We start from the raw sequence: 144,179 nt of genomic DNA, 5'->3' as shown, positions 1-144,179 counted from the left end.
AAACAAGAATGTGACAGTATTAACATCTAGAATATGTAAAGAACTCAAAAAATTTAACACTGAAAAAACAACTCAATAAATGGACAAATGAATCAGATGATTCTCAAAAGAAATACAAATGGCCAACAAATATATGAAAAAATGTCCAACATCATTAGTAATTAGGGAAATACAAATCAAAACTACACTGAGATGTCATCTCATAGAGTCAGAATGACAGCCATCAAGACTACAAACAAGGGCTGGGGATATTATAGCTCAATTGGTAGAGTGCTTACCTCGTATGCACAAGGTTCAATCCTCAGCTGGAGAGGATGTAGAGAAAAAGGAACACCTACTGACTGTTGGCAAATTAGTACAACCACTATGGAAATCAGCCTGGAGTTTCCTCAAAAGACTAGGCAAGGGCGGGGCACTGGCTGTGGTGCTTGTCTGTAATCCCAGCGGATTAGGAGGCTAAAGCAGGAGAATTGCAAGTTCAAAGCTGGCTTCAGCAACTTAGCAAGGCCCTAAGCAACTTAGCAAGACCTGTCTCAAAATAAAACACAAGAATGACTGGGAATGTGGCTCAGTGGTTAAGCGCCCTGGTTCAATCCCTGGTACCAAAAAAAAAAAAAAAAAAAAAAAAAAAAAAAAAAAAATATATATATATATATATATATATATATATATATTAAAAGACTAGGCATGGAACAACTGTATGAACCAATTATACCACTCCTCAGTATTTATCTTAAAGAATTTAAAACATCATATGTTGGTGATTTATGCATACCCACATCTGTAGCAGCACAATTCATAATAGCCACACTACAGAGCCAGCCTAGGTGCCCATCAACAGATGGATGAATAAAGAAAATGTGGTATATATACAAAATGGAGTTTTATTCATCCATAAAGAAAAATGAAATCGTGTCATTTGCAGGAAAATGAATGGGACCTTGTTGCTCCCTATCGGGCAACAAGGTCCGATGTACCTCCTCAGGGCCCAACTGAGGAGAATACGGGGTCGAGCAGGATGATGAGTGTCTGCGGCAAAGGAAACACACCAGAGTCAGGAGATCTGTCAGCGCACGCATCACAGCAGGAATCTCGTTTATTGAGGAAATCACTCAGCTTTTATGTAGGGTGGAGGCAAGGCGGGAACCAATCAACTTAAGGGTCAGCAAGGCGGGGGGGGGGGGGGGGGGGGGGGTTCACGCAGGTGAGAGTCCCATAGGACTATATGGCAAGCACGAACTGATCACGTTCGTGGAACTGCTGTTAACCAACCCCTGACAGTGGTTCGATTTATCGTCATTACCTATTGAAACCGCCTTTGAGGCCTTGATCTTGCTCACTCGCCAGGGAGTAAGGAGTCAGCCTGAGTTAGTTAACGTGTCATTAGTCCCAACAGGACCTGAGACCATTATGTTAAGCAAAATACGCCAAACTCAAAAAGTCAAGGGTCATTATGTTTTCGCTCACATGTGGTAACTAGAGAGGAAAAAGGAAAAGGCAGGGGTATCTCATGAAAAGCTAAGGGAGATCATTAGAATAGAGGAAAGGGACCAGAAGGAGAGAGGTGAGGAGAGAGAAGGGAGGGAGATTGACCAAATTATATTGTTATATTGTATATATGTAACAACAAATCCCACCACTATGTACCAATAAAAATACATGGAGAGGAAAAAACCCTACTCCTTTCATTCAACTTTTAAAACCAGAATTTAATGCATAAAATGGTGGTTCACCCTGCATAACCTCTGAATGACATTGTCAACTTGGGTCCTTTGGCCCTTAGTCTTTGAACTTGTCTCTTGATGGGAACTCATGGTCCTTTCTCTCCTGTCTCTCTCTTGAGACTGTTAGTGACATGGGTCATGAAAGACCAAAAGGGTCAAGGAGTGACCAGGACAAGACCTCACATCTCCATCCTGTGTCCACCTCAGAAAAGGGATTGCTCTTGGCTTTGACACGGTGTTTCCTCTACAGAATCCTTGAACTAAACTGCCCCTGGCCAGCCATGCCTCGACTTCCTAGAGACTCCCACTGTTGAGCTCATGTTCCAAACCTCATCAGCACCCCTGCTGGCCCTTAGTAGGCCCATTCTTCCTTGGCCCACACCCCACATTCACTCTTGCCACCTCCCCTTCCTCACCCCTAATCATGTCATGTCAATCCCTCTTAAATATTCATTTCCTCTATTCAGGCCCATTCTTCTCTTACCGATTACTGAACAGCTACCACATGACTTCTTTCCCCTTTTTCCCTCCCAATAGAATTGTCTGCTATATCAACAGAATGTTCTTTTCCTGGTAAAATTCCTCATGGCATCCCTTATTCACCAGACAGAGTCTTAACTTCTTGGTGTCCTGCCAGGCACTAAGGTAGGCCTCCTCTCTGCAACACGGGCTCCTTGCTGGTTACCAGACACTCTGTTGGGACTGGCCCAAGCTAGTCTCTCTCTCAGGAAGACCCATCCTCACCCTCCTCCCAGTGTCATTTCCTCCAGGAGTCTTTATGATCTGAGCCACCCCCACAGAACAGAGGGGGCCCTCCAGCTCCCAGAGTATTTTACAAACCTCTCTGACCATATAACACGCATACCAAAACTAGCTTACATTAAGAGCATTACCCAAGGCCAGATACTAGACCTCACATTCTCTCAGTCCTCATAATTACCCTAAGAGGCACCTGCACTGTACTTATCCCTGTCTTCCAGGTGAGGAAACCAAGACTAGGAATGTTCTAGAATTTTCCCAAGGTCACAGAGCCAGAAAGCAGGAGAGCCTCGCCCCCAGGTCTGGATGACCACAGAGCCTGACACTTGACCACAGGGTAGCAGCCTCTCTGCAGATGCTCTTACATCACCTGTCACCTGGTTTCCCAATCTCCACTTTGTTGCTTTTTCCCTCAGACTGTGAGCTCATTGGGAGCAGGGCTGTGTCTGGCTCACATTTGTCCCTGCACAGTGATAGAGACTTTCACCTTGATGGTTCCTTAACCAGTTTATGTAGGAAGCCCTCAGGGAAACTAAGAACTGTGCCTTTGCCTGCAGATTCTGTAAACACCACCTCAAGCCCTGCCCAAAATTCCACTCCTGCCCCACAAAAAACTATCAATCTCAGACTCAATTCCTTGAGCTCTGAAGTAGCCCCCACAATTCCATGAGTTTCCATTTTGCCAAATGCAGTATTAATCTCTGCCTTAAGCCCTGCATTGTACAGACAGCAAGTAGGCACTGGATGCAGGGTGAAATTGTGATCTTAGTCACTTCTGGGGTACAGTTCTGCAGTCCACACCACCAAGTGGCCCTGGTTGAAAAATACACAGGTCTATAGGAAAGACTCCTAAACCTGGAACACACCCTGATTGTCCCTCAAAGGTGCCAGTGGGTAGATGGTTACAGGAAGTCAGTAAGGGTGCCCCTCAGTCCCAAGCAGTTCTCAAAGGGACTTGGGTGATCACATTTTTGGGTCCTTAGACAAAGTTTGAGACCCCTGAAAGAGGATGTCACTAGATGTTACCATGGAGTCATTAAACTAGTTGACACTTGTTTGCCAGGGGTACCTGGAGGCATGCTCCCTGTTAAAATCTGCCTCGTCATCCATCTTCACCTTCCGCATCCTCTTCACCTCATGCTCTCTTTGTTCTATTATTCAAAACAAAACAAGAGTTGTGTGTCTTGGGTTGGCTGTGCCGAAAGCAGGGGAGGGAGGCTGCTCCCAACTGGATCTGGGACCAGGTCCCGTCCCAGCCACAGGCCCCCAAATCCAGCAGGATTACTACCAAAGTAAGCGCCCCAGGGGCTCTCCTTTCATTATCAATTCAAGCCATGGCTGAAGGAGGTTCCTCAGCTGAAAAGAGACATTTTCCTGAAGTTAGTATTTTTAATTGGTCAAGGAAAGAAGTGTTCCCAAGGACTGTCCACCTCCTCACTAATGCTTTGGTCACAGGAAGCATCAGTCAGAGTGCTGAACAGTATTAAAGAATTTGCTTCATTTTTGCTGAGTTGCTTTGAGATCCTGAACTTTGACCTGGGTGGAAATCATTAATTCACCAGCTCAAGAGAATGGCCCAGAGCAGCGTTCATGCCCTGTCAGAAAAAAATGCTCTCCCTTGGCTCAAAGAAGAGGACAGAACCTTTTCCCCCATTAACCTAAAAATCATCTTGGTGCCCCCATTCCATCCTGCACCCTGTCTCCCCATCCCAATATAAGTCACCTTCCTGAGCTACCAACAACCTGGCTGCACAGCATCGCTCCAGCCCAGAAAACAGGTATTGCTTCCTTCAGCTACATCTTGCACCGCCCTCTTAATTTACAATCTGTTTGCTGTTTCAGATGTTTGGAAAGAAAATCCCTTAGTCAGCAGCCCTGGAAAGCTTCATTTTCAGCGAAATCTGGACACTTCTTTCCCACCCCAGATTTTTTTGGTTTTGTGGCTAGAACCTAACATCTGTGAGGCAGACAGGACCGCATGGGCCCTGTGTCACCAGACACCTGTTGAAAGGATGCATTCAGGGGTAGAAAATCTGGGCAGAACCCACTGGTAACAGCTGGTATTTATCTAATACCAGCCTCCACTGAGGGAAACAGAGGGGCAACCCAGCTCTGAGAGAGGAGCAAAGACAAGAAAAGGTGAAGGGCCTAGGGCAGATGTTGATGGGTACCTGCTAGAGGTCCCTTTCCCTAATGACTGATGAGAAAGCCAGACCATTTCCCCACTGAAGGGGAGTGACTACCACTATGGTATAACCTCCACAGGTGACCTCTAGCCAAGGCACAGTAGTACATGCCTGCAATCCCAGCCTCCCAGCAACTTGGGAGGCTGAGGCAGGAGGATAGCAAATTTGAGGCCAGTCTCAGCCACTGTCTCAAAATAAAATATAAAATGGCTGGGGGTGTAGCTCAGTGGTTAGAAAACCCCTGGGTTCAATTCCTAGTACCAAAAGGATTGAGAGAAAGCATTCTCCTAGATACTTCCATGAAGGTGACACTTACCAATCTGCCTGAGATTTCATTGTCTAGTGGTGTGTTTATGAAGGATTGTGAAAGAAAGGACACAAGCTATTATTTTACAAAATCATTTCAACATGGACCCTGGTAGAGAACAAAGAACCCAAATGGAGTTGGGTTTCCTGTCTGAGGGAGCACTCAGGTCCTGGTGACTCAAGGTTTTCTAGGTACCTGTTCTCAACTATGTACTAGCCCCGGGACCAAAGGAATCCTGAGTCTTTGATGGCCACAGATGTGGCCCGAGTGTTGCCTGGAAAGGCAGGAAAGAGGCAGCGGAGTTTGAACCCTGGCACTGCCACTTTCTAGTTGTGCGTCTGCAGACCAGTCTGTAAAATGGGGACAGGAAGTGGAGTAAGAAATGCCAAAATAGCAAGGCACGGTAGTCTACAATCCCAGCAGTTCAGAAGGCTGAGGCCAGAGGATTTCAAGTTCTAAGCCAGCCTCAGCAACTTAGCGAGGCCCTAAGCAACTTAGCAAGACCCTGTCTCAAAACAGAAAATTAAAAGGGCTGGGGATGTGGATCGGTGGGGAAGCACCCCTGGGTTCAATCCCCAGTATCAAATAGATAAAGAAATGCCAAAATAGTCTCCTTAGTCCATTTGAGCTGCTAAAACAAAATACTTCAGACTGGGTAATTTTTAAACAACAGAAATGTGTTGCTCACTGTTCTGGGGACTGGGAAGCACAAGGTTGAGATGCCAGCGTCTAGAGAAGGCGTCTGATACACAGATACTGGCTTCTTGCTCTGTCTTCACAGGCAGCGATGGGCAAACTCCCTCAGACCTCATTTATGAAGGTGCTAATCCCCTTCACAAGGGTTCTACCCTCATGACCGCCTCACCTCCAGATGCTTCCACTCCTAATACCACCACCTGGGGATTAGGTTTCTACCTAGGAATTTGGGGTAACACCAACATTCAGATCACGGCACTCATATTAAACATTTACCCGACTCTTGGAAACAGTTAAGAGCTTGATAAATGTTAGGTATTATTATTCAGGATGTCAGACTCTTATGGAGCACCTACAATGTATCTTGCTTGACTGGGGAGAGTTATAGGGCATAAAGGTGTTTAAGATGCAACACCTGATTGAAATGAGGAGGAAGCAACAGGCCAGCTCTTTGTGATCAAGTCATATGAGCAATCTACCCTTAACCTGATAGATGAGGCTACTGAAGTAATTAAGCTAAAGGAGGTGGCCCTGCCAGGAGGTGCTGCAGAGGTGCTGGGGAGACAACCGTGTTTCCTGGAATCACCCAGAGAGACCTTAGAGATCCCTCCCCAGCACTTCCATTTATGTCAAGAACCCTTGACAATCTGCCTTCATTTTTAACATTTATGTACAATGGAGCTGTGTTTTTAGCAGCCTTGTGGAAGGCTTAAAGGCAGGTGGGATGTAAACACATAAGAAAGGAGGTTCAGCTAGAAACCACCCTGGGAAATGAATTCCAATAGACAACCCATCCATCCATTCATCCAACTTTTATTAGGCACCTACTAAGGGCCGGGTGCTGGGGCACATTCCCTTGGAACCACAGAGAAGGTGCACACCTCGGGATTGCCCAGCACTCAATGCCTCGCCAAGTCCAGGAAGGCTGCCAGGCCTCTTGGAGCACCTCATTCTTCTCCCTTGAGTCGTCCCTAACCTCAGATATCCTAGATTTTATTTACTTATTTACTTTGCTGAAATTTTTCCATATAAATAATGGACATCATCACATGTCACCCTACACTCCAACATCATATCCAAAATAAGGGCTATTCACTTACCTGACCTCGGTCCCATCCTCACAACTAAGAAAGTTAATAATTTCTGAAAGTTGTTTGAAGTTCAGTCCATGGTGGAGTTTGCCAAAGTGTGCCTAAAATGTCTTGTATAGCATGCTTGTTCAAACCAGGGATTGCTCAAGGGTACGCACCCAGTTGCTTATGTTTCTTTTTCTTTTCTGTTTTTTTTCCTACCAGGCATTGAACCCAAGGGCACTTAACCACTGAGCCACATGCTCAGCCCTTTTTATGTTCTATTTTGAGACAGGGTCTCACTGAGTTGTTTAGGACCTGGCTAAGTTTCTGAGGCTGGCCTCGAACTTGGAATCCTGCCTGAGTCTCCCAAATTGCTGGGATTACATGCTTGTTCTACTGTGCCTGGCTTGTATGTTTCTTTTAATCTAGAATAGTCTCCCCTCCTTCTATTTTCTTCATTACATTGCTTTTTTTTTTTTTTTTTTTAAGAGATAAGGTCAGTTGTCTTATAGAATGTCCCACATTCTGGATTTATCTAATTGTCTATTCCTGGTGTCATTTAGCTTGTCCTTCTGTTTCCTATATTTCCTCCACCAGTATAGACTGTAAGTTTGGGGGCAATCTGAGGCTTTGTCATTCAAAGGGCCCCTGCAGTGGGAACGGCTCAGCTGGTCATCACTCCTGCTGGACTGTCCCAACAAACAGGTATGGACACCTGGTAGAGACAGCCACTTGATTGAACCTTCCTCAGAACTTTGCATGACTCCCTCCCTCCTCTGGCCTCTGCTAAAGAAGCCTTTCCTGCCACAAGCTGAGACAGGGTCCCAGGCCTCCCAGAGCCTGCCTGCCATGTTTTCTTCTTAGCACACATCACCCTGCAACATAATATGTTCATGTTGTGTTTTCTGTCCTCTTGCCAGGACTGTAAACTCTATTAGGACAGAGACCTTGTTGCCATGTTCCCTGTTGTACCCCCAGTGCCTGGAATTGCTTTGAGTATACAGAAGGCACCAGATAAACCTGGAAGAAATGGACAAACAAATGAATGAATGAATGAATGGATGGATGGATGGATGGGACCCACAGCTATTAGTCCCAGGACAAACACATAACTGACCCTGAGCAAACAGACATTATTTGAGGTTAGCATCTTCTCAGAAACATGTACAGAAATGATACTTAACATTCAGAGGGGGAAAAACCACATCTTGGTTGGTGAACAACAAGTCTTCCCTGCCAGCTGTCTGATATGCCAACCCCCAGGCTGCCCAGCCTTCTCCTCCCTTGGAGTTTAGGCAACTCCTGGATCACTTGATTCAGGGTGAGTCCAAGGCCCCTTGACCATGAATACCATTCAGTTCTGCTCAGCAAATAAGAGCCCTGTGAATTATCACATCTGACTTGGAGGATGTTTCCTTTGTCTGATTTTTTTTTAAGTTGGATCTGGCCCCCCACCCTTTATTTTTTATTTTATTTTATTTTTTTGTCTCAAATGCTGAACAGGTGCTGCATTCAACACCTTGCCAAGGGCTGTGGCTTAGAGTAGGCACTGAGCCAGGTGGCCTGACAGAGGAGGGGTGAGGGGAACTTAGCTCCACCCACCCATGAGGGAAGGAGGAGAGCTAGTTTTTGTTTCTTTGGGGCAAAACCCACAAATGAGACATGCAACAGATATCATCTAGAGTGGGGTTTCTCACCCTGGCTCTCAGGGTGGTGGATGGGGGACCAGGAACCCTCTGAAACTGTATACAATGTACTGTGACTATTTGCTTCTGATTACTTTTCTGGGAAGAGGGTCTGTAGCTGTCATCCATTTCCCAAGGGAGTTTGCAACATGTTCCCCCCTATCCCCACCCCCAAAGAAGAGTAAGAAAAGCACAGAGATAGCACCTGCCAGTTCTTGGGATACAGCAATCAACAAAGTTGTGTCCAACATCACTCTGCCCCACCTCATCCAAGAGTTCAGACTCCTGGAGAATTCAAGGCCCATGGGAGGAGGCAGGTTGGGATTTCACTCTTTTTTTTATCATTTCTTGAGGACTCCCTATATGCACATACGGTGTTAGGCTCTGTAGTAACCACAGTAGCTAGCTCTCACCTAGCAAGTGATAAGTGCCAGGTTCCATTCATGACACTTTCCATATAGCTGCTCATCTAATCTCCCAACAGTACTATGAAGTAGGTACCATTATTCTCATTTCACTTTACAGATGGTAAAACTGAGGTACAGAGAGGGTAAGTAATTTGCCCATGGCAAAATGAATTTAAACCTAGAGAAGCCAGCTCCAGATGCAAGTGCCCTAGGACCTCTGAAGCTCTGTTATCTCATTTGAGTTACATGACACCCCTGATATCTCCAGTTACTACTATTCCATGCTACAGGTGATAACACTGAAGTCCAGTAACTTGCGCAAGGTGACCCTGTGGTTACATATTTCCTGCTGTGAGAACTGAGAATCAGAGAAGAGTTGGGCAAGCAGAGGGCAAGAGGTCACTCTAAACCAGGGAAGAGTCAACAGTGGATAGTGGAAATGAGGGGCAGCTCCTGGGTGCTAGGGAATAGCCAAGCCTGCTTCTAGGGCCTGCAACCCAGGAGAGGTAGCTTATGGTCCCAGAGGTGGAGATGGAGCCCAGGACTCAAAGTTAATACTCACTCTTATTCTCTCTCCTGCACCAAAGTCTCAGGTGGCCCCTAAAGAGCACCTCGTATGGGTGGAGAGAAACTGACAAGGCCAAACCAGTCTTTCTTGTCCAGGTCATCCTTGGGACTGTCTCCTCACAAACTCTGCTGGTGTGGAAACTGCAGGGTGGGTAAAACCTGCATGGATCAGCCCACAGGCCCTGCTGATTGGCCCACAAGTAGGTGCCTGACTCAGGCTCTCCCAATCACAGCATAGTGAAGGAATCAGGTTAAACTCAAAGATTCCTTTACTCTAGATTTTTGGAGGACAATTGCAGTGAGTCTTCAAATTGTTAAACTTTGGAGCAGCTATCAAAGACTCCTATTGCATCCAGGACCCAACTGTATCCTGTTCTTCCTACAGGTTATTTAACCTTTAACCTGGATTCTGTAAATGGGTAAATAAACACACCCACATACAAGTATCTTTAAGTTACTTAGAGGTTCAGAGAAGCTACTTAAAGGTTCAAATGTTTTATATATACATACTTCCTTGAACCATTTGGCTTTTTAAAAATTTTTTCTTTTGGCACTGGGGATTAGATCCAAGGGCACTTCATCACTGAGCTACACCCCTAATCCTTTTCTTTCCTTTTAAAATTTTGAGACAGGATCTAAGTTGCTGAGGCCGGCCTTGAACTTGGGATCCTCCTGCCTCAGTCTCCTGAGTCACTGGAATTACAGGTGTGTGTCACTACACCCAACTCCATTTGGGTATTTTGTGGGAACTTCCCTTTCTGTGGAAGTAGATTGGGGAGAACATGAAAGCCTTTGAGTTAATGTGTTGAAAACTGCTGTCAATCTTGTAAATTAAGAACCAGCATCTTTGAACATGTTGACTAAATTTATAGAAAAGTGAATTTAAGTGCAAAAATGTCATTTCCACAAAGTCTTAGAAGCATGTGTGTACCCCAAACTGAAAGCTACTGAACTTTCTTCTCAGAACTTGAAGTCCTGTCTCCTGCGTAGCTGGATTTTCCAGTTGAGCCTGCACGTTCCTTCCTGTTCCCTCATCCTCTGGCAAACATATTTCCTTAAACTCACACGCCCAGAGAGTGAGGGGATTCCCTTGGAGGCCTTCCTTGGTATAGGCCCTTGGGGTTCCTCCAGCATATTCTTGGAGGCCAGGACTGCAGGGGGAGGAGGGAGTGTGAATGGCAAAGGTCTCCTCAATGCCCCCTCTTCTGCCTCCAGCTTCCCTTCCTCTGCCCAACTTCAACAGCTTGCAGCCTGTCTCTCCTCCCTGGTCCAGGTGGGTTCCACCCTATGCCACTTACACAAAGGTGTTTAAGGTGGCCATTAAAGTCCTCTGGAGGTGGAAGATCCTCAGAAACCATCACCATCTAACCTGGGGTGCTTTATAGAAGAAGAAACTGAGGCCAGGGAGGTGAAACAAGCTTTAGAAAGATACCAGCTGTGAGGACCTGCTAAGGGTAGAACCAGTCTCTAGAGGGTGACCAGTGCTCTGAATGTGCCTGTGGGCCGCGGGCTGGGGGTGGGGTGTACATTCGAAGTCTTTTATCCTCTCTGTACACAGGAGAGCCCTGTGCTCTGATGACAGGAAACTGGGAAGGAGGAGGTGTTTGGGAAGCCGGAACCTTGTCAGCCTAGACATTCAGGGGGAAAGAAGGTGACAGACTTCAGAAGGCCATCCCTCCTCAAACCACTTGCCCTTGCGCGACAGGCTCCCAATTCTCCTTCTGTCCCCAGGCGCAGACTGAAAAGCCTGGGGAGGGGGTGTCGCCATGAGGGGCTTGCTGCTGGGAACACTCCGGGGTTCTGGCCCGCCCCGCCCTCAACAGGGTACACTCCGGCCATAGTTCCCGCAGCCCCCGGGCGCGGGGCGGGTGTCTCGGCGCGTTACTCCGCTGCTCCCCTGGTGCAACCGGAAACCTGCCGGGGAGGCTGGACCTGAAAGTAGGGGCCTGCCGGAGGCCTCAACTTCCAGACTCGTGCGGGGGAACGTTCCGAGTCGCAGTGTCGCCGCCCCACCCGGGCGCTTGAGACGGCCTGTGAGCTTTCTCGGTCCAGCTCCCCGGGCCTGGCAGCCGCGCCTCCACTACCTCTGTGCCGACCACCTCCTGCACCGGGTATTCACTCCTCCCCATCTCCGATCCCAGCCCGGGCAGTCTCCCCTGGTCGCGGTCCCTGGCGATCATTTCTGATCTCCCAGGACAGCGCTCCTCAAAGTGTGGTCCCAGGACCAGCGGTAGCCCTATGCACCCCTCATCCCCGCCCCGGGGCTCAAAAATGCAAACTCTTGGGCAGCCCAGACCTCTTGGATCAGAATCTCCTAGGCCAGTTGAGTGCCCCAGGCCCTCCAAGCGCCTCTCAAGGACACTGAAGTTTGAGACCCTCTGCTCGGGAACTCCAAATTGTTTGGGAGGTTTAGACTGTGCTCCTTGAAGACAGGGATCCTGTCTTGGTTCCCTCAAATAGCAGGGTGTCCTGCTGATTACTGATGGGTAAAACAGGAAGAATTGTTGCTAAGGTAACCCTGGAGTTCCTTAATAAAAATGGTCTTTCCTGGAGGATGACCAGGAGTAATGTGGAAATTGACCAAATTTCCTCAAAGGATTGATCCACTTAGTCTCTGTTTAGATTAAATCCCAAATTGTTTACAATGGAACTGGAGAAGCACTCTGACTCAGTGGGGGATGGCCTGGGGGTGGGAGTGCTCACAGCACCTGGTGGACTCACACATCCAGCCTCCTGCAGAGACTGGGCCATTGCCCTATGCCTGTCCTTCATAGGCTGAATAAGAATCTGCCCAAGAAGGTGCTGGATACATCTGAAGATACTGATCGGGAGCTAACTAAAGATTATTTTCAGTTGGGAAGGTGGTGAATGCTTGTAATCCCAGCGGCTCAGAAGGCTGAAGCAGGAGGAATGCAAGTTCAAAGACAGCCTCAGCAAGGTGCTAATTAAGCAACTCAGTGAGACCCTGTCTCTAAATAAAACACACACACACACACACACACACACACACACACACACAGGGCTGGGGATGTGGCTCAGTGGTTGAATGCCCCTGAGTTCAATCCCCGGTACTCCTCCTCCCCGCAAAAAGATTATTCTCATTGCATAGGAAAAGAACTACTGCGCTTACCTAGAAAACATGAAAAAAATTAAAAAGATGTAACCATGAATTTTTATCTTTTTCCCAGAATATTTAATATTTTTACATAATCTTTGCAGTAAAATTTAACATACGTATACCTCTAATAATGTGCCTCATACCTTGAGACCCAAGTCTCTAGTGGCCCAAGTGACAGAGGTTAACCTACTGGCCATTGTTAGTTAAGAACTAGTGGTTTAGACAGAATATTCCCTGGTGGAAGTCCATTTGGTAGCCAACAAACTTTAAACCATCCTGCTCTTAACCCAAGGGGATAAATCTGATGGAGGAGTCCAGATCAAAGATGAGGGGGTGACTTGAATCTTTAAAGGAGAAGAGGGATGAGGGGGCCCTAGGGATGGGGTTTTCTGGCTGGTCTGTGAGGACCCCCACAGTGAAGGTGGAAGGGGATTTGAGAGAGTAAGTGTTTGTTCAGGTCCAATTGTGCTGCATCAGAGCTGTGAAAAGATCCCTCCTTCTTCCATCCCAATGATTCCACGGTAGGAGTTTCTTTTGTGAGAACAATCAGAGAGATCTTAAATGAACAACAATATGAAAGTGGTTTAGAGAGTGACACAGTCACAGGAGAGAATAATCTGCTGCCATTGACAGTGCCATTTTGAGGTCAGGCACAGTGGCCCATACCTGTAATCCCAGCAACTCTGGGCTGAGAAGGATCACAAGTTCAAAGCCAACCTGGGCAATTTAGTAAGGCCCTAAGCAATTTAGCGACACCCTGTCTCTAAATAAAAAATAAAAAGGACTGAGATAAGGCTGAGGGGTTAAGCACTCCTGGTTCAATCCCCAGTACAAAAAACAAACAAACAAACAAACAAAAAAGCCATTTTTAGGATGCTAGAGATAGTTCACTGGCAGAGTGCTTGCCTGAGTTTGAGTCCCCATATTTGATCCCCAACACCACACATAGACAAAGATGAAAAATCCCTTTCTTCAGGATTGGGAGTGCAGCTCAGTAGTAGAGTACTTGCCTACCATGTGCAAGGGTCTGTCTGGGTTCAATCTTCAGTACCACAAAAGCATAAAGTAAAAATCCCATCTTCAAATAATATCTGAGATGGGGGATTGAATATGACATTAAAGCAAAAAGCAGACTAGAAAATGGTACTGTAGGAGCTCCAGTGGCTCAAACAGTGAGTAGGCAGTACTTGTCAGAAAATGGCATTTGGATGGGAGTGGTAATCCCAGCAACTCAGGAAGCTGAAGCAGGAGGATAGCAAGTTTGAGGCCAGCCTGGGCAATTTAGCTAGACCTTGTCTCAAAATAAAAAAATGGGCTTGGGATGTAGCTCAATGCTAGAGCACCCCTGGATTCAATCTTCAGTACAAAAAAAGAAAAAAGAAAGGCAAAAACAAAATTTTGAATAATGCCTACTTTGTGCAAAATATATAGTTTTCATCAAAAGAAAAAATATAGTTTTTTAAAAAGATGAGCAAGTGAGGTGGCACAAGAGGCTAAAACTATAGGATCACTCGAACAGAGGAGTTTGGGGCCCACCTAGATAACATTGCCAGACACAGCCTCAAAAAAAACAAGTGATAGCCAGGCGTGGTGGTGCCCACCTGTAATCCCAATGACTGGGGAGGCCAAGGCAAGAAGATCTCGAATTAAAGCCAGACTCAGCAATTTAGTGAGGCCCTAAGCAACTCAGCAAGAAACTGCCTCTAAATAAAATATAAAAGGGCTGAGGGTGTGACTCAGTGGCTAAGTGCCCCTGTTTCAATCCCCTTTACCAACAGCTACAACAAAAGATACAAAGACACATGTTCTGCCCTGGAGGAATTCACAGAAAATCCCAATTTGAGGCAGGGTAGACTAAATGCTGAAAAGGGAGCAAAAGGCAGCGAGAGGGGAAAGGGAGGCAGTCAACATCTGCTGGAATTTAAGCTTCCTGGGGTCACATGAGAAGGTCAGCATCTGTGATATAAAACCTGAGCAGTAGAACACCTTGGGGTCAGAGCCGTGGTCCTGACCTCATATGCCCTTGACTTGAGGCAAATTCTACTGAGCTAGTCTCACTTTCCTCATCTATGAAATGGGATAATAAAAGGGTTCTATGATCAGTTAATAAACTAATGAAGATAGAGCATGTTCCCTGGCATGAAGTGCTCAATAAAAATCAAATTTATAGCCAGGCATGATGGCACATGCCTATATCCTCAGTTACTTGGAGGCTGAGGCAGGAGGACCCCAAGTTGGAGGTCAGCATGAGCAACTTAGTGAGACCCTATCTTTAAAGTAAAATGAAATACCTGAAATAAAATAGGGTTGGGGATGTAATGAGAGGCAGAGTACTTCCCTGACATATGCTAGGCTCTGGATTGAATCCTCAGTACTGCAAACAAATTTAAGGAATATTTAAAGTTAAGTCTGGGCAGGAAAGCACAGGGGCTGTGGAGAGCTGGTGCAGGAGCCTGGGGCTCTCAGAGAGCAGGTGAGAGATAAGGTTGGGAGGTTGGACACAGTCTGGGGTAGGGAAGGCTGGTCACCGGTGAGGGTCTGCTGAGCTGGAGACTGGGAGACCATTTAGCAGGGGCTACCTCCTGAGCCCAGAGCTATGGAATAAGTGGGAGGTGACTGGGGATGAAAAAGAGGATGGAGAGGCCCTGGGCCTTGACTGGAGCAGAGGCACCTCCACAGAGCACCCCAAGCTCTGTCTGAGGATCCACAACACACCACACTTTGCTTTTTCAGTCTTTTTTAGGAAGCCTAGGTATCACAGATGAAGAAACTGAGGCTCAGGCTCACACACTGGCATCAGGTGGACTGGGATCCAGGCTATAGTACACATTTTTTTTCCATCTTGTGGTAAGGCAGTGCAGAGAAGATCTGCATGGAGGAGCACCAAGCTAGCCTGGGGTTTCCAGGGACCTTCCCTATTGAATCACCTGAAAGACATTTTCATCCCATCCTGTCTATCAGATGTGCATCAGTGTGGAGTCACAGTGGAGAGGAAGGGAAGCAGATTCTTTGGATTTTAACACAAGTGAATTCAAATAAGTCTGAGAATGTCATCCACCCTTCCACAAGACTAGAAGAGGGCTCAGATCTCAGAGCCTTAGGGTGGCTCTGTCTTGAATTCTTTCCTTGGGCCCAAATTCCTCCTCTGTCTTACGCTGGCATCTGGGAAGAGATAAACTTCCCTCATACAAGATGCTAATCCTCAGTCTGGAAGCCCCAGAGAGGGCAAAATTACTGTGCATCTGCAGAGGTTGCGCTAGAGAAGCAGGCACCCTATACAGTCCCAGCTTCTTCCTCCTCCACCTACAGCTCACAGGTCTGCAGGGAAGTCTCAAGGCCTGAGTAAACTCTTCTCAGTTCTTTCCATCCCTCTGGCAGAAAGCCTGACCACCAGGGCACCTCACCCTGTTTCCTGAAACTCTGCCTATTCTGTGGAACTTACAGTTTGAGGGGGGAGGGGGTTGCTGTGTTGCTTTGCAGTTCTGCCACCCATTTTTCACCAGGGAAAACTGGGTGTCAAAGAAATGATAATAGATTCTGCAATGAAAGCATTTGGAGCCAGGCAGTGGGAGAACTCTAATTTATAATAGTGGCTCAAATTAGAAGCACAGAAGATCAAAACTACTGATGTCTAGGCCCCCTCAATATTTACCCTAGGTTGAAACTCCCTTCTTTCCTTTCTTTCTCTCTCCTTCCATCCTTCCTTCAATCCCTGTTTTAAAAGTCTTCCAGGTGACTAATATGCTAGGGCTGGGAACCACTCACCTAAAATAAGACAGCTGTGTTAAAAAAAAGGACATCCCATAGAAAAATGGACAGAGGACATGAACAGCATTCACAAAGCCAAAATAAAAATGGCTAATAGGCACATGAAAACCTGTTGACCCTGATTAATAATTAAAGAAATGCTAAATAAAACAATAATGAGATAGCATTTCATGTATCAAATTGTCAACCTTTTTTTCCCCTAATGAAAGAATATTCCCAGGTATAACAAGGGTGTGTATGTGTGTGAGTGTGTGTGTTGAGGGGCAGGGAGAAGGTTGAGTTTCAAACACTTTCTGAGAATAAAGAGCTATAATCTTTTTTGAGGGCAACTGGGCACACACCACACACCTTTTGACCCATTAGTTTTACATTAAGATTCTAGATAGGGATGTACTGAGATTTAACTAATGGTTTATCATAGCAGGGAACAAAAAGTTGAAAATTCCTAAATATCTAACATTAGTTTAACTTAATGAATTATGGTACAGCCATAGAATAGAATACCATGGAACCAGTGAATATGATATAGGGAATAAATAAGTCCTGACTTGGGAAGATGTTCAGATAAATTAATCAGTGAAATAAAGTAGTTTCCAAATAATAATAATATTGCCTCAAAAAGAGTCTGAAACATATATGTGCCCATGTACTTAGGATGGATCTTGCAAAAAGAAATGTCAAGATTTTAGCATTCAGTACCTTTGAGTAGTGCAAGGGTATTTTGTATTTTTATTTTTGTTTCTCTGGATTTTCCAGCTTGTTTCTACAAAAAAGCAAAAAGAAAAAATAATTTAAAAATTTTGCTTTGGGAGAAGAATGCAGTTCAATAGTAGAATGCTTGCCTAGCATGCACAAGGCCCTGGGTTTAATTCCAGCACCACAATAAATAAACGAAATTTAAAAAGTAAAAATAAAATATTTACACTCCAAAGATGGCTAATCTGTTTTCTTCTGGAAGTAGATAGTTAACATCTTAGAGCAATGAAATCCCCAGATAATTTCCTGACCAGCCACCTCATGTTTGACCACGTTGTTATAATAGAAGCTCAAACTGGATTTTTTTTCTCCTTTTCCAGTCCTTTTTCACACAGTCAGGTGTGTGAAGGGTAGGGGAGGGAGAACTGGGGAAGTAAAGAAGAATCCAGGGGTCTGAGGAATCCTCCACTTTAAAGTTCTGGCTCCAGCTCTCTTTAGACACATAACTTTGGGTAAGAACCTCTGCTTCTCTAATTTTCCATGTGCATAGCTACAAACAAAAATAATAGTAGTGATGATCTCCTGGGTTGTTATGAGTTTTACTGAAATAATGCAATGTAAAAAAACTTAGCACATTGCCCAGCACAGAACACTCAGTAAATGCTACTCTGGTTGTTGTTTATTTGGGAAACCAGACCCTTCCCTGCTTCCAGGGTGGGCAAATCACACAGGGAACTTCTGGATGGTGAAGATTCTGACTCTCCTCAAGCCCACCTGTTCCCAGCAGAGCGGAGCCTTGGGAGGACTCTGTCTGGACCAACTGCCTGGGAGGCCACTTGATTAGGGCTTCTGACCCTAGCCCCTTCCCCCACCTGCCCTGTCACATCATCCTGTAAATGTCCCCTCACCCTCTCTTGACCCTTCCCGCTCATAGTAATTCCTTTTGCTGTGATCCACTAGGGGATGAGCAGGAGATGCTCCTGGCCTCAGAACTCATCTTGCCACTGTTCATTTACACCTGGCCCTTCCTTACAGTGATATGACCTTGGGGAATACAAACCATCTCTACTTGTGGATCCCTTCGACTCCATGGCACCTCCAGGCCCTCCCATTGTCAGCACAGAGGGAAGCTGTACACAGAGGTGGCCCAGCTCTAAGTACAGAGCAAAGTTTCCACTGGAGCAAAACTGCCCAGGTAGTTCAGGGCTGGGGCTTTCCACCCAGCCACATGGGACTCCTCATCAAACACGCAGATGACCAGGCACAGTGCCACATAAGTAATCCCAGCAGTTCTGGAGGCTGAGGCAGGAGGATAGTGAGCTCAAAGCCAGACTCAGCAAAAGTAAGGTGCTAAGCAACTCAGCGAGACCCTGTCTCTAAATAAAATACAAAATAGGGCTGGGGATGTGGCTCAGTGGTAGAGTGCCCCTGAGTTCAATCCCTGGTACCTAAACAAAAAAATAAAACACATAAAACCATGCAGATGTCCTCTAGCAAAATGGCAAACAGAAGTGATTTTATGTCTTCTAAAAAGCCCCATCTGAAAGCGAAAGGAGCTGATCCCATTTACTCTCACCCCACTATCCAGAGTAGGGACCTGGGCCTTAGAAAGTCTGCCTTGACAGCAACAGGTTGTCCCCTGTCTCCCTGCACCAACCCACCAGGAAACTCACTCCCATCTTAATTCCCAAACTCCCTTCTCCAAAGTCCAAGAGGGAATTGGGAGAGCATTGGGTCAGACTTGCCTTCACTGTTCCTGAATGAGTGGCAGGTGAGTAAATGAATGACTCTTTCATTTCTAGAATTAATTAAGGTAGAGAGAGAACAAAACACCCATGTGTGCTAACACCAAGCAGAAAATAGTTGAAAAAGCCCAGAAGCTTCTTTAAACTCCATGCAAGCATCCATTTAGAACCACATTTTATATTGGCTGCCCTGCAGCAACTAACCCAGAATTTGGTCTTACGATGTCATAGTTCAGCTAACTATTTAATCAGTGGGTGAATGATACTACCACACATCTCAGATAAGGTGGGAAAAGCTTTGTGTATCTCCACACCCAAATAGAGTTAAAATCATTTGTTCTTCTTGGTGTGACTTGACAAGTTTGGAGTCACATCTCTGTAGATGGGAAATTTCATGTCTTAAATGCAATTAACAAAGTAGGAGGGACAGGGGCAGATCAGGGTGTTTCAGTTCACACCCCAGGCTGCTTGCCTAGCAATCTGGCAACAAGACCAGAGCTTCTTTTAAGTAATCTAATCAAGAAACACCTGCGTGGCTGCAGGTCTTCAACACAGAACTGCTTGCCATTATAACACACACATATGCGTGCACACACACCGTGTGACCCCATCCTGGCTACTCTAAGTGTTTGATGCTTGAGCCAGTTAGAACTTGTATAGATGGTGTTCTCTGGATGCTGAGATTTTTGCCTCGGACCAGGGACGGGAGAACACCTGAGAGCAAGCAGCTCTTCTTGCTCAGGTCCTCACCTTCACGCTGTTTTCTCAGCTGGGGACCCCTGGTAGCTTTAACACACTCTCTCTGATCTGGACACGCTCCCTCAGCTTTTGGGCTTCTTTTGTCTCTCTCTTACTAACTCCCACCCTTTGACTTGTCTGGGCAATGGGCTTCCCAGTCTGAAAGGAGCAGTGCCCAGACTCTGTCAGGCCAGGGCCTCTCTGCCCCAAGCAGCATCTGGAGTAGAAGGCAGGCCCCTGTCAGGCTGGTGGAGCTGGTGTTTTTCTTCTGGGAAATGGACCCCTTTTTGTGACTCAGACCCTGGGAATCTTGGAGCCTGGCAGCTCTGGCTGAAGCTGGGCTCCCAGAAGGCCTGACCAGGCTTGGAGTGAATGCACTTGGGTTTCTTAGCTTCCCTTCCCCCGCCCCACCATTCCACTCAGTGGGTTCCTTTTGTCCTTGCTAAATCCCCTCCAATCTCCCCTTCCAAAAGCCGGCAGATCCAAGTGGAATTCAACACCCAAACACTCACACAAAGGCTAGGATTAATAGCTGGTTTTGTCTGGGCACAGATGTGCAGCAGCTTGGGGGGGTGGCATTTTTCCTGCCACTTGAGTCAAACCGGCTGGTTCCACACTTATGAGCAGGGAGGGGAGTCAGGGGAGGAGGAACTGCTATATAGATTTCTCCTTCAAGGGAATCACAATTAACTTCCCTGAGCTTTCGTGCTCTGGGGGTTCTGACCCCCATCATGGAGGAGACATTACCCACAAAGGTCCTTTCCAGCTGGGAGGACCCTTAGGTTCCTCTCCTTCTCCTTCCAATAAGTCAAACACAAGAGCCAAAGCAGCACTCAGTCTGCACTCAATCCCCATCCTTCCAAACCTAAGCTCTGAACCAGGGTCCAGTAGAAACCCTGTGATGAGCAAACTAACTTGGACACCAACATGAGAACCACAGGAGCCTGTATTGTATGTGGACAGGGAATGTTCCTGAAAGAGGTGTGGCTTAATCTGAGCTCCAGATGACCAGGATTTCATTAGGGAGAAAGGGAAGAAGGCTATCCTTTGCAGGGAACTCCAGGAGCTGTCAGTGGGGCAGGAGAGAATTGAGCTTCAAAGACTTGGAAAAGGGTTTGAATATTTGCCTAGAGCAATAAGGAGTCAGAGTAGGAGCTGGAAGAACACAATGTGTGGTTTAAGGAAAGCTATTCTGTTGTTGAGGATGGGATAGGTTGAAGGAAGTAGTAGCCAAAGAAACAAATGGGTGTTGCCAGAGCAGAACTACTTCTCACCTAGACCCCTCTGCTTCCAACAGAATTCTTTTTTTCTGAATAATCCAAGCTACTGTTCAATGACCTGATCATGAAGATTATTAATTAGGTCCTCAACACTTAGGGAAAGACATATCATATTTCCCTATTGTTCTATGTCAGGTGAATCAGTCTCCATGTTCAACCAGAGATCTAGTTGAAAATATGGCATCAATTAAATTCAAGGTATGTGTGTGGATTTCTCCTTCCTTAAGATGGTACAAATATCTGGGGTCCACAACTCAATTGGTCTCTCAGGGGCTTGTTACTAAGACAAGGTCTTTACTGTTAGGAACATATTCCTGAATGCTAGAGGAGGGAAAGAAGGTAAGAGACCAGGAAGCAAATGAATATATGAGATGACTTCTGATGGTGATAAATGCTGGAGAAAATAAAACAGTAATGTGCTCAGATGGGCATCAGATGGCCAGAAAAGGTCTCTCTGAGAAGGTGGCACAGGAGCTGAGGTTTAGAGGATGAGAAGGAGTGAGACATATTGAATAGAAGAACCCTATGTTGTCACTGATATTTAACTGTTTTCGATTTATAAACATAGTAATTGGAGAGGAGTAATAGAAAGTTAGGGGTAGCAGTGCAAAAGTTCTGTGGCAGGATGGAGCTTGCGGTAGTGGTCCCAGGTCAGAAAGGCTTGTGCAATGATGGCACTATGGGAGGGAGCATGTAGAAAAGCTGAGATTGGAGGGGAGGTCCGACCAAGTAAGGAGCTCACAGTTTAAGTTTAGAGGGAAAAATGAGGCAGGAGAACCAGGAGGTAACCTGATTTATGTTTAGAATGTTGAAATTTTGAATGTTTTGGGAACTTGACATTAAAGACACAACTATTTACATTAGCACCCCAAAATAAGAAATAAATTTAACAAAGCATGTACAAAATCTATTTGAGGAAGACTACAAAACATGAATGAATGAAAGCAAAGATCTAAGTATTAGAGATAGTCCATGTTCATGGATAGGAAGACTCAATATTGTTCTGATATCAGTTCTTTTCAATTCAATGTAGAGATTCAATACAATTATCACAATCCAAATCCCAGCATGTTATTTTGTAGATATTAGCAAACTGATTCTAAAGTTTATGTGGAGAAACAAAGACCCAGAATAGCTAACACATTGAAGTTAAGAAAAACAAAGTAGGTTGAACTGACACTACCAATCTCACTTGTATAAAGTTAGAGTGATCAAGACAGCATGGTACTGAAAAACAGATACATAAATAGGTAAGTAGACCAGAACACTGTTAAATAAAAATTTTAGGAGGTTGTTGTTTTGAACTAAGCTCCTGCACTGGGCTCTAATAGATCAGACTAAAAATCAAAATGAATCACTCACATAGAGTTCTGCCAAAGCTAAGTTCTCCTTGTTTTTTTTTTTTTTTAACTCAGAATTTATCACCTTGTATTTTACTTTATTTTATTTAGTTGTAGGTGGACATGATACCTTTATTTTATTTATTTATTTTTATGTGGTGCTGAGGATCAAACCCAGTGCCTCATCCATGGTAGGTAAGCTCTGTACCACTAAGCTACAACTCCAATCCCCAAAGCTAAGTTCTTATCTTACCTTCTGAATAAAGCAGTGAGAGAGATAATAGCCAAGTTTCCCAGGATAGCTTCAATCAGCATGATAATAAAATTCATTTTGCATTTTATTTGTAACTTGAACTTAACTAATCAGTTTTTTGTTTTTGTTTTGTTTTGTTTTTCTATTTTTCTGTATCTGGGTCTCTACCTTACAAGGAAAAATAACTTTGAAATGACTGGTCTGCTTTTTAAATTATTTTGTTTCTGCTTTCTTTAGCCCTTCTTTGTCTATAAAACCAATCTCTTCTGCTTACCTCATTGGAACATTTATTTTATTTCATGGAATAAAATTTTTTCTGATTTTAGATTTGCAAATAAAACTAATTAAGATTTTTAAACTAAATTTGCTTTATTATTTTTTTCTTTTTCTTTTTGTGGTACTGAAGTTTGAATCCAGGGCCTCAGGTATGGTAGGCAAGTGCTGTACCACAGAACCACATCCCTAGCCCTGTAATTTTTGGTTTTGGGTGATAGATAGCCCAGAAATGCACACATACAAGTATAGTCTAACTAATGTTTGATAAAACAGCAAAAGCAGTTCAATAGAGAAGAAGTCTTTTCATCAAATAGTGCTGAAACAAGTTATATATTGACTTACGTATAAAAAATGAATTTAATGAATCTGTTTAATGAAAAAAAATTTTTTTGAATGAAACTAGGAGTGGGAGTGTAGCTCACTGTTAGACCATGTGCTCATACCATAAAAGAAAACAAATTTTAAAAAATGACAAAAAGAAGAACAAAAATTAACTTGAAATGTATCATAAACCTAAATATAAAATGCAGAACTACAAATCTTCTACAAGATGACATAGGAGAAAATCTAGGCAATCTTGGGTTTGGGAATGACTTTTTCAATAGAACACCAAAATTGAGGTCCATGAAAGAAAAACTAAGTTGGACATCAATAAAATTGAAAAAAAAAAAACTTCTGCTCTAAAAAAAAAAAAAAAAAAATGTTAAGAGAATAAAAATACAAACCACAGACTAGGAAGAAGTCTTTACAGAATACATACCTGCAAAAAGACTGGTATTGAAAATACACAAAGAATACTCCAATAAGAAAATTGACAATCCAATTAAAAAATGGGCAAAGATTTAAATAGAGACCTCACCAAAGGCATACAGATGACCAGTAAATATATAAAATTATGCTCAATATAATCAACATAATATTTCATTGAGATAATGCAAATTAGCTGGGCACCATGGTGCACACCTGTAATCACGGTGACTCAGGAAGCTGAGACAGGAGGATTGCCAGTTTAAAGACAGCCTCAGCAACTTAATGAGACTGTCTCAAAATAAAAAAATTAAAAGGGCTGGAGATGTGTCTCAGTGGTTAAGTGCCCCTGTGTTCAATCTCCAGTACCAAAACAGAAATATATATATCATAAATTAGAACAATAATGAGATACCACTCCATGTCTGTTAGAATGACTAAAATCCAAAACACTAACAGTAAATGTTGGCTTGTGGTACATACAGACATTGGAAAATTATTCAGGTCTCAAAAGCTATCAAACCATGAAAAGACACAGAGGCACCCTAAATGTGTATTGCTAAGTCTGAAAAGGCTACATGCTGTATGCTTTCAACTATAGTGTATGACATTCTGTAAAAGGCAAAACCATGGAGACAGTGAAAAGGTCCAAAGTTGCCCAGATTCTGGTGGAGAGGTGAGGGATGAATAGATGGAATACAGGGAATTTTCAGGACAGTGAAACTATTCTGTATGATATCATAATGGTGGACACATGTCATTACATTTGTTAAAATGCACAGAATGTATCACACCAACAGTGAGTTCTGGCGTGAGCTTCAGTTAATAATTATATATCACTATTGGCTCCTCAACAGTCACAAATGTAACACACTGATGCAAAATGTTAATAATAGAGGAAGCCTGAAGTGGGAGGGAGCGACACCTTTGTGTGTGTGTGTGTGTGTGTGTGTGTGTGTGTGTGTTGTGTTACTGGGGATGGAACTCAGTGAGTTAGAATGCACTCTACCACTGAGCTATATTACCAGCTCCACATTGTACATTTTTTGTGTGTGGGGGGCGATTATTTTGTAAACCTAAGAATGCTCTAAACAAATAAAATCTATTAGTAACAAATTTTTTAAAAAATAATTTTTAAAACATTGGTGTCTACTCCCCTTTCCTTCAGGTCAGGGCCTGGCAGTTCTTCTCCCTCCACACTAGTTGCAAACAGGTCACATCATGGAGACCACAGTGCTGCAGCCTGTGGGTGGATGTGGCGTGGAGTGGGGTGGGGTGGGGCACTCAGGCTGACAGCACAAAACTTCTTCTGGTAAAGGGACATCTTTCACAAGAGCAGCACATGTCATTATGTCCAACAATTCTCTCACCTGATACGATGTCTTCAGGCTTGCTTCCTCCAGGTGAGTCCTCCCAATCTTCACAGTGTCCCTGGTTGCAGGGGCTGGATCATTCAGTGACCCAGGGACATAGCCTGGTCCCTTGACCTTAGGAGGTGCAGGGCTAGAAGCTTCTCCTCCTTGTAGTTTGCCAAGTGTTGGCTCTGGGACAGGACAGGGTTGGCTAAGGAAACACTGACCCAGGGCGGGAGGGAGACCCTAGTGACCTATGGGGTAGCAAGCAGAGCAGGAGACCAATCTCCAGTGGGTGGCAACAACAGTGCCTACCTTGCTGTCGTGAAGATTAAATGAGATACTCCATGGACAGCCCTTAGCCTGGCACAGACATAAGAAGAGGTGAAGAAACATCTACCATGACTGTTTCTGTTCCTCAACCCCATGCCCTGCCCTTCTGTGGGGAAACAAGGTTGCAAATAACAGAGAGGGCAGGTGCCAGATGTACTTTACCCTGGCCTGGAGACCCAGCACCCAGCAGGCAGACACTATAGACTCCTCCCACCCCAAACCTTCAGACTTTGCAGTTTCCTGAGGGAGACACAATGATCAAATTAACCAGGAGGTGTGCTGTGAGGAAACAGCAGAAGAAAAGGAAGGCAGGACAGGGGCCTGAGAGCCAGAGGCAAGGCAGGCAGGAGGGAGCAAGGGGGCCTGTAGGGAGGAGCGTGCAGGCAGAGGGGACAGGATGTGTGAAGCCCAGAGGAGGACTCTACTGAGTGTGCTCCAGGAGCTGAAGAGGGTTGGGGCTGGAATCAAGTGAATGGGACTTGGGAGGTGTGGGGTGGCCACAAAAGCCATGACAAGAACTGTGGGTCTTAGCTAAGCAAGCCAGGCCGAGGCTGGGGTGTAGCTTAGTGGAGAGTGGTGGAGCTTGCCCAGCATGTACCAGGTCCTGGGTTTGATCTTCAACACTGGAAAAAAGAAAGAAAAGAGGAAAGAAAGAAAGAGAAGGAGAAAGGCAGGCAGGCAGGCAGGCAGAAGAATCCTTGAAGCGCAGGAGAAACATGTTGGCATTTGGCTTCTCAGTGGTTTCCCTGATCAGTATGACCTGGGAACTTGCTAGAAATAGAGCCCCAGGCCCACCCCAACTAGGTGAATGAAAATCTGCATTCTAACAGAATCCCCAAGTGCTCATATGAAGAAGCACAGAGCTCATTTATTTTTCATTTGTATTTCCTTGAGCTTTCTTTTTTTTTTCTTTTTTTTTTTTCCTTCTTTTTCTGGTATTAGAGATTGAACCCAGGGATACTTGGGTTCCCTGAGTTACATCCCAGACCTTTTTTATTTTTTGAAACAGCCTCTCCCTAAATTGCTTAGGGCTTCACTAAATTGCGAAGGCTGGCCTCAAATCTGTGATCCTCCTGCCTCAGCCTCCCCAGTGGCTGGGATTAAAGGTATGCACTATCGCACCCAGTCCTCATTTATTTCCAAAGGATAACTCTGGGTGCCCTGTTGAGGATGCAGGATGCAAACAAGGGTGGGAGGTGGTAGACTGGGTAGGGGGCTGTTGTGATAATTCTGGTGGCAGCTGGGCTGGGGATCTGCTGAGAGTAGATGTGGGTGGGAAAGGGGAGAGTCAAGAGTAACTCCAAGGATTTTGGTGCGAGGTGCACAATGCGAGCTCTCCAGGATGAGCCTGAAGCTTCGTTCAATGGAAGAGCCCACACATCCCAAGGGCCCCCTCCCCTGCTGTGGCCCAGTCCACCTTCCTGCTGCCAGCAGCCATCTCATGGATCCTTTCTGTCCTCTGGTTTTTCATGACCGGCAATGACTGTTCTCAGTGGTGGTGAGCCCTTCTCTTTTCCAAAGATCTCTTGACTGACCTATTCTTCCCTGTGCTCATGCTGAGAAGCCAAGCAGGCCAAGGATACAGATGATTAGGAAGTGGGGACCAGAAAGTATTCCTGACCTCCCATTCTTATCTGAGCCAGCTGCAAACTAGTCAGGGATATGTCTAGGCTTTCTGCTTGGTGGCCTCTCCACAGTGACCCCCCAATGTGGCCTGGGCAGCTGGGCAGCGTATCAATGAGGTGCAGAGCAGAGCCTTGAAGCACACGCAGACCCCAGCTCCCCAACTATCTGCTGTGATGCCTCAAACAACTTGCCTTACTTTTCTGGACTCTGGTTTCCCTTTCTGCATCAGCGAAAGGGTGACCAGAGCGGGGCCAGCCAAATGCCCCAAAGGGAAAGTGCTTTACAAAGGTAGTCTCCCCAACTCCCATCTCCCTGAGGCTCCCAGCCCTGACCTGACCCACCAGCCCTTACTTGAGGTCCCAAACAAGCTCTGTCTACACCCCAGTCCATCTGCAGACCACTCAGAACAAAAGTACCATGCCACAGGCTTCTATCCTCCTCCCAGGCCAATGCTTTTCCTCAGAGCCCACCTCCACCAGGGCCTGGCACCCACAGCCCCTCTGTCCAGTCTTTCCACAACACACCTGCAAGTTAACTGCCCATGCTCAGAGATACTCAGGCCCATCTGGAAACAGAAACCACTACCTCAAAAACCCTATAGCCAGGGGACCAGGCCGCTCTCCAGGGGGAAGCCAGGCACTCAGGGGACAGTCCCAGGGCCAGTGGGTGAGCCCCCCCACAGGGATCCCTAGGGCCTCTCTTGGTGGGTGACTCAGATCCCTGACTTTAATGAACCAAACCTGGAGCCTCCCAGCACTCTCAGGCATGCCTGGAAACCCAGGAGCAAGAGCTCAGCACACCAGATCCTGAAAACTCTAAGCTCAAGAGGGCACAGAGGTTGGTGGCATCAGACATCCCCAGGCTGACCCTGCTGCTGGGTGACAGCAGAGCTCACTTTCAAAGGGTAATACAGAAGGGAGACAGGGAGACAGGGAGGCACTGACTGAGAGTCTATGGAGGGGGGCGGGGTCTTCTGTGCTGGTAAGGCTTAGGGACAGCAATCTGGTGAAGAGGGACCCCGAACTTGGGAACTTGTCTCGAAGCTGGGTTAACCCAGCAAGTGCCAAACTTCCTCTTAGGTGGAATGTGTGGGATGGCTCCATGGGAGGGCAGTGGATGCCCCATGGCTGAACCTCTTTGGTCCTCTCAATCATGGCTGTGTGTGTTTGGGATTCAGGGAGGGAGGCTCCCAGGGACAGAAAGGATAGAGTCAAGTCTCCAGCTGGTGTTGGTTCCCACTGAGTCCCTATTAAAGAGCTCTAAGAGAATACCTGGCCTGCTCCGAGCCTAGCTATGGATACTGCTCTCCTCATAATGAAACCCCCAGTCAGCTTCTTTAAGCCACAGGGTTAAATTGCTGGAGCGTGACGAAGGGCAGCGTCAAATCCTTCTAGTCCCATACCCAGTGGTCTTGTGTCCCTCTCTGCACCCAGCCCACTCAGGCCTGCTCAGCCTCCTTCTGGAATCATCACAAGAATTAAAAAACCAAAACCAAAACAAAAAAACCCTGAATGTTCAAGAAATGCTTCATACATCATTAAGCTGGATACCCATGTCAAGGGTCATCACCATCACCCGGCTCTCTCCAGCCGCCCCCAGCAGCACCACATACAAGAGCATGGGCCCCATGGACTTGGAACTCAATTTCAAAGCGCTCAGCCACCTGGCACTGCCTTCAGTCGCTCCGCTGGGACACAAGTGACCATCAATCCTTCTCCTGACTCGTCCACCAACATGCAAAACCAGCGCACACACTTCTGCCCACACACTCATCCTGTCCAGTCGACCCTAAGGAGGGAGGGGACTTCATGAGGGGCGGACAGGCCAGGCCCCAGGGGAGCCAGGGTTGGGAGCCCGTTTCCAGCCTGCCCACCCCTCCCCCCTGCCTCCAGCCTTTCTCGGGCCTGTGCTTCGCAGCCATTTCTTGTCACTGTTGAACAATAGGACTTGCTAGCAGCTGGCAGCTTGGCTGCCCTGTGGGGCGAGGGGGTGGGGGGGACAGCCTGCTGCAGAGGGGGTTCCCAGATCCAGGGACAAAGCCAGCCTGTGTGCTTCCCCTGTGGTGCACAAGGCCACACCATCCCAGATGCCTTGAGGGCTGGCACCTTAGGCCAGCAGTTCTCCTCCCCTCCAAGAGCTTTTGTAAAATCCTAAGACCCATACCCCATGCCCAGAAATGCTGTTGGAGACCCACTTCCTGTGATTCTAAAGGGCAGACAGGGAGAATCACATATGTCCTGCCTCCTACTTTTTGTCCCTGAGACCCCAAAAGGGAAGTGACTGGCCCAAGGTCACGCAGAGCCAGGACAAGAAAGTCGGAGGAGATTCAGTCCTGAAAAACTGTCTCAATTCCTGGTTCACTGCTGGCCCACCTGGACACCTTCCTTCTCTTGCTCCTCAGGACAATGCTGCCAGTGTGCTACCAGAGATCCACATGGCCTCATGAAGAAGAGAGGTGGAATGACCATGCAGGGTCCCTTGCATTAGAACATAATCTGCCTTTTCATCCTACTGCCTCAAGCTGAAGACAGTGGTGTCCTGAAGGGGTTATAAGAGAGCGACCCAGGTCATGAAACCAGCTCTGCCACTTGCCAGCTATGTGACCTTTGGGGGAAACTGCTTAACCTCTCTGAGTCTGGATTCCTGCCTCTGTAAAGCAGGGGTGGTAAGAAAAACTTCAGGGGACTTGGGGTAGGGAGGGTTCACAAAATCAAGCATACCAGTACTTAGTGGTGTCAGGCACATATGAACACAGTAAGTGGTGACCCTGGGGACTATTACTTGTGATCCAGTCAATGGTTACCTTCCAAGAGGAACAAAAGAATGTTGAAAGATGGAAGAGGCAATGGTGGCCACACGAGCATGCAGCAGTATTCTCTGTAAGAAAATAGCTGACCCTTGAAAACAAGCATGGGATCAGGGAGTCATGGTGTCCCCTACCAAGCATGCCTTCAGCATTGTTACCTGTTTTTGCTTTAGGGTCTACCCTAAAACACAACCCCGAGAATGACATAGATTTTAGCCACTAACTTTTGTTACAACCAACATTTGTGGACATTTTTTTTAATGTCCTAGAACTATTCTAAGCGATTTACGTGTATCAACTCATGTAATCCCCAGCATTCCATGAGATAAGCTCAATTATTCAGTCCATTTTATAATTGCAAGAGCAAAGTACAGAGGTTCAGGAATGTGCCTGTCATTACAGGTTGTCAGTGATGGAGCCAGGTTGCAAAGCCAAAATCTGAACCCCAGTGCTCATTTTCTTTAGACCATAATTGTTTCCCTCTCTGGTCCTCATTTTCACATGTATGAAATTGGCCCTTTTGAGCAGAACATCCCAACCTAAGGCTTCTCCTAAGTCTTGAGCTCTCTGAAGATGTCTGTTCCTGTGTGGCTTTCCTGACTGCTCTGCCCCCTCAGGCCCTTACATCACTACCTCCAGTACTCGGTGACCTTGGCTCCCAGTCGTTGTATTCCTCTCTCCGGAGGTGTGTGTCCCTAAGCAATGAAAGCCCTGAGCCTGTCCCATCAATGGGACTCAAAGAGTATTCTAAGAATCATGTGGGCTGCAAATATCAGGGTTTGGGAAACTTTTTCTGTAAAGAACTGAAATGTAAATCTTTCAGCTATGAGGGCTATGTGGTTGTCTCAACTGCAGCTCTGCCATCGTGGCATGACAGTGGCCACAGGCTAGTCACAGATAAGGGAGAATGACCATGTTCTAGGATCTTTTTTTTTTTTTTTAACAATAACAGGCAGTAGACAGGACCTGGCCAATAGGCTGTGGTGTGCTGATCCCTGGCAAAGAGGAACATCACAGGGTTGCTGCTCTTAGAAAATCATGGAGGGTGGCAGAGGAAACCCATGGTGTGATGCTAACCTGAAGACACCGCAGGACCAGCAGGAGCATTTGCAGAGGTGCAGAGCCCTGAAGGAGCTTAGAGAAAGAGGCAGCGTTTTTTTTTTTTAATCTCATTTTTGGTTGTAGGTGGACACAATGCCTTTATTTTACATTTATGTGGCACTGAGGATCAAACCCAGGGCCTCATGCATGCTAGATGAGTGCTCTACTGCTAAGTCACAACCCTAACCCCAAGAGGCAGATTTTGACTGCAGGGTTGCAGAGGTGACTTCCTGGGCAGGAATTTGAGCTTGGTCTTCAAATGATGGGCATTCTACAGGCAGAAGACAAAGTCACAGACAGGTGCTGCTGTGGGCTGGGAATGGGGCACACATACAGGGAGGTGGCGAGAGGACCCTGGACCAGACAGGGATGCTGCTGAACACTGTGCTTCTCTCGTTCCACAGGGAAGGGCACATCACAGGATTTCTCCCCTTCTGATTCAACAAATCTTGTGCCTACTATGTGCCAGGCACAGTTGTAGGCAAGAGAGAAGTAATACTCATAACTTGCCAACATTTTCAAAGGACTTTAGGAGATATCACTTTATCTTGTCTCCGTAAGCACAGAGGTTGAATGATTTCCCATAGTTGTATCATTAATGAATAGTACATGCTCTTAATTCTGGATACAAACCACATTCCTGAGAGTGGACCCTTGTTTGCAATTGTCTAGAGTCTCCACTGGGCATCTCTAAATGGCTCATCCTACTTGTATTAGTTTGCAAGGGCTGCCATGACAAAGGACCCCAGCCAGGTTCAGTGGTGCACGCCTATAATCCAAGCAATTCAGGAGGCTGAGGCAGGAGGATCAAAAGTTTTAAGACCAACCTCAGCAACTCAGTGAGACCCTGTCTCAAAAGGGATCTAGCTCAGTGGTAAAGTGCCCCTGGGTTCAATCCCTGGTACCAAAAACAAAAACAAAAGGACCCCAAACTGGGTGATTTCCACAATAGAAACTCCAGCCTTTTTCAGAGGCTAGAAATCTAAGAGCAAAGTGTTAGCAGGGTGGGTTCCTTGAGGGCTGTAAGGGAGAATCTGTCCCATACCTTTCTCCTAGTTCCTAGGGGTTTGTTGGGTGCTCCTTGACTTGTAGAAGCACCCCATGACCTCTGCCTCCATCCTCACAGGTCCTTCTCCCTGTGTGTCTTTGTCTTGATTTCTTTTTATGAGGACACTGGTTGTATTAGGTTAGGGTCCACACTAACAACCTCATGCTAAAACATTTATTTCTGTAAAGATCTAATTGTCAAATTGAAGTCACATTTGGAGGTACTGGAACCCCTCCAACAATTTCCAGTTTGCTCCTATCCAGCTGGTCTAGTGGCCCCAAATAGCCTGGAGGAGGTAAGCTGGATCCCATGACTCCATCGAAGGTGGCCCAGCTGCCAAGGAGAGTGCCCAGAACCTGCCTCACTAGTCCCTGGAGGCTGGCGGGGAGGGTCCAGCCTGTATCATCAGGGTCAGGAGAATGGGCACAATCATTGCTTACTTTTTGGCATGTCACCTTCAATGTCAGGGATGCTAGAGAAGCAAGCCTGGAGGGAGGCCAGTTAGGAAGCAGGGACAACACTTTGGGGTGTGGAGGACTGAAGAGGAGAAGGTAGGAGAGGGCTAAAGAGACTGGGACGGGGCCACATGCCTGGGAGTAGGGTAAGGACTGCAGGCTCAGCCCCATGGGAAAAAGAGGCCTATTTTAAGACCTGTTGTGAGATGGAAAATTCTAGAATTTGACATTGAAGTCCAGAGTTCAGGAGCAAGGCAGGAGCTGGCAACAAGTCTTGAGACTCCTGAGTGGGTGAGATGACCTCAGGAAAGCCAGCAATGGACTGGATACAGGCTTGGAGAGCTGGTCATGGGCCAAACCCTGGCAAAAACGACATCTGGAAAGAACCAGGAAAGAAAGGTGGCTCAGGAAGACAGAGAACACTAACCCTGACAGCCAGCCAGTGTGGACCAGACCCTAGGTTAATGGGAACAAATGGTCCCACGCTAGGCAAATGGGTAGAGTGCTTGCCTACCGTGCGGGAGGTCGATCCCCAGTACCATCCCCACCAAAAAAAAAAAAAAAAAAAAAAAAAATTAAAAGAACTGCAAACACAAATCTCCCATCTTTTAACTGTTTATTGTATAATATAAAACTACAAAAGTAAGACTGCTCATTTCCATGTACATTTAATCTGTCCAATTGTTTCGATTACAGTCCGAACCTACATTGAACACAGCCCTCTGGGTTCCGATGTGACGTCTGTAATATTGCATAGAAAAGGCACAGCTCTCAGGTCTGTGGGGAAAGGTCACACCTCCTTTTTGACAAAAAGCCTTCCTCAAAACCCATGCACCAAACATGTCACTATGTACACCCTTTTCAAAATCTTGGTTGTTTGTACATGTAGACTGCACTTCTCTTCCAAACTTATTATCCCCAAAAGAAGTCCAAAATTTTTTATTGGCTTTGTCTGCAACAGCATTTGATCCTGGCTAATTTTCAAGAACCATTTAGACTCATTCTTGGAAGCATTGAGAACAATTGTACATAAAGCAGGATGCACACACCTTGCTGCCACGCAGGTGCGGGGCAGTTACAGGAGTTAACCATTTACAGTCAGGACAGGTTAAATATGCTCTTTTCAGTATTTTCAGAAAACGGTAAAAAGGTCCAATTTGTAACAGCAAGGTTTTGAAATTAAGACAATTCATAGAGAGAATAACAATCGCTGCACAAAGTAGAGTCTTTTTTTTTTTTTCTTTTTTTTTTTACATCTTAAGAAGGCTGCCCCTGCGGTATTTATAATTCATTGTTTACCGCAAAGGTGGTTACTAAATTTAAGCTTTAAAAATGATCTGTAAGTTGATACTTTGGCTCTTTGGAGCTTATTTAGTTAAGAAATTTTCCTTGATCGACCTCAGGGTGGTTGGGGGCACTCCAAGGGGCTATGGCGATAAAAAGTTCAATTGGTAAAGACACTCAGGGGTGTAGGAGGCTCTGGCCATTTCTCACCCTTTGGTATGAATGTGGGTGCCCGTGTGGTTGCCCCTTCTGTCATCAAGAGAAAGTGCTACTAAGAAACTTTTAAAAATATCAACCCTTTGATGCTTGATTTTCTTAAAAATTTGGAGGTATTAAAACATTCCTCATCCATACCTTTTGCATATTTCAAATAGACCCATATTAGAGAAGACAGTAAAAGTGAATGTGGACTGTGTATCTGATGAGAAGACCCACAGGGATCTGACTTGGACCCCCTTTTAATACAGATTTACATTCCTACAAGAGAATACATTCCTACCATACATTCTGCACATTATCATCCAGATGTTGTTAGAGCTCCACAGTAAAATAAATATATTTACACAGAAAAAAAAGGAATAAATAACTTATGGGGGAAAAATCACTTCAAATTCAAAGCTCTTATGATTCTGCTCTCATCTTGTCACTTCATTGCACATCACTGTCAATAATTGTCCTCTCCCAGCCCCAGCCCCACCCAGCCCATCTTTCTCCTAAAAGGTACCTCCAGTCGCCTGCCTGGCTCTGGATGCCACTTGGTGCCTTTCATAAAGGGGAAGGAACTGCTGCCAGGAGGCATTTGGAAGCACATCCTGCACTAGAACTGAGACTTGGAGATCCCACTCGGGCTTCTACTCTTCTGTTGGGACATTGCTTGGTAAAAATAGGACACAAAGACACTTTGAACTCTTGATGGCTTTGCTCTTTTTGAAAATGGGCCGCTGGTTTCCCATGTATATCTTTGTTAGACCATGAGCATCAAGAATTTACAGCAAGGGTTTCAGAGTTAAAAAGCACTTGCCTGCTGTTGTTGGGGGTTTTTGTTTTGATTTTGAAGCCTAGTCTTACAAATACACCAGAGTCAGAGAACCAAGTTTGGGCAACACTTCTCTGTGCTTATTTGAACTGTTGCCCAACATATGGGATTTGTTTAAACACACAAGGTTTGGTAATCCAACGAAAGTACAGTTGTTCTAAGTTACTGTAAATCAATTTCTAACAATGGCAAATCAACTGCTTTACCCTGTTATTGTTCAGAATAATCAACACTATTGTGTGTGTCTATGTATGTAGATGTGGGCAGCACGTGGCCAGTTTGCAGGGTCATCCAGTTGTACAAAGCATAGAGTCTGGGCAGGCTTGTCTTCTTAGAAGAAAGGGAAGCTTGGTGATACTGGAAGCATCTAAAACAACCCTAACCTTAATTAGATGGTCCTTGGTCCTATATCAAAGGAAATGACACATGTGTAGCAGTAAGAGGTGTGTGTGGAGGCTGCTTGTAGGAGAACAAGTTGCAATTTGATCAGTTTCTCACTGCTCTACTGAGTTGATAATTAGCTTTTTAAAACACATTTGAGTGGGGGGAAAAAGCACATTAGAAGGCAGAAAGATTTAATCATATTATACACGAATCTCTTGCTTAGATGAGCAGGTCCTTCATCACAAATATATTTGCTTTGCCATGTGCATTATAAAAATAGAACTATCTATGGCTTGTTTAAAGTGCCATTTTCTAAAGTTGTCTTCTTTAATTGGTCAGAGAGACCCAATTTTATCCATGGCAAGAAGTGAGCAGAATTGGTGACTGAATATTGACAAATGACCAACAACAAAGACGACGACAACAACAACAACAAAACAAAATCCCATAATTTAAAAATTTTTAAATAAATATAAAAGTTATTCCTAAAGAAGCCACCTGCATAACAATATAGGTTGTAACCTGCACTCAACAGCTAAAAGTACCATTGGAAGAAAGAAAACTGAAACAGAAAGGCCACAATCTCGGCAACAAGCATGATACATTGCAAATGTTTTAAAATTAAATGTACACCACTAGGAATAAAAAGCTACCTAAGGGTCTCCTGGGGGTGGGGGGGCTTAGGGGAGGAGGGGAAACATGCATAGAAATTCCTGTCTGTGTATTTGGGTAAAACAGCCATGTAAAGTGTAGTTAAATCAGCAGTTGATTTAAGAAAGCAACAAGACTGGATGCTGTGATGCAAGGTGATGAACTCCAGCTTTAAGAGTCACGGATGTTGGAAGAGTGCATCCCGGCCAGCCAAGGTGAGGCGAGCCAAGCCAAGTTCACTGTGGTGATCATGAGGATGCCATTTCCAGCTCTTAGCAACAGAGGGAACAAAAGCTCTAGGGAAGGGATGCTGGAAAAGACAATTTAGCAACATGATGGATGCCTTCTGGAAAGAATTTCTTCTTTATGAGCCCTGAGTATTGAAGTAGGGCTCAGCTCCATGAAGAGGTTGGTTGCTTTTCATCAAATTTTGTTTGTATGTAAAATTTCTGGTTCATCATAAAAATTAGACCAAAAAGGGAACGATTTGGGTTTTCATTAAACAATAAAAATAAAAACAATTAAATGCGCAAACTTGGCATAAATACACTCTTAAGTAAGATGATAGCTGTTCCTCCACAGAGGAAGCTAAGGAGAACCATCACTCCAACCCCAAGTTCCATGGCCATCTCCTGCCAATTGCTTAATGCAAGTTTGATGAGCAGACCTGGCTCTGGCTTTGGAAGTCACAGTACTGGCAGGTGTTTGTGCCAGGGGGATGGTGCTTGTGAAATTTGGGTGATATCACTTGGCCCTTTCTTAAAGCACTGTGTGTGTGTGTGTGTGTGTGTGTGTGTGTGTTTGTGTGTATTTGCATTTGGGGACATCAACTGCAGATTGATTTGATCCAATTTTCTCTTGCACCATACACATATAAAACATTACAACTCTATAAAAGTACAAGTGCAACTTGTACATCTGAAGTTTGCAGGAACTATGTGAGCAAATCCTATCAAAATAGCTATCTCATATGTATAAACAGCATTTGTTTTTAGAAAAACAATATCATAAACTGCAGAATCTGTACAAAAATATAAAATAAATTTGGGCAGCAGTTTTCTAAACAGCCATGTAAATGCAACACTTACGAGGAGTACTTAATGCCTCTAAAAAGGCTGAATTGCCGAGTCAACCTATACAGGGCAAAAATGCCAGGAAAGGTACTGAGATTATCTAAATAATATATATATTTTTTCTTTTTTACCTCTTGCATTAAAACTTATAGAAAAAATAGACAAATATGCACATGCAATTTACAACTTTTCCAACTTAATCCTTGTGCTTCACTCGAACTGTTTATGTTTGTCATTCAACATTAGCAATGTTGTCTTCAAATGGACTCTTTCCTATACCGCGGTAGTAGGTCTCTGAGGAACCACTCAAGAAAGCATATTAAAAGTGGTCATACTTGGATGAAGGCACTCCAACTCTGCTCAAAGCAAAAACTAGTGTGATCCTTTTGTAAAATTTTCTTTTTCTCTGAAAAAGGCAGGCAAGGGTGCATGCACAGTGTGGAGAATTGTCAGGGTTGTGGGGAAACGCTCGCAGTGTCTGGGTGGGCATGGCGGTGGGGTCAGGTGGCTGAGTCCCCGGGTCTTAGGACCCAACGAGCACCTCCATGATGTGGTCCAGTTCTGTGAGATCCATTTTGAAAGGCTGACTCGGGGTGACGGGCTGACTGCTGTAAGGAGCCAGAGTCTTGAGGAGGTCATCTGCGGACACAGGGGCCATTTTTGAGGCTGCCCCCGAAGCAGATGTGCAGGGATCAAAATCATACATGGACGTGTCAATGTCGGCAAACAAGATGTCATCCAGGGTCAAGTCTGTCAGGAACCCTGTGGATGTTGTAATTTCAAAATTCCCAGGCAGAGAGTCCATCAGTTTTGAGTCCTCCGTGCGGCCCTCTGGGGGCCCCTCGGGTTTCTGGATGCTGGACTCGCTGGAGGTCCCTTTCAAGCTGTCAGTCGCTACCACGGTGGCCTCTGTGGAGGTAGATGTGGGACAGAGCTCCTCGATCTCGTCCAAGGCAGAGGAGAAGCTGTCCTTTTCCAGCGGGAGGGCTGGAGGGGAGAGTCTGGTAGGAGCTGCGGGCTGTACAGCCTGTGAAGTGCAAAAAGTGTCATCGTCGTCCTCGAGCAGGGAGGCCGGGGTGAGGCAGGCCTCCAGGGGTGTAGTGCTTCCGAGGTCGCAGGGGTGAGCGGGAGGGGGTGTGAGGTGGCTGAAGGTAGGCGGGGTCTCTCGGTAGCTGTCGCTCAGGGAGTCGCTGGGCTGAGAGGAGGGGGTGAACCCGGGCCTCAGGCTGCCTTCCTGCTTGAGTTCCTCCTGGATCCGCCTCAACATGTTGTTAATTAAAACGGTCTTTTGCAAGCTGGGCTCTGTCAGGGGCCTGTGGTTATAGAGTTTCATAAGGGAAATGTTGAAGATAGTCTGGCGCTGTAAGGTGTAAGACACCTTGGATGGACCGTCGGAGGGAGACACGATTTTGCCTTCCAGCCCATCTTCATGCTCATCAAACTTCCGTTTTCCTCCTTTACCCAACATATATCTGCAAAGGAGAAAGGCAGGAAATGGCATGAATCACACAAAGGCTAATTTCCACCATGAAAGAAAAGACGCTGACTTAGAAGTCAGAACTTGGACTTTAGTTCCTTGCCTGGGTGATTTAGAAGAGCAGATGGATTAATTGAGGGAAGACCTTCTAGAAGGAGAGAGAATTGGGAAATCTACCCTCATATGTCTGCAGAGCAATTTTTATCACTAGGTAGTCTGGCAAATGTATTTCTTGAGAAATGTGTATGACACAGACAAGTTAGGAGTTACCATGGAAACTGTGATTTTTGACTTTCTCAGCTCATGTGCTTGTGTTCGCATGCCTAACATTATCATGCAGGTTCAATTTCCCTTCCCCAAATGGATTTATTTTTAAAGCTCAAGAAAACACTTACAACACTATGACCTAAACAGATATAGGTGCCATGAATTACTGTTTCAACACATTTTCAAAGATTAAAAACAAACAAACAAACAAAAAAAAACAAGTTAGAGAAGGGGGAAGGTGTACAATTTTGGTAGAACAGTGTGCTTTCAAAATGCTTTTTCCTTCCTCATTATGCATCAGAGGCTTCCTGCCTGTTGGGTGACATGTGGTGAAGCACTTGGCCTGTGTTAAATGACCACAGAGACTGAGCGGCCGCTGTTTTTCACTCTAGAATCAAGTAGAATGTATGTTTCCCAGTTCAAGTTTCTCCTTGGCTCAGTTTCACTGCACAAGGTCATATCTGAATGCAACTGCATTAATTTTAAAGTAATTTGTTCTGATTATAGGTACTGCTGTTTGGATACTTGAGACATTTCACAACAAAATACCTACCGTAATTCTACAAATACATATGCACTTCAAATGAACAAGGTCCCCATATCAGGCCTTGATAATGGGTTGAGTTTTAAAACCCCTTTCCGAACACTGGTCTTCAGCTGCTTGTCACCTTCTAGACAGTGACCCTTCCAACTCTCCGTGGTCACACTGTCATTACCTCTTTTCATAACCTCCACCATCAGAAGAGAACCATCTCAAGTCCAGCAGTCTATGCCTCAGATCTCACTTCCAACCATTCAACCAAGGACGTCATCCCCCTGTTGTCCAGACCTAGATGCCTGGTCTAATTAAGCCAGGCCCTGGTGTGTTCCCTCGCCTGGTGTATAGTACTCACACCTGGACCCTGTGATTCCTTTCTCAACGTGACATTTATGATAACTTCATATCCAGGCAACATTTTTTGGTATCTGATTTTTCTTCTTAATGCTACTTACCTTTTATTGAATTGCTTCAGCTGACTGAAGGTGCCTAGTTCAACCCTTTTCTAGCTCACTTCATCAACATGCTGTCTCAGGCACTCGCTAGGCCCTGTAGGAAGCCCAATTCAAGCAAAGGTTGGTCTCCAAGAGGATTTCTCCTCCTACAACTCATCAGCCTCTTTGAATTCCAAGTCTCATCTTAAAGAGATAAGGCTAATGGGACACTGACACTTCACAGAACTTCCTTCCAATACTTGCTTAAAAGACGGCCAGGCTGTGCTGTCCCCTGAGGCAGACACACAGGGAGCCACAGAACCTGGCACACAATCCCAAGTGTAGTGACTGATTTCCAATGCCCCAGTCACCAGATAGGTTGGCACAGCTGCAATCTATCAACATCAGTATCAGCTTGAGATTTGTTAATACTTACAAACAAAGAATGTGAGTTACTTGTATGGGAAACATTTCCCCTCATTCTGTAAGCATGAACAAAATGGCTTGTCAATCACTAGAACCAAAAAGACCAAAGACCCATCCTGTAATTAACTGTTCTCTGAGACAAGGAAGATACAATAGTAAGAACTGGCTTATCTAACACTTCATATGACAGACAGTTCCTATCTTTCAGTGCTAAGTCTCATTTGTGTATCTGCTTTGCATAGGCCATTTCCTATCTAAAGTATCTGTGCTCATTGAAATTTGGGGTGAATCAGAGTGGAGGTGGTTTCATTTCACTTTGCACAATAGTTTCTACTTCATACATCAGAACTGTTACAAGGTTGGGGATGTAGCTTAGTGGTAGAGTGCTTGCCTAGCATATATGGGACCCTGGGTTTGATTCCCAGTAGGGCAAAAAAAAAAAGTGTTACCAGACATCTGAGTTTTGAAACATATAGTTGTATTCACAATTTTTGTATATTTATATTCCCTTACAATTCAAGCATTTAAATACTTGTTAAAAAAAAAAAAACCTCACTTTTGTCAAAAAGCTTCTGGGTGCATTTAATTCGAAGTTATTATCGGATCCATGTTACATTATAATGCTATCAGGCCAGTACACTTAAATGTATATGTAAGTGCACAAATACACATATGCACTCTCTAAAACAGTGTTTCTCAAAGTGTGGCCCACAGATGGGGCCAGTATGAACTGTCACCAGTCCACAGTGAGCTAAGTAGAGATATGGTTTTATTTAGAAACTTTTACAGTAAAATTACAAAGTAATTGTATGTCTGCAAATCTAATTTTAAAATAGGAGCTTCTATCTTTTACATCTTTCTGTTTTTACCTCACTTTTCAAGTAGCTATTTTTATTGTCTTTTACTGAAGTCCATGAAGGACTGAGAGGAAAAAAAAAAAAAAAAGATGGTCTATCACTACAGAAAAGTTTGAGAAGCACTGTTCTCAAATGTAAACCAAAACAAAACTAAAAACAAATTAGTAAACAGAATGCCACTTTGAATTTTTAGCAGTTTTGGAGGAAAGGTAACCTTAGGTAAGAGGGTGCAAATTTTTCTTTTCTCGTAATGTATAACTATTTAAAGACTTGTTACCAGAATAAACAATAGTAATTTTTCAATGATATATTTCCCTAGAAATAATTACTGAACTACCATACTCAAATATTTAAGAAGCACATAGGTCACGCAATAATGAAAGATCTGTGGAGATACTTTCAGAGAGATTTCCATTGAGAAGCACCTAGTTTCCAGTAAGAAAGATCCTGCTGGCCAGAGCTGTGTGATGATCCTAATGATTTAGGAGATGCGTAAGAAGACATCTGCAATACTACCTGAACAGGGAGGGTGGAGGGCCCTTGTAAGCAACACTTGGTCAGCAGGAACAGATACACAAATTGAACCCTGGGTGCTCTTGGAATGTGTAAATAAGGACCCCTGATAAGAGTGTGTCTCCAAGCAGGTTTGTCTTCATTTTCTTACTGTGTGGAGAGGCAAAGCCGGCTTTACACACCCACTAAAATTGCAAAATGCACACGATCCGGATTTTTAATCCTAATTCTAAATCATTAAGAAAGGACTAAAACTGTAACATAATCAAATCTATTCCACATTTTTATGTAAAAAGAAAGTTTTCCCCAAGTTTGCCTAATATGTCAAAGTAACATTCCAATTAGCCTGGTTAGGAGAGGTCTCCAACTCCTGAAGGGCAGGGCAGCGAGAACTCCCATTCTCATGACTTGTGTTAATGACTGCCTCCTTAGCCAGGGCACAATTTAAAGAAAAGACAAGACATGCCCTCAAGAACCAGAAAGCACGAAGACAGACACGTGGGCCCCTCCTGGCCTCTCTGGGCCTGGCTCAGGCAGGCCACGGCCAGGGTCGCCAGCTCCTCAGAAACCTCTTTCTCTTCAGGCACTCTGAGAAAATAACAATAGTTCTTTAAGCGCAGTTGGAGAGGCACGTGACCTTTCAAAAGGCCTCACTAGGCAGCAGCTTGCAGATGAAGCAGGAGCAGGAGCTCATTAAGGGCTTCCAGGGACACTATGGAAGAGGGCTCCCCTTGTCTGGCTGTGCAGTATGGGCCTGAAGTTCATCCAGAGGACGGTCTGGTGACTCCCTTGCTTCCTAGGCCACCCCAGGTCTCTGTCACCCACTCCTTTCCTTCTGCGTGTGAAGACCCAAGTCCAAACCTCACATTTTCAACCCAGTTTTTCAGACGAAGTCCCCAAAGCCCCAGAGCTTTGGGGTGGATTAGAGACCCCCTCCACATGAAGTAGTCAGGCCAGTGCTGTTCCCTCTCTCTTCTGACATCCTAAAAGGAACTCAAACGAATCCCAGTCACTTTTCTATTGATTTTTTTCACTGACTCTTACTACAAGATTTGAGATGAAACACTCTGACTCCCTAGTAAACGTGAGAAACAAATTCTTAACTTTTCTGTATTTTTAGTTTTTGCAGTGCTGGGAAAGGAACCCAGGACCTCAAATATGCTAGGGATAAGTGCTCTAGCACTGGGCTACACCCTCAGCCCCATCTGTATTTTTAAAAACAAACTTGAGCACACACTGCAGCAAACAAAGTTTGCTTAAAGATACGGAAAAAAAACTCACTTGTAGCAAAATAAATGAACTTTCCCAGAAAGATTAGTTTTGAATAGAACTCTCTGTACACCAGACCTGGCCTTTGATGGTATAGCTTTTCATTAGGAAGGACCCTACCCTCAAAAGCTAAAAAGTAACAAATGTCACTAGGAGTTTCCTGCACAGAGAAAGAGCCAGAGGATCAGGAGACTGTTTGACCTGGATATTCTTCCTTCTGCAATTCCAGATCCTGAGTGACTCCCTCAGGAGGGAATTAACAATTACCATGGACTGGAGCCAACCGGTGAGACCCCTGGAAACAGGCTTTGTGGCCTCATTGAAGTTAGTATTTAAGGTGGGCTAAACTCTTCAAGTTTGCCTCCCACCTCCACAGTTAGCCCCATGAGGGCACAGTCTGTTCTGTTCACCTCTAATTCTCAGCATAGGACAGTTCCTGACACACAGAGGAACCATCAATAGTGGCTGAATAAATGAACAGTAAGTGGAAAGAATGAGAAAAGACACAAAAGGACAGCAGAGAAACCTTGTAAAACAGAGCCAGGTATGTGTCCCTAAGTGTGAACTGCATGGACTAGAGTGCAGGAGAGAGGGGAGAGCTGCACAGCTTTATAGGGGCCCTGGTCACAAAGTGCACTAGGGCTGTGGCACACCTTAGGGGCAGGAAAACTGCAGCTGGGAAGCCCTTTTGTGAGAGTCCCTCCACAAAAGGGCTTCCATACTAACACTTGGGTAGGATCCGCCTCTCCTGGAGGCCTAGTGAACCCAGACTGCTGGCCCACGGTTCCCAACAAGTTTCCAGGGATCTGAGGATTCTGAGAATTGCTGTTTCCTCTTTTCCCCATCAGGTCACTTACATTTAAGTCTGAGAATATCTTTTCTCAGTTAATCTTGATTCCAGAGGTCTTCCCTATTTGTCACTAAGCGAGAGAACAAAAAGGAATGAACAGTCTCTTTGAAATAGCAACTGATGGCTCACACATGCATATATAATTATTATTATTTTTAAAAGACAGGGCCTTGCTATGTTGCCCATATTGTTCTCAAACTCCTGGGTTCAAATGATCCTCTAGTCTCCCGAGTAGCTGGAACCATAGGCATGTGCCACTGTACCTGGCTTGACAACTAATATTAAAAAAGAGTACTATATGCACAATTAAGATGTTTTAAGTTTAATCTGAATGACAAAGTTCAGCCTCTCAGACTGAAATTTAGATCCTACTGACCCATGAGGTCTAGATGATACTTGCTGTGATCTTAAAGTGAATGGCAGTGAGGTCCTATGCCCAAGGTCCAAAAAGGAACCAGAACAGTAACTATGTTTATTTTTTAATTTTTTAAAAATATTTTTATTAGTTGTTGAACATTTATTTATTTGTATGCAGGGCTAAGAATTGAACCCAGGGTCTCACACATGCTAGGCAAGTGCTTTACCACTAAGCCACAATCCCAGTCCCCCTATGTTTATTTTTAATTATTGTTGTGACAATGGGGATCGAACCCAGGGTGCTTAGCCACTGAGCCACATCTCCAGTCCTATTTTTTGAGACAAGGTCTAGTTAGGTTGCTTACAGCCTTGCTAAATTGCTGAGGCTGGCTTTGAACCTGAAATCCTCCTGCCTCAGTCTCCTGAGTAGCTGGGATTACAGGTGTGCGACACCATGCCTGATTTAAAATAATTTTTAAAAAATCACTGTCCTTTAGGCTTATTGATCTGTCAAAATAAAATAAAATGATTTGGCTTTCAAGGAATGAATATGATATCTATATTTCCAAATCACCACTTCTGTCATCCCAACCTCACCACCAAAACATGCTGCTTTCACATGCAGGCTCATCCAGCCTATGGCCCCAGGGCTTCCTAGTGGCCCAGTTGAAGACCCCTAGGGAAAGGTTTCACAGTGGGGGTCCATAGGACGCCTGCCTGGTAGTCCTCTTCAGCCCACAAGGAGGATTTGTTTTCTGACTCTGCCAGTCAAGAATGATGCAAAAGTCATGCCAGATAGAAGGAAAACCCTCCATTGCTAATAGACGTTTCTACTGTGTCCAGAGAAGAGAATGAATGCTGCATAAGATCTTTAAGAGGGGGCAAAAACTGACAGCTGAGTCCCAATTTTGAAGAGGGGCAATGGCTGGAGAACGTGTGACTGATGCAGGACCAAAATGGAATCAAAGTGAGTGGAGGCACCTGGTCCTTCACAGAGAGAAGACTGAGCTCAGCATCACCCTCACCTGGAAGAGGGATGCTTGCTACACCCAGCTTGGAATGGGATGGACTGGGAACCCAGGAATTCATTGCTGTGAAATACCTCAAGGCCAAGTTGGTTTATACCTTATGTACATTTTCAAGAGCTTCATCTTTTCGGACTAGTAAATAAGAGCAACTATAAATTCAGTATTTTCCCTTTTCAGAGGTGTAGGAAGCTTCACAACTAAGTGACATTTTATTTCAAAAGTCAGTTACAAGGCAAAACAAATCTACGGGGTCTACAATTCCTAGCGGTGCATGTGGCTTCCAGGGAGCTAGTCATATTTCACATCATCTCCCTAACCTCCTGAGCACACGGTCCAATATGACTCCTGGGGTGATGATCAGTTGCTGAAGAGTCTGGCAGCACCAATGCTGAAGATAAAAACCATAAAAGCAAGGCCTCTACTCTGATGTCCAAGTGGACCTGTCTTTTCTGAAGAAAAAAAAACAAAGGAGTGACAAGTGCCTCGCAAGGTTAGAGCAGTTGCTTCCTCAAGACATCCTGTGCCACCAAAAGCCCAGGCCCTTTAAGTGGAGACATATCCTTTCAGTTTCTTTGGGGGTAAGGGAAGAAAGGAGTGGCCCTGGCAAGATTGTGGGTGTGACAGACTTCTGAGCCAAAGAAAGGCTGTCTCGTTGGTAGGCTGGAAATTGCCTTGAGAAAATTTCTGACACACGGAATAGCCTCTCCTTTCTCCTCGCTTTCCTACTTGCCTTCAGATGTTCTTGGGATCTGCTTTGGAGGTGGTCCAAGTGGAGAGCCTCTGTCCCTGACAGCAGGCCATCTCCCACCAGCAACCAGGAGCCTGCCCACAGTCCTATGTCCTTCTGTGCCACCTGGGCTCTGGGGCAGGAAGGAGAAGTCAGAGCCTACTTGGTCAGGGGCAGCCTCCTCGTTTGCTTAGACAAGTTTTCACTTAAAATACTGCACCTTGAAAAACATGCTGGGCTGAGAAATCTGATGACATCTAAGCTTTTAACACCTTTTTTCCTCCAAGTAACAGCAAAACACAGCCAGAACAAAAAGACCACCTTGAAAAGGACATGGTGGTTGAGGATGCTGGCAAGATCAGCAATGGAAGCCGAAGAAACAGAAGACCTCAGCAGGGTCTCCCAGTATCCTGGCACTCCAGCTGGGCAGTGGTGACTGTCATCCCCCAAGGAGGGGGTGGCCAGGTGCAGGGGATGGTATCCCCATCCTAAAGCTAGACTTCAGACCCCCAAAGTGACTGCCTCTGGCCAGGGGAATGACAGCAACAGGCAAAATTCCAATGGAGAGAGAACTTCTGCTTATTTATACAGATGGGGCGGGGCTGGTGATAAAAATCCTAAGATCTGCCTGGATCAGAAAACTTTTTTTCTTTCTTTCTTTTTTTTTTTTTTTTTTTTAAACCTAAGCCCATCCAGGACTTCAGAGGTCCCTGCCGTAACATCCATGCTAATTGGTAAGTAAGACAAAGCCTCCCCTAACAAATCAGCAATGTAATTATAAAGCCAGTCACTAGATCAAGCCAGTTACCCCTGCTCCAGGAGACTGTAACCCGACACGGTAGATGATGGCGCCTCCCACTGCGGCTGGTGCTCCCACCAGCCTGCCTGGAACCAGGGCCACCAGCAAAAGCCTCCTGGCCTTCCTGCAGTGACCTGAAGCCTGCAGAAAAGCTGCGCTCAGCCAGGAGGTTAATCTCAAGTAAATTTAAGAAACAACAACTTTCATTATGTGGGGTTGTTTTCTAATGTTCACATTTTAACAAATTCTAGTGTTTCCTTTATTTACATGTCTCTATTAAATTGAAGACAATTTCTAATGCTGATACTTTGTCAAATATAATCTTTCCTCCTGGAAAAAGAAGCTTTAACATATTAACTAACTCTAATTGCATTTAGTAAACTATAAAATTCTGGAAGGGAATATTTCAAGGAAACATTTTTGAGACTAAATTATGTCCTTGTTGGTAAATATCTGAAAAGAAAAATAGGTTTTTTAGAACCTAAATGTCAAGTAGTATAAAATGTTTCTAATATCCTGTCTTAATGGTTTTTATCTAGCTAGAATTTTAGATTTCAATTCCAACCCTAATGAAGCCAAGGCACCTGACACCTTCCAAGGACAATGGAAGTGCTAACAATTACTTTATTTTACCTAAGGATTGTGGCTAAAAGCAGGGCACACTTAATTCAAATGAAAAGTTGAGTGCCTGAACTTTGTTTAATAAAAACATACTCAATGTGAGCTGATGTCTGAAATTGCCTTTAAAGTACTCAGAAAAATTGGCCACGAAGATGAAACAATATCAACAAATGTTGACAACTGTTGAAGTGGGTGACAAGTACGAGGCAGTGTATTGTACTCTTCCTTCTACTTTTGAGTATGTTTGGAATTTTCCATAATAAAAAGTTAAAAAGTACAACATATCAATACATACTTCAAAAATTTTGCAAATAAAAAAAAAATAAACACAAAAAATTACATCCTCCCTCAGTGAGAACTATTATATTAACTTGTTAGGTGTTTTTGCACAGAAGAAAGCTGCTAACACTGTGTAAACAAGCAAGCCCAATACAAGTAGGAAAGCCAGTATACACTGAAAGACAGAGTCACATTCAGCCACAAGGGGGCGCAGCAGAGCAACAAGGCACCCCTGAAGTCGGCTTCACTGCAATTTCTGTCTACAGAGCTCTCAAAGTCTACACATTTTAAAGACCAGTCCCAGATAGGTATCCACAGGGCGATGTTAAGCAAGCTGGGAGCCTTGCCAAGTCCAACTAAATTATATTATGCTATGATTCAAACTTTGGAAAACACTGTATAGGAAAGGTTGTTGCCTGTATATAAGTAACAATGATGTTTCTAAAGCCATGGTTAAGATCCCTGGAGGATTCCTGAAGTGAGAACAAACACACAAAAACAAACACAAATGCAAGTCACTAGGTGTGGGCTCCTAACCACACAACAAATCTCATAAGTTCAGTACTAAGAATTTTACTAGAAGTCTTCAATAATCCTATTGCTTCTTAATAACAGTAAAATTACTTCCACACTGAACAGATTCTGTTTCAGGCAGTTATTTGGGAAAACCCTTCATAAAGGACAATGGGGAGGAGGTATTTGACTGTAAAATGCAATGCAGTTAACTTTAGGGAGATAATGAAGCAACTGACTGTTTAACTACTTGATTTACTTGCTGAAATTCTTCCTATTCAATTACAAGTTCAGGTTATATGATGTGTATGTACATTCAGTAATAATGTTCACAACAGATGAACTAGTATCAATTTTTCCATTTGAAAACTGGTAACTATGAACAAATATTTACATTACGAAGCTACTTCATGATAATTTGATTGTCAGGAGTACCTATATCTTTAGTGTTCTGAATGAAAGTCTCATTAAGTGAAGAAATCCTCAGATTTGACTTTTTCCCCATAGGACTGTCTGCCCGTAAAGATGAGCCAGTATCACCCAGTAACCCCCCCCATTCCCCGGCATAATGAAAATATTTTTTTCTCCTGTATTTATAATTGCATGGATGGGATTCTGGTTTCAACCCTCCTGTAGCATCTTTTCCCCAAAGATACCTTGTTTTTCCCCTCACACAAGAGACCCTTAATAAACAATGTCAGGGGAAAATAAAGGCGGCTTAGGGTAGAAACCAAAGGCTTTGCCAAAAGTGACAGTTTTTGTTTGTTTCTTAAAGAGGATCGCCAAGTATATAAAGTAGTCAGCACTACAACAGGTAAATGTAATTTTAAAAAGTTCTGTGAAAAATAAAATTGCGTCTTAAGGTTAAAACCAAAGGTTTTCCTTCAAGTTGAAACCAAAGGTTTTCCTTCAGGTTTTGTTAGCCAACTACTTGTCAATGAATAAAAATCATGCATGCAACCCCAGGAGACGCTTTTTGCTTAAAAAGATTAAAAACCAACCATACTTTCCGATTTGGATAGCTTATTACTATGAAAAATTCTTTAAAATATTCCTCATGTATACAACATAAATTTCACCTTTTAACTCCCACATGCGGTCTATAGAAGAAAACCAGAGAAATCTTTATCTACTGAGTAAGGTGAAACGCTGTATTGTTTGGCTTAAATCTGGGTTCCTTAAAAGAAAGATATCACATTTCTGCAACATGACATCTGAGTACAAAAATTTGAGGTATAGGATCCTAGAAATATGCTCCAGAGATGTGTAAAAGGAAGGAAATAACTATTCAATTATGCAAATACCTGTTCCATGTAGGTAACTTACATATTCAGAATGTTTATTTATTTTAGTTGCTTTTAAGAACTGGGTAGGCTTGATGAGGCTTTAAAAAGATAATTTAAATTTTGTATTATGTACTTGAAAAATTCACACAGTAGAAAAAGGCAATGAGGAATAAAACTAAACTTCAGGACAGTGAATGATACTTTGTAAATAACGGCAGTCTTTATTTTATTTATTTATCTTTTTAGGAGTAACTACTTCTGGGCTGTTTTGAGATAAAATGCATTTCTTCCAGGGACTTCTGTATTGATAATGAATGACTCACTGAACTTTAAGCAAAGTTATTTAGCTACGTACAATCAAAATAATCAGAGTACCACACTAAATGTAATAAATACTTATTTTTAAGGAAAATAGTTAATACTTCAACTTTAATTTCTTCCAAGAATCTTTATGGAAAGCCTTCCTCTAACCTACCCAGCTAGCCTCTCCTAACATTCTATTTGTCTTTCCTCTTTGGGAGCTTTAGCTCCTAGAAAGAAGGGGACACCTGAAAAATCACATTTTGAATTTGTAAACCAACTACTGTCATTAAGAATCATTACCAGGTGAAATTGATCTTATTTTATATTTCTGATATGGTGAAACTATTTTTTAAAATCAGTGTTTTTATTAAAAACTGTTCAGATAGACTATCACCAGGTTTCGGACAGAGAGGCTGAGCAAAAATCCTTTGGCTACAGATCACAATGCCTAAAATCCTCTGGCAGGTGACTTTTCTATGACACCATGCAAGATTTAGAAGGACACAGAGACAGACATGGAGATGCCCCTCTCAACAAAGGGAAGAAATCTGAAAAGCAAATCTGTATCATCTACCAGGGAATGGGACAACCACTCACACAAGATTAGTTTGAAACAGTTGCCGCCTTGCTATCTCATTCGTGTGGCTAGAATTGTATGCAAACCTGTTCTGGTGCAGAGATGACCTTGGGACTTTCAGATTCCCTGAGTTTAACTTGGGCAGTGCTTCTCAACACAAGGGTGGGGTACTCCAGCAGGCCTGCTCCAAGCCCCAGGAGCAGCAGCATGGCCTGGAATGATAAGCAGTCAGCCAGAGAAGAGGAGAGCAAAGGGCTAAAGGTTGATCTGCAGCAAGGGACTTTTGATTATTGAATTTGTCTTACAACAGTCAAGTGTACTTTTTACTTTTGTTCAGAGAGTTCCCACAACCCACTATAACCATGAGTGTGCATGTGTATATATATATATTATCTATGTTTTATGTAAATATTATATGTAATGTATGTATATGTGTATATGTGTGTGTGTGTGTGTGTGTGTGTGTGTGTGTATTCTGCTACGGCCAGAATCCCTTCACCTTCACTATTCTATGGGAAACCCCTTAGAAGAATAAAAATATTGGTTTAGGTTCTTCCTTTCAGTTAACCACCTATGAAAGTTTTTAAATCAAGAAAAAAATCTTATAATTAATTAGTAACCCTGTAAAGCTACAGGTTTTTGCAAAGTGACCAAAAGATAGTAATGCAGACATGAGTTAGTTTTAAGAACTTAAGTTTGCTGCTCCCCAGAGTTACTAGAGAAACAAAGCTGCCTTTGGGCACCTCAAACTAGTCAGACCTGCTGTAGCAGTTGCACAGCGGCAGCTGATCTGTCCTCCGCCCCCTCCCTTCAGCCCCCCACCCCCACACATACACACAGCTCAGTCCACTCTCCATAGCCAGGCCAGGCACACTCGACCCTAGTTCTGCTGTCCCTCTTGGGAGGCAGGGCCAGCTCTACCAGACAGCATGCAAGTGGAAGAGGAGGTCAGACAAGACTCTGCTCTGAACTGAAAACAGCCATGGGGGCAGAATACAGCTTAGATTATCCTGTGCTTCTACCCTAGATCAATCAAAATGCAGCACTTGCTTCAGTGAATCCTGGTAGGTATTTCCAACTAAGTTCAGATGAAAGAGGATCCTGAGAGGAGACTGAGTCTTTCCAGTTTTAGGACCCCCTCAGACCACAAAGACAGCTAAATTTTCAAAAGGGAGCTTGCACTGTCTGTATGTGGTACTTGTTGAAATGACAAGTTTGTATCTGTGTTGTCATATATTTTAAAAGATACTGTGCTGTCTTTATTTTGAAATTTTAACTTGTATGTATTGCCAAGAAAATTTTTAGACAGTCAAGTATGTTTTTGTTTGTCTCATGATCTTCAAGGGGTGGGTGGGGGGAACAACCAAACAAAGCATCTATTTATTGGCCAGAATAGGAATGTCCTTTTATTGAGCTGACATATGCCATTCACAGATTCATACAAAGAATGAACTGCCACGCAGTGCTAATGGAGAAAGACACAGCTCCACACAATGAGTGATGGACGCTCCAGGGGACAGTTCTGTTCATAAGGGTTTCCCAGCATCTGCACACAGGGCAGAAGTTTGCCTTTAATACCAAATGCACTGGTCATTTAAGACAACCATTAGCGGGGGAAAAAGGCATGCCCACTTTGATTAGTTATTGTTTCCTTCAAAAATATTAACACTAAATTAAGGGGCTGGGGACATAGTTCAGTGTACAGCATTTGCCTAACATTCTTGAGGCCCTAGGTTCAATTCCCAGCCCTGCAAAAACAAACAAACAAAAAAACAAGTTAAATATCCACACACTTCTTAAACAGATGTCAGCCTGTAGGTTTCTATTGTTTAGTGACTAATAATCAATGATAGGTAGAAAATATATGACTTGCACATATGCAGTGGCCAAAAGCATTTTTAGATTTCATGTTCTGCTAGTCAGAATTAATTAATGGAAAGACCTATAAGCACTGGTGTTACCCTTACTGTGAGGCCATTTTTCACTTAAACTGGAGCTTGCCCTCTGGTGCCTTCAGCATACACCTGATCTTTGGACTCAGTAATCAGAGACACAGACACCTCTCTTTTTTTCTCTCTCACCAAGAAACTATTGCAACTAGAGCTATCTTCTAAATAATATGAGAGTAAATGTGAAATTTCTGTAGCCACAAAGTTTTGAAACTTCTGCAAGTGAATTAAAGTTCACCTTCCTAAATACTGCATCTATTTTTATTTGCATGTAATACTAACAAAGTGGTCTTAATTCTGCTGATATAAATGAAATATAAAGTTCATACTTTTATCAGTGTGCTTTAACAAGAAACAAGCCACAGCAAAAGAAACATCTAAACATTTGTCCCAACTTTCACCTTTCTCAGTTAACCAAAGGGTAAAATATTTTGAGGAATATGCTTGTAGTGTGTAACATTTACTGACTCTGGAACACTTTAAAAAAATGGCCATCAGTCATCACATAAATTGGAGTGAATATTTAAAAAATTGAAATCTATGTTATTTTACTATGCTAATTATTAAAAGTTTAGTGTGTAACAACTGACAGACTTATATTTCAGCTCTTCAATTAAATTTAAAAAGTTTTAATGAGGGACAATTCAGCAAATAGGAGTGTAAAGATTTTCTAAATCTAAGTTAATATCCTTCTCTTAGTTCTTTAATGGAAACAACCCTGAGCAGCTGTTACCTAAGAGGCTGTGACACTGGCTTGACAATAAAACTGTTCCCTAGGACACCTCCTGTGGTATATTTGGTTGGCATTATAAAATGTGAGCCCTCTCCCCTACCTGTCCCAGTGAAGGAATAGCACCCTGTATTAAGGGCTGGGGGAGGGGGCATCCAATCAGTTTTGTCCATTTTCTCACCTGAGAGCAATGTGGTTATACATGCTTAATTAGAAGGTGGGGAAAGAAGTAAAAATTATTTTAAAGCATTCCTAACTCCAATGGTGAACACCCCAATTTTATCTTATATGTAAAACCTGTAAATAAGTCAACGAAGCTAAAGGAAATCTAAACATTTGTGTCTATCTCTTTTTTAAATGAAATTGATAAAATGAACAGGAAAGGAGGGACCCAGGGACAAGCTATTCTTATGCCAGAAGCTGGGATCTGAGGATGGGTATTTTCATCCTCCCAGCACACTCAATTCAGAATAGACTGCTATAAAAAGGGGAAGGAATGGGAGCTGCTAGGGTGAGACAAGCCTTCTGGTGAGCTGAGCAACTATCCCCATAAGCAAAACAACTCAAGGTTCTCAGGTAGAGGGCCCTCCCCAGCTTGAGTGAACCCAAAAGCCCTATTACAAAAAGCAACTTAAAACACTTAGGGCCTCAGTAATCCTACTGGTGACTGCAACTTCTAGGCTCTTTACACACATTATAAACATTTCTTAACACATGTTGGGAAATCAAAAAGCATATCTCATGAACAAGGCTTGAAAACATTCACTCTGTTCCTTAAGGCTGACTGGGGCTACCCAATTTGATTCAAATAAAAACCGCTTAAGTCGGAGGCTAGATGTCTCAGCCTATTGACTTCCCTTCCCCATTCAGCGCATTCTACCTCTTAGCTTGCAAGCAAAAAGTAATTCTAAGAAAACTATATCGGATCTTTTCGTGAATTTAAAAACAACTCCCATCTGAATCTAATATCACTAGTTCTGCTGAAAGTAAGAGAACTTATGGCCAACGAGAAAAATAATTCAGGATTTTCTCTCGATGCAATAGCCCTCTGACGGCATCCTCTCTTAATGGTACAAAGTCTAGGGCTTGGGACAGCTGGCTCCCCTCAGCCCCCTCCCTCTCCGTCATAGGCGGTTACCACCAAGATGACTTGTAGATTTCTAATTTAAAAACCAACGAGACGATAAGTTTACTGTACATTCAGACCCTAAATCAATACACTTGGACAAGGGCGAAAAGAGGGTGGAGAGGATGTTTTAATATAAAAACACCGGGAAACTCACAAAAACACACTATATCAAGTTGGTTGCAAACCCCGGCCACGGAACTCCAAAGTGAAGCAGCCTCCGCGCCAGCAATCTGAGCCTTAAAAAAAAAAAGTCTCGCACGTTCACAACAACACTACCGTCTCAACACGCACACACATCCCAGCTGTAAAAGGCGACAGCTCCAGGCTCCCTCCTCCCCACCGCTCAGTTCTCATCAGCTCCCGACCCCCTCCTGACCCCGGTCGGTGACTGCCCGGCCCCTGCCCTTCCCCCCGCAGATCTGCCTGCGGTCGCGGGGGTCGCGGCCCTAGCTCCTGGGGTCTGAGGGTGCGGGGCAGGCGGTGGAGGGAGGGAGCGCTCCTGCTCGTACCTGCTCCAGCCCCTGGTCCCTCTTGTGGAGGCACCCAGCCCCTCCTCCCCTGTCCCGGCTCTCCCGGCCCTGGCGGAGTCCCAACACCGCCCCCCACCCACCCTAGAGCCCGGCGCACCCGAGGTTCCCCTCCAACCCGGCGCGGGGAGAACTTACCACATGCAGCTCCACCTGGGAACTAACGCATCAGGAGGGGTTTCCGCCCACTCCTCAAGCTATTCCCTCTCCATGCGGAGTGCCCCGCCGCGGGGGCCCGAGGGTGGCGCCGGGAAACGGGCAGGGGGCGAGACCGAAGCTAAGACTCCGGCGTCCTTTGCCTGAGCGCCCGGATCATTATACAATGGTGGAAGCAGCGGCAGCAGGCAGCGAGGAGGAAGCGGGAGGCGGGCGGAGGGGGCGCCCGGCCGAGCGAGCGGCAGCTCGTGCTCCAGCACTCGCTGTGCAGGAGTGACGTGCGGCCAGCGAGCCTCCCGCGAGCTCCGGGCCCCGGGCTCCGCAGGCCCCGCCTCGCCACCGCCCGGCCCCGCCCCCGGCCCTCGCCCCGCCCCACCCTCCCCTGGCGGTCCCGGGAGGCGCGATAAATGCGGAGCCCGGCCGCCGCAGCCCGAGCAGCAGGAAGGGGCAGGCGGAGCGCAGGGCCCCGGACGGCAGCGCCGCCCACAGCTCGCTCCTCCGCCCGGCGCGCCCTTTTTCTCTTAGGGGAAGGTTTAAAGAGGAGGAGAGAGAAAAGGAGACACTCTGGCCGGAGGGCCACGACTACCACCAATTAACCCTCTACACTCTGGAAAATAGGCAAATGACGAAGCCTCTGGTGACAAAGGCGGCGGCGAGTGCAGGGCGCGCGCAACCCGCTGAGTCGCGCGACCGCAAATATGACAAGCATCCGAGCTATTCGGCAACTTGGGGCCGGCCAGCAGGGCGGGCAGGGTCCCAGCAGGGGACGAGGGGCGAAGATCGGTCCCGAGGCACTGCGTCTACGCTGCCCGCGGGGTTACTGAGGCAGGCATCCACGGATCCGCCGGACACTCACCCGACGTCCTCGTCTCGGGACGCACGAGTGGCCCTCAGAGATGGAGCTGGGGACAGAAAGCCCTTTGCGCGCGGTTGTTTCGGCCCGACACCCGAAATGTGTCACCAAGTCAACAGTACTTTCGGAGCCCAAGAGAAGCGAGTTACATGGCAGGCTGAGCCACGGTGTAGATCCGACAGCCAGCCGGAGGAAAGCCAAGCTTGGAGTGGGGTTGGAGGTGCTGTCCTCTGCCCCCAAGTTTCATGTTGATTGCCTTTTCCCTCCCCTTAAGAAATCTTATGCTGTGAATTACTTAAATTTAGCAGGGAAATTTATACAGTAGTAGTTTGGAAATGCATGTATATGCTTAAAGGGTGCAAATTTAAGAGCACAAGGAAAAGAGGCCAAGGAGACAGCTCAATTGGAAAATTAATGATTATTTAAAAAATGACATGTACATTCAGTGATAAAGATGTTACAAAAGTAATTTAGACACTTTTAAGATTTTGGCTGCTACTCCAATCAATATCTTCTGAGATCACTTTGCTGTTTAATGGTCCACTATACTAGTTGCATTTAAGGATAATAAAGCTTTAAGATCTAACATAAAGGTGATTATAAGTCGTTAACATTAAGACAAATTTAGACCTATTCACACTATTCTGTAATGATTTGTTATCAATCAGATTGATGATCTTATCGAGATTAAACTTGGTTGAAATATTGGTAAAGGAGACAATGGGTCTAGCTTTATCTTTAAGAGGAAGAGAAAAGATTTTTCTGGACCCTAAATACAATCAAAATCTTATACAGATGTTTAATTAAGTACAACCAATGCCAAAAACTATTTGTGGATGTCTTTGGAAAGTTTCATTTTAATGACATTCAAAATTAAATAGCATAGAAGTAGTGCTCAGGGCTCTGTAGGTCTTACTCAGTTTGTGCCTGGGTGGCATAACATTCAAATATTTTGCTGGGGAGCCAAGATATTTTCACTTCCAGAGTTCTGCATTTTAGAGACAACACTAACTACTAACAGTTTCCTAACCACCCACTCACTTATACTTTCAGTGCTCACTTTAAGGAAAAGCCATTGAAATAGAAGCTGCAATAATCTCTTCCTGCGGTATCATGGTAGGAGGCCAGAGACATTAGCTATGTTGAATTAAAATGAATTCAAACTTTATTCATGAATTGAAGTTAACAGAAAGTTAGACTTGCAGAATTTTTGTGACACTTGGATATCTTCTAGTAATGGCTTCCCAAATACAACATTCCTGTACAAAAGAAAAGAACTAAAATCAAAGTTGACCACTTCTGCGTCCCCAGAGTGGACAATTTGAGATATATATATATATACATATATATATATATACATATACATATATGTATATATAACATGATATATACATATAAATATACATATATCAATAAATATATATATTTATGTGTAAATATATATAAATACACACACATATATATAGTGTGTATGCTCAGTAAAGTTTTAAGTTCGTAGGAAAGCAACCTGAGTTTTGGAGTGAAATGGTTTCTGCCTCTTTGATGCTTTTGATTTTTGTAGTATCTTATCAATATACATGTTACATACAACTCCCACTTCCCAACTTTTAGAATCTGGTGTCTCAGAACAAGTCAAAGCATAATGGCAGCTTCAACAGCTGCCAGTGCAGTCCAACACTAGGTGGTTAGCCCTGTCCCTTCCTCCTCTCCTCCTTTCCCCCAGGTTGAGTCACACATAGGCCAGCATAGCAATCCCTGCCTAGCCCTGGAAATTCAAGTCTTTGAGGATAAAGAAGGTCCTCCCGATACTTTTACACGTACTTATTCAGTGGCATTATTATTATTATTATTATTTTTAAGTATTATTCCTAGCAAACAAAATGTTTGGTTTTCACTCTTTGGGACATTTTTAATAATCCTGCTCTCAGGGTTTCATCCACAATTTAGAGGTTGTTTTTAAATCAATTTCTTTCTTTCTTTTTTTTTTTTTTTTTTTTGTGGTACTGGGGATTGAACCCAGGGGTACTTTACCACTGAGCTACATCCTCGGCCTTTTTTTTTTTTTTTTTTTTTTTTATCTTGAGACAGAATCTCACTAAATTATAGAGGCTGTCTTTGAACTTGAGATCCTCCTGCTTTAGCTTCCCCAGTCAGTGGGATTCAGGCGTAAGCCACAGTGCCCAGCTCTCCCTCTCAATTTCACATAACTTTAGAATAGTTATAAGAAATTAAGGCAGTCATGCACATTTAACTATCAGAAATATAATTAGGGAGAAAAGAAATATTCCTTTTATAAGCATATCATTGTGATGGTAAATTTTTTAAATGCCTAATTTCAGAGAAATTCTTTTTTGGCATCACTTTATAGTTCTGGGTACTATTTTACACTTCACTGTTTCTCTTTTGAAAGTTTCTGTGCCTCTATATCTTGCAGAGTAGTACACTACTGTACTAACTGAAGGCCACTTTTAGCACTTAATTAGTATGCACCAAAGAAACAAGGGATGAGTCGGATATAAAAACTGAGAAACGATGACTTTATTTATTTATTTGCAGCGCTGGGGATTGAACCTAGGATTGAACCTTGGCACATGCTAAGCAAGTACTCTATCACTGAACTACTCTTCCAGTCCAAGAAACAAAGATTTTAAAACAGGTTTCAAACTTTTTCTTTTGCCTTTATTAAATGCTGTGTTTCAGGCTCCACCTGAAATATTACCAGTAAGCATCCATTTATATACCTTGCAAAAATCAGTCTTGGTTTTATAGCCAAAGAAAATAGAATAAATGTTTCAGTTATTAAATAAACTGTATAGAAGCAGCTAGGCTAAATAATCTTTTCATGGAAAATACAGAGATACAAACTGTAGACTTCCCATTCACTAATAACTGAAATCTTGAAATAAATTTTATATTCTGGAAGTCACATCACTTAAAAAATACCAAGAAGTTTTTATAGGATAGCATGACTGGGAAAACTGACACCCTCATAAAGATGACACAGACAGATTTAAGTATTAGAAATGTGAAACTTTATTGCACCAAAGAAATAAGTTAATCATTTTTTTTTGGCACTGGGGATTGAACCCAGGGTCACTTAACCACTGAGCCAGATCCCCAGTCATTTAAATATTTATTTATTTATTAACTTTGAGATAGGGTATTGTTAAGTTGCTTACTGCCTAGCTAAGTGGCTGAGGCTGGCCTTGACCTTGTGATTCTCCTGTCTCAGCCTCCCTAGTCAGTGGGATTACAGTGTGCACCACCATGGCCAGCTCAAGTTAACTCATCTACTTCTTCAAATTTCTGTCTCTTCTTCCACCTACTTTTGTCAGGATTTTTTTTTTTTTCCTGCTCCTCCCTAAAGTCACAGTTCACACAAGCAAAACTACAGCCCCTATGCAAAGCTTGTTACATTGTCCTGAACTGCTGGGTAACAACCACTCCTTATGTTTTAAGGGAGTTTCTTTCTGTTAGAAATCTGCCTTTTCCTCTTTTTATTAACTTGGAGCACAATTTTAATGACAATATTGAAATGTTTTTTAGAAAAAAAATTTTTTCTAGCTTTTTAAAAAAATCTTCTTGGTATTGGGCAATGATCTACACCTGGCCCTTTATTTTGCAGTAGGATCTCACTAACTTGCCATCCTACTGCCTCAGCTTCCTGAGTAGCTGGGATTACAGGCATTCACCACTGCACTGGGCTTTTTCTTAGCATTTTTAATCAGTCACTTCTAACCATTACTAGACATGATGACTTCTGAGGCATTAGCTCCTTCCTATTCCATTTGCAAAGGACATTCTTGTTGATACGGATAACTCCAACATTCCCTTCCTATTAGGACAGGAAGGGCACTAAGATTTTTTCAGGAAAATGTGCTCTGGTTCCCAGTCCCTGATGCAACACTACCTGCTAGTCTCCACACATTGGTTCTACATTTAGACAAAGGCCTATGAACTATCTGCAAGTCTTGAATGTTCACAATCTTTTTTTAAGACACTCAGTGTTTCTAGAGTTCACAGAAAATGCCAGTGAATGCTAGGACTGTGTAGCCTCCAGAGTTTTCCTGTCTTTGAGAAACAGCCTGGTGAGATGAGGAATTCTGGAATTCTGGACTAGGAGTGTGAAGATCATGCACAAATCAATTACCAAATTATGATTAATCTATGACTTTTTAGTTTCTTCATCTTCTATGTGATGGATTTCATATTAGCAAGGTTTTGCTGAAACAAGCACAGGATTGTTGAGCACAGGGCTGCTGAGTCAGGTGGCTTTAGGTCTAATTCCTCATCCATAGCCCACAGGGAGGTTGAATCAGATCCTGGGCACCACTGAGCCTGCTCCTGCACCTGAAAAAAGGGGCTTAAACTCAAACATTTCTAGAGCCTTTCCAAGAGTTAGCAGCTTCTGAAGAAGTATTAGGGCTCAAATGAGATAAAATGCTTTCTAACATATTTAGATTCTTTGGAAGAATATAAAACCAAGTTTACATTCACACATTTATAAATGAAAGGAATTAGAAGCAGAAATGATAATGTGCTTTCCTCAATAGGATATGTTGTTCAAATTTTTTTTTTTTTTTTTTTTTTTGGTCATGTCCAGAAGAAAAAAAATCAAGCCATATTCTTCTGGATTTGTTACCCATTATGGTTCAAGTCACCTGGCTGTGAATTCTGAACTACTGCCCCCCAGTGTTGGTGCAGCAGCAGGACAACCTAGAGAGCCCCTCGACTGGATGTCTTGTTTGCATAGCATCTCTATGGGTCACAGGCAGGACAGTTCTCCTGCCCATGTCTCACTAGGCAGAAGGACCTGCCAACGGAGCTCTTCACTTTATCAAGCTGACTCTCAGGGACGAAGAAGGTCCAGAGGCTGCACAGTCTAACATCCACTGAGCTTTTTTGTGGATTGCTGAGTGTCAGCAGAAGAGTAGGAATCCCTCAGGAAGAGTGAAGAGTTTACAGACAAATACCAAATACCATGCTCGGACCAACAGGAGAGCAGGGCATGTTGGCAGCTACACTCCACCCTGTTCCATCCTAGATAGGGGTCAGAGGAAAACAACAATTCTATTTCTTACACAAAACCCCCCAGCCCCACCTGTTCCAGTCTTGTTTTAACCCATATTTTAACCCACAGAATGAACAACTTGCAACCACCACAACAAAAAAGAAATAAAGTTCATCATACCCTCCAGCCCTGCACTCATTTCCAGCATGGTTCATAGAACTGTGGTTCTTGCTTGTCATTCTGTCTCCAGCCTGTGGAACTACTGGCACAGTAAGCAGTCCAAAATATTCACTCAGGAAGCACTGAATGATGAAGACATTAAGGAATGCTGAAGAGCTTATAGCAGCTTTACAACTCAAGGGGTTAATCTTTCCTGCTAAAATCTCCCTCTCACTACCTTTCCACAATGTTGTATACATAGAAATAACTACACACAAGCCTTTTAGAACTTGCATAATTAGAAAGATCACTAATAAGTAAAATAGTATTATAATTATAACTGCTTTTTAACATTTAAAACATTTAAAATATTTTAACATAAAATATGCCATCTGAGTTTAACATAGTTAAAATGACTAATGGGAACTCACAAAGTAATACTGTTAAAAGTTAATCAAGGGCTGGGGGTGTAGTTTAGCAATAGAGTACTTGCTGGTCATGCCTGAGGTTCTGGATTCAATCCCCAGCACCTTAAAACAAAAGTTAATCTATACATTTGGAATCTATATTTGAAAGAATATAAAACCAAGTTTACATTCACACAACCCTGCAGATAAATACCAAATTATTGCCATAATTCCACCATTCTGGACTTTTTATGAAGATTTTCCTCTTTCTACTTATTCTAAGATTTAAGTCTCAATTAGTATTTTAAAATACAGCATTTCGTATTCATGGGTAAAAAAGAAAGCAGAGGATTGAGAAAACCAAACTATAAGCTTAGGCCATCAATCTTGAGATAAAACAAACAAACAAACAAAAAATAACTTGCTTATCTAAATTTTCAAGTGATTATCTGAATGGTTCAAATAGTCATTTATCACTGTTACCTTCGAGTCTTCATATAAAAATGTCAGTAATCAAATAAGTTATGAATATTATCAACCAATATTAATTTTGAGGAAAACTTGGCTAAATGATAGGAAAAATATTTTTCAAAACCATTACTCTAATGCCTGATGTATTTTTTGTTTCAAAATCAAACAAACTTATATGACTAGCTAGACTAAATTCTGGTTTTTGCTATACATATTCCTGTGTTCATTATCATGATGATCTAGAACTGCGAGTCTATAGAAGTATGATGGTTTTTGCAATGCAAATAATATATTCAAACCAGTTTTTGAAACCGAAGTTGTAAAAATTCTACTTTGAGAAGTTAAAAAAATTCAGGACAGGAATGTGTATGGATTCCAGGAAATGCCTTTACGTTGAGTCTATGAGGTATCATTAGAAAATAAACATGGGAAGAGAGGGTACAGTTTAAATGTAAACACAACACACAACTCTTTGACACTTTAAATTTTTTCTTTTTTTTTTTAGTTTTCAGAAGAAGTAATCACTTGCCAAAACAGTATAGACATTATCTTTTCTTTTAGTCACTGATGTAGAATTGTCTTTTTGATACCTATTGCCAGAATAAACAAGACTTTTTCAAAATTACTAACTGTCCAATGATAGTAGTTCCTTGCTTTAAATTTTAAAAAGTATATTTTTAATTTTAAAATTTATGAATTTTTATATTTAGAATTTCAGTAATGTACAGGATGAAGTCAACTAGGAAGAAACCAAACAAGCAGTTAATAGACACCAGTAGCACATTAGGGTCACTTGTGTAACCACTCAATTGTTTCTTTTAAACATGCTTTAAAAAGTGAAAAAAAGATTTAACCTTGCTTAGTAATATTTGTTTCAAAACTGTTTTCTTACAGAAATCTTGTTTAGGTCATATGAATCTCCTTAAATGGGCAATTACCAAAGAAACTGACTTTAAGGAGAAAATAATAGTGTGAATGATCTATACACAACTTCCCTTTTTAAAAACAGAAGTTGAATCTGTAACACCAAATTTAGAAAGGAGAGTAGCAAATAACTCGAAAATGTCATCTATAGCATTGATGCTTGTGCTGCTCTGTCCTGTTACAAATCCTGAATTTGCTCAAATAATGTGTCTATTTAGTTGTATGTAAAGATGGACCGGATAGAAGAAATCATACATCTGAAAGTCACATCAAGTCAAGGAAACCTCACCAGATTCCTTGACTACAGTGATTCATTTGGCCTTATTACCCAGATTGTAGCACAATCCAGATTTGAAGAGGCAGAAAAAAATAGCTTCTGCGGGACTATTGATGGTAATTGCAACATCATTTGCATTTCTGCTTAACTTCTTTAAGAAACCAAAGCCCAAATTACAAAGGGGGTGGAGAAAAATTTTAATTAATCAGGTATTCATTTACAATCCATTCTGATTTGTTACCACTTTAAAATTGTTGGACATCATTCTTTTAGTTTTAAAGACAAAAATTAACAGCCACGAAGAAAAAGATTTCAGGATTACCATTTTCACATTATAACAAATAATGAAAAGTTAGATAAGAAACACCTTTCCAAAGTCCATCAGATGAAAAGATCAGAATTAATGGAGAACCATAGCATTTCATGGACAAGAATACTTAATCCTTTAAAAATGCCGGTTCTTCCCAAATTCATCAATAAATGAAATGTAATTCCAATTTAAATTCCAATTTTGGGAACCTAGAATGTAGCTCAGTGGTAGTGTACTTGCCTAGCATGCACATGATCCTGAGTTTGATCCCCAATATCCTTAAAAAATGCGCGCGCGCGCGCGTTTGTGTATAATTTTTTTCATGAAAGTTGTTAAACTAGTCCTAAAATTCATCTAGAATAGAAAAGGCCAAGATAACTATAATTGTTTAAAGAACAAGATGGAAATGTGTACTATCTGTAAGATCGGATGCTGGCCAAAAGGAATCAGACCAAAAGCGTCTAAAAAAAAAAAAAAAGTTTTATTGGGATAGCTTGCGGGGCGAGATTCACCGGTCCACCAAGGTAAAGGGTCGGAAAAGTCGTGCTGCAGCTCCCACAGGCGGCATTTTTGTACTCTGGGGCAGGCCTGGGTAGGCCGGGTAGGCTCACGGGTGGATGTGTCTTTCTGCGATTGGCCGGAGACCCTGCTGGGACCCCTGTCCTTCTGGGATTGGCTGGAGATCCTGCTGAGTGACAGACGGGTACGAGTCGCCATTAGGGTTTATCTGTCGGCTTCTGATTGGTTGCTCTTTGGTGCGCGGGTTGCCTGATACCCTGCCCCCATCCAGTAACCTCAGATCCCCCTAACACTATCAGACAGCAGAAGTTATTATAAAGCTCTAGTAATTAAAGCAGAGTGGTCTTGGCATAGGTATAGACAAACAGATCAATAGAAAAGAATTCAGAGTGTAGACACAGACCCATACACATGTGGAATTATATAACAAGAGGTTGATGGGGAAATAATGAATGGACTATTCAATAAATAGTTCAGGGTCACCTGGAGGAAAAATAAAAGTAGGTACCTAATATTGACCAAATAATATTTTGGGTACACTAGAATCTAAATATGTAAAACAAAACTTGAAACATTTTAGGAGAAAAAATGTAAGAAAATATATTTATGGCTTTGGGACAAGTAATGTGTGCTGATTCTTTTGCATCTCCTGAGATCATTCTCTACTTGGCTTCTGCTTTGCCTGGAGCCTTGACATATGGACCTCTAGGCACCATCTCATCCGAGCTCCTTTGCCAACTGGTTTGCAATCAGATTCCCCTAAAGAAGGCACCAAAAGGAGATCAGTGGGTCAGAAGGGAGAGAGGCAACCTATTCCTTCCTGCTTTTGGGCCTCTGCCTGGTAGTACCCATCTCTCCTCAACTATAGCTTCTGCTAGGTAACTCCTCCTCCAGATGTCAGCTCCCACTGAGTTTCTGTAGGGCTTACCCTAGCAACTCCATTTCCTTCCCTTTTCCTTCAGGAGGAAGGACAATAATAGCTTCCTAGGATCATTGGTGTTCCAGCCTCAACTTTGGTCACATCTTTGTAAAAAGTCTCTTCACTAAAGTCTCTTTAGTTGAATCCTTTGAGTGGAATTCTGTTCCCTGCAGCAACTCTATTAAGAAAAAAGACACCCAATACAAAAACTATAAAGAAAAAAAGTCAATAACTTTGATTACATTAAAAATTAAGCATCTATTAAAATATACAATTAACAAGTTAAAGACAACCTAAAGATTGTCAGATGATACGTGTGATTCACAGAATTAACAAAAGATAAGTCCAATTAATAAAGAACTCAGTTCTAAGTTTTTTTAGAAGACAAATAAACCAAATAGAAAAATGAGTAAAAGAGGAGACTCAAATGTCTAATAAAGACGTGAAGATACTCAACTTCATCAGTAATAAGAAAAAGAAAAATTATAAAATCTCTTACAGCAATAAATTGACAAAAACTAAAGTCTGATCATGAAGAATGTAGATGAGTTCTTGGCAGCTGTGTAAGCTGGTTGGCCACTCTGGACAAAGTGTGGCATGATTTAGTAAAGCTGAAGATGCACACACCCTGCCCACATTCACATAGCACATTCTCAACAGGGTTCCATGAGAAAATAAGCCCTACAGAAAATGATTCAGGGAGCTATTTCCTCAGTTCTCCCAAGGATGGTATGAAGTTAAAAGCAGTGGTGTGCTGGCAAATACTTAACAACAGGTTAGGAGATGGGGAGGAAACTCTTACTTGTGGCCTTGCTGATGTCTCTGGTGTAAATATCCACATCATGGTTGATCTCAAGTCTCTCAGAGGAACCCAGGAATTAGGAAGAGATTCCATACAATCCCTCTACAGAGCTGCTATAGGTCTCTAGCTCCAGCCCAACATTTGAACCATTTAGATTTATAGGACAGAAGGTTGATTCATTACCTACAGTGGATCCCTTATGGCATTGAGGCTTAATTCTCTTTAGGAATCTGGGATGAGAAGGGCCAACTCTAGAGACTTGGAGTCCACGTCTAGAGAAACTCTTATTTTCATCCCCATGGAAACATAGAAGAAGAATGTGGTAGCACTGCTTGTAATAGCAAGGTCCCTGAAGCAAAATTAAGGTTCATCAAGATGGACAGTGAGTTGATACGCCTGGAACCTACGGTGGTTAAAATAGACTATAAAATCCAGTGTTAATGCTGAAGTAACCTAAAGTTCTTAATAGGAAGTCCTTTGGATAGGGAAAGAATAAAGGCATAATTGTCTTAAAGCCTGTGTTTGGGGCATATTTCTTACCTGCTAGGCTAACTTCTATCATGCTAGACAGAATAAAAGTTTCCTCACAAAATATGGAAGGCTTTTGATTACTTCCTTAAAATGCCAAACAACTCATTTGGCACTAAAACGTAAAATTTTATTGCTATTGTTGTTTTTTAAACAAAAGGAAGCACACTTTCTCCATGCAGTTTCTTTCACTCTGGTGGATGTCCCGTTGACCAGTCACAGCTACACCAAGCACAGTTTCGTTCTTTCTTACTGCTTCTTTTGATATCAGGATCTTGACCTTCGGGAACATCATGTAGTCTCAGTGCATGAGCAGTGTGACTTTCTTTTTCAAAGAGATTGTCTTGAACTAAGCCTATGTTTTAAGTACACTCTTTTCTGTGAGCTAGCAGGCATTCTGAAGCTAGGTGGTTCTAAATAAAGAACTCTAGTCAACAACAGGAAATAACTCCCACAGAAAAAAGGGGCAGAATACAAACTCTCACCAACTCTTGTACACAGTTCACAACGGCCTTTTGTTCCATGCACATTGAGCCTGAAATCTTTACTTTTCAGAGCATGTTGGGGCCTTTGCAGAGCAATATAACATTTTTTATCCTTCTGCTGGTGTCCGTGTCATTTTCCCTGTGAGGAGGTTAATCTTACAACTAACTTCTTAGAGCTAGCAGATCAGAAAACTGAAGTTTCTATTGAAACTATTTTTTTTTAATTGAGCTTCTCAAGAAAACAACATTAATTAATCAATTTTTGGTTTTAAAAACCTACTTTTCTGTCTAATGTATACCATGCTATGTAAACACACTCATACATGTTGTAAGGCCAAGTGTTCACCTGTAGAAATACTTCTAAATCTATCAACAAGGATGCAGCATGTCAACCCATAGATCTAGACGGATGCATGCTCAGCATTTTGATAGAGACGTTTCAGCAAATCAATGCAGCTAGAAGACAAACTGATAATCTCTTCAAAGGCTCCCACCTTAAGTCTTTAGAAAAAGAGGGAGAAAAAATGTTGATTACAAACCAACCAAAGAGGAAGACATTTGGATGGTGGTTTCCAAAGTCAAAGTGGCTCTGACTGAGACTGGAACTGACTGGTTGCAACTATAGCACGGCTCAGGTGCTCTGACAGGGGAAGGGCACCCAGCAATATAGCTTCAGAGTGACTGCAGACTGGTATTTCTTCCCTCTTCCCTGGGACACTCAGCTCTGCCTGCTCTACTAGCTTTTTCCTGCAGTCAATAAATTACAGACGTAATAGGCTCTGTCTTTGTTTTAGAACAAGAAGCCATCCTCCCTGCTTTCCTGCTGCAGGAATGCTCTTGCCTTTGCCCTTTACATCTTTATGGTTCCCTGGCTTCCTCTGCCTATGTGGGACAATGGTACTGGGCACCCCCGGAAAGGGCAACAGTAACCTCTAAATACCATGGCCAATTGACGCATCTGTTGCTCACACTGGACATTACTGTCCACCTCCAGTTATTTTTTTTCGGGTTGAACTAGAGTCTTCTGCCTCTTGTCTCTCTGGCCAGTTGGAGTCTTTTTACCAGTTCTTCTTCCTCTGTCCTCCTTATAAATCTGTAGTTTAGATTTTTTTCCCCTTTATTTTTTTTACAGTACTGGAGATTGAACTCAGGGCCTCACACATGCTAGGTACACGCTCTCCTTCTCTACCACTGAGCTACACCCCCAGCCTAGGATGTCAGACCTTCAGGAAAATTTGGGGAGAGTAGTGGTTTTTTTTTTTTTTTTTTTTTAATTTCCCAGTTGATACTCACTATGTAAATGTTGTTATTCGCTGTGGTTTTGTCTTTGCTCCCTTTTCTCTTCTCATCCTATAAACTCTCCTAGGCAACCTCCCTTATTCTCAGGGCACCTATATGCTAATGACTCACAAATCATTAACTACATTCCAGACCTTTCTTCCTAAGCTTTGAATCTATTGGAAGACCACACATGGGAAGACCAGTATGCACTGGCGTCATTCCTAGCTTATGCTTGCTCTCCTGACATAATTATTAATAGCATACTGTCTCAATCTCAATAGGGTCCTGCTTTGAACAATAAAAGTCTACTATGATTAGCCTATTTATATCCCACTGCCTACTGGACATTTCCCCTGGTTATCATAAAGACACCTCCAACTCACAGACCATCTACAATTGTCCTAGTCATATCCCTCTTACATCTGTTCCACCTCTTGAATGCCTGTGTGAAGTTCACCTGGTGTTCAAGTAGGAAATCTAATTCTCAGCATCTTCCTTCTCTCTACCCTCACATTCATCCAGACATGAAATTCTGTCAATTCTCTTTCTTCAATATTTTCCAGATCTGTCCCATTTCTCTACCATTGCTCTCATCAAGAACCTAATTACCTTTCACTTTCGTTATTGCAAAAGTCTATTTTCCTATTTCCAGTCTTCAGTATTCTCTAATCCATCTATAACACCCACTGTGTGACAGGGAATAAGGTGGGGACTAGAAATACAGAGTGAGAGTGGGGTTGGGTGTATGGCTCAGTGGTAGCATGTGTGAGGTGCCACAAAAAACAAAACAAACAACAACCACCACCAAAGCAGAACAGGAGATGTTTCTACTGAGTTTCCAGGGAAGACTAACCCATGGATGTGCTGCAAGGGTTACATGGTGACAAAAACATGCACTCCACAGAGCCTGGTCAGTGTGGAAGGAGGCTGGCAGATGGTGACCAACTGATTTTAGGGCAAAACAGAGTCAGCCTACATCATTAATCAAGGTCACTAAAGGCAGATGGAGCAGTAGGAGCCAAGATAGGGGGTGAGAATGGCATATGATATGGGTGCAGATCTGGAGTGTGAATTCCAAGCAGGGAGTAGCAATACAGAAGCCTGGAGAGTTTGGCTGGAGCAAGTCCTAGAAGGCTGTGGAAGCACATTAAAGAGACTTTGTATTTTGCAGACTGTGGGGAGTCATCAAAAGATTTTCCATGGGAGGATGGAATGACCAGATTTTTATTTTAGGAACTTAATTCCACATCTACTTCTAAACTTGACAGAATTATCCTAAAATTTATTAGAAAAACCAACAGGTGAGGAAAATATAAAATTCAAAAGAAGACAATAAAACATACTTAAAAACTGTAATATGAAGAGTTGGAGCTGGGCATGGAGGTGCACATCTATAACCCCAGCTACTCCAGAGTCTGAGCCAGGAGAATCACAAGTTCAAGGCCAGCCTCAGAAACTTAGTGAGATTCTCAAAATAAAAAGGCTGGGGATATAAATCTGTGGTAGAGCACTTGCCTTGCATGAGTAAAGTTGAGGGTTCAATTCCTATCATTCCAAAAAATAAAAAATAAAAATAAAAATAAATAAATACATAAATAAAAATTATGTTCTGGCACAAGAAAAATAAAAATTCTTTAAACAGCGCGGAGTACACAGGTTTCGTACGCATTCACAATGGTGCTTCTGTAAACAGGAAAGGAAAGCATGTGCAATGGTTACTGTTTAGAGAGGAAAACTGGACATTTGATTCCTGTTTTGAACACAATATGATAAAATACTAGAGATTAAAGAATAACATTTAAAAGCATAAACCTAAGAGAACTAAAAGAAATCACAGATGAATATTGATCTTAGAGGTAGACAAGACCTTTCCAGGCATACAGGAAAAGACCCATAAGGATAAAACTGTTTTCCATTAGGAAAACAAAAAAAACAAAAAACTATGTAGCAAAAAAAAAAAAAAAAAAATTAAATGAAAAACTACGAAAAATATTTGCAACACAGACAGCAAAGACTTAGTGACCTTACAACCTAAAGAAGTCCTATGGTTCAATTAGGAAAACAATACTAAATTAGAAAACTCTGAAATCAAATTAGAAAAATGGGCAATGGACACAGCTAATGGTCACCAAAGGAGGAAATGCATGAATAAGCAAACGATAATTTAATTAATCAAAGCAGTAAGAATTTAAAAGAAATAGAGTTCCCAAACACCATGCTGTTCAGAGTTGTTTTAAAAACGGATGAGGGTATAGTGGACAGGGTTGTCTCATAGCTACTGATGGAGTAGGAACTGATTCAACCTTGGGAAGGACAGGGTTTTGGTCGTGTGTATCAAGAACCTTTTTAAATGGCCATATCCTGTAATGTGGTCATTTCATTTCTAGGAATTTGCCCTAGAGAACTAATCAGGGCTGTGCATAAAGAACATATTTGTTCAAAAATATTCATTGAATACCCACTGTGTCTAAGTTCTAGGAGGTGGGAACATGGCTGTGAACAAAACACAAAACTGAAGTCCATGTTTTTACATTCAGTGGGGGGTGGGCAGCAGAATAAATTAGTAAATTATATGGTATATTAGAAATTAAGTGCTGTGGGAAATAGAAAGCAGGAAAAGGGGATTTTGTGCGTTTATGTGTGGGGTGGGGATGTGATTTTAAAGAAGGGGTGGGATGGTGGTATAAAGCAACCTCACTAAGAAGATGACATTTGAGTAGGACCTGAAGGAGGGGAGGAGACAAGCCAAGCTACCTGGCAGAAGAACTTTCAAGGCGAGGGAAGAGGCCTGCCTATGGGCTGGAAGATGTCCATGTGGGCAAGAGTTGGTGAGAGAGTGTGGAAGGAGAAGAAGCATAGGAGGAGAGGGGGCAGGCTGCAGAGGACCTGATAAGCCCATGCAATGACTTTGGCTTTTACCTTCAGTCAAATATGAAGTGACAACTGAAATACCCTTAATGTTTGACTGCATATTCTCAGTAGAGGGACTGATGATCTATGACAAAAACCTATTCTCTTATAGCTCTGGAGGTTGGAAGTCTAACATCAAGGTGCAGTCAGGCTGCATCCTTCTGGAGCTTCAAAGGAGAATGTCCTTATCTTTTCCAGCTTCTAGGTGCCTTCATTCCTTGGCCCATGTCCCTTCCTGCATCTTCAAAGCACATTATTCCAGCCACTGCTTCTGTTGTTCCATTTCCTCTGTTTTTGATTCTCTTGCCTCCCTCTTATGAGGACCCTTGTAATTACATGGAGCCTAGCAAGATAATCCAGGTAGCCTATCTCCCTGTCTCAAGAACTGTAACTCAATCACATTTAAAACGTCCCTTCACCAAGTAAAGTAACATGGTGGGGGGCATTACTCCTATCACCACATCAGTTGATTATGGAAGCACTGAAAATCACAGGTAAAGTCACTATGTTTTGGCTTTTCTGGAATCTGGAGGTGAAAGCCTCTTAAGAAACCACTTACTGATTGTAAATACTTAACCTAGTTGTTTCCAGTGGGAGCAGAGGTGGGTGAGGGGAGGATGGTTAATAAGATCTGGAGAAGCTACTTACATTAGAATTATTTGGGATCTTTTCCCAAAGTATACTAAAATGGGTCCTGCCAGACCCATGGGATTAGGATACATGGGTACAGGCCAGGCCCCAAGCACATATGGGTGAGCAAACCTCCCAGAGAGATTCAATTGCAACCCCTGGCTAAGGTCCACTGAATAATCTCCAACCATGCCTTTGGTTTTCTTATCTATAACACATAAAAATAGCACATGTCCTCCCTATCTCTCATGATCATTTGAGGATAAAGGTAGGCAATGTGTGTGGAAGCACTTCACAACTGGTAAAGAGCTGAGTCAGTATCAGCAGTGATTATTAGAGGAAACTCAGGTAGACTGTAAATGATGGTGTTGCACAAAAGAGTTCATCCAGAGAGCCTCCAGTTACTCAGAACTTACAAAACAAGCAAGGATAAGCTTTTGAGAAGCAAAAGATATCACCAAGTCCCTACATCCACCCTCACACATTAACATGTATTCCCTGAGTGCCCACTCCCCTGAACCCTGATCCCCTGTACTAGGGATTGGACACAGGGGTGGTGCTCAACCACTGAGTAACATCGCCAACCCTTTTTATTTGTTATTTTGAGACAGGGCCTTCCTAGCATAGGTTGGCCTTGAACTTGCAATCCTCCTGCCTCAACCTCCTCAGTAGCCAGGATTACAGGTGTGCATCACCGTGCCCAGCTCTACTTACTCTTAATTGAAAGAAATTTCATTATAGTTGTTTTTTTCCCCCAAACGAAAGATAGAGGAGGGAGAATGAAGAGGCAAGTACAGAATAATAGCAAAGAAAACAGCAATAAAACAAAAAACTCAAAAAGCCAAAAACCAAATAAACAAACAGTAACAACAGGAGGCCGAGTGTGGTGGTGCATACCTGTGATCCCAGTGACGCAGAAGGCTGAGGCAGGAGGATCACAAGTTCAAGACCAGCCTCACAACTTAGTGAGAGCCTGTCTCAAAATAAAAAAAAAAAAAAGGACTGAGGATATAGCTCAGTGGTAAAGCATCCCCTGGGTTCAATGCTCAAGAAAACAATAACAACAACAAAATCCACAATTAGAAGAGGGGATTAAAAACGTTGATAAAAGAACTCAAAAAATAATTTACTGATTTGGAACATTTAAAGCAGGGGCAAATAGTACCATGCCTTCTCTAGCCCCAGCCTGAAGGACTCTAACAGAATACTTTAGCAATTTAAATAATCCTGAATCATGAAGAGTAGCACTGCACACAATGCTGTCTGTAAAAAAATGTTCCAGTAACATTGACAACAATGACAGAAATTTGGTTTTTGTTGTTGTTCTGTGTTACTAGGAATGGAACCCAGAACGTCCCACAAGCTAAGCAAGTGGTCTACCACTGAGCTACTCAGCCCTTTTTATTTTACTCTAAGACAGGGTCTCAGTAAGGGCCAAAGCACAGTTCTAAAAACAAGCTCAGACAGAAACTTCAAGTGTGACGGTCTGTCTTTTTGTCTATCAAGCATCATGAGATCAGAAAAACTTCAGTACATTTTTTTGTTTAAAAATATAGCCTTTTTCTTTTTAATATGCCTACATACCAGTTACATTTCTATAAACAGCTTTAGCTCAAAGTGAAATTTTATGACTGAATCTTAGATACTTAAATAGAAAACGCTAAGACAGGCTTAGCTGGAAGTATTAGCTTTAAAGACAAAAAGCATCAAAAGTGCAGATTTCACCAGCATTTGGCTGCTGTATGAAAACCTGTAGGTATTTCAATGGTTCATTTTACTTTTATTTATATTTCTACAAGACGACTACTATGCTTTCGTGCTGTTTCAGCCCACATATGCCCATGACACATTGGGAGCCTGAAGTGCCATGAGTCACCGGACGTCACCACGGACAGTTCTGGGAGGGGCCATGGGACATTAGCCGGGCCCTGCTGAACGGCACTGGTGCCCTCCTGCCCCCACTGTGCACTGCGTAAGCCTCCAGCAGAGCACGTTCATCCACCTCCAACCCACCCTCCCACCCCAGGGACAGTGCACGCCACACGGCTGCAGTAAATATAAAAGGATTATATAAAGGCACCCTTAGTCAGAGAACATCTTGTCTACATTTGTAGAAAAAGCCTTCACTGTGGGTTTGGCCACTTTTATGCCATTACCTTTTGTTTCTTTTGCAGAGAAACCAAAGGATAAAATACGGAGTATTTTGACTATTTAACATGTAACTTGCCAGGTGTGGTGGCTCATACCTGTAATAAATTCCACTCTTCCTGTCTTGCTTGGGAGGCTGAGACAGGAAGATCACAAGTTCAAGGCCAGCCTGGGCAACTTAGGGAGAACCTGTGTCAAAATAAAACTAAAAGAACTGGGGATATAGGTCAGTGGTAAAGCACCCTGGGTTCAATCCCCAGTGCCTCAAAAACAAATACAAAAATCATGTAATTTAACAAGCTATAGTTAATATTCTCAACATGCCTGGGAACACTGACTTTGGAGTTAACTATTTTCTGGGATGAACACAGTTTTAAGTTCTAGCTTGACCAAGTGTTGGCTATTTGACTTTGGGCAGTTTACTTAGGCCTGAACTTCCTCGCTTATAAAAAGGGGATAAAATTAGGAACTACAACCTGGTGCTACTGTGGGGATTAAACGAGATAAGTACAGAAGATATGGCCTCTGAAAACAATAAACAGTAGGTATCCTTGTTAATAACTACTTAATGACATAGTGCTCACTAAGTTCCACACTGTGCTATGTCACTGGTGTTGATGGCAGAGAACTCTGCCTCGCCTTGTGAGGGCAGCCAATAGAGACGAATCTGAGGAAGGATCTGTGACATACGTCCCAGGACACTGGAGATTAGACACAGCTCCGCTCACTTAAGACACTAGGTCAGACTGCAGTGCAGGAAAAAGACATTTTTATTGAGTAAATCTCATCAACTAACTAGCATTCAAATGTGCCTCTGTCCCTGCAATTCAAAAGTAGCCAACCCTACTTTTGTGCTAGGCCCTACGCAAAGCTTAAGAAAAGATGGTCTCGCAAATAACTGAGAATGTGTTAAACCTCTGGACTGTTAGTTATTATGTGATTCCCTCTGCTTTGTCCCCTTACTTTAATTACATTCCGATGGGAAAACATGATGAGGACTAGGAAAGATCAGCGACTTCCTTCAATGGCTTTAAAATCCAAGGAACAGGAGCAACCTCCACGCTTCCTACTCCTTTCATTGCAATAATTGGGCCATAATACTTTCTTTTTCCAGCTTAAAAAAATACTAGTAATTTTGGCAAGTGAACTCAAAGAAATAGAGAACATACACAGAAAAGGCAAAGAGCTTTAAGCCTCTCTTGGAGTAGATGCATTCATCTTTCTTTAGCTGGTACCTATTAAACCAAAGTGGAGTTGAACCACAGATCTCAAATCTCAGATTTCTCTGAAAACTACTGGTGCTAATCACAGACACAGACACAAAGACTCCTCGACCCAAGTTGACAGATTATGGGGCTTAAATGGTATATCAGGACTTATATTTGGCTGTGAGTAAAGAACTACTAACATTGGCGTAAATGAATAAAGTTGTTTTTTTTTTTTTTTTTTTTTTTTTTTTTTTTAAATTACAAAATTAGAAGTCTGGGGTTAAGTAGTCTAGGACTAGAAGAATGGTTCAAAGATACCTGTTCTCTCATCCTCCTGATCCTTGGGGTCACAAAGCGGCTGCTGCCCACCAAGCATTTCATCTATATTCTAGGCAAGAATAAAGTTAAATGTGTTGTCTTTGTGAGGCTTTATCTTTTTATTCAAAAAAGGATATCACATTCCCAGACCTCTACCACATCTCACAAGCCAGAACAGAACAAAAAACCAGACATCTAGCTAAAAGAGTGCCAAGACAGCACAAGGCCCTGGGTTCAACCCCCAGCACCACAAAAAACAAAACAAAAAAACAGAAAGAAAGAAAGAAAAAAAGAGTGCCAAGACATCAATATTTCCATTGGATATTTTAGCTTAGCACAGAGTTACTCCAAATAAAATCAGGGTTCCCTTAAAACAGAATGGGAAGGCTGGGGATGTGGTTCCGTGGTGGAGCACTTGCCAAACATTCATGATCCCCAGCACCACAAAACAAAAATAAAAGGAACAAACAAACAAACAAACAAAAAACAAAATAAAACACAATGAGAGAAATGGGGAAAAGATAGAGCACAGAGATTAATAGAACTTGTCCTAAGTGGTGACAGACTGTGGCTTGAGTTTCTGGTTTCACCATGGGGTGGGGGTGAATTAAAATGGCAAAGGATTGCTAACTGAAATGGCTTTGTATTAGTTGGTAATTAACAGTAATAACTACAATGGCCCCGTGGATCTATTCATATAGCACATGTTTTCTATATACACTAAACTTTTGTCACAAGATTAAGTGAAAAACTTTCCTGAAAATATTTGCATAAGGCAAAGAAAGACATAGAACATGGGACTCTAGAATGAGCCTCGTGCCAGCACTGTGCTAGAAGTGTCCCCCCGCCCCCCACTGCCCTGCTGTGCCACCCAGCACCCCTGGAGGTGGAGGGCTCAGCTCTTGCTGAGCAGGGAGGCAGCTGGGTGAAGGGCTCTGAACCCTGTGCTCTTCACCAGCTTCTCTGTCTCCTTGTCACTCTATAAGATAGATACCTGGTTGTAGTGGAAGTGAAATGGAAGTAAAATGGAAGGAGGCAGTATGTGAATTTAGACCTAAAGAAAGATTAGATATTGTATGATATGTCAAAATATCTTCTACTGTCATGTATAACTAAAATGAGTAAAAACAAACAAACAAATGAAAAGGTTAGCTAGGCCTGTTCAAGAGAAAAGCCCTCTGTGGCTTGGTGGTGGAGCACTTGCCTTTGGAGCACCAGGCCCTGGGTTTAATCCCCAGCACTTCGGGGGCTAGTGGGGCAGAGGGCAGAAATGACATCTGACTCTAGGCCATCACAACCAAGCATGCTCAACCCAACACTTTATAGGCCCGGTATTCGCCTCCTATCCAGAGGTCCGTAGCCGCAGCCCTGTGAGTACATGACAGGGAAACACAAACAGGTCTCACATCACCTAAGATATTATCCCCTTTAATTCAGCTATAAATTCACAGATTGGGAGCTTTGCTCCAAGGAAATTAAACTTTCAGAGAACGGGAATGGAACATTTTCAAGCCTGGAACACATTCTAATTCAGAAGGGTGTTGTATAGCTATTAAACAACATTACAACTTGCTCTTGAACATAGAGTCTCTAACTCAATCAGAGCTCATCTCCAAATCTTGAGCCATCCTGTGGATTAGGGAAAAAAAAGAAAAAGAAAAAGAAAAAAGAATAGTACAACGTTACTAAACAAGATACTAAAAAATATCCAACACAATGGAAGCTATTCTCTGAGTGCAGATACAACTCCCATTGTTAAGAAGGCTGGAGTGCACACACATTTGGAGGGAATGAAAATACCCTCCAATGCCACAGAACTGCGAGAGGGGTTCCATTAGCTTCTGAAGACTAAATACGAAAACATAGGTTGTGTGTATGTACAGCTCTCAAATATGTACATGTCCAACCAATTATTTATTTTCTATTACTTACAATGAAAAAATTGTCCCACCTGGAATGGCTGTGTCATGGATGGATTACAATATTAGCTCTCTTTTCAGAGAAGCAAAGATAAGTCTAGTAAAGTTTAAATAATATACTGAGTAAAAGTTCCCTTTTTCAGTTGAGAAAACATATGAGTTGAAATCAAGCAAGTTTAGAATTATTTTCATAATTATTTATGACCCCACAAGTAGTCAGAACAAAAATCCTTTACTGGAACTTTTTTGTTTTTAAGTTCAGAATTATGTGGTTGGGTACATATTTTTAACCACTAGCTATGTATGTAGATCATATGGTCCCCAAATAAGTTTACTCTCTGTGTGGAGACCTCTGCCTTTCTTTGGGGAATGGAGGTGAGAGTGATTGGGGAGAAGGGACTTTAGAGTTGGAAGAGGCCCAGGAAGCTCATGTGAGACATTCACCTAAGATAAACGAACATGGGTTTCATTTATTGAGGAATATTTTCTTGGTTGCAATAAGGAATACATTTGTTTTATGGCAGTATGTGTGTTAGTGAGGTTGACATGATGTTTTAATTGAATGTTACCAAAATGGGGGTGAGAGCATTTGTTGTTATTGTTGTTTTAAAGCTGATGAACAAAAACAAGAAACAAAGAAAGTCAAACTTTTCCCCCAATGGACAAAGACTTGGGCCCTCTTGTGGCTTCCTACAAGTCGTTTTTTTAAAAACTGGAAACTGATTGGGTGACATTCAATCTCTGAGATTAAAATCACTTAGTGAATATTGTATTGTTCTACTGTTCTCACTGTCATTTGGGGCCTCACGCTGCTGCTTCTGCTGGCGCACTTACCAGCTAATGAAACCTAGCCCAGGAGCAGCTGCCTGAATCTATGTCAAACTGCATCTGGCACCCATCTATCTTCCAGCCATCTAAATTCACCTCTGAAACCATACAAAAGCAGCACGGAGCTCCCTGCAGCCACGCCAACACACCAGTCTTTGTTTCATCAAGGCTGTAAAGCAATTTTAGACCATTTTTTAAAAAAAATTTGCTACATATTTTAGAGTGTCAGTTTTTGAAAGAAATGGGGAAAGTTTTTTGTTGTTGTTTTTCATCCTGATAATATTGAGACTTTAAAAATATTCTGTAAAATTTTGGTAGACCATCATTAGCACGATTTTGGCTGAAATAGTACATTGAGGGGCTTGCCAGCGGAGACACAATGCTGCCGACAGATCCCAGACAAGGAGGCGAGTCTGCTTAAAATTCTTGAGTTGTCACGGTTATTAAATATGCTGCACCACAAAACCTTCCAGTACTCAAGGTTTTCTCCGTATCAGCTCTGTGCAATTGTCGAAATGCTGGTTTTAGCAGGAAAATTATTTACATGTGCATTTAAAGAACATTATTTTTGAAAGCCATTATATGAGAGAACAGTTCTCCTGAATGAAGGGATATATAGATACACAATATTTTAAATGTATATAATTTTAAAACGGTACTGTTTTCTAAAAATTGTAATTAGCTCCATCACTCTGTAGCCATTGACTTTTCTCCTGGACTTCTGTTAAAATGTCCTGTATAAGGGTATACTGTTTTCTTTAACTGCAATGGTTAAGGTTTGAGCCATTCAGAAAGGCTCATAACAAACATATACAAAAGGCTCTATAAGTAAAGCCACATCACAGATGATGCCTAAAGCATAAAGCAAACCTAGGTCAGAAACAAGTGAAAGATGGCTGTTCTTTTGCTTATTCATTGATTCCAATTCTAACATACATAGACACACATATACACATATATATTTATGCTGTCAATTTCCATTTGGACAGCCTTTCTGGCATCTCCACTTCTCTTGCATGCTCTCTCCTCTCTTTCTTGTGCTGGGGATTGAACCTGGGGCCCTCATGCATTCTAAGCATGTGCTCTACCACTGAGCTACATTCCCAGCCCTACACGTTTTTACAATTGTGGTATTTATATTTACTATTTAATCTTTTTTTCCCAGTGTGCAATTCAGTGGCATGAAATTCCTTCGGAGTGTTGCACAACTCATGTTGTGTTATGCACTTCCAGAACTTTTTCATCCCCCCAAACAGAAACTCTATATTGATTAAACAATAACTCTCCAGTCCCTCCTGCCCCCGCCTCTGGTAACTTCTGTTCTACTTTCTGTCTCTCTGAGTTTGGCTATTCTAGGTTCCTCAAATGAGTGGAGTCATATGATATTTACCCTTTTGTGTCTGGTTTATTTCATGTTGTATGGTTTCCAGGTTCATACATGCTGTACCATAAATCACAATTTCATTTTTTTTAAAGTCAACTAATATTTCATTGTAAGTATACAACACATTTTGTTTACCTTTTCATTTCTTGATGGACATTTGGGTTGTTTCTACCTTTTGGCTACTGTGAATAAGCTAATCTGAACACTGGCACACAAGCATCTGTCTGAGTTCCTACTTTCAATTCTTTGGGGTATATACCTAAAAGTGGATTTGCTGGATCATATTGTAATTCTATATTTAACTTTCTGAGGAACTGAAAAATGCCTTTTTAAAATTAATCTTTTGAAACTGAATATTGTCCTTGCAATGAACATAAGTTGGCTTAATGGCTAAAATGTTTTGTGATGTGTGAAAGTCACCAATTGCCCCTACGTGGCCAATTCTCAGAACTTATGTTGCCCTACCGACATGGAGGATCACTTCCTCCTCCAGGAAACACTTTGTCCACCTGGCTCCCAGGACTCTGCCGTCCTGGTTTTCTTCTGTTTTCACTGGCTATGGATGGCTCTCATCTCTCTCAGTTGGTTCTGCTCCCTCTACCTTGCCTCTAAAACTCTAAAGGGCCCCTGGACTTCTTCACTATATTCCTCCCATGGAAATCTCATCTAGTTTCCAGGCTTTAAATACCATGTGGATGTTGACAACTTCCAAATGCGTATCTCCAGCCTGAATTCCATCTCCTCTGAACTCCAGACTCGCATCTCCAGCTAGCTACCCAACATCCCCATGTAGATGTCTTGAACTGCCCCTCATCTTTTCCCCAAAGCTGCTTCCCTGCAGTCTATTCCAACTTAATGACAACACCATTGTCCAAGTCCTCCATTCCAAGCTCTCATGGATTGCTCACATCCAATCTGACAGGAAATCCTTCTGGTTCTGCCTCAAAATCTGAACACAAATGGGTCACTTGTCATAACTAGTGCTATTTACCCTGGTCCAAGTCACCATCACCTCTTGCATCAGGAGCTCAGACACAGCTTCAGAAGTATGTATGCTTCCTTACTCTTACTCTTGTTCCTCTAATCTCACTTCAGGAGCCAAAGTGACTCTTTTTAACATGTAGATCAGGTGATGTCACTTTTCCACTCCAAAGCCTTCAGGAACCCCCCACGAGGCTTGATACCTCCACTCTTAATGTCCCTCAATTCTCATCACAAAACTACTCTCCCTCACCCATTCTCTTTCCATCAGCTCCGCCTTCAACTTTGCATCCTTGAATATGCTAGACATGTTTCTACCTAAAAGCCTCCTGACTGTTCCTTCTGCCTCCATGTAGTATGGGTCATCTGCTTATGGTAGTCTCTATATCTTCAAACCCTGCCTATAGTTCTTTCCATATCCTCAACCCCTAAACACAACTTAAAATTTTTTTCCAAAGCATTTATCACCTAACATATTGTATAATTTATGTGTTATTATTCATCGTCTTTTGCCACAAACTAAGCTTCATGAAAGCAGGAAGGCTCTTCCCCACTGCTGTATTTCTAGCTGCTAAGGACTGAATGTTTATGTCCCCTGAAAATTCATATGGTGAAGTCCTGACCCCCAGTGTGATGGTATTCAGAGATGGGGACTCTGGGAAGTGATTTGGTTAAGTTGTGATCCTGAGGGTGGAGACTTGTGGTGGAATTTGTGTTTTTACAAAAAGAGAGACTCAAGAGTTCTGTGTGTGTGCATGAACCAAAAAAGGCCACAAGAGGACATAACCCTCACCAAGAAACCAGTCATTTGGACACTGATGTCAGACTTCAGTCTCCAGATCTGTGAGAAGTAAATGTTTGCTGTTTAAGTCCCTCAGTCTGTGGTATTTTGTTATAGCAGCCTGAACAAAGAGACTGGAACTTAGAACCATGTCTACCACAAGGTGGATGCTCAATGGATAGTGTTTAAATGAATGGGTCAGTTCAGAGATGCCTTTCATTCTGAGAGGTACTGACAATTCCATTCAGGTCTTCAGCCTCTCTTCCCCAAAGCAGCCCGCAAACCTTTTCCAGCATCTTCCCCAAGTCAGGCATGTGCTAGCTGCTGGGAAAATACAGATAGCCCCTGTCTTATAGAGTTCACAGTCCAATAGAGTTCTAAAGAGTTCATAATTTAAGTACATTTTAAGATCACTGTATTTTCACATGCAGTTGTGAGAGCACCAAGTCCCTTTTACCTAGTTTCCCCCAAGGGTAATATCTCAAAAAACTGCACAAGACATCAACATTGACAAAGACAGGATTTAGAACTCTGCCATCAACACACAAATCCCTTGTGTTGCTTTCCTCCAGTCATGCCTGCATCCCTCCTTCATGCTAACTCTCCCACCTTAGCCACTGGAAATCACAAGTTTATTCTCCATTTCTACAATTCTGTCATTTAAAAAATGTTATGTATGTGGCATAATAGATCATGCGACCTTGTGGGCCTGACTTGTTTCACTCAGCATTATCCTTCCAGGCTGCAGCAGGTACCATTAGCTGGCTCATTTTCACTGCAGAGTGGTACTGAATAGACCACGGCTTGTTAAACCATTCACTCCCTAAAGATCTCTGGGTTGTTTCCAGATTGGGGTTATAATGAATGAAGCTGCTAAAAACATCTGTACACAGATTTTGTATGGCTTTAAGCTTTAATTTCTCTGGAATAAATGTCCAAGTGTACAATTGTTGGGTCATGTGGCAATGGCAGGTTTAGTTTTTGAAGAAATTGCCAGTTTGCTTTCCAGAGTACCTGCACACTCCTCCCTGCAAATGGTTTGTGACCCAGATCCTCTGCATTCATGTCAGCTTTTGGCATTTCATTATTCTTATCTTTTTTTTTTTTTTTTTTCAGTACTGAGGATTGAACTGGTGTTGCTCTACCACTGAGCTGAAGCCCCAGTACTTGTAATTTTTATTTTGAGACAAGGTCTTGCTAAATTGACCAGGCTGGCTTTGAATTCATGATCTTCCCACCTCAGCCTCCCTAATCTCTGGGATTATAGGCATGTGCCACTGTGCCCTGCACTTTTCATTATTTCTTAATTTAGCTATTCTGATAGGTGTGTATGTATTTTATAGAAATTTGCATTTCCTTAATGATGTTGAATATCCTTTTGCATATATATATCCTTTTTTGGTGAAATGCCTTTTTATGTCTCTTACTTTTTTTTTTTTAAATAGATTCTCCCTAAATTGCTAAAGCCGATCTCTAACTTGGGTTCCTCCTGCTTCAACCTCCCAAGTAGCTGAGATTACAGGTATGTGCCAATATACCCATCTTTGACCATTTTTTAATTGACAATGTATAACAGAATTTATTTTGTTAATGGGTTTGGGTCTTAAATGAGTGAAGGGTTGCCAGATGGAAAAATAGCAAAGAACATTCAAGGTTAACATTTGCAAGACTGAGAGCTAGAGAAATCTTTGACAATCATGTCTTCAATAACACTTTCCGCATGGTCAGAAAGTTCTAAGCTCTTTTAAGGTTGGTGAGGTGTGGATAGTGAAGAGTGGATAGTGAGGAGGGTAATTGCTCTGTTTACAATTTCAAATATTTGGGAACTGATGAGTATAAACACTCTCTTTAAAAACAAAGAAATTACTAACACCACAGGCTCAGAGACAATATGTAGTCCTAGATTTCAGAAATGGAACTTGGAAAGCATTTTCCTATACAAATAACATGGTGATGATTAGATAAAGGTGAAGAGCATTATGAGTAGAGGGGCCTCTCCTTTATTTGACAGAAACATTTTTATAGAATGTTCTACATAGATGAGCATTCCAGATAATTGATGAAGCTTAACTCTTTAAGAGTGCAGAAATGTTTTCTCTTTTAACCACAGTGGAAGGCTCCAAATCATTACTAAATCTAAGCATTTTACTATGCGGCACTGTTGTTAAATGGGCAATGCCTCCAGGCTACTGGAGTTCACAAGACTGTTTGCCCCTATATCAAATTCCTCTGCACTGCCAGCTTAGCTCTGGCCGCAGCCTTTCATACACCCTTATTTGTTACTGGACATTCTGCTCTCAATCCTTGCAGCTGTCAAATTGCCTGCCTCTCCCTACACTTCCTCTTAATCTGCAGTGGTTTGGGAAACTCCATAACCAAGTTAATAAGAGTTCTGTCTAAATTAAGACTAAGAGGCTCTGAGTGAGGACATGATTTTGCTCCCCTCTGAATAAAATGCATTAGTGCGTGGCCATGTGACATCCACTTTAATGCTGCTTTGGCAAAGGCTTCTGACTTTCCTCTCAATATTTATACTCCCTTTAGGTCACAATATAATCATTTTTACTTGAATCCTTAACTGCCCAAAGACCATATTAACTAGCCTCTTATGTGGTCATGTGAATATGTTCATGCAAATGGGTTATAACAACGACATTCTTCGTTGTCCATCCCCGCCATCTCTGATCCCCATTTCCCCTTTCTAATGGCTGCATTTTGTTTTGTTGTCTTTGAGACAAGGTTTCACTATGTTGCACAGGCTGGCATTAAACTCCTGGGCTCAAGAGATCCTGCTGCCTCAGACTCCCAAGTAGCTGGGTTTAAAGGTGTCACCACTGTGCTCCATTCCAATGGCCATCTTAATGGATGTTGAGCCACCCCGGGCAAAGGCAATGCTCCAGGAGCAGTGGAATAACAAGACAGAAGGTGATATGGTAATAGTTCCAGGGTATCTTCTCCAAACCTTTATCTGTCACATCTTTGAGAATCACTAATATTTTCAAGAGTTACCATGAAATTCTTAATAAAAAATAAATAAATCTAAGTTAAAATACATTACTACATAGAATTTCCTGAGAGAAATGCTATGGTAGGCAGCCTCCAAGATGAACCCCACTTATTCTTGCCTCCTGGTATTCATGCCCTTGTGAAATTCCCTTCCCTTGAAAATAGGCTCACCTAGTGACTCACTTCTAACAAACAGATGTGACAAAGGTTATGGGGTGTTGTTTTCAAGATTCAGTTTACAAAAAGACTGTGGTTTCCTTCTTGCTAGCTCCATCTTGGTGTCTAGGTTGCTCTGATGGCAGCTGGCTACTCTAGGCAGAAGTCCACATGTCACCCCACCCAATAGCCCTTGAGCGACTGAGGACCTCATTTAAACTGCCCATAAGGAACTGAATCCTGACTCCAACCATGTTAGTAAGCTTACAAGTAGACCCTCCCTCCTCCAAACCTTCAGGTGGGACTGAGACCAGGCCTGATACTGGCATACCCTTTGTCAGAGGCACCCAATTAGCTGTGCTTAAACTCTTGACCTAACATAAATGGAGATAATAAGTGCTTGTTGTTTTAAGATGCTAAGTTCTAAGGTAATTCATTATGTAGCAACAGATAACTAACATAAACATTACAAAAAATAAATATTAAAAGGCACAAATGCATTTTGTTTCATGATTTTGCAGTTTTTACACATACTAGAAATTTGTAGGAAATGTTTATGTGAAAATAAAAGGAATACACGACCCAGAGTATGAAAATAGCTTTGTTTTTTTTTAAGTTGTTGATGAACCTTTATTTCATTTGTTTATTTATATGTGGTGCTGAGAATCAAACCCAGTGCCTCACACATGCGAGCCAAGAACTCTACCACTGAGCCACAAACAGCCCCAGAAATATCTTTGTTTATAGCTATAATTTGGACACTAGCAAATTAATCTTTATAATCAATTTTATTTCAATCTTTGGAACTAATGATTTCATATCAAAGCAATAACTGATATTATATAGCCACAAATATTTATTACTCCTTTTCTATCAAAATAAAATAGTATCTTGATTATAACTTAGGATGAAATTCTATCTGTGAGATTTATAAAACGTTACAAAATTCACAAGTAGTACTAATATCAAATTTCTAAATATTCAAGGTTTGGAAATGTTTAAATAAGTAATTCATTCATAACCTGGTAACTCCAAACACCCTAAGTATATACTCTTTCTCGAGCACTGAGGAAGACCAACTGTTTTTGTTGCTGTTGTTGTTGTTGTTCTTCATGATTCATTTATTTAAAACTTAAATACAGTAGGGAAGAAAATTTTCGCAGCATTATGGAGCAAGAATTCACATACTGTATTACTCATCCATTTAAAGTGTACAATTGAAGGGCTTTTAGTATATTCCAGAGTTGTAAAACCAACTGCTTTTTGCACTTGGTGCTTTGACAGGCTAGGGATGGAAAAGAAAAAAAAAAGGAGGAACATTTACAGAAATTACCAGCCTTTTCAGAGGTTAAAGTCCCATCTTCCAAAGCTAACTTGCAGGAATTTTTAAAAAGTTGCTTCTCCTTCAGACAACTGGCTAAAATTCCTAGATTTTTTCAGTCTTTATTCTCAAACGACTGCCCTTCAGCCCTCCAGCTCTGCCCTTGCTCATGGCTTCTGCTCTCTCCCTAGTTTCTCCAATGACAATCTCCTGACCCCACAACTTTCAAAGAGCTTCTGTTGAGTGTGCCAAGTGCCAGAAAATGGACAGGTGTGCTGAGACGCTGGTTTTTCAGTCTGCATGGCAGCCAAAGAGGGCCCAAGACAATGGAACCCCTCAAGCCTGAGCCTCTACAAAAATTCACCTCTTCACCACCTTCTATGTCATAGCATGGAAAGGGTGTGAAGCACTGCTACTTTTCACTTATTCAATGAGGCAGTATACATGGACACCAACAATGTTCCGTTCATTCTGTGAAGTATTGGGGAAACAGAAAATAGTCTCTCTAATCTGGAAAACGAACATATTAATAATTATACTGTGACATGAACTCCAAGGTAATGGTGTAACTGAACGTAACAAAGAAAGCTTCTGGATCTGGCTTGAGAAACAAAACAAGGGAAAGTGGGAGGCAGAAGAGGAATGGCTGCCTCTGGGTAAGGAAAAGCTTTCTCAGGGAGCCTAGAAGGCCAATGTTAGGAAGATGGAGGCAACTTCCACCTGTTAATCCTTGAGTCCCCATACCTGCATGGCGCCTCCCTCCAGGTATTGGATACGTTTTGTTAAATGAATAGACTCACTCCTCTTCTCAACCAGTGTGACTTGGTATCTAAGAGCTCACATTTGTCAGTTTTTGCATAATACTAGACCACTGGGTACATGTTATCTTTGTCCTTCATCTGAGGGATCCATTGGTCCCTTTCTGAGGACTCCCAATAATCTTATATTTCTTGATTCTGCATTAAATCTAAGCATGGGAATTCATTCAATCCAACATATATTTATTTACAGCCTAGATCTTTACTGGGAAATTTATAGATTTCACAATATTCATTTTTAAAAAATGCTATCTGCCAAATAAATCTTGGTAAGAAAAGTGAAGTTCTAGGAATCCCTCACCCCCTTTAAACATAGGGAAGATGCAGTTCTGAGAAGAAACAATCAAGAACTGCCTTGGCCAGAAGGGGACCCCCAGGAATAGCAATGAGGAAGAAGCACATGGATTGAGGACTTAACTGAGGAAAGGGAAAAACTGATTATAACAAATCAAAAGGAAAATCAAAGTGAGTCTAGAATGTTACAATTCATTTTATATCTCTCTGATAATTTATGATAGTTTTAGACCTTGTCCTCTGACACAATAAATCTTAAAATCCAACTTTACCTGGTATTTGTTTCCCACCACTTTGTCAATAAAATCCCAAGCAAAAACAAATCCTCATAGTAGACAGTAAAAAGAGAGAAAATTACAGAAACTAGAATCGCAACTATAACACATTTTGATTTATTTTGAACTATAAAAATATCACTGATGCAATAGTTGTCAAATACGAGGAACTACAAAATGTGTAGGGAGGATGTCATATAGGAAAGGAGAATACAAACAATTCTTAGCAACAATTCAGATAATGATCACCCTGTTACACTTAATCCCTGGGATTCACAGCACTTAGAGAATTCCCGGTTGCTGAAGCTATAACAGGCAGAAAGACTGATATTCCTACCCTTGAAACTGGTTCTTCCCCAGGTCAATCAAAAGTCTCCTGTTTCTCCCTATGTAATCCCCTTTTCAAGGTTCTCTCAGAAAAATGAATCCTCATGAAGTTTCTCTTGAGTCAGTCCTATCCGTGTACTAACTCGGAATCTTTTGCCTGGGGTGAAAATTCAGATCAGACTTAAGAAGGAAGATAATAAAAAACCAGAAAGGAACTCCTTTTGACAAGCAAACTATAAGATGATTAGATTAAAAATTAGAACTGAAACTGAGTTCCACCTATAGTCCAAAATTCCCAGTTTGAGTCGCTTCATTATTGAATGTCCTTCCTCCACCCCCATTCCCATCCCCTGCACGAAGAAACCTTTTAGAAAAAAGCACTATTAGAATGTGGCCAAACTAACTGGTTTGGTTTGAAACATTTCTTCCTGTATCTGGAAGGCTCATAATCAGTGACATGTTTGAAAAGATGGAAAGCTAAAGGAACGGGGGTGAGGGGGACCGGACTATATAATTTAATTCTGAGATTTTTTTCTGAATTTTTAAAAAATTATTTGGAAATAATTTTATCAATAAAATAAAATGGAGGGAAACAGTCCAGGTGGGGCTGCAGGGCTAAAGGATTCCTATAAACTGCAGTTGTCTGATTCTAAGATTTTATAAGCAAACAGAAAATCTATATAATCCATGAACTAAATAATCAGAGTGAGAAGCTAAGAGAGAATGTAAATTTACTCAATATCCTAAAAATTAAGAGAAATTTAATTGATTTCATTTTTTTCTCAAGCTTGTATTCAGTATTTGCTGAACAGAACAATTAAGTAGTTTATTATCTTACAAATCAAAGTTGAATATTTGAGATTGCTTTCATTAGGAACAAAATGATGGGGCTGGGGAGATAGACTTCATGTCATCTTTATTATAAGATTCCATCACTGTGAATAACCTACAACTATTATGCACAGATTATCAATGGTTTTATAACTGAAGAGATCAGCTATTAAAATTGCATATCATCATGTGGCATATTGGTGGTTTGGTCTCTGCATAGTTTAATTTCTTTTCATGGGTGTTTTATACTTTATGGTACCTGAATACCACCTCACAGTAATGCAAGCTACGAAAACACATTTCTTGTAAATGGAATATACAAATTCACAATATGTGTTTTTCAACATCTTTAACTGGATTTTCCTAGAACATGTATTATGGTCCTTGATCTTAAATTTTCATCACCTGCTTTACATAATGTTTTGTTCAAAACTGAAGACACAGAAATTGTATGGGTTTTTTCCAAATATGATTTTTCCATAAGTATAGCTATCTTCCAGGAGGAACTTTCTGAAATGTTTAGACAAAAATCAATACTATTTATCATAACTTAACTTGTAACACACTTGCTTAAGTGTGTTTTATGCCAGGCATGGTGGTACTCACCTGTAATTCCAGTTATTTGGGAGGCCGAGGAAGGAGTATCACAAGTTCAAGGCCAACTTGGGCAATATAGAGAGACGCTGCCTCAAAACAACAGCAAAATATGTCTGGGGATGGAGATCAGTGGTAAGACTCCTGGGTTCAATCCCCAGTACCAAAGAAAAAGTTTTATTATAGCTCAATACCCAAACAAGGTCATGGATTTCAGATTAAGGACTTTTTTTTTTTTGTCTTCTTGCAGTGCTGGGGATTGAACCCAGGGCTTTGTGCTTGCAAGGCAGGTACTCTACCAACTGAGCTATATCCCCAGCCCAAGGATTTGGCTTTTTTTGTTCTTAAAAATTCATTTTAACATTGTGTTTCAAAAATACAAAAGGAATCAGACTCAATCAATTTTATTGTTCTTCGCAAGGAATCAATTTTTAGTTTCATAGTTGGTTTTCGTTTTTGTTATTTCGTACTGTTTGCTTTTTTTCTACTTTCTAGATCGCTCTTTATTGTCTTCCTTCTACTCACTTTGGATTTCGTTTGCTGTGGTTTTTTTTGTTTGTTTTGTTTTTTGTTTTCCAGTTTCTACAGGTAGGGCTTTAAACCGTTGTTTTTGAGTCTTTTTCCTTCTCCAGTATATGCATTTAAAACCATAAATTTCCTTCAAGCATTGCTTTGACTGAACCCTACAAATTTTGATATGCTATGGTTTCATTTTCATTTTATTCATTCTTCATTTCTTTTTTTCCTTTTTTCCCACAGCTCAGGGCTCTAACCCAGATCCTCAAAGCATTCTAGGCAAGTGCTCTACCACTGAGCTGTATCCCCTAGCCCTTGTGATTTCATTTTCATTCAATTCAAAAGTTTTTCTACTTTTCCTGGTGATTTCTTCTTTATATTATGTGCTGTTTCAAAAGTGTGAAGTTTAATTTCTGGATAGTTGGTTGGATAATTTCTCAGATATTATTCAGATATAATTCCTTTATTTATTTATTTTTTTTGGTACTGGGGATTGAACCCAGGGGCACTTTACCTCTGAATCACATCCCCAGTCCTTTATATGTTTTATTTTGAGACAAGGTCTCACTAAGTTGCTTAGGGCTTCACTAAATTGCTGACGCCGGCTTTGAACTTGTGATCCTCCTGCCTCATCCTCCTAAAGTGGGGTTCAGCTGTGTGTTACTGTGCCTGCCTTGCATTTTAAATTCAATACATTATACCTTCAAATGACATTAGACCACTCTGCATATACTGTAAGAACCATTCTTGGTATTGGTGTCATATATTTTACTTGTATGAAAATTATAAACTTCACAATGTGATGCTATTATGTTTGCTTTAAACAGTCAATTACTATTTAAAGAGCTTTAAAAAAATTTTTTTAGAGGGACATCAGAGTTTTTTTGTATTTACCCACATATTAACATATCTAGTACTCTTTATTCTTTTGTATACATGAAGTTTCCATCTGGGATCTTCTTCCTTAAGCTTGAAACGTTTCCCATTATATTTCTCAGCATATGGATCTGCTGGCTATGAATTTTCTCAGCATTTGTTAGTTTCAAAAGGTCTTTGTTTTGTCTTCGTTTTTTAAGGATATTTTCACCTGGTATATAATTTTATATTGGCTTTCTCCCCACCCCTTCAGCATTTAAAGATGTTACTCCATTGCTAGCTACTTTATGGTTTCTGATGTGGAATGCATGATATTCTTGTATTTAATTCCTTTTTTTTAGTACTCTATTTTTTTAGAAAATAAAAACAATAATTTTACAACACATTTAATGGCATTAGTAGTAACAAAATTTCCCTACTTTGGCTACATGTTCTTTAGAAAATTTGCAAGTTATTAACACTAGCTGTACTGTCATTTTTCTCAAGGTGGGTCAAGATAACCTAGAATTTTAGCCATTATATGGTCACACAAAATGATCATATAATAAATTAGATTGGGTTTATCACCAGCATTTATAAAATCAGAACCAGGGAAAGAATTAGGTCTGGGGACACATGTATGGTCTTAATATAGCGAATGTTTAACCTGTTCTAATTATTACAAAAATCAGAACAGCGAGAACATTCACAATTGTTTTTAATTCTTTACATGTAAGTGTCTTATTTCCACTGGTGTCTTTTAAGAATTTTGTCACTGTCATTGGTTTTCAGCAATTTGGTTATGTTGTGCCTTGCTGTGGTTTTCTTTGTATTCATTCTGCTTTGGTTTCATTTAGCTTCTTTAGGTCTGAGGGTTTATAGTTCTCATTAAATTTAAACATTTGGGGCTTTTGTTTTGTTCAATTTATTTTTGCTCTTCACCCTTAGAACTTCAATTATATGCATATCAGACCACTTACAATGTCTCACAGGTCACTGAGGATCTATAGGTTCATTTCTTTTGCAGTTATTTTTCTCCATGTTTTGTATTAGACGGTTTCTACAGTTATGTTTTCAAGTTCACTGACCTTTTTTCTGTGATTTCTAATCTGCTCTGAATCCCATCCAGTGGAGTTTTCACTTCAGACATTGTATTTTTCAGTTCTAGAACTAACATCTTTGATGTATCTTCTATTTTCACACTTATGTCCCTTGCCCCACTCCTGGTGCTTGGGTGCTACTGCTGAGCTACATCCTTGGACCTTTTTATTTTTATCTTCACAGCAGACATTATAAATCAGATATTTCATAGCAGACTAGAAATCATGGAATAGAGCTAACCTAGAAGGCCTGTCCCTAATAAAAATTCTGGCATGGTGTCTCTAATAAGGTTCCCTGGTAGATAACATTTCACATGTGTTGTTACAATTTGTTGCTAGGGAAATTAAGTGTATCCTGTGCAGCACTGCCAGGAGAGGACTCCTGGAAGCTTGTGCCTGGTTTCCTGACTTCACCCACTTCATGTACGCTTTGTATTCTTCCACTGTAACAAATCTTAGCCATGAGTATGACTAAATGTTGAGTCCTGTGAGTCTCCCAGAAAATCACCAAACTGAGGGTGATTTGGGGCCGCCCACACCCTGATCATGTGGAGTTAGACTGTAGGCATGCAGAGCTTGGTGTCTGCCACAGACTCAAGGGACTTGCCCCATTCCCCTCTCTGAGAAATCATAGTCACACTGCCTGCTGTCCAGTGTTTGAAATAGATCTTTCACACATTTTGTCCAGGTTTCTAGTTATTTGTGGTAGGACGGAGAAACAGTACTGATGACTCTACTGTGGAGGAAAAGGAAGTCCTCCTCATAATACATTTTAATTTGGGTTTGCAATCCAGAAGCATTCCGACTCAACAGTTTTATGCATCTGCAAAGGACCAGCCAGCCCATAACTAATCCTGATCACCCCTGGTGTCATGACTATTATCAATGCTCTCTTACTTGTCTAGCCTATTGATTGATGATTTCTTTTACTTCTTATGCATATCTCTTTCAATAAGTCATCTCCCAGAACTTGTCCAGAAGACATTAAGCATTAAGCATTCTCTATGAGGTAACCTTGTATGGTGGTCGAGAACACGGGATCTATGGCCAGACTGCCTAGGGTCAAGTTCTGGTTTCTTCTCTCATCTAAACAAGGCACTGAACCTCTTTGTGCCTTAGTTTCCTCCTTGGTTAATGTATGAGACAGTATTTCCCTCCAAGGGTAGTTGTTAAGGTACTTGAGAGAGACACTGCTAAGAACGTTCTTAGCACAGTGCCTGCTACACAGGAAGCTCTCACAGTGCAAAAAGGAGGAAGATGGGCGAGCACAGCACAGCAAAGAGCACAACAAGAAGTTTATCTTTCAAATATTCAGAAGTACATCTTTATAAGATAACCCTGAGGGTTGGGGTTGTGGCTCAGTGGCAGAGCGCTTGCCTCATGTGTATGAGGCACTAGGTTCGATCCTCAGCTCCACATAAAAAAAACAAAACAAAACAAAATAAAGTTATTATATTCATCTACAACTAAAAATAATAATAATAAAAAAGATAACCCTGAACATTAAGTACTTTTTTCTGCCACTTAATCCTAATAACAACCTCATGAGGTAGAGGCTTCTGTCCATTTTACAAATATGGAAAATGGAAACTGAGAGCTTGAAATTTTCACAATCACCCAAAATTTTTCAGTGAGCAGACAGCTGGGATCTCAACCCAGGCATCTACTACCAGAGCAACAGAGATTTACTGGCGCACTATAGTAGAGCAGTTAGAAGCATAAGCTCTGGAATCACAAAAGGAAACACCATTAATTCTGCTGAGTGAGGCCAAGGAAGAGATAACGTTTGGGTCGGGCTTAAAGGATGAATAAAACTTCATCATGTACAAACAAGGAAAGGCAACCACAAAAATGAGCTCATTAAGACAAGGGAATGAAATAGCAAAGTATGTTGAGGGCTGGGGTCGTCAGCAGAGATCCTGGGACAGTACACCATGGTGAATGGTGCACCTTCTCATTATTGCTGGGGGAGCCTCTGGAGATAAGGAGACCCACAGTCTACTGTGCCCCGCAAGGGCTGAGGGCTGGGTAGAGTATGGTGAAGAGAGCAGGAGTTCCAGGTTAGTTGATTAAAGGATGGAGAGAGTCTATGACAGAGAATTTAGAAGGGGAAGCCAGGGGCTGGGGAGAGACAAGAAGTTTCACTCAGGATATGCTGAGTCATGGGCCTGCAAGACATTTAGAAGAGCACTTTGTAATACAATACTGTGCTGGAGATCTGGAGGAAGGTCCTACCAGTTACCTGACTCATCAACCCAAATCCTTGTTTTCTTACCTTAATTATTACCTTCAGTGTTGACTTAAAGCCATGAGTCCAATGTCTTCTCGGTATATGAAAAAAGACACACGATGAATATGTTTAGGGAAATGTATCTATGAGTTGGGGAAGAAAGTAGAGGGCTAGAAGGAGTTGGAGTGAAAATTATTAAACTTTTAGAAAAGGTACAAGAAGTTCTTCTGGTCTACTCTTAAAACATGAGCAGAGCCTAAAAACAACTTTAAACAGTTAAGAAGACTAGGTGGTAGCCAAACAACTAGATTTACTAGGTATTAGGGAAGGTACAATGCAATGGTGCAATCCTGGAATTTGATCAGGCCACCAGGGTCAAGCAGTTAAACACAAATGGTGCTTCTGATGACCCAGAATATAGACATGTCGGTTTTCCTATGCATTAAAGCAAACCTCCTAATCACACTGACTTTCAGTCCTCTTGTTCCTTAATTCTGAATGTAATCAATGACACTTAGTAAGTGGTACAAGAGGAGGAGAGACAATACCCAAAATGTCATATAAGAGAAAAATCTGTTCGTTAATGGCCGAAATAGTTTAATGTGGTTCTGGAAAAAGAAACCATGTGGAGACTATACCAACATTTAGTTTATGTTTTCACAAGTATATGCTGACTGTCTTGTAATTAAGTACACGGAGCTCAAAACAGCCAACACTACAGAGAGCTTACACTGACTGTTAAACATTATAGAAGAGGTTGAGAGATATTTGCTAATGACTACCATAAAAGGAATAGATGACTAAGAACAGAGAGGATGTGTGACTAAAAAGTCCCTCCACGGTTCTTTGAAAATTCCCTGAATAACTAGGCATGCCAAATGTGGTCTGTCATAAAATTATTCAATGCTAAACTCTGTAGTTAGACAACAAATATATGCTTTGCCTGAAGGATAAAGTCTTTGTTTAAGTCATTCAATTGTAAAGGGCCAAAACAAGACCATCAATAAGTGAAAGTGTTAATCAAATTATAGTGTGGCCCCAGGTTCAAAGCCTGCTGGGCTAGAATGGGCAGCTCTACAGAGGATTCCTTCAGTTCCTGGGGGCCTAGACCACTGGGCCATGGCTGCTCCGCCTGAAAATGCAGAGTACCACATCTCATAGATCCTTGAACACTGTAGAAAAATCCAAGCTAGCAGATCATAGCCTATCTTGGGTCAATCAGCCTTACCACGAGCTTACCATAGCTATCCCCAATCTACAGATATTAAAAAGAAAATCCCAGGGCTAGGAATGTAGCTGAGTGGTAGAGGGCTTGCCTGGCCCTGGGTTCCATCTCTAGAACCACAAAAATACATGAATAAATAAATAAATAAATCCCAGTACACATTTGGAAATGTGTATTGCTTTCAGACATACAACTGCCTCTGCATAACTGGCAAAATTGATTTTCCAAAATAATGACACTTCCCCCAATAACAATTTTAAATTGTAATAATAATAGATACTGTTTTTATGTAAACAATATAATTTAATCCCTAAATTTGTGTAATAGTTATTGCACCACTTTTCACATAGGGAGACACACTTAAGGTCACATTTTAAAAGATCAAATTGAAACCCAGGTTTATCTGACTCTAAAAAAAAAACGCATGTTTCTTTCATATACTATATTTTCATATACTATATTGTTTTCTTGATATTTTTCTGTTTACTAAAGGACATATTACTGACATTCATGGGAGAAAATACAATGAGCAAGTGGTGACTCAAAAAGGAAAACTGTTTTGAATGACTGCAGGACTACCTTATAACACATAGCAGTAACTTTTTATGGCATGTGATTGAGGGTGTTTCTTTTTTTCTCAGTTTTATATTTTGACTTTCTTAGTATATGCTACTATCTAGACCTACAAACATGCCTATAACACTACATTGAATTTCACAAATATATAGGCTTTTAGTAAAATGTACATGTATGAATCTTGCACAAATAAGAATTCATGTTCCTTGTATACAACAACAACAAAAAAGTAACCCCTCCAAACAACTTTCTCTTATGCAGTATAACTGATTAAAAAATGAAGGGTGAGACTTACTTTCTATATAAGTATTTTACTATTTCTTTTACCTAGTGACTGATGTATATTGAGAAAGAATAATTCAATGAAAATTACATTTTAATTTTCCAAAATAATAAATTAGTAAGTTGCATTTTGTACTACTGATTGTAGAATCCAGTCAAATATCAAAAATGTCAGATACCATGATCACAGACAATAGCTAATGATTTTGTTGTATCTATTTCCCTTCTTCTAATAGCACTCCACTTTGATTTGAGAAGTTCCTCCCCTCTTTTTTTTCCAGTCCAGCTGATTGCACTCCCAACATTAGGGACTATATGACCTTTGTCTGTCCAATCAAAGCATTTCATCTCCCTTGCCACAATGATTGGTTCACAGACACATAAGTCCCAAAACAGGCCAATGAGACCAACCATCTGCTAGGAAGTGTCCTCTGCCTCAGAATCTAAAATAGTTAATACTATTAGTTCTGGCTGTCTTTACTACCATTAGGGGATAATGCACCTAAAAAGGAAGACACCCTGAAAACAATAAGAACGGTAGGAAAACTGTCTTCTTAAAACTATTATTTGAGAAGCACTAGGTTCAGGGGCAGGGAAGGCTTGCCTTACCAGCCCATCGATGCCACTCCATCTTCTCTGGTTCAGGCACCAGCACCTTGTTTCCAGTTTTCCTGGCAATGCTGAGAGCACTCAATACCATTTTTGGCTTAAGTAGACCACATTCAGTTTCTGTTTTTGCAACCAAGAACCTTGGCTAGTCCAATGGCAAACAAATTTTATGATCTTAGGATGGAGGAGGCCTACCTAGAAAGATAGAATCTGACTATATAATAATCTAAAAATAATAATAAAATCAGAAAAAAAACTTACTGAAAAACAAGTACATGAATATGCGATTCACAAAAGATGACTATTAGTCAATATACACATAAAAACTGAAATTAATGAGAAGAAAACAAATGAAGATTTAAAAAGAAATAAGCAAAAAACCCCCAAACCAAACAAACCAGAAAGAAGCCAGGCACCATAGTACACGCCTGTAACCAGTCACTTGGGAGGTTAATGTAGGAGGACAGCAAGTTCAAGGACAGCCTCGGCAATTTAGTGAGACCCTCAGCAACTTTGCAAGAGTCTATCTCAAATAATAAAATTATTTTAAATGTGGAGGGGGTGGCTAGGAATGTAACTTAGCAGCAAAGCACCCCATGGTTCAAAACTCAGTACTAAAATCAAAACAATAACAACAAAAAACCCAGAAAGACTCTAATCTTTCAAATCAACGAATTCTGAGAAGGTGAAAAACATTTCTGGATCATTTATCATTGGAAAGATAGCCCCTGGCATGTAGTAGGTATTTGATAGTTATTAAAATAATAAATAAATAAGATCAGGAAAGAAGAAATTTAGGTATAATGAAATAGACCTTCTCATGCACTGATAATAGGAGCTCACACTAGTACAGCCACCAAAGCAAATTGGCAACTTATAAAAATGGTTTATTGTACATTTTGCTAGAATCAGCAAGTCATTCCTAACAGACTTAGCCTTTGGAAGAAAATGAAAAAGTGTGTGAAGACGTCAGTGTACGTGATGCACCCAGCAACACACTGCTTACAAGAGTGTAAATGAAAAGCAACACATGCCTGAAAATAGTTTGTTGAATAAATTATAATATATCCTTTCACATTGGAATATTATACTGCTATTCAAAACATGGAAAGATTTCTATGACAGAAAATAACAGAAAGCAAAATAGTATCTGTAGTATGATTTTATTTCCTGTTCTTTAAGCAAGTGGAGGGCTTGGCGGAGGTAGGATATACTTTTATGATTTGGATCTCTTGCACAAACATACATTATCTTTATAATTAGACAAAATATTAATAAGAACCACACACAGAGGCACATACAAAGAATTAGTGCAATTTCTAAAGGAGTAAAATTTAATGTGGAGTCAGTTAAGATGTAAGATAATTTTTATCTATTCTTTATGGCAATGTAAGCCTAAAATATTACCAAGTTGAGCTAACAGGGAATAAAAGCTCCCTTTCTCATTCTAGAGGTGTAGAACCCAAGGAAAAAATATAGACTAGATCAGCTACAGAGTGAAGCATCCTACGAAAATCACTTGTTTTATCTTGTACATAATGCTCTTCTGAATTTCACACAAAAAGCAAAAGCATCTGAGGAACTATGAAAGAACTACTCAAGGCCACCAAGAGTTGTTCAAATGGCCATTGCATCAATTCTGCCCAGTCAGAAAAACACTTGAAAACACATCCAAAATGCAATGGAATTCTTTTGTCCTAACCAACAAAAGATCTCTTATTTTGCTGCAAATTCAAATATCTTCACTCACTACCTATTCCCAGGTTCTCAGACATATAATAAATTTAAAAAGTAGGAAGTAAATCAGGCATGGTAGCACACACCTGTAATCCCAAAGACTTGGGAGGCTGAAGCAGGAGGATTGAAAGTTCCAGGCTAGCCTGGGCAACTTAGTGAGACCCTGTCTCAAAAAAAAAGAAGAAAAAAAAAGAAGAAAAAAATTAAAGGGCTGGGGATATAGTTTGGTGGTAGAGCACTCATGGGTTCAACCCCTAGTAATGTCAAAAAAAAAATGTGGTAAGTAAAATGCTTGACATGTAATGTGGAAGTCAGTATTGATAACAGGAACAGGTCATGTCATCCATGCTATTGACCTGCTATAGTAAAGAATATAGCCAGAGCAGCTGGAAGTCTTGTTTCAGTGACCCATAACATTCTGAAGAACTTACATTCTCAAGAATTTTACCTTTAAAACAGGCAACTCTTTGCAAGTGTACCATAATTAGTACAATAAATTCAAGTTAATTTTGTAAACTCTCCCCACATCTTTAAAAATTAAGAAATCTGGAAGTCCAAGCATGTTAAAATATTCTCAGAATCTTTGTTCAAGCATAAACACTCTAGCCCACTGCTGAAGGCCTGGTGGCAGACAGAGATACAGACTTTGCTCTGCCACATACTAGTTATGATGGCTTATCCTCTCTGTGCCTCAGTTTCTTCATCTATAAAGTAAGGGTAACAATAAACTCTACTTCACAGAGCTACAATGACTAAAGAAGTTAATAAATGTAAAGCATTTAGTCAATTTCTGACACAAAAAATACTCCAGAAATATTAGTTATTATATGATTATAGGATATAAATTATCTCAGTATGGAATAGCCATGGAACTAGACAACTAAACTTTAAGTTTTATGACTTTTTGTCATTCAACTCATTGTGGTTCTGACTTTTTAAAAACATAGAGAATAATGAATTTTAATTCTTTGAGGTGCTATTAAACATAGGTTATGTAGTACAATTATTTCAAAGAGCTCAGAGTCTTAATCTAATTATTTTCTGAGTCAAAGTGTGATAATTTTTTCAGAGACAATTTCTAAATGTGGACATGTTTATCAGCTACAGGTTTTATTCTAAAACAAAAATTGCAAACATGGCAGATATACTTCAAAGAAGTGGTAATGAGAAGTTTATGCCAGTAATTACTACACATTTGAAAGGGACCACTGCACAAACCAGATATGAAAAGCCTAGTACTAAAAATGCTCTAATCTTAAATCTAGTGGGTTTTCCCCCACTCTATCAAAATGAAGCTGCTTTCTTTTTACCACTTTATCACTTCATCTTTAGCCACCCTTTCATTTCATCAACACATCATTAGACTTCATTTCATTGCCCCTTTTCTATAGAGATGCTCTTTTAAAATAAACTCCTCTCTCTTCCCCCCCCCTTCTTGCTTTTGCTCTCATAATTCATGAAACCTACCTCTGGCAAACTTATCATATCACTTCACCTAAAAGAGTCTGCCTTGAACACATAGGGCACCATTGGTTTTGGAACAATTCATCAATCTTATGTTTATTAGGAATCTCCTATATTGCAATGCACTTATTATTTATCTTAGTCCAAAGACCATGATTTTTGTGTCTGATAGGTGTATTAGTTTCGTTCTGTTTTGAGAGATCCCTTTTGGGTAGGTTCACTTTTTTTTTTAAGTCATAAATAAGCACACACACCCCCTTTAGTAGTAAATATCCAAACTTCACCAGCAACTCTTTCATCTGCTGCTCCATTTGAAAGGCAAGATTATCTTTTTGAGCAACAGTCTAAGCTCTAGTAAAAGTCTGACCTTGTGATGTAAGTTGTATTCTGATATCAAATCACACTTACAAATCAACATACCCCATTACTAAAACAGTCGCTTCTAACAATATTGAGTGCTTTGCACTTACTTGGTCATCAGAACAAAGCTATGAGGTAGATACTGTTTTCATACTTACTTTATAGATGGGAAATTGGAGGAAAAGAGAGACGAAGTAACACAAACACAGTCACACATACTATGAGTCAAGCCTACATACAAGGTCTAAGCCAGGGCCCACACTCTTAACAAATATATCATACTTTTTCAAAGAAAATTTTGGACAAGCAAGAAATAAAAATACAGTGGTGTGAGCTACATCAGTATGCATTTAATTTAATCAAATTCAATTACATGTATCCAGTTTAAAAAAGAAAGCTGGAAAATAACTATTTAGGTAGTACAGGCAATTCTCAGTTTTACTCATTGTATGCCTAGAAGTCAGAGATGAAAAACATTCTTTTGTACTCTCAATTTCAGTTCTTAAGTGTCCCTTCTTATTGACACAAGTATTTCTTCTTAATGAGAGTATTTAATTAAGCTGAGTGTGATTTTAGTGCAGAGAGTCACATTTTCTTATGACATTAGTTGTATGCAAGTCAACTATTTCATCTTGTGTTCAATTGAAGAAGATGATTCCATTGCAGCTGGGGAAAACCAGCTCTCTGTGGGGATAGAATGTCAGTCCCCACTGTGCACCTTCCTATGAGATTTATTTGAGCAATTCTGTCCAAATGCAATTTTTCCTTACATACTAACTTCAAAACCTGTCCCCTGCTTTAGATATCACTGCACCACATGCATTAGCACTGTGTGCCTTACTTCAATAACAGAGTTAACAGAGGCCAGATAATTACAGAATGCAATTCCTGCTCATCAGGGCCATTACTGTAGCTTTGCAGTCTCTTGTATTCCTGAAGCATCTGCTTCATTTTCCCCACTCTCCACAAAATCTCAAACAGATCCACACTCCACTCAGTCTATAGTAGATAATAATATGTAACCTTATAAGAAAGATGGGGGGCCATGCAGCATCAGTTCTCTCCAATTACTCTCACCATTAAACTCTATCCTCATTCAGCTCTCCATGCTACAAATTGGAATAACCTAATCTCACCCGCTTTCCTATAACTGCGCTCCCTGAAGACACTGATGATCTGCTTGCCAGGTCTAATTACTTTTTCTCAGTCTGTCTCTGTCTCTTTCCCTCATTCTCCACCCTACTTACAGATTTGAGTTTGTTGTACAAAGAAAAATACTGATGCCAGGGCCTGACCACTGGTTCTAACTTAATTGGTATTGGATTGGCAGAGACATGGGCACCTGCTTTAAGCTTCCCAAGTGATTCAAATGGGCAGCCAGGGTCTAACCCACTACTCTTCCACTTTGACTCCACTCATGATTCACCCTTTTACTTGAACCTCTTGGATACCATGATGTCATACTTGATGGATATTTGTATTTCTCCTACTATTCCTCTTCAATATCTTTCTTGGAAACTCTCTGATTCCATTTTATCTGCCAATTGTTCATTTACCACTGAACCATTAATTTAAGGAATCTAATAATCCCAAATGTCCCTATCTAAACCTGAACTCAAGCCTCAGTTCCTGACCCTAACCTTGCACAGATGTTGCAGCCTTGAGTTCAAATTCCACGTGTTCAAAAACATCATACCAGGTCAGTGAATGGCTCTCTCCATTCTCCACAGTAGCTACTTCAAACTCTGCACTTTACTCAGTCCCCTCATTCTACCACATCTTACCTCCCTCCTGCTTCACAGAAGAAACAGAAGCCATTTCTTTTAACTTGACCTCAACCTGATAAAGCGACTTACACATATATTTTTTTCTCTGCATCTCAACCTCTCTGGGGCTCTTGTTTTCAGCCTTCCTGGAAACCAGAACCTTATCAATTATTTCCTTTTCCTCTTTTGAACTTTCCTCATCAATCTAAACATATTGAAACCTTTTCCACTAAAACAAAACAAAACAAAACAAAAAACTCTCAGAAAACCATTCAACTCTATGTAGTCTCTTGGAGGCTCTACTCCCTCAGGTATTCCTCAGGCTGCCATCCTTCCCTGTTCACTTATATACTCTCCCTGTACACTTCCATTTGCTCCATGATGTCAACAGTGGGCTCTATGATGATGCTTCTCTACCCAGATCTTTAATGAGATTCAGTGTTACAAATTTAACTGCCTAAGACTATTTCTCTGAGAACTTTTATAGATATTTTAAGTTCAACATGTCCAAACCAGAGCAAAGACTTCTCCCTGCATATCCTCAAATCTGGTCCACTTCTTCTCTCAGTGAAAAACATCTCTGTCATCCATCCAGTTTCCAAAGTCAGAAAGCTGGGCATCATCCTGATCTTCAGGCCTCTCCCTACACTCACTCTATCTTAGCAAGCATCAAGTTCTGCCCATTCCACCCCAGCTGCTTCAGCTCAGCTCAGGCAGAGACTCTCTTGCTTCAATTTTACTGGAACACAATTCTACCTGTCCAGGACAATCTTTCTACAAATACACACCTGACCGTGTCACTCAAGTGCTTATGACTAATGAAGGTGTGCATTTAACCTAGGCATGGGACTAGACAGATTTATAGGACAGAAGAAAGTCCATAAACTCAGAAAATAATTTGACATATGATGACATTTAAAGCAGCATTTAAAATCTGTGGGAGAGGAGTTGAGACAACAGACTATTTAGTTCAGAAAAATGAAAGTTGCATCCTTCCTCATAAAATGAGCAGGTATAAATTCCAGATAAAGATCTAAATGTAATAAAAGAAAGTATAAAAGTACATAGAATAAAACATGAGAGAACAGTTCTTACCAATCTGAGGATGAATAAGGTACTTGAATAAAAGCCCAAACTTTTTAGGACACATGAATCTGACCCTTGTTCACCTCTTTATCATGTCTCCCTGCCACCCATAGCTCCTGTTCTCCAGTCATAGGGATTTCATTCTCCAAGAGATACACCATGCATACTGGCACCTGAAGACCTTTCCAATGTTTTCTGTGTCTCTCCTAATTTACCAAACAGTACATCCACTTCCTTCTAATTTTAAATGCTATATTTATCATTTAGTTCTAAAGTCTTTTTCTGGATTCTATTTTGTTCTAATGATCTATTTGTCCTTTTTTTTTTTCTTGGTGGTAGTGCTGTGGGTTGAAGGGCCTCCCCCATGTTAGGTAAGTGCTCTACAACTGAACTACATCCCCAGCCCACCATAATGTTTTGGATTTCAGTATGCTTTTATACTTGGTGGGGCTACTCCAAACTTTGAGGGCTAATGGAATCAGCTTACTAAATCCTATTAAAAATTCCAAGCTGGGCACAGTGGCACATGCCTCTAGTTCCAGCTACTCAGGAGGCTGAGGTAGGAGGTGCAGTTGAGCTCACAAGTTCAGGACTAACCTGGGCAACATAATGAGACCCTGGCTCAAAAAAAAAAAAAAAAAAAAAAAAAAAAAAAGAAAAAAAGCCATTGGTACTTTTAGTTGGAATGGCATAAATCTATAGATCTCTTTTGGGAGAACTGACACCTTCCCATCTGGAAATATAAGCTTCCCTATGTATTTAGTCCTTCAGCAAAAGTGATTTTGTAATATGCATCTTACAGAATTACTACTAAATTTTTTTTCCTGGAAATTTTATAATTTTAGTAGCCAGGTGATTGGTGTTTTATTTCATTATATCTTCAAAGTGATTGGAAAGTTGTCAAGTTCCACATACTCACCTTGCATCTGGCTACCTACTGTTTTCCCTTATCAATTCTAATAGTACTTCAGGGAACTCAGAGTATTGGGTTCCTCAGGAAAGGGGGAAAAAGAAGAAAAGGCAGCTGAAGAAGGTCTGTATGCAAGATAATTAGGTCCATTTAAGACAGGTTGAGTTTAAAGCAGACAACGCTATACTTAAATGAAGATGTTCTAAAAGTACACAGAAATATAGAACTGCAGCAGAGGGGAGAGGTCAGGGCTGGACAAGATGTAGCAGTCACATGCACACAGGTAAGAGTTGAAAACACTTCAGAGCAAAGTTGATGCCAAAATTAATAAAGAAAAAAATGTTCTGTTCCAAAATCTGCTATGAAAAATAGAAAGAAAAAGACATATTTATACTGTGTGGTGGTTTCATATTACATTGATTGAGCATAGACCTGTAAAATGTACTTTTCCATAAAGAATTTCAGGCGACCAGGGGTGGGGTCTCCTGACTGCAGATCTGGCTGCCACATTACTACCATGGGATTCATGAGAAAAAAAAGAAAAAAGAAAAGTTCTAATGATCAAAAGTGAAGGCAGGAAACGGGTGGAGGGAAGAGGAAATGCTGAACTACAAGGTCATGGTCAGGAAACCAATTTGGCAAGGCATGTGGAAAACCAAGGCATATAGAATCAAGTACCACATACAGTAGTGCACAGCCCAAAGCCAGCTTTGTTTTTTCAGCAGGACTCAAATGGCAGAGTGAAGGCCAATTTCTGCCATCCACAGAGGAAACCACCTCAAAACACCCCAAAACTCCCTGTCAAGTTTTCTCTTTCTCTCTCTCTTTTTTTTTTTTTTTTTTAAGTCTTCTTTGAAAAACTGAGACAGACACCTAAGTGGAGTTTGAACAAGAGGCTACCTAGGTCCTAAGAAATGCTTTAGTAATAAATGCCTAATGCTGATTGTCAGCACTATATAAAGTCTCCTTTTCATTCATTTCCATTATTTTTAAGCAAGTCAAAGAATATGTGTAAATCATAAGAAAATTAAGATATAGTATGCACAGTTGGATCCTAACTTTATGAAAGGTGTGTGTTCACTGAAAAAACATAAGAACCACAATAATCAAAATGTTCAAAGTGAGTATCTAGCAAAATGCAGCATAGCTTTTATTTTTAACATATATTTTCTTTGTTTCACATAGTTTTCTACAATGAACATATATTGATGTGATAAGAAAAATATGAAATAAGAAAAAAGTGTTTTAAAAAAATAAATCAAAGTTTTAATAGCAAAGAAAATTAATCATAGTTGTAATGCAGAATTTCAGATTACCCAGGAAGATAGGAATTGTTATCAAATCTCCAAATTTTCAAAATATAAGCAATAAAATAAAGGATGATGCACACCTACATTTCTCCTTTGGGGAAAGCTAGAATAAAAGGTTTTTTCAAGGAATAATCATGAAATCTATAGAAGAAAGTGTGGCAACAGGAAGAAAAAACATAGTAGCACTCTTATGGAGCAGGTAGAACGCACAAGGTCACAGAAAGCTCAGAAATGACTCCCTGAAAACAGCAAGTGAAACAGGGCTGTGGCTTTAGGAAAAGAATGCAGCAACTCCCTGGAATGATACAGTCCATGGGGTTAGCTATCACAGAGCCTAGGGTAAGGTTTCTTCCTAGCCCAGTCACAGAGGAAGGGTTGAGGCTAACCCTGCCTTCCCTGAGCCATCTCTGACCTGGCCTGGGCTCTTCCTTTCCATCATAGCGGACTAGGCTGCTTCCTGGCACTTCAGAGTTCCTTCCAAGTCCTGTGCCTCCTCCTTTTTCAGCCCTCATGGGGACACAGACTTTTAAAGCTCAGAGGGAAGAGGCTCCTGAAAGTAGCTAAGTGGGCAAATCAGAGCCCTCCAATTTGAGGACAGAACATTGTTTGCCAGAAGACAGTTGCCTAGAAGGGAAAGTCAGCAGTAGTTTACTTGTGACCAGGTGTCAGAAATGGATGTTTATTATGCTCAACTGAGCACTTATTTGTTAAATGTCTTCAACATATGAAGTACTTGCTAGATACTATAGGGGATATATAGAAGAATTAATTACCCACAGTCCTAAGGGAGCTGGTGTTGACAGGAGAGATGGTGTGGAAATAAAGGAAGTTGATAATAATGCAATTCAACAAAATAATGAGAAGTCACACCATATCAATGGAGTCTAAGGGCTGAATCTGAAATCTATGGTTTTTAGCTGTGGGACCTTGTGGGACTTCTCTGTGTCTTAGTTTCTTCCTCATAAAATGATGATATTAGTGGTACCAACTCATGGGGTTGACAGGAAATGTAGTTAAAGCATAAAGAGCTTAGAACTCTGCCTGGTACATACTAAAACGATTGTTATAATTTTGTATCTATTACTAGCAATATGCTAAAGATTTTATGTCTTGAATTAAATAAGGTAACCCTATTATTAGCTCTGTTTGTAGACGAGGGTCAAAGAATTAGGCAATTTGGATAAGATCTAGAGAGAAGAAAAACAGTTGTGACCTGAGCCCTCATCTGACTGAAAATGAAGCATGTGATTTTATTACTACTATTATTTCTACATAAGAGTAGTAGTTAGCATATTTAGTGCTTACCCTGTACCAATTATTATTGTTTGCATAATTGCAGTTATTCTCACAAGACATTGTTTGATCCCATTTCACAGCCAGAAGAAGCCTAAGCTGAGAGAGGCCCGACTAATGTTGGAGAGCACGGAACTGTCCGGACCAAAGGCAGTATCATGTGCATCTGGGTCTACCTGTTTGCAGTGCTAAAGCTCAGCAACCCAGGCTAGTGGTGCTTCAACTGGGGAGCTTTAAAAGGGAGTGGGTTTTCAGCCAGTCCTCCCCTTGAGGTGTCTGTCTGACTAGTAGACACCGGTGAAGAGTCACTGGTGTACTGATGTCCTTACCAGGGGTTCTCGTAAGTTTGCAAAGGCGTGCTCTGTCATAGGTTTTAAATACTAAGGTGCAAAGTTTATGTTCAATTCATCTAGAAATGGGGAGTCAATTAAGGTTTCCAGTGAGTTTTTTCAGTAAGCAGTGTTTTAGGAAGATTAATCTGGGAGTAATGAATAAAATGGACTGGAGGGGAAAGAAAAATGTGGCAGAGACTAACTGGCTAGAAGGCAAAGCTTATTTTAGTTTTAACAAAGCCATGCATCAGATGCACAGAAAATAATCCTCGGAAAAAGACTCACCTGAACACAAAATGACTTTCAGTTTATAAAAAATATACTTTAATATTCAATATTTATCAGCTCAAATAAAAATTGGGCAATTCCTTTTAAAAATTAATAAAAGATAAACTTTTATGTGTACAAATATCAAAAATTTTAAAGTAAGCTATGGAACCAAACTAGATGTCCATCAACAGACAAATGGATAAAGGAAAATGTGCTATATATACACAATGGAGTTTTACTCAATCAAAAAGAAGAATAAAATTATGACATTTGCTGAAATGGAGGGAACTGGAGAGCATCATGCTATGTAAAGGGTCCAAAGTTTTTCTCATATGCAGAAGCTAGAACAAAGTGAGAAAAAAAAATGTGTGTGTGTGTGTGTGTGTGTGTGTGTGTGTGTGGCAATTCCATGAAAACAGAAGAGAGATTAATGGAGTAGAGGAAGGGGATTGAGGAGGAGGTAGGAAGAACAGGAAAAGGGAGGAACAGTGGAATGAATCTGACCAAACTTTCCTATGTACCTATACAAATATATCAGTGAATTTCACCTTCATATCCATAGTGCAGTAATTTTTTAATAAGCTTATAAGTGAAAAAATGATTCTGAGACATACTAAATATGTAAATTTGATTTAATTGACCTAGCACATTGTGAAGAAAAGAAAATCTAGAATTTTATAGGGATTTATAGCTTTAACAAATAGTGATATAAGCTTTTTGGAGATACTGAAGAAAAGAGAAGATAATTTATAGGGTTTTTAAAAACATAATAAAGGCTATAGCTTATTTAGAGAACTATAAATTAATGAATTGAATTATTTAACTTAAATTATAGATGAAGATGTATTTGTGAGAGGCTAAATTTAAGAGAATTTGTAATTAAAAAAACTAAAAAACTATAAAATAAGAAAGCTTCATAATTTCTAGGTTTATTATCATAAGAGTGTTGGGAAGATAAAATACTTATTTTCAGAAGGAACTGTGATGCTCACTATAAAGATATTATAACCTTGATTCAATAAATTCATTTCTAGGAATCTATTCTGTAGAAACAATTGGATAAAAGCTAAAAGGCATATGTAAAAGATACAAAATGCAGTGTTTCTCTAGGACCTAAAAATAAGAAAGAATATAATAATCTGACATTAGAGAATGACTTGATAAACTATAATTTATAAATAAAATAGAATGTTTATAATAGCAAAAAATTTCTATCATAAAATTATACGGAAATATAAGAAAACAATTGTTATATTTTAAGTGCATATTCCAAGATACAGCATTACGTGAGTATTATTTATATCATGCATTATATATTATTTGAAAAACATGCATACATGGAATAAGCAAATGACAAAAATTGTTAAAAAGTATTTCAATGGTTACAATTTTTTTTTTTAATAAAAAATTTCAATGCTGTTCTATTGTCTTTTTTATTGTCTTTATATTGACTTTTTACTTTCTTTAAAGCAGAGGAAACTTCCTAAGGGAGAGCCACCTCCCTCCCCTTAATCTCGCTGATTATAGCTTCTACCACATATAGTTTCTGCCTAATTAGTCTCATTTCTAAGGCAACACTAACATTAGCCTTTATTCTCATCCTTAACATTTATATTAGATGGAAATAGTATAAATCACTCTCCTTTCCCATGACTCTGAGTTCAGGGCTAACAGGGCAAATGAACAACCACACTCCTTCCTTGATTTCTGGATATCAGAATCCCAAAGTTGCATGGATGGGTTTGCAACAAAACTCTTCCTATTTCTAAATAAAGAATTACTCTGTACTCCTAAGGGGAAATGCACTTACGTTCTCCCAAAGAGTTGGTTTTATCTAGCCATTAGATAAAGAATGCCTGATAAAGGGAGAATGAGATTCAAGAAAGTTAAGAGCTCAGATGGTTTCCAGAGAAATGTTGTGATTGCCTAGATGATTCTAGAAATAATCTAGGAAGAATCACAATTATGAGCAAGTTGCAATGGAAACACCTTACCTTGAACAATTTTTCCAATTTTCTAGACTCAATGGGTAGTTTTCAAAAAAAAACTGTCCAGCTTTTTCCCTGAACCTTTGCATCTCTAGAAATAACCCAAACTAGTGGTTTGAATTGGGCTATCACAGATCTTGCAGAATAACTTGTAGACACTGGATAACGGCAGATCAAGTTAAAGAATAAGAACCTGCCTCCCATGCCCATTCTCTAGATGTGGCCCCGACCACGACTGTTCATGTTTCACCACCTGTCCCTTCATGACTTCACACAGCCTCTTTTCTTCAGAAAAGACATAAGTCCATCAAAATATATGCACTTTCACTCCTCTCTCTGTTACCATCAGAATTAGTTTCCTAGAAGACAGTTCTCTCTCTTGAGGGGTTGGGGTTGTGGCTCAGTGGTAGAGCACTTGCCTAGCACATGTGAGGCACTGGGTTCAATCCTCAGCACCATGTAAAAATAAATAAATAAAATAAAGGTACTGTGTCTATCTACAACTAAAAAATATTTTTAAAAAAGACAGTTTTCTCCTCTCACCACATCACCTTCCTCTTCAACTTCTCCTGCTTCAGTTTGCCAAATTCCTTAGCATGAACCTCAGGTCTCTCCCCATCTGGCTTGTATACTGTTCCCTCTTTAAATTTAGAATTTATCCCCTTAACATACTCAGCTCCCATTACCCAGAACCACTCATTACTTTCCATATAAGCCCTAAACGATGTCATCTCCAAGTCTTTCCTCAAACATTCCCTCTCTCTGGAATGCCCATCCCCTCTTCACTTTCACTGTCCTTAACCCTAACTGTTCTTGAAGATTTTGCTCAAAAGGTACCTCCTTCAGAAACCTTCCCTGCCAGCACTAACAAAATACTGTGTTCTTCCTCCTGTCATCCTAATTTGCATCTCTACTTGGTGGTGGCATCTCATGCTACCTTGGACATTTCTGTAGCTGTTTGTGCATAAATCTCTCTCTACCCCCAAAACATAGACAGTATCATCTCTTCTGTATTCCCATGATTGCTGAATCAATGAAGGAAAAAGTTTTGGTTAAGGTAAGACTACATACATGTGGGGTGGTATTCGTGTGTGTGTGTGTGTGTGTGTGTGTAAAGTTTCCTCTTGTGTAAAAGTTAAAATGGGTAGAGTTCCAGGATGGCCTAAATAGTATACTTACTATACACATAGCTCAAGAGCTTCCCAACTCTGGTTGTACACCTGTTACCTGAGGTACTACAGGTGCGGTGGGATCTCAACCCTAGAGATTCAGATTTGACTGGTTGAGCAGGACTTAAAGCATGGTGTTTTGATTTTTAATCTCTTCCAGCCACTCCCACCTTTAGAATTCTCCATTTCAAGGTCCACATGAAGCTTGAAATCTCTGAGTTTCCCATCCTGGCCTGCCCTTTCCCTAGCACTTCCATGGGGAAAGTTCCCTACTGTTCCCCTTGCCCCATGTCAGTTCCTCCAGGAAGTAGAGTTAGGTATTTGGGAAAAAAAAACATTGTCATAAAAATAATTTACACCATATGGTCATCAATGAACCTTTTCTTGGTTCACATAGGCCATAAGAGCTACTGTTTGGTGAGAACTTGCTATGTCCTAGGCATGGAGTCATGAACATTCCATATACACAGGTTTTAATTTAATCTTTAGGGTAACCCTGGGAGGCAGGTATAATTATCCACATTCACACAAGACAAAACAGACTTGACAGTAAAGGTGAAGCAATCTGCCCAAAGGTCACAGAGTTGGGAAGTGGTAACACCCAATTTCAAGTTCAAAGATCAGGCTCCAAAGCTTATGCTTTATAATATAACCTCTTTGCCAATGTTAAAGAAGATGCATGATACCCCCTAATGAGTTATTCTGTTTAGTGGCACATGACAAGGATAAAAAGAAAAAGAACTCTGGTAGTGAGCTAGAAGGCAGGAAAGCACCACAGTAGGACCAGATAGCTGTGTTCTTGGGATCTGCTTCCAGTGACTGTTTCGGTAATTTTCCCTCCTCCTTCCTCCACTCTGACCCTCTGTGGCTGCAGCATCTGGGCCTGCTTAGAAGGGGAAACTGGGGCAAGAGCAGCAGCCATTTGTATGTAGGGATTGCTTATAATTAGAGACTGCCCTATTTGAAATGCATCAGGAAAAGCACAATTAGCAGATTCATTTATTAGATTTCTGTTATAGTTCACTTGTAAAACACTTGGATTAAGACCTTATGATTACAAATAATATTCTTGCAGAATTTAATGAGAAAAGTATTCACTGAATCTGGATTTTGGTTGTGGAATATGAGCCCCATAATATCAAAAAATGTTTTCACTTATTCAGGGATGGATGCTAACATTTAGTAAAGGTAAATCTTACTTTAAAAAAGATAAACAATAAAAAGAGCCTTATTTCTAATTTCCTCACTCTGTTGCCAGAGATTCTTGGCTGCTTTTGTGAAGACCACACGTCCATTTAAATTAATGAACTCTAGAGGACACCATTCCACATACCCGGCAGAGCCTCAACAATTTTTGCCTAACCATTGCAACCATGCTGGAATAATTCTTTACTCATACTCCTGCATGCACAAACCCTGGTATGTGAACCAATGCTGAGGAACAAGGGGATATGCCTATTGGGAGATCAGGTCCATCTGAAAGCTAATCAGCCCTACCTTCCAGTCATCTTGACAACTGATAAATGGGGACTAAACACTCCTTCTGCTTATGGCACCTGCATGCATGTTGAAGATTATACTTAGAAACAGAATGCACACCTCAATGGACTCAATCTCTAAAAGATGAAATGGAAATTGAATGCAATCTTTGTGGTCTTCTGAATGTTCTCATGCCAAGCCTCAGACTATAAGGAAGCATAATGAATGAGGCTGATGCATGTACATACAGACCCAAAGAGGGGACACGTGGCTTGCAGCAAGATGGCCAATGACACAAAAACTAAAAGGTCCAGATTTTGACTGCTATCTTAAATTACTTACAACTAGCTTTGGGGGGTTAGGGGGAGTGGATTCTAGAATGAAGTCTAGACTAGTCCTGGCTCTGCTACTAAATAGCTATATGTAAGTCACTGATCTTTCCTGTGCCTCAGTCTTCTTATCTATAAAATGGAAATATTAGTACCTTTATGCTTAATTCACAGTGTGATAGAGATAAAATGAGACAGTGTCCTAAAATTTTAAAAGCATGACCATAAGGTAATACAGTTGTGCTAAAATCATACTATTTCTTATTAACTAAGCCACACAGTGTGATTATTTAATAAAAGTAAAGTCATGAAATGAAATTAATAATTTTACTTTCCACTTTGTGTCCTTGCTCAAGTCACTCTTCACTGTGTTCCCCTTCCAGAAAATTATGATATGTGGACAGCTTTTATGGCAAGTTTCCTGAGTCTCAAATAACTAAGTACATATAAAGTTTTAGATTGAAAAAAAAAAGTTTCATCATTGGTCATGTCAGTAACTATGAGGGCAAAAAATTCACATAAAATTATCTGAGTTCCTACCTCAATTGTAATATAACCAGTGGAACCACAGCCCCCAAAAGAGAAAAGGTTCAACAAATAAACCCTATGTACACTACAAAGAGGGGAAACACCAGAGGATGGCTCTTCCCTTCTCAGTGTGGTTTTCACATCACTAAACCAGAGCTAATGATCAGCTTAAAAACTCAAAGCATAGGCCTTATAGGGTGGGTGGGCAGGGCGAGGGGGATTTCAAAACAAAACTTAAAAGGATAATAGACTTTCAGAAAAGTGCAAAAATATAAAGGAGCAGATTTTCAAATTCTAGAACAAATGTGCCCACTCAGGTCAAAATAGACAACATTACCAGCGTCCCATGTAAGAGCAGGGTATGCACTAGGGCAGTTCTCAAAGTGGGGTTCTGAGGGCTGCACAGGACCCCTAAGAGATCTCCAGAGCCTTTCAGAGGGCACACAAATGCCACACTATTTTCATAATAATTCTGAGGTATTTGCCTTTTTCACTATTGACATGGGGGATGGTAGAACTGCTGGTGTCTCTTGCCAAGGAAAGACCTTGGCACCCTCACCCTCACCTCCACACCTAGAAAACATGCCAGTGTCCTCCAAAATGTCCTGGTAAGGCAGGAGAAACATTATTTTACTGATTCTCCCCCCTTGAGCATGTCTGTAGCACTGTGTGAAGAGATGGGCGTGCACACAGAGCTCTTGAGCGGTGAGGCTCACATTCCCTGAGGAAAAGCTGTAGGGCCTTGTTTGCCTCTGAGCAGACACAGCTCACACAAGGCCCTTTCTGCTTGATGGCAGGACTGTGGGACTAGCCATGGTTATTCAGATTTCAGGATCTGGCAGACAGTGAGCCCATCACAGTTCCAATGCCAGCAAAAAAATTCATGCTTTCAAGTGAAAATTAGAATTTTGGAAAACTTGTATCTGCCATTATTAGCTTGACAGCATCCAAATACTTACAATGTTTTTATGATTAAATCAGTGGCAAAATTAAAGAATGTGATATTTTAATATTTTACAATGAAATATGTGAACCATGTAAAGATCACATAATTCAGTAAACCAATGTATTCTAAACAATCAACGTATGATCTTTCTTAATCTTTCATTAGTAAAAACCTATTCAATGTGTAAAGTAACAAATTATAAGTGCATTGATGCCGGGTGTGGTGGTCGCATGTCTATAATTCCAGAGACTTGGAAGGTTGAGGCAGGAGGATAGTAAGTTTCAGGACAGCCTAGGCAATTGGGCTAGACCCTGTCTCAAAATGAAATAAAAAAGGGCCAGGGATGTAGCTCAATGGAAGAGTGACCTGGGTTAAATCCCCAGTACCAAAAAAAAAAAAAGGTGCACTGATGAGTTCAGTTTTCACACTGCCACCAACCTCTCAGACTGCTATTTGTTAAGAGTGGAGTATAAAAGAAAAATGTCCATAATTATTTGAAAATTTTATTAAAATATTCCTTCTTTTTCCAACTACATATCTGTGAAGTCCATTTTCTTTATATGCTTCAACCAAACAATACATCACAACTGATAGAACAAAAAGCAGATATGAGTACCCAGCTGTCTTCTATCAAAGCAGGGAGTAAAGACATTTGCAAAATAGTAAAACAACATGACTCTTTCCACCAAGGTTTTTATGTTTTGGTAAAGTTTAGTGCTTTTTTTTTTTCATAAAAAATAAGTTATTTGTGCCAGAGGTGTAGCTTAGTGATAGATCACTTGCCTAGCATGTTCAAGGTCCTGGGTTTTAATACTCAGAAACCCAAAACAAAACAAGATTAAAAAATTTTTAAGGCGATTATCAAGAATACAAGCAACAACAGGTGTTGGCGAGGATGTGGGGAGAAAGGTACACTCATATATTGCTGGTGGGGCTGCAAATTAGTGCAGCCACTCTGGAAAGCAGTGTGGAGATTCCTTAGAAAACTTGGAATGGAACCACCATTTGACCCAGCTATCCCACTCCTTGGCCTATACCCAAAGGACTTAAAATCAGCATATTACAGAGATACAGCAACATCAATGTTCATAGCTGCTCAGTTCACAATAGCCAGATTGTGGAACCAACCTAGATGTCCTTCAATTGATGAATGGATAAAGAAACTGTGGTATATATATATATACAATGGAATATTACTCAGCCATAAAGAATGATAAAATTATGGCATTTGCAGGCAAATGGATGAAACTGGAGAATATCATGCTAAGTGAGATAAGCCAATCTCAAAAAAACAAAGGTCGAATGATATCACTAATAAGTGGATGATGACATATAATGGGGGGTGGGAGGGGTTAGTGTTAGGGTTAGAATTAGGGTTAGGGAGGGGGGCAAGAATGGAGGAAGGAAGGACTGTATAGAGGGAAAAGAGGGGTGGGAGGGGTGGGGGGGAAGGGGAAAAATAACAGAATGAATCAAACAGCATTACCCTATGTAAATTTATGATTACACAAATGGTATGCCTTTATGCCATGTACAAACAGAGAAACAACATGTATTCCATTTGTTTACAATAAAAAAAAATTTATGTTAGCGTATAATAGGTTTTCTAAATGAATGATATTTAAATTTTTTTCTATTTGTTAATGTGGTAGAAACCAATAGATATAATCCACATTAATGTAAATTCTTTGAGGTCCTCAATAACATTTAAAGATATATAGGGATTGAGGATGTAGCTCAGTGGTAGAGTGCCTGCCTGGCACGTGCAAGACCCTTTGTTCGATCCCCAGCACCACACACAAAAATATTAAAAATATAAGGAAAACAAGCGTAAAGTGAGATCAGAGGTTTGAGGGGCTGCTGCTTTCGGGTGTAAACTCAGTAATGAAGCTGCTGGATGGTAGGGGTATCTTCTCCCAGTTTACTAGACACTGCCAGTCTTTTGGCTCACATGTGGTACCAGTGTACATTCCCATCAGTAGTTCTTTATATTTCTTAGTATAAACTGTCCATCTGTGATATGTGTTATAAATACTTTTCATTCTTTTGGTGAATAGAATTTCATTAACAGTAGTCAAATGTATCAATCTTTTCCTCCAAAGCCAGTACTTTTTGTTTTGTTTGTGAAGTCCTTCCTTATTCCTAACTTTTATCTTCTAAAAGTTGCATTCCTTTGCATTTCACAGTTAGATTTGATGCACTATAAGCTTATTGGTCATTTAGGATCTCAATGGGCTTCTGGCTGTCAGCAGTAAGGAAACTCTACCTCTCTGCATTGTCTTGTCTCATTCAAAAGTTATTCTGCACTATCCTTACCAATTTTCTATGTGAATCTTTCAGTACAACTGAAGAGATGGAAGACTACAGATTCAAACGTTTTGACAGAAGAAAAAAATCTGGGGATCTTAGTTTTTCAACAGTCTCCTGGCAAGGTGAAGATATCAGTCATGCTTTTACAGCACGACCATGATCAGGAAAGATGCATTTTCTGCGGCCATAAAAACAGTCAAGAAAGACATGTTGATGTTTTACTTAAGAGAGAACTGAAAGAATGTTGGGAAATTTTCTAGATCCACAGAATTTTAGTGTTTTTCAGTGAAAGATAAATCAAAACTGAGGGGAGTAGGGCTGATAACATATGGCACTTGTTTTACTTGACTTTATAAGAGTCAAGGGACTGGCTCCAGAATACCCCTCAGTAGGAAAAGCTGGCATGTCCTCTATGGGAACTGGAAAGGGCATTTATATCACATATTTGCTACTCTCTGAGACCCTAGCATCTTACTAGAATGTAAGTTATTTCTTCAACAAGACTTAATAAATATCCGTGCACAAATATCTTTTGAACATGAACTTAATTGCTACATTTAATGTCTTGCACGGCATTTTTCAAACTGTACACATTATCCATTAATGAGTCATGCAATCAATGAGATAGGTTACAATTAGCATTACTTAAAAATGAACTACAATGAAATATAAAAGAAAATATCAGAATGGCTGGAACATAGTGAGGTTGAATTTTGCTTCACATTTTTTTTTTCCAGTTAAACTTGTGAATATGTATGCCTCACTGCAAAACCTATTTCTTCCTTTGGGTTTCTGGCCCAACTTTGTATTTTTTTTTTTTCTTTTTGGCGGAGGGGAGTACCGGGGATTGAACTCAGGGGCACTCGACCACTGAGCCACATCCCCAGCCCTACTTTGTATTTTATTTAGAGACAGGGTCTCACTGAGTTGCTTAGTGCTTTGCTTTTGCTGAGGCTGGTTTTAAACTCTCGATCCTCCTGACTCAGTCTCCTGAGCCACTAGGATTACAGGCATGGGCCCCCATGACCGGCTCTGGCCCAACTTTTTAAAGGCACTAGAGGCTGGTAAGTTGTATTGAATATACATGCTGGAGAGTTTTACCCATGTTACCATGTTTCTACACAACCCCACCTCCTTCACCCCTGCTGAGTAACACAGGGAGGGACAACTGACCCATATTAATCATGAGTTCCTTGCTTATGATTTGCTAACTTGATGCCCAGGGTACCTTTCAATGACAGAAGCTATATGATAAATTGCTGGTGGCCACATTTCAAGCTACAGATAGAAGTCAGGTGCAGGGGTGCACACCTGTAATCCCAGTGGCTTGGGAGGCTGAGGCAGGAGGATCACGAGTTCAAAGCCAGCCTCAGCAACTTATCAAGGCCCTGAGTAACTCAGTGAGACCCTGTCCCTAAATAAAATATTAAAAAAGGGACTGGGGATGTGACTCAGTGGTTAAATGCCCCTGGGTTCAATCCCTGGTACAAAAACCAAAATAAAACAAAACAAAAAAATTACAGATAGAAATGGTCCACCATGGGGAGTCAAATATGTAGAATAGGCAGGAATAAAAGATGGAGAGTGTTCTAGCCATACTGCAGTCAGCTGCATTCTTGCCCTTCCCACAGTTTTGTGACAAGATGTTCTTAGACCCTTTATGTCTCAGTTTTCTCCCAAATTACTTTTAGAGGTTTCTGACACTTTCAATCAAAGATATATGCAATGCCTGTTCTTCTCTTACAAACTTGGGGACAGAATTAATGAATTACAATTTTCAATTACAATGAACAACGAATAGGTTCTTGCCCTAAAATCTATAGACCAGCCCCCGACTGATCATGTAAGAGAGAAAATTAATTCCTAAAAAACTACAAATATAAAAAAAATTGTTGTTGAAGATCAATTTTGATCTTCACAAGTACAATGAAACAAAGGACATTTGGGGATAAACATGGCAAGCTGAGGCAGTATCTTTGAAGTTGCTTTAGCAAAGTTCATATTTGCACCATATATATTTTGCCTCTGTCTTTGGACTAATTTGAAGTCAGTGGGACACATTGGTGAAAAGGTACTGCAGAGGCTTTTTCAAAGGGGTGTCTTTTTTTTTTAAGTTAACCCCAAATCATGCCAAGTTCTTAGGGCCTGAAGAACTGTGCAAAGGTAGGACCATTTGATTATAATCAAGTTCTACTGAGCATGGTTCCAGGACTTAGATGCAGAAATATAAGAGAATAAAAAGACAGGTTGGCTAAAAAGCAAAAAACTGGAACTGACAGAGGTAGTACAATCTGAGCCAAGAGACTAGGAAATTGAATGCTATGTTTTAAATTAAAGAGAAACTTCTTTTCCTCTAAGACTATAACACAGCTTCCTCCCATACATGCTTTACTAGAGGCTAGTTTGTTCTTGAATCTTACAGTCCAGCTGCTTTTGTGTATCCTGAGCATGCCTTGCAGAATATTGCTCCAAGTGACCCATTTACACAAAGCAGTTTGCTCAGCTTTGGAAATGACTGTTGTGGAAGTTAAGTTTAATTTAGTGCAAGTTAGGTCTATAAGGCATTCTATGAGTGTGTGTGGGTAAGGTGCTCTCTTACATATGATAAAACTAATTATTATTGTGCTCCATTCTGCATTCCCTTTCAATTCAGACTTCTAGACTGTCCAGCTTATGGGTACATCCAGAAAGGTCCTCTAGGTTCTCAGATGACCAGTGCTCATGGAAGACCACAATGCAGGTGGCTGTTCACCATCACCTCTTTGAAAAATCTACTCAGTGCTCATGGAAGACCACAATGCAGGCGGCTTGTTCACCATCACCTCTTTGAAAAATCTACTCCAAGGAGTTAAATGTTATTAGCAAAGCTTCGATAATAAGGCATGAACAATAAATACTTTTCTGAGTTAAAACATCTATGGACAATGCCTAAAAAGAAACTGGTGATAAGTTTCTCAGGGTTGGGTGGCATTATTCTAAAAGTTCCAAAGTGGCCAAAATCATCATTTTTCATACAAATGGGAGGCCACATAAAAACATATAAGAAAGGGCTTCTTCATTAATGTTTCTAGAGTACTGAGACCAAATTTGGATCATTGGTGACATTCTGAGTCTTTTAAATGCCTGAACATTTAACCCTGGGTGCATTTTCTCCTGGATTAAGTTTCTTACTGGATTCTAAATGCCTGCAGAGTTGCTGCACAGGATAGACTCTCAGAAATGCCTGCCAAAAGCTCAAGTCAAATTAGCCCCTGGGATGAGAGGGGGATCTCTTAAAGGAGGTGTCCTTTGAAAGAACATACTGGACTAGTCTGAGGAAGTGGGCCCTAGTCTCTGTAACTAACTGAAGTTTCACTTTCTTTATGAAGGGCTTTACTCCAGTTTTTTTTTTTTTTTTTAAGTATATTAAAACTCAAAGATCTGTACCATTCATTTTGTACTACCATTCTGATTATAGGTAGGAAATAACAAAGCTCCTCTTCCTTTATTTGATTACTAAGGTAAAAATTAATCAAGGAGTAGCCCTTTGATGATACTTATGTTTGTATGGTAAACTACATGAAATGATCACTAAGGTGAATTTCTGGACTGTGGCTTTCTGTGAGAGGCGGTGAAGAAGTTAGATGCTATTGAGGTGCTCTTCCTAGCACAGTGAAGGGCATACTGGAGCAGGACAGCGGTCCTGCATGCCAGCTGGGTGCCCTTAGATAAGTCCTAAACTCTAGAATTTTGGTTTATCATTTTTAAAATGGGAAAGACAATAAATACTTCACAAGGTGGTTGTGGCTTTGGGTGCTGAACAGGATAATGCTAATTATGCACTTAGAAGCACAATGTGCCATACAAATTGACGTGCTATGATTATTTGTAAGGATTCTGCCCCAAAAGTACTTTTTAACAAACTCTGAAGTGTTAAAATAAAAAGCTAGAGCTTTCATGAAGAATTAAAGTTAAAATTTTACTGTGTTTTCTGCTCTTGTTGCATCCACTGTGGAATGGACAGCAAGATAGTTTACCAATCAAAGCCCAACCTGGCTTCCTTCTGCCCTCCTGACTTCAATAGCCAGCATCTGACCTCCGCCCTTACTACTATTTGTTTACAATTACAAACAATCTCACACAAGGCTGAGAAAATCCACTGCTGTAAAATGAGAAGCGGGGGCACTTGGGGAATCTTTCGTTTTTCATTTTAACTTAAACTGGTTGGAGCAGAACCCTGCTGCCATTCCCGTAAGCAGTGAGCATGGGCTCCCGAGGACAAGGATGGGGAAGACCCAGCACCGGGGCTGCTTTCTGCACTGCATTCCTCCGGCAGGCGCTTGCTGCACGGGCTGCTCACTGCATGGCCACTCCCTTCAGAGGCAGCTCCCTGAGCAGCCTGCACAGCCGCTGCACCGGCCACTGTTCTACTCCCGTGGCAGCCCCAGACTTAGAGACATTCGCGGCAGAGCAGAAGTGAGAGGCTTTTGCTGGCAGCTGTTACTTGCTCCTTTTTCTTTGTCACAGAAAGAAGTGAAAGATCACAAGGCAGTGACTTGTTTTCTTTGTTGCAGCAGGTTTTATGCACTTCTCTATTCCTTCAGCCTACTATAATTTTTAAAAACTGGTAGTATCATCTTTTGAAGGCAAAACTTTTCTTCCATTTAATGAAATAAAAAGCAAAACAAATATCCTTTTGGTTTAAGTTACTCAATAAAGTATGGTTTTTTTTCCACCCAAATGTACTTTTTTCTCGGTATATTTTAGTCAAATATTATATAGATGCTTGTTTATTGAGATTGTTAATATAGTTAACTTATGATCATCACAGCTTTATTTAAAATTCCTTTTAGAGTGCCTACTATGTGCCAGAGTGCATTTTTTAAAAGCAGTTTATTTGGGGCAAGGGGTTTGCTCAGTAGTAGAGCTTGCTTGGCATGTACAGGATCCTGGGCTCAAGGTCCTAGGTTATAGCCATTGCACAGAATAAAATAAAAGAGTTTATTTTTTAAAATCGTATTTGCTTTTTTAATGTATAGAATTTGCATATTCTAAACATATGCCTCAAAATTAGGTAAGCTTGTTGGGAGTCTGGGCTTTCAGCAAAGAAGTTAAGGTCTGCGTAATTTATTGTGGTCAATCTACACTTACCTAAACACCTTTGTTGCCTAATTGTTTTTGTTTTATTTTCAGCAGCACTGGGGACCAAACCCAGGACCTCCAGCCAAGCAAATATTCTACCACTAAACTACATGCCCAGCTCCTTGTGCCTATTCTTAATGTCACCTTGAAAAATTAACTCGGAGTCACAAACAGAAAACCAAGCACTAACTACAACCTGAAGTATTCCCAAACCATACATGCAGCTGTATAAAACCTAGAAGGTAATTGTTCTTTTTATACCTTTTGTAATTAGCTAAAAATGAACCAGAAGTGGGCACTTGAGAAAGAGAACTGTTTTATATAATAAATGAGTTATATTTTAATCAGTGGCTCTTCAACTTTCCCCTCTTCCCCCAATAAAATTCTGATTTCTAACAAATGAAATAGTCCTTTCATGTTGATTTTTGTCTCCTACAGCTAACAACAAAAATTACAATCATTCATTCTCTCAATTTTATGTAGCCTTCAGAAGCCAAATGAGCAACAGAATCATCTTGCTAATAAATCTTCCCAATTAAGCTGGTAAGTGTAGACTTAATGCTAGATGTTTCCAAGACTCTCAGAGGCAGGGGAATGGGGTGTCTCATTGTCTAGGAGTTCCCCAATGCTGCAAGACTATCTGATACTAATACACAGATGTCTTGAATGGGAAAAAAAAAAAAAAAACCCTCATAAATCATCATCCTACACAGTTTAGATGGAAGAGGGAGTAACAGAACAGAACAATTAATAATTACTATTCTAAAGAAGTTATTTAACAGTGAAGAGAGAGACAAAACGGCTTGGAAGGCCTGAATTTCAGTCACTCCACATTTTTTAATTCCCTGGACTTAGGTTGGCACATTTTAAAAATAGAAATAACCACATTTCTCTTGCTTATCTCACAGGTTTGTTGTTAGGATTACATATGAAAATTCAGGGTAAGTACTGTACTTTAAAAACAGTTTTAAAGGGCCACCCGAGTACTTCTGACATTAACAAATTTCTCTGCCCTGTGTTTATTCAAGTGTGACAGAAGATGATCAAAGCCAGGCCCTTCCACATTTCTGCCACTTGAGAATCTCTGAAGTGGGTCCACTATCACCACTGCCTGAGGTGATGTTAAGATGTTGTTTGCAAGAGGAGAAAGGCTGCCAATTTCCACTGAGTCCAGGACCACAAGGGTCAGACTCCTGTGGCCGCATGTGAGCAAGAATGGACTCTTTATGTGTGGTGTGTGTGTACATGCACCAGTTCACATGCGGAGGGCACTAAAACAACAAAACTGCTTGGTGGGTACACACCACACTCGCTTTGATTCTTACCTTTTCACTAAGAAGAATGAAAAAAATTGACCAAAACACAACTTTCACTTTTGTTATTTGGAAGGGGGGAAGGGACTGTCACTCTCAGAAATTTCATCCTCAGTTTGATTTTTAAAAAGGATTCTGAAAGCGGAAATTCAAATTCAATTCTCCTAGTTTTTACAGAATCCTCAAGTTCTATCAACATTCACTAATGAAAAAAACTAAGAATGACATATTTTGAAGCATAAACTATATTCAGATGTAGTAATCACATTTTATAGGAACAACTCATTTTAAGAGTGATTGGAGTTGTTCCTACCCATAAATTCAGAAAGGACTCACTCAAGTATTAGCATACTCAGCTAAATCTACTTTGAGGAAGATTTTGGTATATTTATTATTATAAGAGAAAAAAATTGGCTTATTAAAATTTGCCCATTCATGAAATTTCCTGGCAGAAAGCAACCTATAAAATCAAATTTAGAAGGGCAAAAAGAAAATAGGGGCTGCATTTATTATAATCTTACTTCAACTATCCATCACCTTCTGGGACAGCAGTCAGATCAGCAATAATATGGGAGCAGATCATGTTTATAACTGGCAATGAAACTTTACTTCAGACAATAAATCTAGTGTAAATCCTAACATTGGAACACTGAAGAAGAGATACAGGAAATATTTTTGGTACCTGAAAATGTGTTTTCTTTGGTCCTATAAGGGTAGTTGAAAAGGAGAGAAACTGACTTGGTAATAAAATGAAGCCCAGTTCTCCTATTGGCTCTGAGACTGATTATAGCATAAACCCAGGTCAAATACTGAGCTGAGACATGCCTAGTTCTCAGTATCTGAGAAATAGGGATGATAACAGCAAATATTATCTTCTAACCTTTAGGAGAACATAAGAAAAAAGAAACTAACAAGTGAAAACTTCATACAACATTATAAGACAGGAATTAGAAAAGAACAGAAACAGGCTGGAGATTAAGCCTGATATTGGCCAGTTCCTCTGAGAGCTGGGGAGGAAAACGTGCTAAACAAGTAGGAAGTGTTATTAGCACTTCCTTCATTTTATAGTCAGACACAACAGTAGCACAAAAAATATGGCACCAGTTCAACTTTTCCAGGGTTGGTTCCAACAAGTAGCATTGACCACATATTTTTAAACACCTCAAGAAATCAGAAGGGCCATCCCTGGGCTTATCCTTAACATGAATGCTAAGAAAGGATGCCAAAACCCTTTGTAGAAAAATATGGATGTAGTTTTAGATTTGAAAGTGACTGTTACCAGCTTCTCTGCTTCATGTGGTAAAGGTCAAAGTAACAAAAACAACATGGTGGCAAGAGCATTAAGAGTCCACAGTCAGGGAGGTTTCAAATGCTCAGGAATTTCACTGAATCAATGATTATAGAGTACTGATTGTAGAGCAGAGCTTCACACATACTGAGCAGGTACAAAGTTCATGAACTTTCTCTTTAAAAGGAATAAAACTTGGCCTAAAGTAAAGCAGTTAACTTGCCAGAGAAGGCAATCTGCTGGAGGAATAGTAAGAGAAACTGATAGTAATCCTCATTCTTAATATTTCCCTTTATTTAACTTACTTAAAATTCTAAAATTGAAGCACTGGAGATTGGGGATGTAGCATGGTGGTAGAGTGCCTCTGGATTCCAACCCCAGTACCGCAAAAGAAAAAAAAAAGTCTGCAAGGAAAAAAAAAAAAAAAAAAAAAAAACACCTCTGGAATTGACCACTTGGATTTTATTTTTGTTGACCTTTCTGTTTGTCAAATTGACAGGATTGCTATAAAGCAATTATACACTCACATAGAGAAAATAGGGCAAGTGAAGGGTAGAAATTTATAACTGCATTGACTAAGTGCCTGAGTCTCCACTTGACACCTCCTGGCTGAGTTGCTGCACTCCAGTATACCAAAATATCACCTGCTCTACGGCATGCTATTTAGAAAAGTCATAATACACTTGCTCACTGCACATTTGCTACATAAACAGCCTCTTTGGGAGCACAAAGGGTTCCAGAGACTCCCTGAGCTAACACTCACAGGTGACTATAAGCATTAAATCATTTCAACTTCAAAGACACACCTAATAAAAGAAGACTTAGTTCCATTTCAGCAACTGACTGAACAGGACAGAACTTCTTTTTGCCAAAAACTTTTTCTTAGTCATAAAAATGTCAGTTTTTTTTTTTCCTCATCACATAATGGTACATACTAGGTTTGCACCGATGATACTGCATCCAGTATTCAGAGTTAAAGGATAAGTATTCCAAAGTGCATCTTATTTTGTATTCCTGAGTAAGAGGGAGGGATAGTGCACAATTTAGGCTGAAAAATAACTCAAAAGCTTTTAAGAGAGTAATTTTCACACCAACACCTGTTAAGTGTACAAATGACTAACATATGATGAAGCAGAAGAATCAAAGAAAAGTTCTCTATTTTAAGATATAGGAAATCTATCTATTTATTTATTATTTATTATTATTTTGTTTTAGAGGCACAGTGGCATGTACTATATAGTTCTAGCTACTCAGGACTCTAAGGCAGGAGGATCCCTTGAGCCCCAGAGTTCAAGGTCAGGCTGGGCAACATAGTAAGACCCCCATCTCAAAAAAAATTCTTTTAAAAAAATCTTATTTGTATAAGCATTCCATATTAAAATGTTACAGTTTCCCTAAAAGATGTGAAGCCCACATCACATCAAATATCATATGAAATGATGTAGATCACACAAAACAAAATGCGGTGACAACAAGCTCGTCTCCTAGAGGATCCCCAGTACAAAATTCTTGGCCCATCCTTTATTCATCATCATGTGTGAGCAAAACAGAAAGAAGAGTGGTCAAATGCCTTCTTCTTTTATGGTTCGGGCCTCACACATACTAAGCATGCACTCTACCACACGCTGTATCTCCAGCCCTCCAAGTGCCTTTATAACTGTTAGTAATCCTAAATTATTAGCTCATAGAAAAGGCTTCATTTTTCATCATATTGTTCTTAGGATGCATAAACACTACAAAATATAATAAATTATAAAAATATAAAATATAAAAAAATTCATAACCCATGTCAAGCTAGTGTACTTACCATTCAGTGACAACATATGAAGTTAGTTGCAATGGAACACAATAGAGATAAGAAGACAGAAGTACCCCTGTCTTCATGCTAAGGTAGGAGAGGTGGATCTGTGACTTGATCCCCAGTAAAGCTAAGTTTATATCTAGGCACCTCAACAAATTACAGACATATTTTCTGACAATCAAATTTCTCAAACATACCACAATTTCAATATTATCCTCAAACTAGCCTTTGTTTTGGTCAGCTGCAAATTAATTTAAAAACAATAAAAGCATTCTCAAAACTCAAGTGCCAGTCACAGCACACACTGAGGATGTGCATACTGCATGGAAAAATGCTTAATACAGCAAAATGGAACTGTAGTCCAAATATTTCACCAGGTTATTTGGATCTTGCAGAAATATTAACAAATATAATTCTCCAAATATAATCCCTTTTCCAAATACTTTTTTTTTTGTAACTGGGATTGAACTCAGGGCACTTAATCGCTGAGCCACATCCCCAGGCCTCTTTTATATTTTATTTAGAGACAGGGTCTCCCTGAGTTGCATAGGGCCTTGCTAAGTTGCTGAGGCTGGCTTTAAACTCATGATCCTCCTGCCTCAGCCTCCCATGCCATTGGGATTACAGGCATGCAACACTGTGCCTGGCTCCTTTTCTGAATACTTTTTAAAGATACTGAATTTAATATTTTTCTTTGCTGTTCAACAGTTTTTCATTAATCACACTGAGATTTTCAACCAAAGAAAGAACTCCTTGGAGAAAAATAAAAACCATGAAGGACCTGGTACAAAATCAGTTTTTCCTTAGAATCCACTGCACACAACTTAAGGCTACAGAACTTGCCCAGAAGAAGCTCCAAGACAGAATCCAGAAATGACAGAATTAAGAAAGAAGCAAAGATAGAATGGGGTGTGGCAGTCACAGAGCACTGGGTTCCATCCCCAGCATGGCCAGCATGGCAATCCAACAAATGAACAAAAACAAACAGACAAACAAACAAACAAAAAGCCTGAGGTAGTGACTCAGACCTGTAATCCCAGCTGCTCAGGAGGCTGAGACAGGAGAATAACCAGTTTAAGGGCAGTCTGGGCAACTGAGCAAGACCCTGTCTCAAAATGAAATAAAAAAATAGGGCTAGGGATGTAGCTCAGTGGCAGAGTGCTTGCCTACCATGTGTGTGGCCCTGGATTCAATTCCTAGGGAAGAATACGGAAGAAGGGAAGGAAGAAGTAAGAATAAAGAAGCAAAGACAAAGTCCCAACAACTACTTATCATTAAAGCCCTCAGTATTAATGGGCAGATAATACACTTTTAACTCTTCATTGCTATCCGACCCAGTATCATTTAGACCTATGCTCTATTCTCTCAGGTGGACTAAGAAGTGGGGCAAGAAGCACAGTCAAAATATTTCTCAAGAGGGAGGAAAGAAAGAAGTTGAGTCATTTCAACAGTTTAGACTTGGTTCCTACCTGCTTGACTGAAACAGGAATACAACCAGATCCAAGTACTAAGCCCAGCAATCATATAGTCAACTGTGTGGCTATGAACAAAAGTTTCCTACATATGCCTTTCACATCATGGTAAAGCTAGCCTCATTCTAGTTAGGAAATTAAATTTTAGTTTGAGCTTTTGGATCTTGATCCTTGCTTTTTTCCCTCATTTCTTTTTTTAACACTGGGGAGTGGAAATAAAAATAAAATCCGGTTATTAGATGAGAAACAACGACCATTTCACTTTTCATTTCAACCTCTGAGCCACTGTTAGCAAGCCGTAGCTAAACAGTGAAAGCATTTGTTACATAGCAAAGGGAATCTTGCCCACAAATCTTTTCTGCAAGGCACTAAAATTAAAAATCTGCCCAAATGAAACAAAGCTTCTCAAGTTAAAAATCATGTTTCATCCTTCTTAAAAGTAACTAATAGTACTTCAAGGACATGCAATACAAATTTCAAACTTTTTTTCTTCTCAAAACTCCAGGACTTTTAACTAAAATCATAGCCAAAATGTTCCTTCTTTGGCTTCTTTCATAAAATAACAATTTATTTCAGAGTTTTGCTTTCATTGTGCTGCTTTATAATTTAACATACATAGAGCCTTCATTTGAGATACATAAGAAACATCAACACACACTTAAAAACATTCCTCTAGTGAAACAATTCATGTCAGCAGAGTGTTGAATTATGGCTGGAACCACTCAAAATCTGCACATTTTCAGTCTTCACAGAGCTTAACAGATTCATACATACTTCATCAATACTAAATCTAAAAATTAAAGACAAAGTGAAAATAACTGTAACTGAAGAGGGACAAGCCAGGATTGGGCATCTTCTAAGCCAAGAAAGGCACCAGGCTTTTTACTCTTCTATTCCCTTGCTATGGATGGTGGCAGGAACTAAATATTCTACTTAGAGGTGTCTAGGATTCTCAAGAGGCATCTAATTGTTTTAGAAGAAAATTCAAAAAAAAGGGTTGGGGGAGATGGTCCCATGTAATTGGGTTGTGACAATTTTATAGGACATCACAAGTGTTCCAGAAGTAGTTAGAAATACCACAGGGGAAAAAACGATCTGACAATCCACTTTACCTGTTTTGAAAAGGGCAAGCCTGAACAAAGACCCTCCATTGTTCACACATTCTAAAAAACATGTCTTTGGAAGATGACTCTCTTGCAGTGAGTGTGAGGAGGTTCAAGATCAAACCATTCAAAAAAGACTCACTGGAAAATTAGGCACAATTCTTTTTAGAAAGGAAGTTCTGGAGAAACCAGTGCAACTAAACCATGATAATAGCCTGGACTTCCCCAAAATATCAAAGATCTGATTGATCCCGACAGATAAGCTACTATATTTCAAACAGCATTCTGTTCTGCTGACTTTATCATGGGTTGTGGAGCTTTTCTTTTAATAGATGGGAAATCTATTAAGTCTGCTGTTTTTATGGATAGTAAAATTGGAGAGATTTCTGCTCACACTTGATCTGATAAATACGTACACACAGTTAACAGTTTCCCTTCCCCAGATTTGGAATGATATATTAACAAGCTGAAATGCACAAGAAAAAATATGGTAGACCAAGAAAGATTAATGGAAGGTATCAGACCAAACTCTGCAAAGTTCACATGACATGCTATCCCCTAGATACTAAGGGGAGAAGACAATTAAGAGACATCTTTGAGGAAGAGTCATTTACAGGTGGTTACAGTATGGAGTGTGCAAGGTGTGTCAAAGGAAGATGGAATTTTCTATAAGATGGAAAGGAGAAAAGAAAGAATAGGAATTAGCATTTATTAAACATAAGCTTTGTTTTGTTGTGTTACCTATTTTATGTTAGTAATAGTCATAGAGGTGGATATCACTGTTCCCATTTTATAGCAAAGAAAATAGGCTGAGAGAGGAGGGACCAGCACTTTTACTGGCATACTCACATCCATTTCCCCCTCTCCCTAAGAGAACTCAGCTCTAGGGAGGATCCAGGTAAGTCTACACTAGGGCAGGGCAGAATGCTCCTCTGAGGACAGTCACCAGTCCAGAGATGGACAGAGATTCCTGGACAGAAAGATAGATGGTCATCTCTGTGTAGAGGTTTCTGACTTCCTCAGAATACTTACTGGATGGATATGAACCAGTTGGAGAAGGAACCAAAACAGAATCTGGAGACAACGAGGAGTCAGAATTGACAGAAAGATGCTAAGAACCTGAGCTATAGAACTAACCCAGTCTGGAGCCTATCATATCTCTGAATTTGTTGTAACAGAATAAATTTCCTGAAGATTCCAGTGAATGTGAGGGCAGTTTCTGAAAACCTCTTAACTGATACAAGAATTTAACTTCCCCAATGTGCCCTGCAGCAAGTGACCAAGCAAGTATTTGACCCAACATGGTCTGGCTTGAAACTGGGCTTTTCCACTAAACCACTGTGTGGTGTGAACTCAGATCAATGTATCTCCCTGTGAAATTATCACATAACATTAGAACTAGAAGGCTCTTACCTCACCATCCATAAGAAAACACACTGACTCATCAGAATGCTTGAAGCAATGGCCTTACTTGCAAACACGAACACATATCTCAGCAAAGATTCTCAGAATTACATATTCTGCAGAACTTCTCACTTTGTATGTATTTAATTTTTAGTAGAGCATAGACTCTTAGGCTTTAATAAATGAAAGTGAACTTTCAAAAAGCATTCCAAATTATTATTAATTTTCTTAGATATGAAATGGTATTGTGGTTATATAGGAGAATGTCCTTAGGCTCAGGAAATGCACACTGAAATATTCAATGGTAAAGAGTCATAATGACTGAAACTTACTTTCACTTGGTACCGAAAAAAAGTATATGTATGGAGAAAGGGAAAGATCGAGTCATAAAGCAAATATGGCAAAAGGTTAATAATTACTGAATCCAGGCAGAGGGAACATGGGTGTTTGTTGAATTATTCTTTCAGGTTTTCTTCACATTTTAAAAGTCTGTGTGTTGGGGAATACGATGTGGGAGACAGCACTGTATAGTGTGGGTTGCACATTAGAAAAACTTGGGGACTTTTTAAAGTACTGAAGCGACAGCCTCATCCTGGAGTTGTGGCCTGGGTACTGCTAATTCTAAGATGTCCTGCTGGTATGGCAGAAAGAGGTTGAGCTTTAGAGTCACAGCTCATTAAAATTCTGATAGTTCCAACTCTAGAAACACAACTCAGATCATTTTTCTAGACTACCATTTTTTTTATGAAAAATTGTCGATGTTTTAAACTTAATATTGGCATTAATTCCAACAACAAAGAAATTTACCTGAAATGTACATTGGGTAACATAAGAAATATTCAATTAATATTAAACCATCACAAACTTAAATTAAGCCTTCTGTGCTATGCTCAAAGACCATAGGGGCAGGAAGAATGGATCAGACTTAGTTCTTCCCTAAACAAATCTATTCAGAGAGTTTACTTGCCAAACTGTTTATGTAGGGGGTTGGTTTGTTTTGAGAAAGGGTCTTGCTAAATTGCCCAGGCTGGCCTTGAATTCAAAATCTTCCTACTTACATGCATGTGACATGTGACACTGCACCCAGCAGCCCAAAACTTAATTTATAAAAGTGCCAAAAAAAAAAAAAAAGAAAAGAAAAAGAAAAAGAAAATGGAACAATATTTAAAGAGAAGCATTAAGCCATCTGTCCTCATTTAAAAAGAAAAGTCTTACTAAAATCAAGCTCTTTACTCCATGTTAAAAATGAGCCATAATCTGCTAAACTATAAGGAAAGGAATCCATGAAGAAAAAATATACAACTCCAATTCTCCAAATTCAAATCTGTGCAGATTACTTAAAGATACTCTAGTGAGTCTTACATATGGAAAAAAGCTCTCTAAGGTCCAATATCTGAATTTCAGCCAGCACATGGGCCTCCTCAGTACTATTTATCTTTCTTATTTGAAATGTATAAATGTGTATGGGGTATGGGATGTAGGTGAATAAAGATTTGATAAAATTAAATAAAATAAGAAATAAACAATAAAATTTTTAAAAACATAATTCTTATAATAGAAAAAAAAATTTTAATCATGAAAATAGACCTTACAACATATGTAGATTTTATAAAAGTTTTATTGGTATATAATAAGTACATGCATTTATGTTGTACAATTTGGTAACTTTGGGTAATATATATACCCTTGAAACCACCATAGCAATCAAGATAATTCCCAAAAGTATCCTTAGTGATCTTGTGAGTTAATGGATTGAGTGATGGTCCTAGCAGAGGTAGTTTTTAGGAAAGGAAACTCTTCACAGAGGTTGTTATTAAAAGAAGAGAAAAGAAAAAGTCTCTATGTAAAAGTCCAAATACTTTCATTAAAAAATAAAATTAACATGAGGCTTTAGATATTTTCCCCCTGAATTTAAATATAAGAGACAAACATATATTGCATTATCCTATCTTAGATGTAGGTTTAAATATAAAACATATGTACCCTTAACATTTCCGAATACTAAAAAAATAAGTAAATAAATAAAAGCCATAGTCTACAATACTATGTTTGAGATTTTAAACATACCCACAGTAGAAATTTCAGCTAATCCCAAGGTAAAACAATTTAGAAAGAGAATATCTACATATTGCAGTAATATATGCAGACTTCCTAAAATGTGTTGTATTAGGCCCAGAGTATATCCATCTTGCAGGCAGGGCTGCTCTAGGTGAAATTGAGGAAGAAAGTAACTTCAGCAACTGTTAAGTCCCTATCTCCAATTCTTTCCTCCTCTTCCAGTGTTCCTTTCATTTTTCATAGAACTCCCTTTGTTCACAGTGCCCTCATTGATGAGGTTTCTCCAAACTATAAATTTTTTTTCTCAAGAATCTAAAATGTATTCATACTGTGTCTATATAATCTATTCAAAGGTGCAGTTCTGCTTCCAGTGGAGGTAGTGAATGCAATAAATGGCCATGATGTCTGCTCCATCCTCTTTTCCTTACCTTCTCTGCTGAACCACTGCAGTAGCTAAAGACTATTCTATTCTTAGGTGTCTCCTGCTCCATCTTTTCTCAGATTTAAAAAGAAGGATTTTAAAGTCCATCCAGAACTTCTAGAAGGCAGGTCCACTTGACCTAGGACTTGGCTTATTGTAGTGGCCTACACTGGACTTCCCACATCACATATTGCCCAGTGTCAGAGATTTAATTTCCATATGGGGATCTTTTGTCTCCAACTGGACCATGAGCAAAATTATGAGCAAATTTCATGTCTTATTATTAGTTTCTGATACTCTTAAGTACTTGGGACATGTATTAAGTATTTATGAATAAAAACAAAACATTGAAAATCATCCTTTGATAATATATTGATGGTATTTGCACTGCATAAAAAAAAACACTTAGGTATATCCACTTTAGTGTCTGAGTTGGAAATGAACACTGAAGGTTGTATTTGTGTACATGTATATAATCACTGAAACAAAAAATCAGTTCTTCATGTGCAACAGACAAAGCAAAGTTAAGGTTTCCTTGTCAATTGTGCAATGTAGGAGAAATGACTACATTTCCATTGTGCAACTTTCAGGGTTAACATTTTTTTTTTTTTTTCAGGCTCTGTCACAAAGGAAACAAAGCAACAGGAGAAAACAACTTGAAAAGTATAAAGAAAACCTAGGAGAAACTTCAGACCATGACCACTGTATGGTTTTCCAAGGTTCATAAGTAAAGATTAATGATTTCTGGTGGAAACTATAGACAATATTAACATATCAACTCAAATTCAAATTTTAAAAATGTCCACTCAATTGGAATTTTGTTTAAGGATTTAGAATTCCTTTTATAAAAAGTCAAAGAGCATAAAATCCATATAAAGAATTCTTACATTTTTTTCAGATCATTATTATATAATGTTTAATTAAGACTACTCCAAAAAGTAGACAACGAGTTCTGCACACACTGAAATAGTTTGGAAATAATTACCACAAGGGCAGGAATATTCATTTCTTTTCCTCACTGATACTGCATGTGCCTAGGAAGACTAGTTGGCACATAGTAGGAAATGCTTGATAAATATCTGCTGAATTAACTGAGTGAGTGAATGAACAGAAGCCAAAAATAAATACAGGGCCACAAAAGACCAAGCTTTTCCCTTGAGGCATAGGATGTATAAAGTGTGATTTCTAGAACATCTCTTAATCAACCCCAAAATGCAGTTTATCTAATTTTATATTTGAGTTGTTAAAATAAAAATTAGAACTGAACAGTTAAATCAAAAGGAGGATTCAGCCAGGCATGGTGGTGCATGCCTATAATCCCAGCAGCTTGGGAGGCTGAGACAGGAGGATAGAGAGTTTAAAATCAGCTTCAGCAACAGCAAGGTGCTAAGCAACTCAGTGAGACCCTGTCTCTACATGAAATATGAAATAGGGCTGGGGATGTGGCTCAATAGTCAAGTGCCCCTGAGTTCAATCTCTGGCACCACCCCCCCCCACCGCAAAAAAAAAAAAAAGGGAGGCTTCAATTTGTCTGAAAAAAAAATTATTAATTTTTTGTGTAGTACTGGGGATAGAATCCACAACCTTAGGAATGCTGGGTAGGCACTCTTCCACTGAGCTACATTCCCAGCCCTTGTTTAGTGGAATTTAAGGTTTTCTACTACAGATATTTGAATAATGTCATGTACTTTGAAAAACTACTAGACATTCTCCAGATCAAATGATCTTAGGCAGGACCTGTTGGGGCACGCCTGTAATCCCAGCGACTCCGGAGACTGAGTCAGGAGGATTGCAAGTTGAAAGCCAGCCTCAGCAAGGTCCTAAAGCACGTTAGTGAGACTCTGTCTCAAAGTAAAAAGGGCTGACATGTGGTTCAGTGGTCAAGTGTCTAGGTTCAATACCTGGTATCAGGAAAAAAAAAAAAAAAATCAAAGGATTTGGTCCTTAGGAAAACTTTTGACTCACAGAATTTTTATACAAATCTTTTTGGCTTAAAAGGTATATATTCAGGACTGAGGATGTAGCTCAGCAGTAGTGTACTTGACTGGCATGTATGAGGTCCTCGTCAATCCCCACATGGCAAAAAAACAAAAAAACAAAACAAAACAAAAAAACGCTTCCACACTCTGATTTTCTGGGTAAAAAGAACCCTTAAAATCAACACAAAAGTTAACCCAAAGGAATACATTTCATTTGAGTTGAAGCCATGGAAGACAATAAAGCTGATGGTTACTTCACAAGGAACCATTAATCAAGCAACAATGGAGAGCCCTGGAAAACTTCACAGTGGACATGGTCTGAAGTTCTGTCTGGCTTAGAGAGTTAAAAACAAAACAAACAAACAAAAGGAGCTGCTCATCCTGTCTGATGTGATGGTCTCAGTCAGCCTCCCCTGCCCACCCCCCATGAGGTCAGGTGGCCATGGTCATCACAGTCTCCGAAGCTCACCAGGGCGCCTGGCATGGAGCAAAAACAGCTTGGATGTCTGAGACATTTCACGATAACCTGGACAGAAAAAATTCTGTAGGTTTCCCCTCAGACACAATGGATGAATAGAAAATCAGTCATTAATAAACATGTTAGAGTTTTCCCTTGACACCACCTTGCATAGGCTAAAACTTGGTTTTAGGTTTATGAAGTAGATCCTTAAATTTTGTGCAGACAAAAGGAGAGAACTAGAACCCTTCTTTTGAAATAAGGCAAAGAAAATTTTTCTACATAGAAGGCTTTCCATCAATCTTATAAAATAGATTTAAATAAAACAAAAGCCCCTCCACAGCTTAAACACACACACACACACACACACACAAAACAAAAACAAAACCAAAGACAAAATAAAACTGATATCATCAATGAAAAAGAATCCAAATGACTCTTGGAAAAAACAAGAATAAAATAAGAGAGATGTCACATAAGAATAAAAGACAAACTCATATGGAAATATTAAGAAAAATGAAAAATGACATTAAACAAAGGAAAGAGGGTGGATTATTTTAGTCATTTTATTTAATATGTTAAAAGTCAATATTCAGTGCGAAACATTATAATGTGGATGTTAGATCCAAAGGTGGGGAAGAAATCAGATTGTTCTGCCTCAGTTGGTTGACAGTTGAACAAAAAGGACAAAAGAACAGTATTTTTAAAAGTTGCTTTCTGGAGGCTGAGGGGAGAGTTCAGTGGTATAGTGTGTGCTTAGCATGCTCCAGCAACAACCCCCTGCCAAAAAAAGAAAAAAAATTGTTCTCTGCTTAGAAATTTCACATGTGAGGCTCACTATTTACTATCCTTAATATTAGAATAAATAATATTTTATATGCCTTGTTTTAATACATCCTTCTCTGAGTACCCTAGAATTATATTTCCTCCTTAAAAAGTGAATAACATCATGAGGTTGTGATAATTTTGCTAATAATTGTGGAGAAGTAAAGCTTAATTCAAAGAAATTTATATAAATGTGCTAACTCTAAGTCTTAGATTTTTAAATTTTAAAGACTCCTCACTCATTTTTAGGGATAAAAGAAAAAAAATGATTTCTTAAAATGCAAGCTTTCTGCATGTGCCTTCACTTGCCTTTCTAAATAAAAAAATTGACTGGAATAAATTAAATCCTCCAAATTACTATATTCTTAAATGTGCATATTTCACTGTATTCAAGTATTCAGGGTACAAAGTAAACACGATGATTAATTTTTCTCTTTGGATATACTTCTAATGGAATCCAGTAAATCTACACATTTTCCCCCTGCAATGAAAGTACAAATTTTACAAACTTTAACTTGATAAAATGTATTATTTCCCAGATACCTAAAGTATGTTTTTAAAATATCAGCATCAGCTAAAAATTGGGATACACCAAAACTGAGAGTTAAAATTTAATACCCCATTCAACTAAAGCAAAGTTCCTTACTTCTTTAAATGGTACCTTAAGCATATCAGTAAGAAGTCTCTTCAAATCTAAACTCAAAAGGAATGCTCTGTAGATAAATATCTGAGAGATCACAATTTTCACATAATGCTAAACAAATATCTATTTTCTAAATGAAGTTTACTTTGTGTTTACAAGAATTTTGTCCTTCCCAAATATTTTTTAAGAAACACAATTTACTCCTATAACTTCCTCTGTGAGAGCAGGATTAACCACCTTTCTTCTTCCCACTGACAGGACAATATCTTTGAGAATGTAGGAGGTGAAATGTAATGCTCAAGGTTACATGATAATCCGTAGTGTCACTCAATGTAGAAGGTCAATGTGTCTATGTCATTAGACAATGCATATGTTATTTTTCTCTCCTTTACATCACTATCTGACACAGCTATCCATTTTCCTACTATCAGCATAGAAATCACAAACCCTAAAGATTATTTCTACTCCTCTTTTCTTTCCAAAGAATGCTTCACAACGAATACTGCATTTTTAAAAGTTGGGAACATTAGCCAGTTACTCAGGAGACCCAGGCAGGAGGATCACTTGAGCACAGAAGCTCAGGCCTGCCTGGGTAACACAGTGGGACCCCACTCAAACCCAATAAAGTTGGAAACATCATAAATGTCTGTAAAATCCTAATAAATAGCCAAATGTCTTTACTAAACAGTTAAATGAAAGAGAGGTGAGCTGTGGAAACAATGTCATGCTAAAATGTGTCAAGTGAAAAACCTGAGATGAGACTTTCCATTTTGCAGACCAGATCCTTAAGTGTTGTTTCTAAGTGCCTATAAATTATTTTTTAAGTTTTGCTTTTGATTAACTGCTTTAAAAGTATTCAAACAAAAAAAGGGGCAAGCTTTCTAAAAATCAATTGTTTTAGACAATGAAAATACAATATATTCAACTCAACTGGATAACAAGATTTGGATAAACAAAGGTCTATGTGCTCAAAATTACAAGCATTGTAACAAATGTTTCACATATTAGAAGTTTTAACAATGTTAAGAAACACTATAACACTTCTGAGTAGATAAGTATTCAGATTTTGTTGCTGAGGATCCTTTCTCTCATTAAAGACAATTCTTATATTTTATAACTTTTGAGGGCACAGTAATTAAAATGAATTTTATTGACAAGTAAAACAGGATGATTCTATAAAGGAAGCAGGTGGTAGGCCCCATCAATTTTGCTTATTTAAAAAATACATATTCCACAATTGTGTAATTTGTATTAAGTGTGTGGTAAAGTTTAAAGTTTAAGTGTTTTATTTACTAATTACATACACCTCTTTTATGATCCTATCACACTATTTATTACAGCTATTCCAATAGCTAATTATCTATTAAGACTATTCAAAAGAAAGAGTTTAATTCTTGAATGGAAAGAAAAATAAGGCTCTAGTACTTAAGGAAATGATAGTAATTTATTTTACAGTGTTAGATTGAAAAGTCTCTTTATTATTAAAGAGACTGAAGCAGAGAAAATAACATCATATCATCTGTTTAGACATTCAAAATCCAATTTGTATAATTCACATTAATAATAACATTCAACTTAATGACAGAAAGTTTGGGAATCAGAGAATCATAATTTTAAAATGGTCATGTCAGGCAACAAAGAAAAATAGTAGATGTGCTTTTCAGCTAATTTTTAATTTACTCTTCAAAATGAAAATTTGTTTATATTTTTTGTGATGCTGGGGATTGAACCCAGGGATGCTCTGCCACAGAATTATACTGAAGACCTTTTTATTTTCACTCTGAGACAGAATCTCACTAAATTGCAGAGGCTGGTCTCCAACTTGACATCCTCCTGCCTTGAGAGTCATTGGGATTGCAGGTGTGGACCACCATGCCCAGCCAAAACTGTTGGTTAGTAAAGGACAAATTACACTGTGAATCCCCTCATTTATTTTACAGTTACAAAAATAATAATTGAGAAAGTGAAAATTCAATTTAACAATATAAATAACAGTATTCTTCACAATATCACATATAATGTTCATTCAACTACTCATAAATGATTTGAGAATAACATAGTTTAATTCCACAAGTATTCATTAAGCTTCTTTATGTGCTAGTAGCTTTGCTAGGCAACAGAGATTAACTCATGATTGAAACACTACTGTTACCCTCAAAAAGCTTTCTGTTTAGTAGGGGTGAAAACTATAGATAACAGCAAGTGTGTGATCTATACAATAATTTTAATAGAGGTAGTACATTATATTATGCAAGTTCAAATGAATGAGTGATCAACTCAATTCATTCAATAATCAGACTTCTTAAAGGCTCTGATAAACTCTAGTTCAAACATCAGGCATACTGATTAAATTTTGCTTATTTTATTAACAGCAATGATATTTTATCTTTGCAAAAAAATTACTTGTAAAAAATAAAGTCATTCATATTTCAAGATATACCGAGGAACATGAAAGAGCTAAATTTGGGCCGGCATAGTGGCATGTACTTGTAATCCCAGCTATATGGGAGACTGAGGCAGGAGTACCTAAAGTTCGAGGCCAACCTCAGCAACTTAGCAAGACCCTGTTTCAAAAAAAAAGAAAAGAAAAAAAAATAGGGTTGGGGTCAGTAGAGCCCCCTGGGTTCAATTCCCAGTGTTGGGGGGAAAAAAAAACTAAATGGGGCAAGATACATATACCAAATGCTATTAAAATATGTACATATTAACTCAATCTGCCCACACCTCTCTCCATAACCCTATGAAACAGGTGCTACCATTATTCTCATTTTACAGATGAAGAATCTAAGGTTAATTTGACCAAGGTCAAGCAGAAATGCTGGGATTTGAACCTACAGAATCTGGTTCCAAAGGCCCTACTCTTAGCCACTACACTAGACTCCCTCTCTGAGAATGATAATGTTTATGAGGCAGCTAACACAGTGCTCTATGTTGTCCACTGTGATTAATCCTTATAGCAACCCTTTAAAGAGGAGTCTCCCCTCTCATTTAGAGGAAAAAACCAGCACAGATCAGGTTAGAAATTTGTCCAAGGTCACAGAGCCAGTGAGTGATGGCTGAATTCAAATTCAGGCAGCATACCTCCCCTGTGCTATCTGGTCTTTCAAAGGTTCAGTCTTACCCTCATGAAAAATGTCACAGGCTGAAATTTATTAAACAATTCAAAAGGCTTTGTAAAAGTCTTCCTGAAACACACTGAAAGATTTGGAGTTATGACAAGCATTTCTTTAAGACAGCATTTACATGAAAGTCACTTTTCACTTTACTACTTTGGACTGATCATAAACACATTTCTGCTCTTTAAAAAGAAATCTTCTGTAGCAACTTGGCAGATTTCAGTACAGGAACAGTCTATTCTTTAAAATTAAATTTAGCAACAACTTATTCTGGTTAGCCTGAAAGAGAAGGAGAGAATTAACTACTAAGCGGCCTTTCCTGTACTTTAATATTTCAAAACATGTTTAGTTTGGCCTAATTTGACTCTTGTGGACAACTAGCCCAGAACTTGATTCAAAAAGAGGAATACCAATTTAAAACAGCTGAATTCTAAACAGTGACCACAGAAGCCAATTCAGGGTAACTATTCTCATAATTTATACTTTTATCTCACACTAAATATTAAAGATACATAGGACAAGGTTGTCATAAAGCACATATGGGTAGGTATTTGTACTTTTGAGCTACTGATAACCAAGAAACCAAATTAAAATTTTACAAAAATCTGTAGAATAACATTGTTTAAAGAGTAATCAAGTACCAAAAGATAAATATCAAAGGAAACAATCCATATTTCTCATCTCTCCTTAACACACTCCGTTGTGTCCAATAATTGGGAAATACAAAATTCTGTACTGTGATGCCTCCCTAGAATAGAAAGGAGCTAAAGACGGAGTGTTACACAGAATTTCCACCTTACCTTGCTTTCCTCCAACAGGTTCAAAGACTTCATAACCTTTAGTACTGAATTAATATTTTCTCAAAAGGGAACCACGAAATTATCTTAAAATAATAAAACTGAGTGATGCCACTAGGCAATTTGTCTTTCCTTGCTCTATCACCACACATTCAAATGAATAATACCTTTGCTTTGCCTTTACTGAACAAAGTTAACTTTGATTTACAGGAAAATGTACCCACTAGCCATTTTACACTTTTTGCAGGTCACAGTCTATCGGATCACATCGCTATTACTACTCACTAGGCATCCAAAAGACAGAAAGCATGCCACCACCAATCATTGTATAAGCATTATAATGCCCCGATGGTGGAAGTCTGGCAATACCTAGAAATACAGCAAGGCTAGTGAATAAGGACTCGAGGGGCGGGGGAAGAAGGAGCGAGGGAAGGAAGGAGTCGCCACCTCAAATCCACGCCGGACCAGGAACCTCCAGCCCCACAACCTGATCCCTGCCCTCCCCAAGAATGGACCGGTTACCACGTTTTATTCTCACCCCTCCCCCCCAAAAACCCCCACACGGTACTCACCCTTCCGCGAAGAAGTCGGCACCCTGTCCAGCTCCGAGACGGGTCGGGGTGGCAGGCGAGGGAGTGGACGTCTGGGCTGTGGGCGGGGGGTGTCGGTGCGTCACTTGAGTGCAGGACGGTGAGTTCGACGGGTGGGAACGGAAAGGAGCAGGGAAACCAAGTCACGGCCGAAAAGGAGGGAGGAAAAATCGAGGGGGTGGGGTGGGGAAGCGCACCTCCTAGCATAAACCACCGGCCCCGACGACCCTTGCCCCCGCCGAGGAAAAAGAAAACCAGGGGAAATAATAGACTGACAAATAAATCTCTAAAACGACGAGGAGCGAGGAACGGACTTTAATTTAAAGGGCGAAACTGAGCAAGGGCTAGTGGGGAGACGGAGAGAAGTGGCTCTGGTCTATCCATGCCTTTGCAGTCCCCAAGCAGAGGAGGAGACTGGCTGAGGGGAAGTTGCAGCGGCTCCCAAGGAGGAGGAGGAGGAAGGAGGAGAAGGAGGAGGAGGAGGATGTTACACCGTAACAAGTACAGACAGACAGCCATGATCAGAGGGGCGCTGCGAGCAGGGGCGGGGCCGCGGCGAGGCGAGCGGCAGCGGGCGGCAGCACCGCCTGCTCAGCTCGCTCAAGACATTTAATTGGATTGATGGGTTGTGCAGTGACTCACAGACTTTACAGAGTCGTACAGCAGTCCCCGCCCAGCTGGACAGGGGAGATGCGGCGGGGACGGGCGGGTAAGGGGGCCGAGGGAGAACCGCGAGGGGAGGAGGCTACAGGGAGGCGAGGCGTTGCAGGGCGGGGGAGCGGAGCAGAGCGGCCCAATGGCGAGGCCCGCCATTTCCGACGGGCATGGGTACCGACCAATGATGGTGCTGGCTAGATAGGCGGCTGGCTTCGCCCCTGCCCAATGAGTCTTCTAAGGACACTGCCGCGAAACCGGGCGGGGAAGTGGAGGTGGGGGGTGGGAGAGGGTGGGTGGACGTTGGAAGTGGGGGGTGGAGGGAAAGACAAGGCGCGGGAGACCAGTGGAGTCACTCTGCCTTCCTCGCTCCGAAGTGCTCCTTCTACCAATCCGAGAGCCGGTGGGGTGATGGACGGACGCCGTGGCCAATGAGGAGGAGAGGGCTGGCCTCAGGGAACAGAGGGAAGGAGCGGGGCGGGGCCCACGCCCTCGCCTCTCTCCCCAGCCGGTCCTCCCTCCCACCCGGCTCGGGTCAGTCACGCAAATAACAGTGTGAGGGCTGGGGCCGGTCGCGGGGGTGCGGGCGGGGCAGCGCTGCTGGCTGCGTGACAGCGAGTAGGGACTGGCTGTGCTGCCGGCTCCGCGCCGGCAGCAGGAGGCGGCAGCGGAGGCTGGCTCCTCAGCTTGCAGGCTGCCGCTGGCTGCTGCTGCTCAGCCTCTGCCTGGCGCTGCCCCGGAGCCCCTGAGGCCAAACCCCACTCCCGGGGGATAACCCGACTTGGAGTGAATCACATCCAAGTGGCCCCATGTCCACGGACCGTGCCCACTCTTGGAAACAACGTCTGAAGTCGGTGGGGATGTGTTCTGGGATCTGAGGAGCCTGGAAACCAGAGAAGGGAAGCTTGGCAATGGCATTTGTCCCTCGCCTGTTTTTCTGGAAGTCAGAGTAGGGTGTGGACAGGTTGAAACAGCTCCTGAAAACATACTGTTTTCTTTATTGAGTTCTGAAAAGGCCCTTAACCTGGCATGAGTGAAGCTGTATGGGCTTTGATTTTTCAATGCATGCGTGTATCTTAGTTTCCTCCCAACCCACCCGCCCTCACCACTCTTTCTCCCACTTCCTTACCTTGAACCCTGATGGCAATGCTCGGGTGCACCCACTCCTAGGTCTCACTGCTCATTCCCAGGATTTGTGGGCTTTCTCAATATCTTGGCTACTGTCCAGTAATTATTTCACATACTTAAACCCTTGCCATTGCACTTGTACTTGGAAAAGTAACGGCAACCACCAATAAACGCAAATAGAGATGCCCACAAAAGCACTGGCAAGAGCTCACTTTCTTTGCTACAAGGTGCACTCCCGAGGCTTAAAATAATTGCTTTCTGTCACAGAAACTAAGGAAAGGCAAATCAGATACTGCATTCCTATTTCCATCTACTCAGAATACCCAACATTCATTTCCATTACTAGTCTACTAGAGACATGGAGGATTAATATAGGGTCTTGAGGAGAGTGAGGTAATTTTTTTCCATATAACTGAAACCTATAGTGGTCTGGAATTCAAAGGCGATGTATTAAGTAAAAACCAAAGATTTTACTCTAGTCATTTTGGGGCTTGCCCTCGATTATGTCACTTTGAGGATCAGCTCCTCATCCAGCCTTAGCTGTGACACAAAACCTGTATACTCTTACCTCTCCACCTTCTGATTTAAGCCTGCACTAAGATTTCTGTGTCCTAAATCCACTTATGAAAGTGAGCTATATCACAAACTTCTTGTAGCACACAGATTATGTGTACATTGTCCCTCCATGTATTAAAACTCCTCTGGAGTTCTGCAGGGCAGAGTCCAGTGTCCTCTCCCCAAAACATGATGATCCACAGAAGGTGCACAGTGTTCCTCTGGCCAGGGTGCTGTGATAAACTCAACAAACTAGATCCCTCATGTGGGGAAAATCTGCTGCATTTCTAATGTAGGTTGCCTGTATTACATTTGAGAAGTGCTAATGATACAAGTTAGAAAGTCCTTTTCTTATTTCTTCCTCTGTGAGGTCCATTTGTAAGACAAGTGAAAGTAATTGGCGAAAGAATTATTTTATAATACTGTGGTGGGTACTATAATAACAGAAAATTTTGAGTCTAGACATTCACTAGTATATTTCAGAGGATCCTCAAATACCTAGAATTAGCATCTTGTGGCAAAAGTTTGCCCCCTTTGTCAATCCAATCCACCATGAGTCACTTTCTAATTCTGTTGCTCTCCCTATTCCAGTATTTCTTAAATTATGTGTAAGACCCACCCAGGTTTATGGGTCTGATCTCAGACCTACTGAGTCATCCATTTCTTTAGATTATACCTGGACATCTTTCTCAACCTATAACCCAGGGGACTTTGAATAAATATTGAAATTTTAAATATTTAAATACTACAATACATATTTATTGAGAACACCTATTTTATTCCTTCTTTTCTTCCTCTTCTGTTCTATCTCCATTGTTTCCATGTGTCTTCTATTTCTCATTTTGTGATCACTTCCCTCTCTATGTTTCTGTACACAAGCCTAGTAGTGGTGGGGGGGATGATTCCTAAAAAGATGATGAAGCTGGAAAACTGTCTTCCATAGTGACATGGGCATACCTTGGAACTATAACACTAAAAGTATAGGGAAGTCAAATAAAAATATTATAAGCTTAAAAAGAATCACTGCAGCTGATTTTTATGTATGATTCAGTATGTGTGTGTGTATGTGAACTAGTTTATTGATCTCAAAGGTTCACATAGGTAAAAATTTTACTACATGTGATCTGCATTTCAAAATGTAAATTTATACATGCAAATACTAAATTTCTATTGTTACTGTAATTTTTCTTTTGACAGTGGAGTTCGAGAACTAGTGATATACTAGTATTGTGAGCCTCATTTGCACTATATGAAGATCTGTTTTGTCTCAAATAGCGTACAATCTGATTGAGAGACTCAAAAGTACGCACATACGGCAATTTCAAATAGGAACTTGAGGAAAGTCTAGGAAACCTTAGGGTGTTTGTCAGAAAAAAAGATGGGTTCAATTCAACTTTATCTACTTTTCCTTTTGCTTATCTTGTACTTTCTAATCTATTGTGATTGTGAGTTACATGTAAAATTTCATAGAATCTAAAATAAAATGCAAGTGATGTGATAAAAGTTTTCCTCTTTACTATTACTTAACTTATAGGGTTGTAACTGATCTCCTCAATTAGATTCTTTAAGCTCCTTACAAACAGGTTTGAATATGTACTACCCTATGAACCAGGGAAGCAGAAGCAAATTCTTTATCACAGATAAAGGATTCATCTCAAACTTCACAGAATTCCCACATATAAATGCTGGGCAAACATGAGCTCACAATTTGAATTACAAAACAAATGAGGAAAAAAGTCACTGTGAAAAAGAGGAAGCACAGGGTAACACACACACACACACACACACACACACACAGAGCAGAATTTGACTAGAATCTGAAAAAAAGTTCAAGAAAGGAATCGGCTTAGCTACACAACAGTGGCACATACCTGTAATCCCAGCAACTCGAAAGGATGAGACAGGAGGGATCACAAATTCAAAGCCATCTCAGCAATTTAGTGAGGCCCTAAGTAACTTACTGAGACCCTGTCTCAAAATAAAAAATGAAAACAGGCTAAGGATGTTGCTCAGTGGGTAAGCACCACTAGGTTCAATCCCTGGTACCAAAAAAGAAAAGAAAAGGAAAGAAGAATAGTCCCACTTTGCTTGTGAACATGGTTGCAAAAATTATAAATAAAATATTAGCCAACTGAATCAACATGCTTGCTCTATTGAGCTTGGAGAAACTTTGAAACTCATTTCCCCTGTCTTCAGATTAGAATACATCTGTCTGTCTAGCTACCTTCTATGGTTTAGATCTTTACTATCCCCTGCAAAGCCCATGTGTTGACAACCGGGTCCCTAGCTTGTAGCACTATTGGAAATGGTAGAACCATTAGAGGTAGGGTCCAGTGAAAGGAAATAAGGTCATTGAAGGCATGCCCTAGAGGGAATATTAGAACCCCCGCGCCCTCTTCTTTCTTTCTTTTGCTTTCCAAAGGCCATGATGTGCACTGCTTTGCTCTGTCATGTACTCCCACCATGCTTACTGCTCACTTCAGTCCTCCCCCTACAAAATGGGCCAACTGACACATGGGGATTTAAACTTCTGAAAATATGAGTCAAAATGAACTTTTCTTCCTTATAATTGATTGTCTCAGGTATTTTATCACAGTGATGGGAAGGTGACTAATGCACCACCTATCTAGCCATCTGTCATAAAAACATAAATAATCAAATAGGGTTTATTCTAGAAATGCAATTATGAGTTAACACTAGAATATCTATCAGTGTAATTTATCTAGAAAATACTAAGAGAAAAAGCATTTGAGAAAGTATATCTCTTATTAATGATGACTTTTTTCTGAAAGTAGGAATAGAAGGAAATTTACTTACTTTATAAAGGACAAAATGTACAGCAAGGATATTACTTAATGGTTTAACTTTAAACACATTGCATTTAAGTGTGAGATCACGAGAAGTGTTGTTACTGTTGCTTAACATAAGACTACTATGTTAAGCTAAGAACTACTATGTTCTAGCTAAGAGATAATGTTTTTAA

General features: G+C 40.7%; 1 protein-coding gene and 1 non-coding gene across 3 annotated transcripts; both read right to left on the bottom strand.

Moving 5' to 3' along the window:
* Positions 1–36,648: 36,648 nt before the first annotated feature.
* Sertad2 (SERTA domain containing 2) lies at positions 36,649–139,713 on the bottom strand. Of its 2 annotated transcripts, none has more exons than XM_047522998.1 (2): positions 138,842–139,713; positions 36,649–37,986 (listed from the first exon to the last, which is right to left on the bottom strand). In XM_047522998.1, exon 2 carries the CDS (start codon positions 37,980–37,982, stop codon positions 37,038–37,040), a length of 945 nt encoding a protein of 314 aa, XP_047378954.1. In that variant the 5' UTR covers positions 37,983–37,986; positions 138,842–139,713; the 3' UTR covers positions 36,649–37,037. The 2 variants fall into 2 exon arrangements, with proteins under 2 accessions (XP_047378954.1, XP_047378953.1); XM_047522997.1 differs by lacking the exon at positions 138,842–139,713 and adding an exon at positions 54,109–54,386.
* LOC124963803 (small nucleolar RNA SNORA72) lies at positions 89,752–89,884 on the bottom strand. The gene has a single exon (XR_007104834.1). It is a non-coding gene; the product is annotated as a small nucleolar RNA SNORA72 (small nucleolar RNA).
* Positions 139,714–144,179: the final 4,466 nt, after the last annotated feature.

The sequence above is a fragment of the Sciurus carolinensis genome, chromosome 13 (genome assembly GCF_902686445.1).
Source record: "Sciurus carolinensis chromosome 13, mSciCar1.2, whole genome shotgun sequence".
Taxonomy (NCBI): Eukaryota; Metazoa; Chordata; class Mammalia; order Rodentia; family Sciuridae; genus Sciurus; species Sciurus carolinensis.
Note: the sequence above shows the minus strand (reverse complement) of the source record. Positions and strands in the feature narration are given on the sequence as shown.

What these genes read in the sequence shown, in the direction of transcription:
- Sertad2 (XM_047522998.1), bottom strand. Translation starts at nt 37,982, where the DNA reads ATGTTGGGTAAAGGAGGAAAACGGAAGTTTGATGAGCATGAAGATGGG.